The sequence below is a fragment of the Aedes aegypti genome, chromosome 2, assembly GCF_002204515.2.
Source record: "Aedes aegypti strain LVP_AGWG chromosome 2, AaegL5.0 Primary Assembly, whole genome shotgun sequence".
Taxonomy (NCBI): domain Eukaryota; kingdom Metazoa; phylum Arthropoda; class Insecta; order Diptera; family Culicidae; genus Aedes; species Aedes aegypti.
This window is the reverse complement of record NC_035108.1, coordinates 232019707-232163090: the sequence shown is the minus strand read 5'-3', so window position 1 is coordinate 232163090 and position 143384 is coordinate 232019707. Positions and strand designations below refer to the sequence as shown.

At 38.3% G+C, this 143384-nt stretch overlaps 7 protein-coding genes across 8 annotated transcripts; 3 read left to right on the top strand and 4 right to left on the bottom strand.

Moving 5' to 3' along the window:
* The first annotated feature begins 4831 nt into the window (after window positions 1-4831).
* LOC5574385 (complement component 1 Q subcomponent-binding protein, mitochondrial) lies at window positions 4832-14278 on the top strand. Its single transcript, XM_001661360.2, has 5 exons — window positions 4832-5221; window positions 13128-13278; window positions 13339-13532; window positions 13916-14004; window positions 14069-14278. Exons 1-5 carry the CDS (start codon window positions 4993-4995, stop codon window positions 14219-14221), a joined length of 816 nt encoding a protein of 271 aa, XP_001661410.2. The 5' UTR covers window positions 4832-4992; the 3' UTR covers window positions 14222-14278.
* An 895-nt stretch (window positions 14279-15173) lies between these two features.
* On the bottom strand, window positions 15174-30993 carry LOC5574391 (nucleoside diphosphate kinase 7). The gene is made up of 6 exons (XM_021844417.1): window positions 30786-30993; window positions 25092-25363; window positions 24675-25032; window positions 21165-21407; window positions 15589-15705; window positions 15174-15343 (listed from the first exon to the last, which is right to left on the bottom strand). Exons 1-6 carry the CDS (start codon window positions 30795-30797, stop codon window positions 15206-15208), a joined length of 1140 nt encoding a protein of 379 aa, XP_021700109.1. The 5' UTR covers window positions 30798-30993; the 3' UTR covers window positions 15174-15205.
* Window positions 30994-36051: 5058 nt separating this feature from the next.
* Window positions 36052-47043, top strand: LOC110676462 (proteoglycan 4-like). The gene is made up of 2 exons (XM_021844416.1): window positions 36052-36375; window positions 46425-47043. The coding sequence occupies exons 1-2, from the start codon at window positions 36216-36218 to the stop codon at window positions 46910-46912; spliced, it is 648 nt and encodes a 215-aa protein (XP_021700108.1). The 5' UTR covers window positions 36052-36215; the 3' UTR covers window positions 46913-47043.
* Window positions 47044-47150: 107 nt separating this feature from the next.
* LOC5574387 (heterogeneous nuclear ribonucleoprotein U) lies at window positions 47151-63069 on the top strand. Its single transcript, XM_021844415.1, has 10 exons — window positions 47151-47284; window positions 51348-52144; window positions 52214-52360; window positions 52497-52619; window positions 52691-52819; window positions 52887-53058; window positions 57914-58286; window positions 58344-58423; window positions 60217-60317; window positions 62299-63069. Exons 2-10 carry the CDS (start codon window positions 51452-51454, stop codon window positions 62416-62418), a joined length of 1938 nt encoding a protein of 645 aa, XP_021700107.1. The 5' UTR covers window positions 47151-47284; window positions 51348-51451; the 3' UTR covers window positions 62419-63069.
* Window positions 63070-73750: 10681 nt separating this feature from the next.
* On the bottom strand, window positions 73751-126330 carry LOC5574388 (protein hu-li tai shao). 2 transcript variants are annotated; one of them, XM_001661366.2, is made up of 13 exons: window positions 126200-126309; window positions 100784-101367; window positions 96691-96858; window positions 96330-96628; window positions 96073-96272; window positions 95874-95997; window positions 92879-92902; window positions 91990-92103; window positions 89950-90236; window positions 89761-89871; window positions 89621-89698; window positions 82489-82556; window positions 73751-75487 (listed from the first exon to the last, which is right to left on the bottom strand). In XM_001661366.2, the coding sequence occupies exons 2-10, from the start codon at window positions 101358-101360 to the stop codon at window positions 89808-89810; spliced, it is 1857 nt and encodes a 618-aa protein (XP_001661416.2). In that variant the 5' UTR covers window positions 101361-101367; window positions 126200-126309; the 3' UTR covers window positions 73751-75487; window positions 82489-82556; window positions 89621-89698; window positions 89761-89807. The 2 variants fall into 2 exon arrangements, with proteins under 2 accessions (XP_001661416.2, XP_001661417.2); XM_001661367.2 differs by lacking the exon at window positions 92879-92902 and having other exon boundaries at window positions 100784-101370; window positions 126200-126330.
* LOC110676461 lies at window positions 82588-87674 on the bottom strand. Its single transcript, XM_021844414.1, has 2 exons — window positions 86440-87674; window positions 82588-83725 (listed from the first exon to the last, which is right to left on the bottom strand). Exons 1-2 carry the CDS (start codon window positions 86810-86812, stop codon window positions 83544-83546), a joined length of 555 nt encoding a protein of 184 aa, XP_021700106.1. The 5' UTR covers window positions 86813-87674; the 3' UTR covers window positions 82588-83543.
* A 14782-nt stretch (window positions 126331-141112) lies between the features above and the next one.
* LOC110676460 lies at window positions 141113-142803 on the bottom strand. Its single transcript, XM_021844413.1, has 3 exons — window positions 141900-142803; window positions 141712-141842; window positions 141113-141644 (listed from the first exon to the last, which is right to left on the bottom strand). The coding sequence occupies exons 1-3, from the start codon at window positions 141958-141960 to the stop codon at window positions 141288-141290; spliced, it is 549 nt and encodes a 182-aa protein (XP_021700105.1). The 5' UTR covers window positions 141961-142803; the 3' UTR covers window positions 141113-141287.
* Window positions 142804-143384: the final 581 nt, after the last annotated feature.

Here is a 143384-nt window from a genome sequence, read left to right as displayed (position 1 = left end):
ACGATAAAGGATCGTGAGGTATTTTGGCGAAGTTGTTAACGAAATAATGGATCTTTGAAGTCAGATAAGCTTTTATCAAGCAACAGAGTAGAAATGTCGTCTCAATTTGCAAGTTGCGGGTCCCTAAGCTGGTTACGTAATCCATGAAGGAGATATTCGCAGCTAGAACACGTCTTCTTACTACACGGGAAACATTATTATCATACGTCACAAATGTTATATTGCTCTTCAACAACTTTAACACCTCCATCAAGAAATGCCTCAGCACCAACACATCTGAACCTGTTTTTTTTTTCTCTATATGCGACCATATACGTTTGGGTAAAGTAAATGGCATTACAAGCTTGTCTTAGTTGTCCATCTTTAAAATTGTGAAACTCTGCTTTACTGCACTGCGATCGATTCCAATAAAGCCATCGTCTGCCAAATCAAGGAGTATAAGGGATGGTACACAAATTATGTCACGCAAAATTTCAACTTTTTAGACCCCCTCCCCCCCCTTTGTCACGTTTTTTGTATGAGTTCCCCGAATTTTTTGTAAGGCTTGTCACACTTGGCTTGACCCCCTCCCCCCCCCTCGGAGCGTGACGTAATTTGTGCATGACCCCTAAGCAGGGCAGACAATCGTCAGATTCGTCACCGACGAAATAAAAAAATATCGTCATCCAGTATAATAACTATGGCAGGTCGTCATCTCGTTATCGACGAAAGAATGCACGACAACTTCAACCCAAAATCGTCAACTAGCAAACGTTTCTTCATTACGCTTGCTACCCTTACATACATGAAGAAAGCATTTATTTGGTTGCTACGCACCAAACAACGAATGCCATCACATAATTGCTTGTATTTGCAAGTGAACCCGCTCTTCTCATGATTCTACAATAGTTCTGTTGGTGAGCGCGTGGATTTGACGATTTAGAGATCGTTTGTTCGATTCCAGACGCGTTTTGTTTTTGTTTTATTTTTGCAAAAAATACTCATAATCTGTCGAAAACACGATTCATATTTTTAGTCGGTTTGGTGCTCCCGAACGAAGATTCACCCATAACGAAGGAATCGTATTTGTTCGTCATGACGTCGAGCCTATGTGACTGGATCTCTGCGGCAAATCGTCATTCGACGCTGGTTGAGTGACGATGACAACGCTTCTTTTAGTTTCGTCGCCGACTTTTTCCATTTGACGGGGACGATTGTCTACCCTGAATATAAGCGACAAAACGCAATATTGAAAAGTAAATTAGGAAACTCATCTCTTTGGGTTCATTCACAAATTTCATAACGCTAAAAATGGTCATTATTGACACCCACCCACCCCATCGTAACGCATTTTGTATGAATATTTATCAAATTTTGTATGAACTGTAACATCTTGAGGACACCCACCCACCCCCTTCAGCGTTATGACATTTGTGAATGGGCCCTTTTCATTCCATGTAATTTTACAAAAAAAAAAAGCTCCTCGTCTACAATCCTTACACTTGATTGTATTTGTCAGCTTAAACAGCTTTAAGTCTCATTTTGATGTCTTTGATACTACCTGCAACAGCTATTGATTTTTGTTACTGAGCCGAACCTAGAAATCAATAAACAGATTGACGATGAATCCCGAAAAAAATAAAACGAAATGAATGGTTGCATTAACATCAATAGTATATTTAAATTTATTTCTTTGATTTCATTCTATTAAACGAAGCTTACTGGTTTACGCTATGTAAAAACATACTTAAGCCACTCTGGTAAGTTAAGCCAGTAGTGAATATTTGTAATTATAACAACGGTTACAGTTATATAGTAGTTGAGAACAGTTTGGCTAACTTTTTGAGTGTTTTTGTAGGTTTTTTCAATGCTATTGAAATGTTTTAATATGGATTATATTGAATTTTTAAGTCAAAAACTTCAAATCGAGATTCCTCCTAAGGATTTTTTTAAATTCGCCCAGAGGTTCAGAATGACCTTAGGAATCGAGCCCTGTGCTCAGATTTGATGGACATTTTTTTTGTATAATAACGGTCTGTCGGGGCACCGTGAAGGAGCTCATTCAGCAATGGCGATGATGTCTATGCAACATGCTTTATAATGTTTCCATTTAAAATTGAAATCAGCAGATGGGGAAGAATTTATTTTATCTGGTGGCAACATCAACCATGTAAGGAAGAGACGAGCACGTCGTCACTAACAAAAATGTGATCAGCGTCATTCATGTTGGGTTTTAAATTTAAGCATTAATAATTGTCAGAAATCCCTATTAAATGAATTGTATCGATCACAATGAAGATGAATAAAGCAGTTGTTGTTTAGCGTTGCGGCAGAACACAAGTAGAAATCTGCCCGCAATATAGTAGTTGAAATGTGTTTTCGTGTTCTATAATTCGAGAAGATGCTTGGCTGGCGCAATTTAAATGGGATCCCCACAAATTTGGGGGCTCGTCCGGGAATCCCAAATGATGTACATTGGGAAGAAACTATCGCTGTGGAGATAGGTGATATAGACGCGAATAACAGTTATGGTGTTGAAAATTGTAAAGAAATAGATCCAAAATACTTCGAGAGTTTTTGGACTATATTCGCTGCTCAAGTGGAGGTGCTTGCGGTTGGAACATCGAAATTGGTTCAAGAAGTAGCCGCGATGAAATCAGACTTCAACGAAATAAAGTCTGAAACAGTTTCATTAAGCTCTATCATCGACGAAATATACTCACGTTCAAAGAGTACTGTTTGTGGAACGAACGAAGAACGTGGGAACAATAGCAGAGCAATTGGCAATAACCAAAGTTACGATAGTGTTGTTTCTACAGCATCTGGCAGACCAAACGCGAACATTGAAGCAATGGTTATGACGATACGAGATACAAACGAAACTATGGACAGTAAGAACGATGCGCTGTGTGGTGGCATTAGTTGTATTCTACCACGAAGGCAAAAGAGGCAAAATGGACAAAATAGATTTCGGGGCTCTCGATCATTTCGACCCAAGAAACGTACGAGTAAATATCGAGGCAAAAAGAAACATGTTCGTCGGAATTGGAATGAAGTGAACCCACAATCTCACTACGTCACACCGTTTCGTTACATTTTGCTTGCTGGATGGCAAAGAATGATATTTTGGAAGAGGCATGTCGATATTACACTGGCTACTGATACGATCGAAGAGGATGATGATGACGAAGACGACGATAATGACGACATCCGAGGCGGATGTCGGTCAGGGTGGCCGATTGTTGGGTTTTAAATTTAAGCATTAATAATTGTCAGAAATCCCTATTAAATGAATTGTATCGATCACAATGAAGATGAATAAAGCAGTTGTTGTTTAGCGTTGCGGCAGAACACAAGTAGAAATCTGCCCGCAATATAGTAGTTGAAATGTGTTTTCGTGTTCTATAATTCGAGAAGATGCTTGGCTGGCGCAATTTAAATGGGATCCCCACATTCATATGTCAAGCTAGTTTTTTGAACAATAACAATGAGCGGCTCGCCAGACAACGCTATTCGAACGTCTCGTAAAATAGCTTAGAGGTCTCCGGACAAGGGGCCATTCATAAATTTCATAAAGCTAAAGGGGATGGCTGGATGTTCTCCTGAAATTACGCCTCATACAAATTTTGAAGAGTTTTCATACAAAAAGTGTAACGAGGGGTGGGTGGGTCTCAAAAATTGTAATTTTCGGTGATATGAAATATATGAACCAAGAGGGTGGGTGGGTGTTCTAAAAATGTTACAGCTCAAACAAAATTTCAAACATATTCATACAAAGTGCGTTACAAGGGTGGGGGATGTCCAAAATGGTAATTTTCAGCGTTAAGAAATTTGTGAATGAATCCCATGCCAGGTTTCAATTAATTAATTTGCGCACAACATAAGTGCGATTAAAAGTGCAAGATTGCGAATGAACGTGCGGGTCGATCTGATGTCTTCACTGCAATTATTCAGCATGAGATGATTATCAAATCCAACGTAATCCCGCAGATTTTTTTTTTCATGATTCCGCACTTATAAAGTGTCCAGTTTCAGATGCAATTCATAATAATTTTATCCAAAAGCTTATACAGTCGCCTCTCCACATCTCGATATCAAAGGGACCATCGAGATAGGGAGAGATCGAGACATAGAACAAATTTTTAACCAATACTAGATTGAAAATCACTCCGTTACCAGGAAAACTTAAAACAAACAAATGTCATTTCGTCTTCGCAAATTGTTATCAATCTCTAAAATCTAGTCTAGTAACCTTTGGTAATGGGCATATCGACATACGGAGAGAAAATTGGGATCGAGATAGGGAGATATCGAGATAAGGAGGATATCGAGATATGGAGCGTGAAAATGTATGCAGAATGAAGGGACCAAAAAAATCATCGACATAGGGAGAGATATCGAGATGTAGAACATCGAAATGTGGAGAGTCGACTGTAGGTTTATTTCATTGAAACTTAGACATCTGTTGACAGGTGCGAGAACCAAGGAAAACGTGCTGCGCGCATAGGATGCACACTTCTTTTTTTCACTTATTTTTACTTGGAAAAGTGTACTGTAAAAACAAATGACGATTCCTGCCATAAAGAAGAAGTGATTGAATGCTAAAAATTCTCGAGAAGCTCAATAAAGCAATCTGACGTTTAATCACCCATCTCTTTTCCGCAAACGAGCGTAAATGGATTGTTTTCATTTTGTTGTTTGAAGGTGAAGGCTGGGTGAGCTATATAGTGCGACATAATAAATTTGTCATGTATGAAATTTCCATCAAATGATTTTCGGTGAAAATGATATAACCATAATGCCACAGTTGATATTTTTCTTGTGTGTGTGTGTTTTGTTCTGTCAAGGACTAATCTAGTACTACACGTAAATCAAAAATAATTTTGTGTCAAAAGAACGGCACGCGATTTGAAGGAATCAGTGAAGAAAATAGCTTGAAACTAAAAAGTACTTTATAAAACTATTCAATAATTCTTTTAACTAGTGGTGTATAATAATCAAAACTCAAGCGCTATGAATATGTTAGCGAAAGCGTTCCGAGTGCCATCGGTGAAGCAGTTGTCGATTGCCGTGGCTCCAACCAAAAACATTGTCGGCAAGCGGGATTTCACCAGAACTATTTGGTACATGTGCCGTTCGGAAAACATCAACGGATCGCCATCGGCCTTTCCCAAAGAACTCCTCAAACCGACCATCAGTTGTTCCTGCGGTTGTGCCGGCTCGAAGCATATCCACACCAAAGGTAAGCGTTCACACTCTCGCTACGGATTTCACTGCCTTATAATGTACGATTACATAACCTTGACATGTGCGCCATCCCATAAGCACATAATCTTATGAAATACATAGCCGAATATCTGTATGTCGTGTGATTGAAGTGCAATGAACCATGGAATCTGAGCGGCCAAAAAAGTACGGCCAGCGGGCAGTATCTTGTGACTTAATTTTGTACACAAGGCTGATAGCAAGTCTCTTGTTAGAAACTTGGTCACTATTTTAGACAAGTCCCTAAAATGTTAATCAAAATGGTCTCTAAAGTAACTATTTTTCGTTTTCTCCTTGTGGTGAATCCTGGTGCAAAATTCTAAACGGTCCAAAGAAACCTTTAGCAACTTCACATCACGCTTTTTTAGGAATTTCTTCTCAGATTCCTCGAGAATTCCTGAATTCTGCTAGGGAGAATTCTTATAGAAGAATTTCAGACTCTTCCAGAACCTCGTTTGAAGATTTCAAACGATTTCATTTAGAGGAAGTACAAGTTCTCGAAAATTTGCTACTAAAAATACTGTGGAAATCTAACGCAACTACATCCAGTAATTTTCACAAAGATTACTCTGCAAAAATCGTTAAGGTTCCGTGGGGCAAGTGGGTAATGAAAATCGTATACCTAGTTGAAGTTCTTCCAATCATAAAGACTTTAAATTGAAATAAATGAGGTCGTGTATATTTTTTAGCTTGACTCCCACCAAATATAAGCGGCATGCTGAAATTGATTTTTATGTAAAATTATAGAAAAAAATACAGAAAAAGTTTTTGAAAAATGTTTTTTTACTTTTTACTTGTCCCACAAGTGGGGCAAGTGAAAAGTTTGTCGTTTTGAAAATGAGTCAAATGAGTTGACAACATTATAATTAAAACATTTGCAATGTTAGTTCTTACATCATGGTACAGCAATTGCATTTCTGCTCTGTAGAATTTCCACCGCTCGTTATTTATTTATAAGAAAGTAGGATATGACGTCGGGTAACTCTTCGGAAGAAATCATTTCTTGGAACGGAATCCTTCAATAAAGTGTTTTTATTATTTTTTTTTTGTGTGGATAGACCAATACCCCATTTTTATGTTGTGAACTAGCTTTACATAGACATTCCTCGAGATTCCCGTGCGTTCTCTTATATTGGAACTTTTCAATCAACGTTTACCTATCAATCAGTTGTCTGAAGTAGACACAATTATACAGGAATGCTTGACAACCTCTTTTAGAGAAGTTCCATGTTTATATTAGCTTTTAACGCTTTGAGTAAAGTGTTTCTTGAATTATCAGCACGCTCTGTTTTTCTATGATAATTGCGAACCTTGTTTACCTATAGCTACCTAAAGAGCAAACACAAATTCAATCTACAATAAGAAACTTTTCACTTGCCCCACGTGATTAGAAAATTGAAGGAGTTTTAATTTAGTTATTTTTAGGGCTACGACGTATTCATTCTAGAACTTTTTCTATTTCAGTCTGAAACTGTCAGATAGGACAACTTAGAAGTGGTACAGAAAATTATTGTCCGTAACTTTTTTCCACTGAAAATATTAAAATAAGATTGCACGCCGCCAACTTGTTACGGAGTACTAGTTGACAGGTTAACAATCTTTCCCTACCGTAATGCTCTGAATGGCCTCAACGGTTTACGCATGATTTTGAAACGTTAATTCACATGTTCAGTAAAATATACACATTATTTTCACTTACCCCATTTACCCACTTGCCCCGCGGTACCTTATAATATAGGATAGGTAAAATTTTGTTATTTTCCATAACAGATTTATAAGAAAAAAATGTTATTTTTCGTACATGAAATAAAACTGGCCTTGTATAAGCAATAGCTCTTAAATCCTTCATATCAAATTAATTATATTTTTAAATTAAACAAATTTAAAACAGCTTTCGTCATTATAACTGTTTTTTGTTTTAATCATCTTCAACAGATAAAAATGCTTCTAACAAAAATACAACATAGTTTGTAATTTGGTACAAATTTTGATATAAATGTGGTACGATTGGTACGATTGATTTTTTATCCTTGCACGAATTCAGGAGTTTCTGCAAAAGTTTCATCATCGATTATTAAAGGATTTGTTTTAGAAATTACTCCCGGCATCTTTTGAAAATTTCTCTATTAATTTTCAAAAAATACCCATATATAATATGAAAAGCACTAGAAAAATTTGCCAAGTGATGCACGACTGAGCTGCTAGAGTCAATGACTAACATTATTTTTTGACTAAAAAAATCGTTGAAACCAACCAGAGAGCTCTTTGGTACATTTTTTCGCGGTTATAATCGATTTCTTGTTAAATGCTTTGCGAATTTCTGGCTGAAAATATGACTGAAAGGAGATCTTAGGAAACATCATTGATATAATCGAAAGTGTTTAAGTGTTTAGAAATTCCTGGCAAGGATCTTGGTAAGATGCTTTATAAATTTCTTTTAAGATTTCATATAAAGTACTGTATACATGCAATAGGAATTTGTTTTTGGTAGGTTGTATTGTATTGTATTTATTGTTAGCTATTGTGTACGATAACTTGCTGTTTATACAAACGTTTGATCAAGTCAAGGAAAAAGGTAGGTTCCTGGAGAAATTGATGCGGATTCTTGAAAAAGCTTTGCTTTGATTACTAGCTTGACCAATTCGTGATCAATGGCAAAGGCCTGACGATCTTCGACTTTTTGATTCAAACAAGCATCTTCCCAGGAATCGGAAGATGTTTTTTTTTTCGTTATTTTGGTAAAGCAATCAAATGTTTTTTTGTTGTTGAGATATCGTTAAAGATCTCGTAGGATCCAGAAAATTGTACTAGATCAAGATTTACTCCAGGAATTAATTTTGAACTATAACGCATAATTTTGAAGGCATTCTTAGATGGGTTGGCCATTATCAACATTGTTTATTTGTAGAAAACATATATTTGAATTAAGATTCACTTTTTATATACAGGTATGTTCCGTTTTCACCACGTTCCGATTTTGTCACGCTCCGATTTTGTTACGTTTTGATTTCTTCAACAAATTATTCCGTTTTTATCAACATACAAAAATAGATTTGTTTTTTAATTTTCAAAATGTTTAGAATATAAACTAAATACTTATTTTGAAGCTTTTTAGTTTTTTTTTGCAATAGCCTCAGATTTCAATTTTCGACATTATGTTAATGTTGAGCACCTACGATGGTAAGTCATTGTAAATTCAGCCAATTGTTGGAAAATTCATTTCGCCGAAGTTGGATATTTCTCAGAATCCATGCAAGATACCCTACTTCGGAAGTAGGGCGCATTCGAACGCATCCAGATGCGAATCGAATGCACAACTTCCGAAGTTAGGTATCTCGCACAGGATCTGAGAAAAATCCAACTTCGGTGAGGAACCATTTCGAACTTCTTACCGCGCCGACAATATACAATTCGATAAGGTTTGACTCCTTCTTATCCACTAATCAATTGGAGTTTTTAAACTTGGCATTATATGTTGGATAAGATTGACCCATCCTTCAACAATCGACAGTTGCTCTGGCCACGTACCAGCAACAACTGGAATTTGTGATTAGTTGAATACGTACTTAAGAGAGTGGAAGAGACCTCTTCTTTTTCTTGTATAACATGGCATCAAAGAATTTTCTATGTAAATTTGATAGACATATGGGCTGTCCAATTGCGTAAGACCATTTTAGCGGTTTTTTTACTCTCCTTCCCCTATAGTCTGATTTGTTGTATGCAAATAAAAAAAAAATAAATTGTATGGCACGTAAGATATCTCAAAACCCCCTCCACCCATATATGTTCAGTTTTTTTTTTATAAGAGATGCACTTGGGAATGAACTCAAGAATGTTTGGGCAACGGCAAGAGACATGATCGAGTTTATTTTATTTTTGATAAGACTGTCGACTTCGTCATATTTTGGATATTATCTTCAAACAGCCGTTGATTAGATCCTGTTCCAAGGGGTAGGGGAAGAAGTCCAGCAAAACTAAGCAATGTATATAAAATTTAGAAATCTCTATATAATAAGTTTGTGTGGAGGAAGAGGATAAAGGGCTGAAATGGCTGACAATTTGGGAAACTGTTGATACAGGACGTTCTCACGTCACGCACGTTGACATCCAAAATTTGCTGGGATTGAGCAGATATGAATTTCTTCCCCACATGGAGACTTAAAGGTTAACTAGAATATACGCTTATTCATAAAACTTAAAAAAAAGTGTTTCGTACCAAAAAGTTCTAAATTGTTGATGCTTGTTCTAGAGCTTGTACACTTTTGTGTTTTTAATAAACTTTTATAATAATATAAATGGAATGGTGTTTATAGGGGGAGATCCCCAAGTACCGGACACTTAAGCCACTAAATTCATAATTCGAAAAATATTGATTTGATGGGCTCGTGTTACCTATTTATGATAACTATTATCATTTTTATAGTGTACAAAAATAAATTTGAAAATATAAATATGAATTTTGACATTGAGTTTTGATGATGTATTTTAGTACCAAATTGATTGATCTTGAAAGGTGGCACCCAATACCGGACACGATCTGGAAATCCCTCGAATTCTGTAAATTTGAACATCATTGAATGTGTACACTATAGGAATAGTTTAAAATTTCCAATTCAATGCATTTGCAACATTTACAAAAATAATTTAAGTTTTTCTTAGTTTGCAAGATGAATTTCAAAAACTTCTTCCATATATGATGAAAAATAGCACATTTTAAGATATTGTTCTGAATGTTAACTCTTCTTAATTTTATTGCATGTTTGATACCATGGTCGACGGAACCCATGAAAAATGAAAGTATTTTGAGACACTGATGCAATAATTACAAAGATATCATATAACAAATAAAGCTGTCCGAAACTGAGGGACAGGAGGTGCTTAACCAAAATTGTAATTTGTCCATATTTACTTCAATTATGGTACAAAATACATTCATACTATCAAATTAGGATTGTGTTCGATCATGCTTGCGGGATCCAAAGTATTTTTTCATGTTCAAAATAATTACTAAATAGGCTCAAAGTTAAGAAGTTAATTAAGAACTGTTCCGACGTGTTTGAGTGAAGGGAAATGATTTGTAAAATCGAGGGTGACCAAATATTCAAAAAAATGTACCTTTTGTAAACAAGTTCTCAATTGATAACAAGAAAGCCAAGGAGGGAAAATCTTTCGCAGTAGTTGTAGCAATGTGTTCATTGAATGCAACCTTGTTATCAACGACAACTCCTAAATTATTCACGGAAGTGTCACGGTCCAGCTGGATATTGTTTCTCTTATGTACTTTAGACGATATTATTTACATCTCTATAAATAGTAGCTTGTAGGGTTAGGAAATCAGTAAGTTTTACCGACAAGAGTATCAAGCAGTAATCAACGTCAGCAGCGGATTCTGCTGACGCTCGTCTGTTCCAATTTGTACATTCGTGTTAATAGTTACATTTTCAATAAAGTTGTATCTTTAATGTCCGCGAATGTTAAATAACTTTTCTGATTGAATCAGATCGCATAGGTCTGCAATAAATACACGAATAGTAATGCTCCTAGGTGACTGCCTTGAAGAACCCCAGACGGTATTGTAAACCGAGCAGACTCACACCCATGTACTTTAAGCAAATCGTTCGGTTAGACAGGATTTTAGCCTTTAGACTATTGTTAGGGTAACCTAATAATAGGTAATAGCGGTCGGTTTTACCTTTTGAGAGTCAAATATAAAAAAATTCTATTCAAAATGTCTAAAAGCATGGAGTTGCGAACCATGGTGTCACCAAGTTTTGGGCATCCGGGGAAAATGTACAACTGATTTTAAATGACACCCTCAGCATTTTTCTTTATTATTATTTTTTTTTTTGATGAATTTATAAAAGATCTTCGTAAAAATTAATTGTGAAACCACTGGAGCGATTTAAGATGTTACCATTTAAAAAAACAGGTTGAAATCTTGAAAGAATCGCGAACGAAATTGATTTCTTAAGAAGCCCGTTGAGAAAACAATAAATTGATTCCTGAAGAAATCTTCACGATAATATCTGAAGGTATCAAGTAGATACATGAAATAGTTTTTGATGAAATTCCTGGAAAAAAAATTTTGAAAACAAGTCATTGGCGAGATGGATCTACATAGGTCCGAGCCGTGTTCAAATCGGACGACACAGCAAATAAAAAAAGTCATTAGGTAATACGAGCAGTAATACTTACTTGTAGTAGTGTCACGAATTCTTCAAAAGAAATGCCTAACCGGATTCCCAGAAAAAGAAATGAATGAATAGGAGGATTAGAGCCATAATGAACACACGGGGCGAAATGGACACCCTTGGTATCTCTGAAAACAAGCATACTTTATCAAAATTTAATACACTGCATGAAATTTGTATTGTATTTGTAATTCTTCTTCGAAAATTTACTTTAAGTTTTTCATCACTTTAAATTGGGATAAAAGCAAGACGGTGGAAAAAATATAATCTTTGGGCAAAGTAAAAAACCTAGAGAAGTTTTTCCTTGATTGAGGAAGAGCCCTTTCACATATCACATCACATATGGAACAGTTTCACGAATTCCTCAATAATTTCGGAGTTTCTCCTGAAATTTCCTCAGCATTACTTCTGCGGTTCTGCCAAACATTTCTCAAGTATAATCTACATGGATTCATCAAAATTTAATTTTAAGGTTCACACCGGTTGGCTATACCATTTTGCATGAACGTACAAAGATTGATCGTAGCTGACTTGTACACTAGGCCGTCCCTTATTTTGCGAAAATGCGAAATATTAAAAGTTCGTCATTGTAAAGTGCTCGTTTTGGTAAGAAAAAAATCAGGTAAAAATTTGAAGTCCGTACGTGGACGCTAAGTGGTCCCCCAACGACCCTAAAAGTATTAGGTGTAGATGACCCATGTGCGCCAAATCGAGCTCGCTGCTCTAGTGTACGCAACATGAGTACGAAAAGCCACCAGTAACAAGTTGATAATCAGCATAGAATTATAAGTAAAATAATATTTTTTACTGTGGATATCTTCATAACACTGCACGCTGACATAAAATTCAGAACTACAAAGGGATCGTTCAAATATTACGTAACGCTTTAGGGAGAGGGAGGGATTCTTCCATAGTGTTACGGTTTATACAAAAATCTTACTTTTTTCATACAAAAGCTGTTACTTGGGGGATGGAGGGGGTCTAAAATTGGCAAATTTTGCGTTACGTAATATTTGAATCATCCCAAAGAAAACAAACTTCTATGCTGATTATCAACGCGCACATGACTTACTTGTTACTGGTGGCTTTTCGTACTCAGGCTGTGTGCAATAGATCAGCGAGCTCGATTTGACGCACAGGGGTCATCTACACCTAATACCTTTAGGGCCGTTGGGGGACCACTTAGCGTCCACGTACGGACTTCAAATTTTTACCTGATTTTTTTCTTACCGAAACGAGCACTTTACAATGACGAACTTTTAACATTTCGCATTTTCGAAAAATAAGGGACGGCCTATTGTACACCCAAGATTGGTCCGGGCTATCCTAACCGTAGCCACTGCGTACACTAAACAGGTTTAAGCTTTTTGCAATCTAAGCTCGGGAAGAAGCGCAGCGAAAAAATAGATCATTTTCTATTAATAGTCGCTACAAGCGAAAAAGCACAGGATGCACTCTGTAAGACGCATAATTTGAAACCATATAGGTGATAATTAGGGTCATATCTATAGATATATCCCGCCCTTTTCGAACATCAGGCTTCTTGAAAGACTACTATTCTTTGACAATTGAATCAACCGATATCGACATTACATATGATAATAATTACATAGCTATCTAGCTAGGCATATCAGGAAAAGAAGTTCACACTGATAACTAACTCCTTAAACAACCCATTCTTTCGTTTTACAGGCGAGCGTGAACTTGTTGAATTTTTGACCGAGGAAATCGTTGCCGAAAAGAAAGCTCAGAAGAAGAAAACTCTTCCAACAGACATCGATGGATTCAAAGTGAAATTGAACGGAGCTGATGTGGAACTCACCAAGCAAGCTGACAAGGAAAAGTAAGACAGCCTTGAAGATAATTAGTATCGAATTATTAACGAATGTTCGTATCCTTCCAGAATTGTTGTATCCTTCAACGTAAACCACACCGTCGATGCTGAAGATGAAGCAGAAATCGATCCCAATGCAGATAAGCCAGAATTCGCAGAAATGCGAAGCAAACCACAATTTGAAGTAGACATCGTGAGAGGATCCCAGACCCTGAGTTTTACTTGTTCGTTCCTTCAGGGCGAGGCACAAGAAGGAGAATACAGTAAGTAACATAAAATCGCACATCTATACCAACATAATGGTATAGTTGGATTTTAGTGTAATCATGCTTTTTAATTTCTTCTTGTTGTTGTTCTTCATGACAACAATTCATTATGACAAATGGCCCTTGATCATTCGATTATTAATGCCAAATAACTGTAAGCCAATTGACCTTTACAGCTTGGCTTTGTGCTATTTGCAGTTGCTCCAATTTTCTGTACATATAAGAATGATGGAAGTTTTGTCATTGACAAATATTGGACAAATGTTGACTCGCAAAAAAGTTCTATCTCGTTAGTCCATGATAAAAAACATGCAAACCCCACAGACATAGCATAACACTCAAAAGATATATTAACACATTATTTTGATTTATCATTTCAGATGATGTATTTGGTATCGATGAAATAACATTGTTCGAAGGAGAATGGAACGATAAAGTTTATGCAGTAGCAGGAGATGTTTTGGACGGAGTAAGTTTAATCATTTTTTATCAACTATTATTTTTTACCATGTTTTTTGTTTTATTACTTTCAGTATCTGTACGACTTGCTAATGAACTTCCTAGAAGAGAAAGGCGTGAGCAACGAGTTTGCAGAAAAACTATCCGATTTCAGTACTGCATATGAACATACCGCCTACATAAGCTTACTGGAGGGTATTTCCAAATTCACCATCGAAAAGAAATAGATTCATCGATTGTGTAGCATTTAAATACGTTGATAAAAACTTTAATTCCTAACTTTAGCTGTTTCTCCTTTATTGATGTGAACAAATATTGGATTACAGGGCGACTCATTCTACAGTTTTGGTCTACTTTGTGTTGTACTTGACCGAAAATTTTGCTTATTGCACATTTGGCATAATTTAGCAGCACTTACCACTTCCTTACTGTATATCTCATATGGATTAAGGTACCTACAGTGACCATTTAGTCATTGCAACATGTTTAGCTGAAATAGGGACCGCAGGATGATACCCAATCCAAGAAGAAGTAAAAACCTCAAATAGAGGAATTATCCCACATGGTCGGTAATAGCTGGCGTAATAGCGACCTAAAAGCATGGGCAGTGAATTAGGGTAGCCGTTGCACGCTCTTGGAGGGTGAGCGACGGAATCAAGATCAATTGGTTCGATTGGTGTGAAAAGATATTCGTGTTCAGTTTACCCGTATAGGCCTGAGTGAAAGCAAAAATACTGAAACCCTTACCACTCAGCACTCCTGTAGCCGGAGTTATCGACTAGCGTGAAGTGACTCTCCATTTGATTTGCACGGCGAGTCACTTCACTTGAGTCGCAATTGTCACCTCGCTATACGAGACCGACAATTCTCACCTCACGCCAATTGTCTTCCATGGATCGCATCACCGACCAAAGGTGACTTTCGGATCTTATTTCCCAACTATTAAACAACCTTCCCGTGATGATCGTCGAGATGCAGAGGAATTCTCGGTCTCTGAAAGCAACAATCATTACACACTAACATTCCTTCCCCATCCCAACTGTAAGGACTTGGCCAGCGCCGTTATTGATCAATAATATGAAATCTGCTAAAATGTGCACTTCGAGAATAAGCGGAAAGTCTCATCCCTTATTCATTTGGAAGTGCAATTCCTCGTTTGACGGTATGCTTCCCTCATACTTAACACGTCACTTCACCTTTATTATATACAGTTAAGGAAGAAATTTGAAAATATATTCCAACTCCAGGTTTGTATCTTCTTCTAGGTCAGTACAGTAGATTGCATTTAAAATTTTGTTCTGTCCAAATTGAGCTCTCAATGTATGTGGCCGGGTTATCCGAGCTATTTCCTAGAAAAATAAAATTTTATTATTTAACTATATTTACAATCTATTGAATATGTGCTATTCTATTAGGCACCTGAATCGTTTTGGCACAAATAGGTAGAAACTGATGAAATGTACGTCGACCACACTCTCAACGAATATACCACATTCACTATGTTGCGAACTTAAGGTTAATTTGCGCGAATCACATGTAAAATTCCAAAACGATTCAAAGTGGTGCAGTAATAGAAGTTTAACATATACTTTACCGGGCATGAAGGTCCACAAAAATCGCGAAAGCTCTGTTGAGTTCTACAATCGTTCTCAAATTTGTTTGTTATCTCAAGTGCTATTAGATCGCCGCTGATCATTTGCATTACCATTGACTAGAAAAGAATTATAAACAAAAAATAAGTTGAAGGATTAGTAAAATATAATATATTAATATAGTTTTAAACGATATTGGAACACAGCTTGCGGCGCGAGCAGTGAGCTGAAAAATTTTGATGTCAATTGCTGCATTAATCAGCAGATGATTTTTTTTTCTGATTTAATATAAATTATTGAAATACTTATACATCTTTTTACTTTTTATGATAAAAATGGAAATTAGGTGCCCTTTTTCCATGATTGTCCGGAAAAATCAAAGGTGCATAACAAAAAAAAAACTAGCGATAAAGGGTCTTTAAATACTGCTTCACAAGCAAATAACATTGCGGATTCATTTATTTATGTAGAGCTATTAGTGCAATTCAACTTTTGATATGATTCTATTTGGGACGACTGGTAACCTTACTATCTGTTCTAATAAATAATATTTTGGCAAATCTACAACCTAATGTTAGAATTGAATGATTGAAATCAATTATGTTAACCCTCTACCCAACCCCGCCTTTAGACGGGGTACACTTTGGAATTTTGTGTATTTTTTTCGTAGCTCGGAAATCAAAATCATTTTATTTTTGGCTTGAACCTTGACTCATAACACGCATATAAGAAATTTTTTTTATGACTTTTGAAACTTTTTTGTATTTTTTTAAATTGTTTGATAAATTGTATTCTTATATAACCTACAAATGCGTTCATTGAACGTGTAACATACAAAATCGTACATTTTATATTTTTCTACGATAAACCTATAACAGAAGTAGAGCTTGGTGATATTAAAATAATTTCAAACTTGTTTTTTCCGTTAATTACACGAAAAATAAAAAAAAATACCAGAAAAAAAATTAAAAATTTAATATTTTTAAAAGTACTGTAGAAACTTGAATTTTTATTTTTGCCAAAAATAAGTAAGGTACCGCGGGGCAAGTGGGAACGAAAAAAACGATAGTTCAAACAAATTGTTCAATAAAATTTTCAGATGTCAATATTTTTCAAATCCAACAACACAATCACATTTTGGCAACAAATTTTCTGGTGTGTGCATGAAACTGATCGAATAATTTCGAAATTGTGAATACCTTGGAAGAAAGTTTTAAAATGAGCCATTGGACGCAGTTACCTCGATAAACGGGGCAAGTGGGACACATCCAGTTTCATGCGTCAATCCACATCAGTAAGTCAACCATTACAATAATAGGATTGATAAATCTTAGATTATAATTTTAAGTACATATTTGATGTACATAAGGGATCAACCATAAAATACGTAACGTTTTAGGAAGAAAACATTTATTTAATAGTATGTCACCTCACATTTAATATTAACTGAAAATTCCTCAATAAAAGCGTAAAGAGGAATTAAACATGTTCAATATATATCATTTATAAGTTGTTGATTAAAATGTAGCACATAAACAATCAATAATTGACGAAATTAAAATATGTTTTGTTATTATTTATATGCATGGCAGAAAACCACTGAATGGGGTGGAATTGTTTTCCATCACTATTTAATTTGGTAGAAATAACAAATAAATTTCAAATAAAATAGAAAAGTAATCGTTCTCATGATGCATTTCAAATTTCATCTTTGTGTTTGTTCAATTTTGAAGTCGTATTTCAAAAATAAAAAAATAAATAAAAAATATAAAGAGATATAAGAATAATTACTCTTTTCTTCTCCCTCTTATGCAATAACGTAATTTGAGATTGATCTTTTTTGATAAAAACCATTTGTTTGAATGTTTTAGCGCTACTCTATAGGAAAATGTATGAAACGTATACGAAAAGCTTTGATTCTGGTTTTTGTTTTGATAGGTCCCACTTACCCCGGGTACAAAGATATTTTGGGGTAAAATAGACCATCGAAAATTTCATATGAAATGAAAACAAAATACTGGTTTATCGTTAGCAGCTTGTAATAATACTTAGAATTGTAGCTTACTGATGGAAATTCGATTTAAAAACACATTTCTTTTTTGCGAGTTAATGCAAGACGTGAAACGTGTGGTGGTAGTTGGTCCCTAGTGATTTATCCTACCTCCGTTCTGGTCACGATCTTCAGATTATCGTGATTCGTCAACATTCGTATTGATAAAGTGGAGGGACATGGTTGAAATGGAGTTTAAAAGAAACGAATGTCAGAACAGGTATCCACCGGCGACGCCAAACGGACCAACGTAATGTGGTGTAATTTGGAATTTGTGGATTGAATACTGATATTTTTGCCAAGCATCAATATGGGTGACTTTCGAGGATAGCGAAACGTAAGAGGGGTTAGGACAAGGTTGTGGATTTACTGGGTAAATCCATCACATTGGGGTTATGACTCTGTGTCTTGTCAGGAATAGGGTCTGATTGGTATGGTAGTATGCAATAGAGTTCGGAATTGATAGACAGACTTTGAGGAAAGAAGTTTTGAACGTAAGGCAGCAGCACCTTGGATCTTGGAGGGCGCAGGTCTGGAGAGTTGGGTAGCTGTTCATACTAGGTTACATTACGTAGAAAGTGGAATCTGTTTTGCCGTGCACAAATTATGGGAAGTATTTGAAAATGTTTTCTTGTTCAGATTGGGTAACGCAAGAGAGGATTTTTAGCTCTGCGTTATATTAGGAGGATATTATAGTGCATGGTCTACTGATGACTGTGTATTTTAAGGGTGATCGAATGAAAGCTTTGTTGAGTAAAGTTACCGTTGAATTTTTGCAGTTCGTAATTGTTTTGAAATGTTTGTCGGACAACAAGAAAATTTTCTAGGGTATTTGTTTGGATGCTAATGCATTATATTGATAAATCTAATTGTTCGTATCACACGCGAAGCATAGCATAACCCAATGTATAATGAAATTAGGTTCGAAGAAAGGATTAATATTTGATCACTTAAACTTTACGCTGCAAGATATTCTTAATCGTTTTTCTTTTCTTCTGATGTACAGGAATAACTGGTATATTTAGCTAAAATAATGAACAATCATACGCATAGAGCCTACGGGTCATGCAGTTAGGATTCAAATTAAAATAATATTGCGCATTTCTTTCACACCACAGGTTTATCGCAGAAGTTTTTACATGTGCGGAGGCGTTGGTAGAGGTGCGCGATTGCGTCGAGTCGGGTCGGTGTTTTCAGCGGACTCATTTTTCGCAAATCGAAGAATGAGTGCTCTGAGGGCATCAACATGATTCGATGAGGTCCCACACTTTTATTTGCGCTTTTGCACTTGTAAATGTCTTACTAAATAGGAATACTTTGTGTTAGGGAAAGTGCAGGAGAATAAAATATAATTCATTAGAATTTTCTGATAGAGGCAGAGTTCACATGTTACTTAGGTATTTAAAAGCAAATGAGAACCACATTAAATAATAGATAAACACTAATGGTCATATTTTTATATTTTCATTTCATCGCGGTCCTCATTGCTCGAGCGGAGACGACAAAACTCGAGGTGGATAGAATCGACGCAACTACGACACGGAAAAGAAACAGATGAGAAACTATCGATACATTTATTTCTTCTCGTTTCAGCAATCCAGCAACCAAACCATCTCTACTATCTTTTCATTTCCTCTTCGTTACATTTATAGTCCCTCTGGCACTGAATCGAATGACGCATTCCGCTTTTAATTAGCGATGTCTTTGCTGTACGTTGAGCATGGTGTCGGAGGTGATGTGCTGTGTACAACATCGGATGTTCTACACGGCACGCTACTTCCGGCATTTTGTTTGGCGTGCGGGATAGGCAGTGCTAGTGATGATATGAAGGCCGCCATTCGGTTTAGTGCCAGAGGGACTATATCTATTTAATGTATCTGAAGCTTGTGGGACCGCTTTAATTCCGGCGCCTGCTTGTGGAAGATCCCGGTGTGCTAAACGGTATAGGACATGTTAACGGGGGAGGCTTGGTAGGTCCTCACCCAGCCCGTGTCTAGATGGGCGGATAATTGTCTGCCAGGGTGTGGATTGAGCAATTACAATTACAATTACAATGCAAGACGTGAAACGTGTCACAATTTATCATGCAAGTTGAAAATGGCGCTGAACTGACAACTGTTACATGAACCACATGGCAATAAAAATAACAATATGTTTAGTACTAAATACATTCTTTGTCATTGTATCTTCAACTTTCTAGAAGAATACTTCCATGAAAAACTTTTCCTAAGTGAGCTATGACGAAACGCCCCACTTACCCCGGATTCTCACTTGCCCCGGGGTACCTTAACTAGAAGATGCTTCAAGAAAAAATGAAAAAGGATAGGGATGTTCAAAAATAAAAATTATAAGAATCAAAATTCATAGATTTGCGAATAAAAATAAATCATTGCCCAAAACGTGTTTAGAACGATTTTAAACAAAAAATGATATTTAGATCGAAAATAAAAATTTGGGTATAAGAGGGTTAACAATTCCATACACTGTAGACGGGAAAATGATAAATTTGTTTGACATAAATTTGGTTCACCCAGTTTCGGTTAACTCATTGCCTTTCGCGTCTTTCGAATGCGCCAAAGAAAGCTTAAATTAGACGTGTAATCGCAGAATTATGGACAAAGCACTTTTATATATTTTTGAGGGGGTGAACCCAAACTTTTGCAATTGATTGTATATGTAGTTTTTCAACTAACCGCATTGTAGGGTGACATTAGTGGACTACCTAAGCTATAAAAAATCATAACAAAATAACGAAAAGCCTTAAGGTGAAGATGAATCGAAGCCAAACTTCAAATTTTCAAGAGCACGGATCTGGAGAACCAAACATCCGTTTGAGCTTAAAACCTAATCGATTGGTCACCTCCAGCTAGTGACCAATCGATTAAGTTTTCAGCTTAAACGGAAGTTTGGTTCTCCAGATCCGAGCTCTTGAAAATTTGATCTTTGGCTTCGATTTATCTTCACCTTAACCAAGATCTTTTGGCGTCAACAGAAAGACTTCAACCTCTACTATATGGGAAAAATATAAAAAGAGTGATATAACTATTTTTTTAACATAAAATCGATTGAGCCACCATTGGTACACGTGTTCCAGTAGTTGCGCTAGTGCTCCAGTAGTAGACGTTCGGGAATGATACAAGGAATTTTAAACAAAATGGTAAATTTTTACATAGGTTTAACATTTTTCCCTCGGAACAGCAATTAATATCTTTCGAATGAAGCATAAAGATCATCTCTAGGGCTTTTCTTCATTTTTATACATCCATTTTAAAAACTGCTTCCATCCGTTGATCCACTACTGGAACACGACGGCCACTATTGGTGCAAGGGAGTAAATTTTTTGCATAAACTTTATTATTTATATGACTTTTTGATAAAATAAAAAGCTGAAATTTGGCAAATCGACTAAACTAGAGACTATCTATCCACCAAAAATAGCACATGTCGTTTTTATCGAAAAATGTTCGTTTTATTCCATAGTCCAATCTACTGGTACATTACAACCATTGGTACCGGCACCCTACCTACCTCAAACTCTGGAATGACTCCTTTATAAACGTCCAAAAATTCCTCGCAATTGGGTCGTTCGATTCGCAACATCTTCATTGCCGAAATTATGAATCCTTTCTGTAGAATTTGCGATACAATTTCACCAGTCAAGCCTTGTCGGACAGCATGTGGTTTGATGATACACAACGTGCTGTTCTTGAATAGAACCGATGCTTTCAAGCATAGTCTGACGTCGTTGTTACTGAACACAAATTTGGATTCCTGTGTACGAAAAGAATAAGGTTGAATTTTCACCTTGAAATGTAATGTAGGAAAATGGGAATGGGATAGTCATTGACTATTAGTCAACAGTGCGACGCCAAGAATAGTTAGACAAAGGTATTTTTACCCCTTTCTGCAGTGTTAGGCCAGCTCCAGCACAGTCACAAATCGTATAACGAGTTTCAAAAATTAAAAATTTAGCCATACGGTTTGTAACGCTGTTGTAGATGCCTTTACAAGTTTACAATTATACAAAGTGTCGTGAATCCAAAGTCAGTCCCATCTGAGTTTTCGTCAAAATTGAGTTGATCTCAGTTTTCAACATATCTTCCAACGCTTTTCAGCTGCACTGAAGAGATAATATGATTTGTTCGAAAAAAATAAGAAAAAACAGCAAACAAACAAAAGTCAAATTGTCCCACAATCAAAAGTAACCGAAAAGATTTCCTTATCGTGTAACTTAAAAATTAATCGTGTTTTGATCATCTTTTTATTTTTTGTCGGAATGGTATCGTAGTAAAAAGCAAATTGTAAAAGTTTCATTAAGATTTGAACATGTTCCAATTCTCTGGAATTTTTTTGAATATTCGTATGAAAAACGATCATACAACTCGTTTAATTTTTGTATCTAGCCATGCCACGGTATTTGACAAACCATTTGCAACTTTTTCGATTTTCCATACAAAATTATCAACTTTAGAGCGCAATATCTGAGTCTCCATGGATTTATTTGAATGCAATTTTTACAGCTCTTCAAAAATCCCTCCCCTTGGTTATGCGACCTTGCCGCGATGGGAGGGCATAATCCATTAGCCCATATGATGGAAACCAAAGGCGTAACCTGTAGTGGTGGTATCACATTTTGGCATTTTTTGCTTAAAGCCGCGTCATAATTCAAATAGCATAGACGCAACAATATCTCGGATGTGATCCAACGGACATTCTGCGTCATTGATAGAATTGATGCCCATTTCAAATAATTAATCTATTCGAAGTGGACATTGATACTATTGGTGACGATCAGTTTGCCTTTTGCTAACCAGAATGATCCGTAGCCACTCTTACTAATAGCTAGCTAGATACATCGTTATCATATACGACGTAGGGAATAATTAGGAACTCTTAGGAAAATGACTAGTAGATTCACTAAGTAGAAATAAGTGGCGACAATCTTATTTTAATATGGTTTTTACACTGAGCCAACCTCTATCGTAGATGTTATATGGTATAATATAATCTTGCACTATTGGAATTTCATATAGGTCTTATCGTACAAGAAAACCGTCGACTTAGAATTATATGCAATGCATATAACATGTTGTTTGGTTAAGCATGTTATGATTATATGCGATGAATATAATTTCAACTAGTGGATGTGGGATAGAGAATATATATGCTTTCGTCATAAATATTAATAATCAAAAATAGTTCTTTTTATATGAAGTTCTAATTCGTTTGATTTTGCTTCACATGTAATTTAAATTCGGATTCTATGAATACGATAAGAACATACCCAGACCATATTTTTTTGAAATTATTAAATTTATTAAATTTCAATTTGCTCATATGTTCATGCTTCAGATTAAATGTACATACAAATTTAAGAACTATATAAATAGTTGCAGGAAATCGATCCGCCACTCAAAACTTGTGAGTTGAAAGTTTCTCCAGCGCATCTTGGCATCTTGTCAAATGGTAGGAGTAATGGGTTTGCTCTAATGTTGTCATAAATTACTAATCGGACTGTTATGCGGGTACTTTCAATATGGGACGCACATGATTTGGTATTTTTCGCATTTTGTCCATACAAAGTTCAAGTATGATTTCAAAAAGTACACTAATAATAAACACTCTTCATGAAGCTAACCCAAAAGTAGCGAAAACTCAAATGGGACAGTAAATGTTGTACTGTTGTTCAATTATTCGAATGGTTTAATAGTTTCGTAACATCCGAAACCATAATCGAAACCTTCCTGGGTAAGTTATGACCATTATTTTCTTAAATTTTCAATCAAACTAGCTATTTTAGATGATTACAGGTAACTCCCACTCGAACTGCTGAATCTAACTCAGTGGAAGGAAATTGAGCTTATGAGCCAGTCGTTTGCGGTGCAGAACAAATATATTCACAAATAAGAGACTTTTGCCAGTTTTTTAATCTGCATTATCCTAGTGAATTGTAGCACTTGAAAATATAAGCATATTATTCAGTCGTCGCGCTGTTGTATTTTGTACAACACTGGTGAAAAAAGCTCGCTGTTCGTTCATAACAGCAGCGGGGTGGTTCTGACGGTGGCAAACCACGCGACGACTAGAAAGTTAAGTTTTTTAGAGATACATAGATTTTTACCCTATAATCGTTTTTGTTCATTTTATAATAAAAGAAAATAAAGTATGAGGGAACTGGGAATAATAAACAAAAGTTGGGGCCTTCCTTAGCTGAGTGGTTAGAGTCCGCGGCTACAAAGCAAAGCCATTGTCTGGGTCTGCGAATGTGTCTGGGTTCGATTTCTGGTCCGGTCCAGGATCTTTTTGTAATGGATATTTCCTTGACTTCCCTGGGCATAGAGTATCATCGTACCTGCCATACGATATACGAATGCGAAAATGGAAACTTAGGCAATAAATGCTCTAAGCTAATAACTGTGGAACTGCTCATAAGAACACTAAGCTGAGAAGCAGGCTCTGTCCCAGTGAAGACGTAATGCCAAGAAGAAAAAGAAAAAAAGTTTTATCATTTCAAATAAAAATATTGTAAAATCAAAAAAAAACAGGACATTGTTTCAAACACATTTTTTTTATTTTAACGCAAAAATATTGTATCAAAGAAATTAATTTCTAAATCAAACATTTATTTTGTTGCACGGCATTGAACCCAGCTGTCAAATTCAACAAGAAATATGTTTAAACCAAATTACTAGTAGTTATTAAAATAATAAAAAGCAATTATAAGCCGGCAAATAATGCAGAATTATGGTTGAAATTATTCAGAATATATTTGGCCGCGGCCATGTATTACATAACGCTAAAATTAAAAATTTTCGACCTCCTCCCCTTCGTAACGCTTTTTTATATTAAAAATTAATAGTTTTTGTGTTTGCCGTAACGCTTGAGACTCCCCCTTAGAGCGTTTTCCACGAATCACGGATTGCGCCCTTGACTTTGAAATAATTTTCTCTGCGTGTAAAGGCAATAGAGATGACTGAGAATTACATCAATTAAAAAGCAGTCCCACTGTTAGCTACATTCCCCCATATGTTTATATACCATATCCGAAGCACTCGCACTGCTAGGGCAGTAAACCCCACTTCCGTACAGTGCTCTCAAACATGCTGGAGCCGAAACGTTTGCTTCATCTGCAGTATTTGCGTGGCCACATAGCGCCTTGAAACGAGTGTATGAGTTTTCTCCGGTCAGTTCCATGGCCACAAATGAATTGGAAGGAATGTTATCTATGAAGTAACAAAGCTCAGAATTTTCTGAACGAAAATTCTTCAGAATCCAGGAATAGTTGTCGTCACTTTTCAGCATTTTCAACTGCCGTATGTGTAAGCCGGTCTTATTGATAGCTTGCAGAATTTCGCCAAGATGCTGCAAAGCCTCAGAAAATATCATAACGAATGTGCTGCAAATAGTAAAACAAATTAAATTAGCTATTAACAAATCATAACGATTGTAAGTTACCGTTGTTCAGATCCATATTTCATTTTAGTATTGTAGTCTCCGTAGTCCACAATAACAATTTGTTTGCCAAAAATGAGAAGTTTAGCACCAATGAAGAAATCACTTTGTGAAATCTCTTCTATTCTTGTTTTATGAAGGAACACTTTTTTGGTTTTAGTTTCGTAAAGTTCAATAGCTTTTTCAGACGGGTAGAAATAAACCATTAACTGTTGAATTGTCTTTGCCTCGTTCTTGAACCATTCGCCAATGAAAGCCATATAGTTTGATGCAGCCTGTAAGAAATAGGTTGAGTTTGATTATAAGAAAATTTGGTTGCACTAATTCTCGACCTACAAGAATTACTGTGAGTCAATTTAATTTTCGTACGGGGCACTGTTTTCATATCTAGTTAGTATAAAACTATTAAATTCATAATTCGAAAAATATTGATTTGATGGGCTCGTGTTACCCATTCATGATCAATATTATCATTTTTATAGTGTACAAAAATAAATTTGAAAATATAAATATGAATTTTGACATTGAGTTTTGATGATGTATTTCTTTATTTATTATTTGGAATAGTTTCAATTCAATGCATTTGCAACATTTACAAACATAATTTGAGTTTTTCTTAGTTTGCAAGATGCCTATCAAAAACCTCTTTCATATATGATGAAAAATAGCACATTCTACGATGTTGTTATGAATGTTCATTCTTCTTAATTTTATTGCATGTTTGATACCATGGTCGACGGAACCCATGAAAAATGAAAGTATTTTGAGACACTGATGCAATAATTACAAAGATATCATATAACAAATCAAGCTGTCCGAAACTGAGGGACAGGAGGTGCTTAACCAAAATTGTAATTTGTCCATATTTACTTCAATTGTGGTACAAAATGCATTCATACTATCAAATTAGGATTGTGTTCGATCATGCTTGCGGGATCCAAAGTATTTTTTCGTATTCAAAATAATTACTAAATAGGCTCAAAATTAAGAAGATACGTCAATTTTCTAAAGATTTTCAAACTTTTCTACTTTTTTAAAAAGGGATGCATATTTCAAGGATGTGTTATTCTACGCAAACATTAGTCTACATAATAGCTTTCTTTTCTACTAATACACCATCTTGATTGGACCATGATTTCTCAATGTTTCGACTTTGTCCGGTATTGGGTGCTGTCCGGCACTGGGGGATCTCCCCCTATTCATTTGGTTAAATCTTTGGAATAATGAAAAATTATTGGATTTGTGTCTATAATTGACCCAATTCCATAAGGACTGTTCATTAAAGAAAGTGGACACCTGATTGTTAACATTTTGGTGTGAAAATTCCAAGGAAAAAAATCAAATTTTGTTTCAGTGTGTACTCAAGTGTTTATTTTGACAGCAGAAGAAAGTTGACATCAAACAGTTGTAAATTCCAAGCGATAGGTCGGTTTAACATGGCGACACGCAGATTTATTCTGCACAAATGGTGTTCAAAAAAGCTGTCGTTCCGAGATTTGGCTTAAATCGCGAAGTGTCCAAATTCCAATTTTTCAACACTTTATCAAAAACAGATGCTTATGACGACGTGCAATACATTCGAACAGAAAAATTTGGGAAAAAAGTTTTTTTATGACAAGCAATTTGCTCCTGCGGTATGAAAAGTACTACATTTTTCACAACGGGTTCAATCAACGGCGAAAATTACAGAACTGAATGCATTTAAAAACGTCTTCTGCCCATCTACCGAAAGTATAACAAGCCTCCATTGTTTTGGCCAGGCCTGGCATCGACTCACTATACTTCAGCTACTTTGGAGATGATCAAGAAGGAAAAAGTCGAATTTGTTGAAACATGGTAGATTCTACCGAATTGCCCATAACTACGCCCCATTTGGAAATATTGGGCAATAATCAAACAACATCTTAAGAAGGGTGGAAGATAAGCAAGTTCCATGGATTTTCTCAAGAAAATGTGGTAGGCAACACAAAGAAAAGTTACGAAGAAAGTTGTGCAGAATCCGATGGGAGGCATCAAGAGAAAAGTCAGAGAATTATCCAGGAATGCTCAATAAATGTTCAAAATTATGTGAATTTGGTCGAGATTACTTTGATTTTCATGTATTTCAAGAGAACTCATGAATTTGTTCGAAAATAAACAGTTTGCTTTAAAAAATACGTGTCCACTTTCTTAAATGAACAGTCCTTATTCGTACACCTAACAAAAAACAAACATACAACATTCAAAACTAAATTTTGATGGACTAGATGATTGTTTAAGTTCTTCTTTGTGTTGTTCAAATGGTGTAGAGTACATTTGGACAATTTGTAAGTGGCCGTATTTGAAACTTAAGTAAATTTAAGAAAAATACCACTTTTTCAAGGTTTTTTGCTGAAATTTTCGATAAGTCGAACAATAACGTACATTTTTTCAACATCACTTCCTTAGGAACGATTACTGCGAATACTGCACAAGTTTCAAAAACATATAATCAGTTTTATAGAAGCCACGAGTGGATATCGGCAACTTATACTTTTGGATCTTAGGTAATATAACATTTATAACAAATCCAAAACCAAAAATTTTAGTCAATTACTCTCAGTTTAGCTCCTTAATGAATATACATAATCCATAGTTAATGTTTCTATCAAAACATTGCGTAATTATTAGTTTCATTTTACTTTTTACTACCCAACATTATTATAGAGATTAATAGAATAAATATTATTGCTGTAACCGCAACACACACGTTATTAAAATATTGAAAACAACAGGTTATATTCTAGTAAATAGTGTATAAATGCTCTCTGCTCATTCAAGTTATTTCTCTCATAAAATCATTAAACTGCAAAATAGGGTCCTATTTTGAATATAATTTGAATATGAATTCAAAGATAAGTGAATATTGAGATAACATCAATTATGTGGATGTATGTTCAGCGTAGTTTAAGGTACTTTGTTGTAAAACGAAGTTCGTAGTTCACGTTCTTTTTACAGATAAGTTCAAAATTAACCTTTACCTGTTGTTTAGAATGAAAATTTGGTTTACACCAAATAAAAATATCATATTAGAAGAGTTTTGAAGTTATGGCACAATAATTAAAAAAATAAAATAAAAACTGTTTATGATTTCTGTAAACTGTATACATTTGAACCAAAATTATTTCAGAGCTCACGAATGAATTAATGAATTGGATCCAATGACAAAAATGAACGTTATTGTTTGAATTATTGGACTTTATAGAAAAACCATGGAAAAACTGGCAATTCTCATAATTCTACTTAAGTTCCATAGATGTCCGCTAATAAATTGTCTAAATATACTTCACTACAACTGAACATCATATTAAATCACTTCAGCAATCAAATAGAGCATTAAAATTTAGTTTTGAATGTTGTACGTTTGAATTTTGATAGATGTACGAATATGGAATTTGATGAATTTTAGACATAAATTCAATACTTTTCCATTAATACAAAGATGAATATAAATGGAAACATGTTGTGATTGGCAAACTAGAGAAGACACCTATTACCTTGAATATAGATAAAATATTTTAAACTCAACACATCATTTAACCGTTTTTTACTAACTTGATGTGAAAACAGTATCCTGTACGAATATGAAATTGGGCCACTGTATATACATATGTTTGAACCTTCACATAAATTATTATTTTAATTCACTTTGTTAAAGAGACTGAATACAAAATACCGTTGTATCTCAAATTCCAAACATGACTCTTATTATAACCACTTTATATTGCCCATTAACTGCATATTTGTCACATCCGACATTTTGACGATTTCGAGTTATTATCGGGGTGAGACTTAAAATGATAAACACATTCAATCAACTTACTGAAATCTGGGATATTGTTCTAGGTGTTGAAAAGCTAATCCGCTAAGAATTCGAAAATTCTGTTGTTCACGGAACAAGTTGCAGAATGATGATTTTTACAGCACGAGTCGTAAATTTATCCTATGAGGCTTGCGAGTAGGATAATTACTACGAGTGATGTAAAAATCGAGTTCTGCAACGAGTCACGTACAACATATTTTGCAATTTCGTTGAAGACCACTTGAGAGTATCAGAAATTATATCGGAATGCATTCACCATCATTTTACAATTTCTGAAAAATAGTTGTGTTATGATTCATTACGCAATTCAAAACAGTTGCGTAATGAGAAAGCGTTGCGTAATGAATCATGTGATAACAATGCACAATGGACCGAATCGATAATTTAGCCGGAAAAAAAGTGTTTTCTCTGTTCTCGTCGATTTTAGACGTTCGATGTCTTCAGAGAAGTTATTTGTAATAGAGTTTTGCATCTTTTAAGAAAAAAGTTGAATAGGGTGGCCCTTATTTAAAATAAAATTTTGACTCAAACTTTTTTGTTTGATGAAATTTGTGGCTGCACTCTTCTGCAAACTTTTTAAAAATGTTATTTTGAACAACTTTGTCGAAGACACTTCTGATCTAACTCTTCATTTGAGCTAAGTAAATTGATTTTGAAAGTTTTTACTTAGGGTGGACCCAGAAATCAGTTTTTTCAGTCTAACTTTTTTATTTTCAGTTTTACGTGAATGTGGTCTTCAGAAGAGTTGCAGAGAAAGTAAAGATACACATTTTTGCTGAACATCGTAAGTTTGTAATTCTTGTGATATTGAAGTTATAAGCTAAAACCTACAGCTTTGCTGAAGACAGCACGCCGTTAACTTTAAAATCTTGTGAGTTACAGGCGAATTTTGAGTTATTTAAGTGTATTTTTGAATTGAATTTTCTCAATTTACAAAAGTTACATTCTCACAGTTTTTGCAGCAAAAGTTGCCTATTGTATGGCCTTTCGAATGCCACAAAAAGAAAAATTTTATCGAACCAACTCCATGAGTTATGGGCATCTAAAGATTTCATAGTTTTTCACTTACATTTGCTTAAAACTTCAAAATTACAAACTTGCGATGTTAAGCAAAAATGTGTATCTTTATTTTCTCTGCAACTCTTCTGAAGACCACATTCACGTAAAACTGAAAATAAAAAAGTTAGACAGAAAACTGATTTTTTGGGTCCACCCTAAGTAAAAACTTTCAAAATCAATTTACTTAGCTCAAATGAAGAGTTAGATCAAAAGTGTCTTCGACAAAGTTGTTCAAAATAACATATTCTAAAAGTTTGCAGAAGAGTGCTGTCACAAATTTCATCAAACAAAAAAGTTTGAGTCAAAATTTTAAGTTAAATAGGGGCCACCCTATTCAACTTTTTTCTCAAAAGATGCAAAACTTTATTTCGAATAACTTCTCTGAAGACATCGAACGTCTAAAATCGACGAGAACAGAGAAAACACTTTTTTCCGGCTAAATTTTCGATTCGCCCAAGTAACATTTGTAGCTGAGTAACAGCTTAGTCAGCTGAAATGAGTATCTTTTGGCTGAATAAACTGTTATTCATTATTATTGTGCAATGGATTTTCTATCAGCTTTTTGTTCTGCATATTCACCTAATATGCAATATTAGCTGTACAAAGTTGCATCCATTTTTAGAAATTTCAGTTTCTTCTCATACTGCCATGAAATGCACACTTGATATTCCATTTACTCAATGCCTACTTTTGACGAATGTTACAAATATGCAGTTTAATCTCTATAATAGTGATTAAAAACAACTGTTGAAATTCATTTAAGTTTTCTACATTCAAAAGTTACTGTTTATTCCTACCTTCGAAATCATCACTGTTCGGAATTTGACGGTAATGCTAATATAGTATGAATCGGTCGAACATTTGTGCTCTTACCCTACCATAAACACAATTATTTTATCTGAAAATTTTTCTCCTACACCAATCTGATAATAAATATAAATTTCAAAATTGGCGGAACTTAACATTTTTAAGAAACAGTAATTAAGTAACAAGTAACGATTCCTAATAATATGTGTACAAATAAACTATTTTACCATTTTGAACTCAAACAACGAACTCCTGACCGTCCCAACAACTTTTGTTTTTGGTTTAAACTGCGGTTGTTAGGGAAACGATTCCGACAAAACATAGCCAAGCATTTTGGTATTCAAATCGGCAATAGATGGCGCTGGTCCATGCATTCACTGACATCAGCTGACATCTGGTGTTGAAATTATTTGAGTTTGCTGCGGTTGTTGAAATTCTTTGCGGCACAACACAGCTAAAAAATTCCACTCAAAAGTTCTCGATTTTTTTCTAAACAAATTTTTATTTATTAAAAAATATTACATATTTTTGGCATTGAATGGTCGACAGTATTTTTTATTATGTTTGAATAGGCGTCCAAGCTCAAAACGCCCAAAACCTCAATTTGACCGTTGGGGTGTGCTGCTGCCGTCATGAATATGGTTTCCGAAAGCAACCCATTCATGGTTTCAAAACATTCTAAACAGTGAAATTGAATGAGATCTAAATGGTAGGAAATTCATTTCTCTTCTCACTATTGTCGCACCGCCACCAAACCGGATCGGGCCACATTTTGAAATCAGTTTCGCTGCATTGATTTTTATAAACACAGCGCACTATTCACATTATCAGCTGCGACGCTCGGGACCCGAGAAAACAATAATTTTAAATATTGCGCAGTTCACACCTTATTGGACCCCGCACTTCAGAAGTGCGGGCGGGTTCATAAGTGCGGAAACGTCAAACCCTTTGTTTTCGCCGTTGGCGGGCAAGAAAAGGCAGTGAATCGGTTTCGCGCCAACGTAAATTGTTTACGTTTTATCAATAGCTTGTGCTCTCAGCAGGGTTGCTAGTTTGTTTGTTTCATTTGTTTCACGAAAACTTGCTTGTAAAACATTTGTAAAAGTATGTCAGCCATTTGAAATAGGCTTGTTCGATTATAATTAATTTTGGCAATGATGCAGTCAAGTGCAAATCTGCATTTGGATAGAAAAACCGTCGCGTAAATGTACATTTGAAGAACTTTGGGTATGGATCCATTTGCTTAGAAACATATTGGAACCACTGCTTGGTGACCTTCAAAGTGCGATACACAACTTTCCCAATAATCCATTTATCAAAGCAAAGCACAATAAGTGTTGATCTTGATTTTTACCGGATGCATAATAAGATTTCCGAAGTCGGTAAAACAGCAGAGTTAAGCCGTACACTCAGAAATAAAATAGTCACAGAGTTACTAAAGTTTATGCATTAATGACTATTTTCTATCAGCCTCTCTTTCATTCTGCTGTGAATTTCTACACTAAATGTCATTTCGCCTGGGTTGAAGCTTAGCGATGCTTCAACCCAGGCGAATTGACAAATAGGAATGAAATTCCCTATAGAATGAAAAAGAGGCAGATAGAAAATAGTCATAAATTACTAAAATTTAGTAATTCTGTGCCTACCCGTGTTTCTTAGTGTATATCGTTTATGCTTCGCTCATGTCCACAGTTGATCAGCAAAAGTTTTCTCAATTATTTTTTGTATGGGGAAAGGCATCTAACTTTCTCGTAAATGAAGCTTTTGATCGAAAAATATTTAGTAGGCGTGATAGCCATTGCGTACAACCGGTGCCAAATATTTTTTTGAATTATTAACGACCTATTGGCATTTTATCAGCCGTAAATCAACATTTTGACCCAATATACGGCTTTTTGGTTGGATCCATTCACAAATTTCATCTCTTTGTATGAGTACACAGCCAATTCAGATTACCGACCTCAGAAAAATTTTACTGGGTTTTGGAACTACGGATTTTTTGATAATTTTTACCGTTACCGAAAAAACTAACCAAAATATGTTCTGACTGGTGGAAATTACTGTAATAGTCAGTAAAATTGTAGAGCGTTTTTACTGGCTTTCCAGTTTCCCATGCTTCACGCTTTGCTCCTCTGGATTGTTTTTTGTTCTTCAAAAATCAATACAATAAAAACCCAATCGACATGGACATGTCCCTTATTAATTATTGTTCGTGAAAATAAACATCTCCGGTATGCTCGCTCATACCTCAGTGGAATTAATCGAAATATGTGTGACAAATTATTATTACTCGGTTGGTTTGCATACAAGAGACAAACTCAATGATGCAGATGAATTTACTTCTTGGGGATGGTACACAAATTATGTCACGCTAAATTTCAACTCTCAAGGCTTGTCACGCTTGGCTTGCCCCCCCCCCTAGGAGCGTGACGTAATTTGTGCATGACCCCTTGTATGGAAACCAACCGAATTTACCAATGTAAGCAGTTAAAATCATGCTGAGCCTTTTTGGTTGCTGAGAGTGGTTGAGTTTGTCATTTCGACTATTTATTACGAGAATGCGCAAAATAGGTACAGGAAAAGTGTGGTTGCCATAGACGTGTCTCCTGGTGCAGATGATTCTACAGCAGGAGATTTTCATTTGACATGTGTCATTCAGTAAAAAACATCAACTTCTGAATAATCGGTAATAGTTTTTACTGACTTTCCGGCCTGTTCGGTAATGTTGCAAAATAGGGCGATATTCAAAACTGAAAAGGCAATAGATGGCTCTTTTTCAGTGGTAGTAAAAACGAAACCCTGAAGCAAAGGAAGCACCACGGAAGATGAACTAAACACAAAAAGTTATGTATTCACTTTACACTTGATTTCTAATCACTACTGTTTTGATCCAGGTGCCTAACTGCAAGTAATTTACGTTTTTCATTATTTTCCATACGTTTTGACAGTTCTCCGACTACCATTCTCCCATGCGCTTGTGTTGAAAGTTTGAGAAATTTGAAACCCTGGGGCTAGTGTTACTTGGTAGTGCGTCTTTAGTAGTTTCAGAATATGCTTTCGGATGCATTATCTTGAAATTTGATGCACCGTTTCATATGATTCCGAATAATATATACAAGACTGGAAATGCAAAAATGACTGACCATGTATTCCGGAACCAGTTTTACAGAAAGTCATATTTCTGAAGTATTCCAACGAATCATAGTGTGTCCACTGGCATTCAAATTTAAATTAGTTCTGGTTTATGGAAAAATTATGAACATCAATAAAACTTCACACTACATAAAAATACGAGCGAATAAAAATTGTTTTTTGGACATGGGCTTCGAAAATCCCGAACATCCGGTGACCAATATGCATGGTTATACAAGATACTGAAACCAAACCAGATTTACCGGCGAATGATTCTGGATGCATCCAATGGATCATTGAAATGACCGAAACGGTTGCTATGAAAAGCATAGATAGCACCACCGTAGTCTTGAGTGGTTGATACACGGAGACGGAATTCAACTCAATTTTGGGTTGTTTCAACGCAATTCCGTAGTTGAGCCCAATAACTCAATTTTGGCTAAAATTCCAAGGTCCCCACTAGGTAGTTTGGCTTTAATTCCATTAGAAAAATGTACTCAATTTTGGGTTGATTTAAAGCAAAATTGAGTTCATTCGACCCAAACACAAGAAAAGTTGCATTTACCCAAATTTAGCTTATTGGGCCAAAGTACCGCTGAAGGGGGTGGGTGGGTGTCCTCGAAATGTTACAGCTGGGTGTCAAAAAGTCCCATTTTTGGCGTTATGAAATTTGTGAATAAACCCTATTTTTGACAACATTCGTGTGGGAGAAAGAGAAAACCGAGAGATTTTGGGTTGAAACTATAATCGATATACTTAATTTTGGGTAAAGTAAACTCAAAAATTAGGTAAAAATATTTCTCCGTGTAGAACAGCAACGCTAACACAGTGTTAAATCCCATATTCGTGATCAAATGTCAACATCCCACCGCAAAATCGCTAGTGTTTGGAGGTGATTTTAACCTCCAAATTGCCAAATAACCTCCAAAACATCATCTCCAAGTTAGTTCTAATAACCTCCGTTATATGAAATATGGTGGCGCGTCGATCGTCGCAAGTTTATCGTTAAACAGTCAATACGATAACGCCATTGTTTTGATGCGGTAAATAAGAGCCGAAAAAGTTAACTTCAATGATCAATTTCATCATTTTTTTTATAGTATAAGCACAGACAAACAGACGTAACACTTAGAACAAACCGCGATCAAAATCATAGTCACGAAGACATGTGCGCCCAATGCTAAAATCGGTGTATTTGGCCGATGGACCAACAGATGGCGGTAGTGTGTAAACGTCAAACGCGAACAAAAATGATGCGAGCGCTGCGGATTGGCCCCCTACCATATATTTGAATTGGGCGTTTAAAAGGTGGTCGATGGACATCGGTGAGAGTGTGACGTCTGTTTGTCTGTGGTATAAGCATTTGAATTTACACGCAAACAAATTTTGTTGTATAATCTACCGAATCCATGGTAGAATTAAGAACTGCACCAACGATTTTCAACCGACTACAAAAATTTGTTAAGTTTACTATAATCTGGTAAAAATCACTGAGTCGTGTAGTAAATGTGACTATGTCCATAGTAGCCGCGACTACAAAGCATTGTATTTCAATCCATGACACCCACCGTACAACACAGTATGGTGAAAAGTACAATGCCAAACTTGTCAAATCTAGAATGTTTCTAGTCATAAATACTACAACTCTGGTTAAATAAACAGAATATATTTTCTTGTTGACTATGTTATGGTAGAGTTAACAGATTAATGTAGTCGGTTGAAAATCGTTGGTGCAGTTCTTAATTTTACCATGGATTCAGTTGTTTCTACAATAAAATTCATTTCAGTGTAGACATAATTTTGCATATCCCCTGTATTTTTGGGTGTAATTAAATTGTTTTTGGCATTTAATGTTCCAAAATGATTTTAATGCAAGCGCAAAAAATGTTTAGGCGAAAGTGCCCATAAAATTAACAAAATATTTACTACGCCCTTATGCCAGCACGTTTGATTTTGGAAAGTGCACAGCGCCAGAAGCTGGCGGTGGTCGGTTTGCAAAACAGTGATCTTATCTAGATCAAACAAATGAAATATGAGCATGGCATCACTTCCTTTCTGAGCTTTTGTGAACGCCATCAGGATGACATATCACACACATACTATCGCGCGATTCTGACTGTTTGAAGACTTTCCGATTTCTCGCCTTATTCATTGTATTCTGCTACTTCGGTCCGAGCGAGTGTCGAAATTCGTCAGACGCGTGTCGATTTGTTGACTAGTGAAAAATATTCGGTCATATCGGTTTACTTACTGGATTCTTCTGGCTAATTTGCCTTTGTTAGATCAAAATGGACTACAACAAAATGAAAGTGAACGACCTGAAGGCGGAATTGGCCGCCCGTAACCTGGACACGAAAGGCGTGAAAGCGGTCTTGGTGGAGCGTCTCAAAGAAGCCATCGATAATGAAAACAGCGGAACTCCTGCCGATTCCACGCCAGCCGTTGCAGGTAAGGCACGCTTTGGTGCTGTTTTGTAGAATTACCGGTGTATTATCACAGATTTTTGATCATCAGATCGATAATTTTGTAAAGTGTTTCCCAAGGCACTGCAAGAAAATGGCGCGCCATTTTGAGCTTTCGCTTTTCTCCCGTAGCGTGTAATCGAAAGTTTTTTCGGTAGTGGTAACGACAAAGCAAAAGGGCCAATCTGCCTTACGAATACCGGCTCGCTACCTGTCAAACGGGAATGTTTTGGCTTCGGGCACTGTAAAAAATGTAGAAGCAGTAGAGTTTGCTCTGATAGGTAAAAAATCATCGCTACGCAAAAGGTCAAGGAAAGAATATTGGAGGAGTAGGATTATTTTTTTTACTATTCTCGAAAGGGTTTTGATTTCGATTTTCATACATAATGCTCAATTTTGGCGTTTTGAAACTTTTTTCCCCTATGAGTATTTCGCATGAAATTTTTGCGACATATACAATGGAGCAGTGCACGAGTTCACTATTTGACGTTTAAGCGGTACCGTGACCATGAATTATGCTCAATTTCGTTATCGCAAAGTTTGAAATTTTTCGTTGTCTACTAAGGACGCCATTCACCGCTCAATTGACAGCATTTCTGAGTGTTTAAATTTGGTCAAAAATTAGTTACTTTTATTATTTTTATTTCTTTTTGTGTAGCCCGCAAGAGTTTTTGTAATGAATAGATATGTTAAATAATGTATGTTGGTACCGTGGTAACTTGCAACAGGAGTGAAACTTGCAACAATTTGACGTGTAACCGAATTGTCGTAACTCTCAGCATTGAGTCGAGTTTATCATTATAATTTATTCCGCCATTTATTGACCTTAGGTATACAACAGAAGATTTTGGCGAGGGTTTGGGTTTTGTTTCTAATTGTATGAAATTAATACTGAAAGCCAATGGGTCATCCTAAGTGTTAGTCCCTACACAAGACCCTGCAATAAGCCGATATATTAACCCATGGCAGCCAAGAGGTATAATGTACCTAATATCCAGCACAATAAAATCCAATCCATTACAATACCTTTTTTTTAGTTTTTGTTGCCAAAATTTGTTAGTTAAGCACCAGGGAAAATCGTTCAAAATAATAAGTGTGTTGTTTAACATTTTCAGGTCAGCAATAATTGTGTGAATGTTGAGTTTTTCATACATTTGTAGCCTGGGTAGAAATTGTGCAATCGATGACAGGGTGTCGACTACCTGGAAAGTCAGGGAATTCAATTTTTGACCTGGAATTTCACTTGAGGTCAGGGAAAAAATATCAATATTACAACATCAATTGAGTTGACTGTCTGCAAAGTTATCGATCAGGCTAAGTCAGCAATACAATAGTTAATAATCATGATGTTTACATTCAATAAGATATTTAAAAAAATGGGTAATCAATATTGACTGTTTAACGATAAACTTGCGACGATCGACGCGCCACCATATTTCATATAACGGAATGTATTAGAACTAACTTGGAGGTGATGATTTGTAGGTTATTTGGAAAGTTAGAGGTTAAAATCACCTCCAAACACTAGCGATTTTGCGGTGGGATGTTGACGTTTGATCACGAATTGTAACATCAACAGTGCTCTCTGAGCAACTTCTTCTAAGTTGGCGTGGATTTGAAAATATTTTGTTCTAAAGTTTCCTTGATCATTGCAAATTCCGCGCATTTTGCTCAATATCTCGAAAAAATGAAGTTCATGCTAATCTTTACAATTTTGCTCAAAATATCCGAGTAAAACTATGTATAGAGATAAACCAACAATGGTTCTCGTATTTTAGTGAAGATGAATAGATGCCGTATCTCAAAATTTAAAGAACACATCAAAAAATCAAAAAAAAAAAAAGGTTGATGATTACTCGTTGGAGGTAATCAATCGATCAATTTTTCAGGTCTGAAAACTGTTTGGTTTTCTTGATTTGTGCTTTTGGTGGTGGTTTTTTTCGTTGAATGTTTTGGACAGTTCCACTCTTGTTTTATTTGATGTAAAATTAAAGCATGAGAAACTAAATCTAAAGTCTATAGTTTTGTCGAAAATCCGTATTTTGAGATATGAGAGTATGGACAGGATATTTCCTGTTTTTCAGGTTGTTTCTGAAAACAGTTTATTCTGATAATAATTCCTTTCTTCAGGATTTTTATTGGGAGCTTTCTAAGACTAAGAGAAATTCTCTAACAATTTTTAGAGAATCTTGGATATAAGGAGCTTTTTATAATAATTCATCGAGAAGTATTGAAGAATTATCTGGAAAAATATTTTAAGAATTTCAGGAGGAATTTCTGAGAAATTCATGTGGGATTCCTTTAAGCAATTCTCCAAGATAGTTCTTTGGCAATGGCTAGAATTTAACCTAGAAAAGGAAATATCCAACTTTAAGGATAAAAAGGATGATGGATGATCGTAATAGTGTTGGGTCTTGGATACAAAAGTTATAATCAGGAAGAAGTCCAAAAATTGTTGTTTATGTCTGACATTTGTGAAATAAGAGCAGAGGTAGTTCGCTAATTTAGAACATCTTTGTTCTTACTGATTTTGGGCTTCGTGGCCGTGCGGTTAGTGTCGTCGGGCAGTTGAGCGCATCGTGTCATGGGGTGTGGGTTTGATTCCCGCTGCAGCCAGTGAAACTTTTCGTCAGAGCATGCTTGTCCGTTGTCTAGTGTTTAAGTTACAGTATGTACAGCTAAATGGCTGAAGACAGGGTCTGTGTCTTTTTTTTATTTTCAAGTTGGAAAAGTAAATATGATCTCAATTGCTGAGATTTATCATAACAACATAAATAAATGCTCGGATTGTTATCTGACAGGTACATATATCTCAGTGATGTTAAAGCTTTTGCTCAGTTCATTCATATCACCTATAATATAAACATCATGCAAATCATCGAATATGTATCTTCTTGTACATATCGAACTTATTTCGGTTCCAATTAATCAACTCAGTGGTCTGGAATTTTTCTGGAAAACGACTGGAAGGCCAGGGAAAGTCAGGGTCATTTTCAAAATTGAATCGACACCCTAGATGAGAAAAGAAAATCAAAAGCCAAAATACAGCAGAACATTGAATTATTAACCCTTCAATGCTCATGGTGTCTATAGAGCACCATCACTTTTCGACAAATTCGACTTAAATCAAATCGGTTTGTTAAATACTTGTTATTAGAATAATTTTAAGGCTAAGTAGCCCGTCATTCATTTTGGCAACAATGATGACTTTTCAGGTTGCATTTCAAAGTGATAATAAATAAGTCTTGATAGTTTATATTGACTTGAAAATGTATCACTGTACGCGCTAACATGCATAAAGTATGCTGATACTTTTTCAGCTGTGTCAGTGCAAAACCAACTGATTTTCTTTGATTCGAAATCGTGAGATGAATTAACAACAATCATCAACGACGCGTACAAATTTCAATGACGGCCTACTTCGCCTTAAGGGCTAACAAAGCTAAGAGTGTTCAAATAATCTACTTGTTGGTTCAATAGTGTAACTGTTGATAAGCAATCTAATCATTATTGATTTACATTAAAGAACGGTTTTGATAAATTTGGGCAAAATCTAACAACATTAGTTCCAGTATTTTTATTTTCTTTCTAATTCCATGAGTCAATATCGAGTAGGTAATGGTCATGAAGGTTTATTGTTTTATTGTATTTGCAATAGAGAAACGCCAATAAAGCACTGTTATTGATTTACAATAGGCATCCCGTGTGTTTAATAAGGGCGAATGTAACATGATCGTATCAGCCGGATCTGAAGCGAATATCATCTTTGCAGGTTTGCTGTCCGGCATTCTTGCAATGCCCTGCCCATCGTATCCTTCCAGCTTTGTCCACCTTATAGATACTGGGTTCGCCGTAGAGTTGATCGAGATGAACCGCGACATTCTTCGCCGCCACACACCGTTTTCCTGAACACCGTCAAAGATCGTCCTAAGCACCCGACGTTCGAAGACTCCAAGTGCTTGCAAATCTCGGCATTGTGGGCTTCGTGGCCTTGCGGTTAGCGGCGTCAGTCGTCTAGGCGTATTGTGCCACGGGGTGTGGGTTCGATTCCCGCTCCAGTCGGTGGAAACTTTTCGTCAAACGAAAAATTCATCGCTGGGCTACTGGGTGTTTCGTGTTGTCCGTTGCCTAATGTTAGTGATCGTTCAGTCTGTGCAGCTTATGTGCTGAAGACGGTGTAAATTGTCTTGTCTCTTTTAAATCCTCCTCGAGCATCGTCCACGTTTCATGCCCGTAGAGGACTACCGATCTTATGAGCGTTTTGTACATGGTACATTTAGTGCGAGGATGAATCTTTTTTGACCGCAGCTTCTTGTGGAGGACATAGTAGGCCCGACTTCCACTGATGATGCGCCTCCGTATTTCACGGCTAACGTTATTGTCAGCCATCAGCAAGGATCCAAGGTAGACGAACTCGTCGACCGACTCGAACGTATCCCCGTCTATCGTAACACTGCTACCTGGACGAGCCCTGTCGCGCTCGGCCCCACTAGCTAGCATGTACTTTGTCTTGGCTATTCACCACCTTTTCTGCCTCGCGTTTCAGGCGGGTGTACAGGTCTGTCACCTTTTCAAATGTTCGGCCGACAATGTCCATATCAGTCGTGAAGCAAACAAATTGACTGGATCTCGTAAAAATCGTGCCCCGACTGTTAAGCCCGGCTCTCCGCATAACACCTTCTAGCGCAACATTGAGCAATTGACATCACCTTGTCGTAGTCCTCGGCGGGATCTAAACGAACTGGAGTCTTCGCCTGAAACCTTCACAAAATTTTGCACACCTCCCATCGTCGCTCTTATCAGTCGTATGAGCTTCCCGGGAAAGCTGTTCTCGTCCATAATTTTCCATAGCTTTACGCGGTCGATACTATCGTATGCCGCCTTGAAATCGATGAAAAGGTGATGCGTTGGGACCTGGTATTTACGAAATTTCTGGAGGATTTGCCGTACAGTGAAGATCTGGTCCGTTGTCGATCGGCCGTCAACGAAGCCGGCTTGATAACTTCCCACGAACTCCGGTAGCTGTTATGTTTCCCATATTGTGCCTATCAGTCGGTGCAGACAAATGACCAGCCTCTCCGGGCCCATCTTTATGAGTTCAGCTCCGATACCATCCTTACCAGCAGCTTTATTGTTCTTGAGCTGGTGATTGGCATTCTTAACCTCCCTCAAAGTGGGGCTGGTTGGATTCCATCGCCCGAGGTACTGACGAAGGCATTTTCTCCGTTTTCCCATCCTTCATTGCCTGTGCTCTCAGCGCCATTCAGGTGTTCGTCGAAGTGCTGCTTCTACCTTTCGATCACTCGTCCGTCAAAATGCTCCCATCCTTATCCTTGCACATCTCGGTTCGCGGCATGAAGCCGTTGCAGGAAGCGTTGAGTTTCTGATAGAACTTGCGTGTTTCTTGAGACCGGCACAGCTGTTCCATCTCCTCGCACTCCGTCTCCTCCAGGCGGCGTTATTTCTCCCGAAAGAGTCGGGTCAGCTGTTGCCGCTTCCGTCTATAACGTTCCACGTTCTGTGGGTCCTTGCTATAACATGACCGCTCACGCTGCACTGCACTCGTCCAACCAATCGTTCCGTCGACGAAAGTTTTTGGCGCAGTTTAACCATCACCAGATAGTGGTCAGAGTCGATGTTGGCGCCACGAATGGTCCTGACGTCGATAATGGTCGATTTGTGATTCTGTCTGCTGTGGTGATCTCCAGGTGTATCCGTATGGAAGGCTGTGCTGGAAGTAGGTGCTACGAATGGCCATATTCTTGGAGGCGGCGAAATCAATTAGTCGTAAGCCGTTTTCGTTCGTCAGCCGGTGGGCGCTGAACTTTCCAATAGTCGGTCTGAATTCCCCTCCTGGCCAACCGGAGCGTTTAGATCTCCTATGATGATTTTGACGTCGTGGCTTGGGCAGCTGTCGTATTCGCGTTCGAGCTGCTCGTAAAAAGCGTCTTATTATGCTGAAGTTGAAGAACCGGCCTTTGAGCCCCAACTTGCACATTCTCTCATTGATCGGCCACCACCCGATCACGCGTTTTTGCATGTCGCCCATCAATATGAAAGCTGTTCCAAGCTTGTGTGTGTTGCCGCAGCTCTGGTAGGTGGTATGATTACCTCTAAACGTTCGCACCATTGAACCCTTCCAACAAACCTCCTGCAGCGCTACGATGTCGAACTTGCGATCCTTTAATGCATCGGAGAGTATGCGGGTGCTTCCGATGAAGTTGAGGATTTACAGTTCCACGTATCGAGTTTCCAATCGTTAGTCCTTTTTCGTTGCATTGGTCTATGCCGATTGTTCCGATCCGTATTATTTTGTTGACGTTCCAGTGCTTGTTATTTTTCACGGTTGGCTTGCAGGGCCTGACACCAGCACCCTAGATTTCCGGAGGACCATTCCCCCTAAACGTTCGGAGGGCCATAGTGCGCAGTTTAGCTTAGAGTCCATCTCTGGCACTCGGACGATGATCAGCCGCCCCTGAAATGGGGAACAGGCTACTAACATGGAGTGCAGACGCTCAAGGTTTGCAGAAGCAAAAGTAAAATCAACCCCCCCCCCCCCCCCTTCCCTGTCAGCATACGACCAGAGTTCCCACCGGGGTTGGTTACCGGATCTTCCTTAAGGTTACTCGTACCCCGGCCAGTACCGCGAGGAGGTAGGAATAGGAGTTGCTGGGCAAGAGGCTAAGGACCACACAAAGGGGACTATTTTACAGGGGGGGTATACGCAACGAGGTTCGCCTACCGTTCATGTTTTGTGGGTGTATTCGTTTGGCTCACAACGCTGCTAGGCATCCCGCTGTGTGAGTGTTGAAATGTATCAGCATTTGCTGTCTGGCATGGCCCGCGTTCGACCTGTGCTGTTTGGGTCGGCCCGCGTGAGAGATGATGCTGTTTGGGACGGCCCGCCCGAGAGATGATTGTTAGGCGAGCTTTGTGTGTAGTTGACAGCCGTACACCCACCCTGCTATTTTATACCTGCAGGTACGCGAGTTACCAATTGTAGGGGAAGACGGGGCAAGACCGTCCGCCTAAGCAATTTAATTCATATGTCAAAATCAATAAATACTTTTTCGACGCAGCATGTCATTTTTTGAAGCCTTAGGCATGATCAAAAAATATCATAGGTGTTGTATTTGTTAACATAAATAAATGTTTCTTGGAGCTTGAAAATGTGATGGCTTATCACGATTATATTAAGCGACGGGGTAAAACTGTCCACCCACGGGGTAAAAGCGACCACCACGATTTATGTACACAATTTTGCGAAAACTATATCAGTTCCCTGTCATTCTAAAAAGATATGTTTTATGAAGTCTACAATGATTACCATGGATATTGAATCATATTTAGGATTAATTTATTAAAAAATCTTAAATATAGATTTCATTTTACTAAAATATTAATGTACAACGTAGTTACAATATTGAAAATGTTTTTTTTCTTGGAGCTTGAAAATGTGATGGCTTATCACGATTATATTAAGCGACGGGGTAAAACTGTCCACCCACGGGGTAAAAGCGACCACCACGATTTATGTACACAATTTTGCGAAAACTATATCAGTTCCCTGTCATTCTAAAAAGATATGTTTTATGAAGTCTACAATGATTACCATGGATATTGAATCATATTTAGGATTAATTTATTAAAAAATCTTAAATATAGATTTCATTTTACTAAAATATTAATGTACAACGTAGTTACAATATTGAAAATGTTTTAGACAATTTATTTGGTATAAATTAAGGGTGGCGGTCTCACCCCATCAACTGTGGTCGGTTTAACCCCGCTGGCCTTATTCCAAAACTAAATATTTACAATTCATATTTCACTTTACTAAACCATATTTCACGTTTCCGTTATAGTATGGACGGGTAATTTGTAATGTTTTTACAGAAAATTCCTTCCGAAATCCTTAAGTGAGCATAAGTTAAATTTAGATCAAATTCAATATCGACGAGCAGAAACTTTGTTTTTGATATTTCTCGCATGACTTGTGACCCTAAAAGCCATTGGTAACCGAGTGTGTAGCTCCTTGTTTCTGAACGAATAAATAGACCGGGATGAAAACTATCACCACTGGGAGATAGAGGAGGACCTTCTTTCCATCCATTGTTGAATAACGTGTAAATCCTGTCGTTTGCTCGGTAACAACAAGCTACACACTCGGTTACCAATGGCTTTTAGGGCGAGATCACAAGTTATGCGAGATTTGTTATGAAAAATTTCATGTAAATATCACTCTTAATGGTTCGGAATGTCACAAATCTTGTGTTTGTTGATAGTCCATGGTGAACTTTTAAGGAAACCGCCTTTTTCATGCCGATCTGAAGGTGGTCCGTCTTCTCCCGGCGGGCGCTCTTACCCTGTCTTCCCCTACGCCATGCCCAGCCATTTAACGGACCTTTACCCGAGTGGGCATCAAGCTTCAAAATTATGCTTTCGGCAGCACCAAGTGCCCTGGGGGAAGTGGTCAATTAGGACCATGTCTGGAACCATATCAATATGGATGTCAAACTTCATTTTTTTAAAGGTAAAGCTCCCGGGAGCATTTTCAGAACCAGCGGCTGCTAGATTACTGTATAGCACCACATAGCACGTTACAAGTGCCCCGGGAGATGTGATCATATTCCGAATTGGTCACTTCTCTAATGACCCCTGGAATCTACTATACTATAGAGTGGTTATTACATCTTGTGGTTCTGAAATGCTCCAGATCCTCCAAGGCACATGGAACCTACTGCCATGGTAGACGGTGGTACTAAAATTGCTTCCGAAAGCATGCATTTTATAAATACTAAACTTTGTTACCTAAATTCATATGATACCGTACATGTGTGAAATTGGCCACTTCCATCGAGGCACCTCGAACCTACTATACAGTAGTTATGGCAGACGGTAATTCTGGAAATGCACTTTCGAAAATCCTAATATTTGATACCCATATTGAAGTAACTCCGGACATGTTTTGATTTGGCCACATCCTCCGGAACACCTGGAACCCACTATAGAGTGGTCATGGCATCGATGCTTCCGGAATTATTACTTTCAAAAATCTTGAAGTTTGATGCCCATATTGATATGGTTACAAATATGTTCCCCCAGGGCACCTGAAACCTACTATAGAGTGGCCAGTGCGTCTAAAGGTTCTGAGTATGCTGCTTAAAGCATAATTTTGAAGTTTGATGCTCTTTTGGTGTAAATAGACTAAGATAATAATTGACGTCTTTAGCATTTAAGTTTTGAATTTTGGGCAGCTGTACGGATTTCGAATCACGGGTGTACGGATTTTGATTCTACCTTATTAGAGTGTACGGATTTCGATCCAAAACAAGTGATTTTTGTTCCTGTTGTTTAAGGTTTTTTCTCAACTTCATGCTCGTTTTGGGATTAATTAAGACTTAAAAGATGTGAAAGTCATAGAAAAAGAGCGATCAATTGACTTTTACAAATCCAAATATTTTTAACAGAGCTTTTTACTTGGCTTAGTGCTTAAGTGTACGGATTTCGGTCCCACACGGTAGAAGCAAGTGAGAGATACAACTACAAAGTACGAGGAAAGGGACGGACCTGGGATTGAACCCATGTCCTTCTGCTTGTGAAGCAGAAGCGGTAGCCATTAGACCACTAACTTTGTCAATTCTGTGCCAATTTTCGGATAGTCATACAAAGTAGGCCAAAATCGAATGAATGGGTCGAAAATTGGTGCTCTTCCTCTACATGATCTTGCTGAACATCCGCGCCTTTATTGGTACGGCTATCTGTACTCCATTTTTAGATCTTCCTGGCTAAGCTAAACCCAAACAAGTCTGCACATACTTATTGGCAATTTCCATGTGGTTTGGTACTTCCGAAGTATGACAACACCTCCCAAATAACACATGGAAAGTAAATTTATTTCCCTTTGGATAGTATGTACCAAGATAGTGGAATACATTTGTTTCAGCCCATTGCAAAAATGAAGGGAATAAGATCAATATTCTGAAATGAAGGGAATAAGATATTTTATTGCTTTTATTTCCTTTCTCATTGCAGCTGCAAAAAAATTGGATGTGGGTACACCTGGTCAATCCACACCTATTCGTCGAAGTCGACGACGTTCGATGACTAGGTCACCGTCCCCCACAAAAACTGAAGTAACCCAGTTGGAAAGCGTAAGCGAAGAGGCAGAACAAGCGGATTCGGCGGATCCATCCAGCGCTCGCAAAAAGCGTAGAACCAGATCGATCACCAAGTCGCCATCTCCGACAAGAACAACTGAAGTTAAGCGTTTGGAAGTGTTGGAAGAGGAGCCTGACGTTGCGGACAAAACTTCGGAACCAACAACCCCGAAGAAACCGTCGGTTGCCGACACAAATGCTGAAAAAAATCAAGTGACTCCGAAAGCTGAAACTACACCGACCAAGGCAGCTGCCAGTCCGGTGGTCACTCCTGTGAAGACAACTCCAACACCTAAGCAATCAGTAACGCCTCAAAACGCAACGAAAACTGTCGTAACGCCAGCCAAAAGCCGCCGATGCTAAGCCAACTGGACAAGTTACACCCAAGAAATCAGCTTCCGAACCACAACCTGATGCACCAAAAGATTCCAAGACACCTGCTAAGAATGATACCGCCAAGCCAGAGGAGGCCGATTCAAAGGAAGAGAAAACCACTGAAAACCAAGTAAGTTATATGCCTTTGAACTGGTGGACATCGACTTGTACCTAATCGTTCCTCATTTTTAATGTAGACTACCGAAGACGCCTCCAAAGCAGCAAAACGCAAATCTTCGTCACCGACGAAGGAAACACCCAGCAAAACTCCTCGTATTAAACCGGCCCAAACCGATATCGAATTCGTAGCGGAGGAAAATGAGCCGGAGATCGACAACAGCAAAGTTCTGCTCAGCTGGTGTAAGTAAAAGCCATTGTTAATTGGGTACTAATTGGTACCAACCATATTTAAAATAAAATGCCTGAGCACAACATTTGATCAAAAGATTATAGATAGTACGTGGGCGAGTTTGAAATGGCGTGACGGGTATGCGTAAAAAGCCTTGTGCTTGCCCTATTCATCTTTTTACAGGTCCCCATCTGAAGGCCGGGTAAAATAATTAAGGTGAAGATGGATCGAAGCCAAACCTCAAATTTTCAATAGCACAAATCTGGAAAACCGAACATCCGTTCAGGCTGAAAACTTAATCGATTGATCACTAGCTGGTGGTGACCAATCGATTAAGTTTTCAGCTCAAATGGGTGTTCGGTTCTCCAGATCCGTGCTCTTGAAATTTTGAAGTTTGGCTTCGATTCATCTTCACCTTAAGCCTTTTAGAGCACCTTTAACGGGCTTGACTGGAGGAGTAAAATGATCTTAAAAAAAAAGTCACTCAGTCTTTTAAGTTTAGTAACTCGCTTTCATACCTGTCGTTACAGCTCAGAAATTCTGGCGGTGATTTTTCTTTAATTTGCTCCAAAAAATCCTTGAGCACTTCAAAGCTACTACCTCAATTAATTACTTTGAACTTTTCCAAAGACTAGGACTTTTTCCAGATATTTTACCATTAATCCTTCAACCGTTACTCTAAAAGATCTTCAAATATTCTTACAGAGATTCTTGCAAGAGAATTCGCTAAAGTTTTCGAAGAAACTCTCAAGCATTTTTTCAAGAATCCCTACAATCAATTTTATCCCTGATTACTCCCATGAATTGCTCTAAAAATTCCTCGAATTCGAGAAAATCTGTTGAGAACTTTTCCAATAACTCTTCAATAAATGCAGCCTGTGATTCATCAATAAGTTCCTCTCGATTTTTTTTTCTAATGCTTTTTCCGGCACTTCATCAAAGTATTACTCCAGCAGTTATTCCGAACGTTTCTCAATAAATTTCTTTAAAAATTCCTCTTGGAATATTGAAAACTTTACTTTTAAGATTACACATCAGTTACAACTACAGCAATTTTTCAGAAAATTCTCCAATGATAAACCATTTTTTAGCGATTCCGTCCGATGTTTTTCAATGATTTCCTCCAGAAAATCCTGCGTGACATGATCCAGAGATTCGATTGATTCTTTTTTCAATTATTTCAGCAATTTATCTTGGAAATCTTCCGAAACTTCCTCGAGAGTCAATGAATTCTTTGAGTGATTCTTATGGATCAAGGTCAGAGATTACTTTATAAATCTCGATTACTTTTTCAAATCGACGTAAGTAACTTTCATACGGTTTTGAGAAAATTAATTAAGAAGAATCACAACCTGTCTTCTAAAACTGTTTTAAAATGAATAACCTTTTTAACTCTTTTTCGCCGTGTACATCGCTTAAATTTGGCATACAATCAGCTTGCGTTCAAAAACTAGGTAGTTTCAATTATTTCGCACAAAAATAATTATAACAGAATAATAAGCCGTTTAATTCAGTTACATTCGTCGTTTTCTATCAGTGTAAAATCGACTAAAGTAGTGTTTTGTTTTGATTCGTGGTTAAGTCACTTTGTCTCTCCATACAACGGAGCGGTGAATGTAGCGGTTGGGTTGCGAAAGTTGAAATTCTTACTTACGCCGTTTTGTAATTCCGGAATTAAACGTTCTAAAAGTTGGGTAAGAGCGAAATGTGTGGAATTTCGTCTGCAAAACACGTAGGATCGATAAAGTAAGTTTGTTCACTTTTGAGACTGTTTGAACAAGTTTTCGAGAAATATACCTAACATCTTTTTTATTTTTGACATTCCACTGGAGACATTCTAGGAGAACGTCTGGATTTTGTTTTTGCAGACTGTCTTGAGAAATATATCTAATAATTAACGGGGTAGGCCGTTTGTAATAGTCGTTTGACATAACAGATGTTTGGCATAATTTGAAAAGGAATACACTGCAGTGGTACAGTAATATCCGGGACCATGAGCTGCGTAATATAAAAACAATATTTTTTTCAATAACATGGCATATCTTAACCGTTAGACACATCTTTGTGAAAAATGCGCTTTAATATTCCGTACATAATGGCCCCGAAAGCTATTTATGATGCAATTCCAAAAGAGCTTTATTGGATATCAGTAGGTTTCCTTGGAAAATTAAGATTAGAAGTATGTGTTATCAATAACTGACAACGGAGTGTACGATCGCGAACAGTTTATCCATACTCCTTTGTTTAATGGAAGGAAATTGATCAAATTAAATATTTTTTACAATTATGCTAAATGGGATTATGCCAAATGACTGTATGGCAAACAGCATTATGACATATGGCATTATGCCAAACGGGGTAGGCCCTTACTGGAGGAATTTCTGAAGGTATCCATGGAAAAATTCCTACCTGTAGTCTCAAAGAATTCCTGAAGAATTATTTCGTAGGAAATCCTAAGAAATCCCTGGAAAAGTTTCTGATCGCATTTTGGAAGATGTTTTGAATGGGAGTTTTGAGGGATGTCTTAGGTAAATCGATGGAAGAATCTTCAAAAAAAAAATCCTTTAGACTTTTCTAAAAAAATATCTAAAACAATCTATGGAGGAATTTCTGATAGAAACTCTGAGTTCATTTTTGTGATTATCCTTGGAAAAAGCCATGTTCAGATATCCAAAACGAAATTCTTGAACTGCAGAAAATTACAAACCAAGTAAACAGTACTACGAGCAGTATTACTTGTAATGTCACGAGGAATTTCCTAAATCAGTCTTAGAAATACGTTTAGAGAAATGTCTGTTCTAATTCTATACTCTGATCTAATTAGTCCTGTTTGGTCGATTTGGTTTGGTTTGGCAAGAGGTCTCTAAAGTTCTTATTTTCTGCCATGAATTAGTGTTAGAGAACTTTTCCATTGTTTCATGTAGTGCATAGTTTCCCAAACTGTGGGTCGCGACCCTCTGGGGGTCGTGAGGTGATCTCTGGTGGGTCGCGAAAAATATATCAAATTTCTTACATTTTACAGCTTTTTCATTGTCTCCTCGAGTTTTGAAAACCGATTTTTAAAAGTTGTTCTTATCCTATCATATATGAAATCTAACGAATTGTTCTAATAATTGATCAGGTATTGATCGTGGCACTAACAGCCAAGACTATTCTGAATAAGGGGATCTAAAGCTTAAGCATTAGTTGCTATGAATCTTCTTCAAATTTATTTATTTCTCTTTTAAAAATGATCAATTATCTGATGAAGCACAATAATCAAATTTGAAAACTTCTTCTGAAAATCTCAAATCTTCTTCTGCAAACTTAGAAAAGAAAAAAAAACAATTACTTTAGTAAGAAAATCCAGTATTTCACAGATTTACTGAAGATTTGTTTGTTTCTTGTTTTTTTTTTGACAAACATTTAATATGTGGTTGAAATACTGACGAACAGCTCTATGACAGCAATATTTTCTCCAAATTCCAGTTGACCCGTTTGAGCCGCTCTGGCATACATTTAGCTCCTCTTTTCTACATTTTTTTACATTACCTTCATGCATTGGATGCTAGGTTAGGGGTAACATCCCAGCTGACGAGAGTTCATTCCCGGGTATGGTTATTTGCTAGTTTTTTTAATGGTTTTGTTCGATAATTGAAAAGACCATTCGGTGATTTCTCACAAAACGTTCAACTACTGAGATTTCGGTGTAATTTCACTGGAAATTTTGGAAATAATCTACCTAAGTAATCACTTACCTACTAATTCGTTTCTTGGGCTTATAGGGCTATTATCTTTCAATGTTAAGACTATCAGCCCTATAATAGCACTATTTTAGAACGCAGAATAGATAAAAAAAAAGCTATTTGATTACTTAGGTAAATGTGCGACGTAGTAACTAATTACCTAAAAAAATCATTTCTCATTTATTTCCCCTTAGTGGGTCGCGAGAAAGACGCTTAACTCCAAGGTGGGTCGCGCATTCGAAAAGTTTGGGAACCTATGATGTAGTGGATCATTTTGTTAGTATTCAGGCCAATTCAAAAGCTTGTATGATGTACACAATTGTTTGACAATACATCATTTTCATTACAGTTGATTCGGATTTGAATTTGGAGATAGATCCAAAAACGTTCGATACTGCGAAGCCCATTTCTGATGGTGCGTTGGCCTTGCTGTGGGCAGGCGTGCGCGCTAATATGGGCGTCACAAAAGGAAAGGTAGCATTTGAGGTTATCTTGACGAAGACCAATGAAATGCGCAAAGTTACGGAAGAACCTGTAACTTCCGAGTTTCGTGTTGGATGGTCAACAGCGGACACAAGTCTGCAGCTAGGCGAGGCCAAGCATTCCTTTGCCTATTCCAGCACGGCTACTAAAGGAACGGACAGTAAGTTTTCCGAGTACGGCACGGAATACAAGATGAACGACGTTATCGGGGTATACCTGGATCTGGAGTCTAGCCCGTGCAAAATCGAGTACACCGTCAATAATGTCAGTCAAGGAACTGCTTTCGAATTTGAGAAAGCTGAATTGGAGGGAAAGGCTATGTTTCCACATATCTGCAGCAGAAACATTGCCTTCAAGGTCAATTTTGGACAATTGGAACGAAGTCTGCTCAATGACAGAGCAAAACCCAAAAAGGCCAAGAAAGATGTAAAGAAATCTGAAAAACCAGCTGAACCATCGAAGGAGGGTGAGACTAAGCCAACTGAAACAGAGAAAACAACGGAAACGGAACAAACAGCAGAGACAGAGAAGCCTGCAGAAACGGAGAAGCCTGCAGAAACGGAGAAGCCTGCAGAAACGGAGAAACCAGCAGATGCAGAGAAAACCGAGGAAGGCGATAAGGTTGCTGCCGAAGCCGAGACAGAAAAGAAAGACGGTGAAAAGGTATGTGTAACAGAACTAGATAGAAGGTAGAGATAATCAAAGTATAATATGATATAATTTAATCCTCAGGATGACGACAAGGAAAACCAGAAAGAAGAGGAAACTACTGAGCCAGAAATATTGACTATCAACCCAGAGTACATCTACATAGCGCAATCTCCAAAAGAAAATCTAGTGCTTGGAGTTTGTCGCCCTGAAAGTCGTAAAGACTGTGAGGTGTGTCTTACTGTTTTGTACTGTTATATAAACACTTTAGATCTTTTATTCATTTCATTGTCAAAAGCTGTACATTTTCAGATCAATTGTTACAAAGTGTTTGTTGTATCTATTGTTTTTTATTTAAAATTTTCAGCTCATATTCCTTATCGGAATGCCTGCCAGCGGTAAAACCCATTGGGTTACAAACTATCTGAAGGAAAATGCGGACAAGAAAATTACATTGTTGAGCGTCCACTCATTGCTGGACCAAATGAAGGTAATTATTGGCTCTTGTTAGTCCATTGGCGATATCCTTTTATTTATCCATCTTTTCATATCTTTTGACAGCTTGCGGGCGAACCAAGAAAACCGCAAAACACGAAAAAGTGGTCGAGGCTTGTGGATCAGCTTTCGAAAAGCTTGAACAAACTGAGCGATATCGCTTCCAAGCGAAGACGGAACTACATATTTGATCAGGCATGTCCACAGTTCACCAGTTTACGATGGAACCTTGTATAACACTAACCTCACCTTGATATTCCAGACTAACGTTTTCCCGTCCGAGCAAAAGCGTAAACTACGTGGATTCGGCGAATTCGCAGCCCGAAAAGCCGTCATCGTTGTTCCCGACGAAGCAGAACACGTGCGCCGTATCAAATTGAAGAATGAAGTTTTTGGCGTCGAAGTTCCCGAGTCACACCTCAACGTGATGAAAGGTAAAGCGATTTGAGATAATTAGATGTTGCACACAGTGTCTATCATCACTTCTCCATTTTGAAGATGCAATTTGTTTCTAGGGCCTGGGCTAGATTAAAACCTTATGCTTTTTAACAACTTGGGGTTGTCTTCTTTAGAGAAGGGTAATTTGCAAATAAACCCAATAGAGCCTGCACCATTATCCTAAACCTTCGGGAAAGTATAGCACTTTGAGAGAAGTAGCCTCGACAAGTTAATTATTTTAGTTGACTTAAACATTGTTACAGGGGACCAGCCTCGGTAGGACTAATCCTCTGCAGCCTAAGTTACCACTCTGGCAGATACTATCGAAACATACTCTTATTTTCACTTTAAGAGCTAACTTTGTCTCTCTAAATGCTGCACCCATTATGTGTCATCTGCTCCGCCAGCACATAGACACTGCGGTTTGCTTACAATCGCTTGTCCTCGGCCTATACCGTCGCATTTTTCGCACAGCGAATTTCTGTCTGAGCCACTGCATTTCCACAATGCTCGATTACTTTTTCAAATCGACGTAAGTAACTTTTATACGGTTTTGAGAAAATGAATTAGGAAAAATCACAACCTGTCTTCTAAAACTGTTTTATAATGAATCACCTTCTTAACATTTTTTTGCCGTGTACATCGCTCAAATTTTGCATACACTTAGCTCTCGTTCAAAAACTAGGTAGTTACTTTTATATCCCACAACAATAATTATAAGAAAATGATAAGCCGTTTCATTCAGTTACTTTCGACGTTTTTCTACCAGTGTAAAATCGGCTCAAGTAGTGTTTTGTTTTGATTCGTGGTTAAGTCACTTTGTCTCTCCATACAGCGGGGCGGCGAAAGTAGTGGTTAGGTTGCGAAAGTTGAAAATCTTGCTTTCGTCGTTTTGTAAATCCGGAAATTAAATGTTCTAAAAGTGAAAAATCGAGTTGGTTCAGAGCGGTACGTGTAGAATTCCTCCTGCGAAACACGTAGGATCGATAAAGTAAGTGTTCACTTTTCTGACTTGAGACTATTTGAATAAGTTTTCGAGAATTCACGGCTCTTCCCGAAGCACTTGAAGCAAACTTCAAGAGACTACTGTGCTCAACGGGCATTTCGATCAGCCTGAGCATGCCCAAGTTCATCGCTTTGTCGAAATCAGCCATGGCCACTACATGGGTGGCCAGTGAGTCCTTTGTGAGGCGGACTGATTAACCGGCCTATTGGTCGGCATGCCATAGGCGCTGCAATCCCTGAATAATCTGAGTAACAGTCGTAGATACCGCATTGCAGTACTCGGCATGTCCACATTTCTTCTGGAATACATTGTTTGGGAACGTGTCCGTGGACAACGTGGAGTTCATTTCCCCACGATTTCTTTCATACCAATCTGACACATGGGTATTAGACGATAGGTCCCTCTTTAGGGATTCTTGCTGCCAACCTCTACGCCAGAGACAAACAGACGTCTCACTCATAATTGCCCATCGACGACCTTTTTAACGGTCGATTCAAATATATTGTAGGTGGTCAATCCACCACCCGCAGCGCTCGCATCGTTTTTGTTTGCGTTTGACGTTTATACACTACCGCCATCTGTTGGCCCATAGGCCAAACACACCGATTTTAGCATTTGGCGTACATGTTCTCTCTCTCGAATAGAAACAAAGTGACCTACAGGTAGAAATGCGTCTATTATGTGAAGATAAACCTGAAAAACCTACTGAAATATACTTTTTCCATTAGTTCAATAGTAACAAAGTATCGACAGACTATTTTCAAATCATAAATTTTGCTACATTTTGCTTAAACAAAATAAGAAGAAAATATTGAAATCTCAACCATTTTTGATAGCTTGAAACATCCGCCATTTTTGACAGTTTGCAACATGATCAAAAATTGAAATTGTTTTTAATAATTTCATTTTTTTCTTCACTAGGTGAATTCGTTATGATATTTCTTTAATATGCACTCGAACAAATGTTTATTTTTCCATTTAAGTGAAGAAAATATTGATATTTACTGAACAGTGTTTCTATTCGCCCCATTGCGGGGTGAATAGAAACATACAACATTTTCACAAATATTTGTACGAAATAATTTTTGTTTTTTAACGGCAATTGGGGTATCTGGTAAGGAAGACGGGACCCATATTTGAGAGTAATAAAAATGGTTTTTATCTACACGGTTTAAGTTGTACACATTCAAACATGTCGGAGAGTGTTTCTATTCGCCCCATTTTACGGTACGTCTGTTTGTATGTGCTCTACGCGTTGTAGGCTTGCGGTTGTAGACCACCGCTACCTCAGTCTTATGGTGGGCTAGTCCCAGTACTTATCATAGACAACGTCTATCCCCTAACACCCGTATCCGATCAGCCTCAGTACGTTACGGCAAATTGCATTCTATAATACCGGTTCCAGAATTGAACATTGAACAGCACCGAATCTCTAAGATGGTGAAGTGTTTCCGCAATAGCCCACCAGATGTAGAACACTTTTTGCACATCCAGAGTGACACACGCTGTATTGGTAAAGGCGGTAAAAGCTAAACCAGGCATCCCTCATGGACGGGAGTTGGCACTCAAGCAGATGCTATCGAAACAAGCTCTCTTTACTACAATAGTTCTAAATAATGGACGCAGTAGTTTCAATCCCCCAACAAAAAAAAAAAGCTCTTATTTTCCTCTTTGAGAGCTAACTTTGTCTCTCTAAAACCCATTAAGCGTTATCGGCTCTGCCAGGCACTTTGCGAATTACTTATAATTGTTTGTCCTTGGAATCCGCCGTCGCATCTTCTGCACAGCTAATTTCTGTCGGAGTCAATGCATTTTCACAATTTACTGTTCATCCCGAAGCACTTGAAGTAAAGAGATTACTGTGCCCAACGGGCATTCCAATCAGCCTAATCTGCTACCGGAAGCCTAATCGCTGCTACATGGATGCCTATTGTAAAGCGGAAGTCCATCTTCCGGTCACATCGATGTTATTAAGAGCAGCCGACACCTCCGCTGCATCGGTGGTCTCATCCAATTTTGTACTCACTTCGATTCCGCCGCCAAGCACTTCCTGTGCCAATTTGTATTGGTTTTGCTATAAACAAACTCATTAATGACGTCGAGTTGCATAACTGTCACCTGAATTTTGAGAGATACTCTCTATCGTTATCTATGGCCTCTATTAGGCCGTACATCACCTCATCGGAGCCTACCCTTAAGCGGAGTATTTAGAGTTAGCGGCTACAAAGCAAAGCCATGCTGAAGGTTTCTGGGTTCGTTTCGTAAATACGAATATACGAATGCGAAAATGGCAACTTTGGCAAAGAAAGCTCTCAGTTAAGGGGGCAGGATCCGTCATCAATTTGGGATCATTCAAAAGCAGTTTTTTCGTTCAAATTCGTGAAAGTTCACATGAAAATATGTTCACTATATTCTATTCTCCAATCGAAAAACAGTGAACACAATTTTGTCGAAAAAAATTCAGTTTTGAAAAGAAAAACTGCTGTTGAAGTTTTAATGATGACGATGATTACGATGACGGAGCGTTGAACGTTAATAACTGTGGAAGTGCTCATAAGTACACTACGCTGAGATGCAGGCTTTGTTCCAGTGAGGACGTAAATTTCAAGAAGAAGAAGATCGTCTCATATGCTGCACTGGGTCGGCCAGTTGCGCCGGTCCCCTAATTTTGGCGGAAACCTTGACCGCTTACTAATTTGGACATAATTCTCTGTTTAACGGTTACAGCAGGGAGTACTTGAAATACGCAGTATGGTTCTGTATATTGTAGGGGAAGACGGGGTAAGACCGCCCGCCTAAGCAATTTTATTCACATGTCAAAATCAAGAATCAATGAATCCTTTTTCGATGCAGCATGTCTTTTTTTGAAGCCTTGGGCAAAAAATATCACAGGCTTTGTATTTGTAAAAATTTATTTATTGCTTGAAGCTTGAAAAAGTGATTTCTTATCACGATTATTTTTAACGACGACGGGGTAAAACCGCCCACCCACGGGGTAAAAGCGACCACCTCAATTTTCGTTGACAATTTTGCGAAAAATTATATCAGTTCCTTGTTATTCTCATAAGTATATTGTTTTATGAATTCTACATTGATTAAAGTGGATATTGAATCATTTTAAGAGTTAACTAATTCAAAAAACTTAGATATATACTTATCATTACCTTAAGACACCCATATTTTTCAAAAATATGCGAATTTAGTTTGTATTTTTACACAAAATTGATTTTATTTAACTTGAATAGTAATGTACAACGTAGTTATAACTTTTAAAATGGTTTATACATTATATTTGGTATAAATTAGGGGTGGCGGTCTTACCCCATCAACAGTGGTCGGTTTTACCCCGCTTGCGCAATTTTCACAAGTAGAGCCTTATTTCAAAGCTAAAAATTTACAATTCATTTTTCACTTCACTGTAGCATATTTCACATTTATGTTAAAGCATGGACGGGTAATTTGTTATTTTTTGACAAAAAAATCCCTTCCGAAACCCTTAAGTGAGCATCTGTTAAAATTAGATCAAATTCAGTATCTACAAGCAAAAACTTTGTTTTTGACATATGTTATGAAAAAAATAATGTTGGTATCACCCTGAATGCTTTGAAATGTCAAAAATCTTGTGTTTATGCAAAGTGCTTGGTGAACTTTCAAGAAAATCGCCGTTTTCATGCCAAACTGAAGGTGGTCCGTTTTACCCCGGCGGGCGCTCTTACCCCGTCTTCCCCTAGTATAATAACATGAACAAGATTTGCATTTTGAAGAATACCGATCATGCATCGGAGGAAAACAATACAACAATTTAAACTTGTACGAAAAAAATCCTAATGAACTTTGCATTTCAGCACACTTCCATATTCCCCCCAAGGAATTGAACTGGTTCACCGAAGTTACGTACACGGACTTGGACGCAGAAAAGGCTGCCGAGCGAGCTAAAGCGCTCAACGAAGCCGGTCAAAAATCATTACCGCGAGGAGGAGTCAACAGAAATCAGCCACAACGACGAGGAGCAAACAACAACCAGAGATGGAACCAGGGCAACAAACGCTACAGTGGTGTTCAGCAGTATCATCAAGGAGGCTACAATCCACAACAGCAGCGATACAACAGCCCACAACAGTATTCTCAGAACAGAAACTACCGAGGCGGATATGGAAGGCCAAATGCAGGAGGTTACACCGGTGGTCGCTACGGCAGCAACAGTGATTGGACACGTGGGTAATGTGAAAGATGTCGGTTTGTTTATGAATTTTTACTAATATATGTCTCTTGCAGACGCTACGATAACCGTTATAACAACCGAGGAGGATACCAGAACAATCAGGCGCAACGATATGGAGGCAACTACAACAGAGGTAAGGCATAGATTAAGCAACTTAGTGTACCATTTGATACAATCTCTTCTAATGCAATAGAAAAGAATATCGACTATGCTATCCCATAAAAAAATGGCGACCTGTTTCCTTTCGACCTTTTGTCATACAGTTGAATCTCCATGAGTCGATGTTCCATTACTCGATATCGACTCATGGAACCATATTAAAAATCAAATTTCATGGTTACTATAATGGTCCTCTCAAACGGCTTTCCATAGCATTGCTGTTCCATGAGTCGATGGTCCCTTCAATATCGACTCATGGAGGGTTGACTGTAAATTCAAAGTGACAATGTACTAAGGCGGTTAACCAAGTTGTCATGAAACACTTTTATTTACTGTTGCTACTACAACGTCTTCAGGACCGTACCTACGTTACAATGTTCCTCAAATTCTCTGTTTGTCTTTAGTTCTTTGAACATCCCACGTGTTTTTATAGGTCTTGCTCCTTCCTCCTAGCTCCTCTTCGTCTTGTACTTGCCGGATTCGAGGCAAACATCATTTTTGCAGGATTGCTGTCTGTTATTCTTACAACACACGCCGCCCATCGTACCCTTCCACTCTTAGCGACTTTTTTTTCATACGCTGTTTTCATATACACCGCAAACATGATCATAGGCAAAAGAAGTTTATAAACTCTTAACACTGGCGAGTCCTTCTTAAGTAGTGTCCACGTCTCGTGCCCGTACAATACTACCGGTCTTATAAAGGGTTTGCATACTATACGCTTAGTTAGAATCTGAAATTCACCAATCCACTGGGTCTTGCAGGCACTTCCGGCAATAATGCGCGTCAGAATTTCCCTGCTGCAAATGCACCGGCATTTTTTTTTGCCGCGCCATTCAGATGTTTATCGTAGTGCTGCTGCCACTTTTCAATCGCTTCACGCTCGTTCCTCAAGATACATCCATCCTTACTTACACATTTAGACTCGCGGCATATGTTCTTAAATGTTTGATGGCTGCTTTAACGCTTCTAGAGCAGCCCGCAACTTTCACCAGTTCTCCCTCGCCCAGCAACGCTACGCTGCATCTAGGCTTAGGACTTAAGGCTAAGTAGCCCGTCATTTGTTTTGGCAGTCATGATGACTTTTCAGCATGCATTTCAAAGTGATAAAACTCAGTCTTGTTAGTTTATATTGACTTGAAAAAGTATCACTGCACGCGCCAACATGCATAAAGCATGCTGATACTTTTTCAGCTGTGTCAGTGCAAAACCAACTGATATCTTTGATTTGAAATCTCGAGATGAATTAGCAACAATCATCAACGACGCGTACAAATTTCAATGACGGCCTACTTCGCCTTAACTAGTAGCTACATAAAGCTGTTTGAATCGTGCCAGATTATACCGTGGCATGTAACGCATGCTATTCACTAGGAAAACCCTTTGGCGTACTTTTTTATAATTAGAAAGCCGCCCTAATCGATGTCGGTGCCACGATAAGTTGTAACGTCGATTATATCCGAGAAGTGTCTTCCATAAATCAAAACAAGGTGGATTTGTGTACCCATGTGGGAAACTGTGCTGGAAATGGGTTACATTGGTTCGTTGGTTCCCATTGCCATTATATGCGCTCTCAGTACCATTCAGATGTTCATCGAAATGCTGCTCCCACTTTTCGATCACCTTGAGTATTGTATATACTCCTATTCTTATTCCTGCACATTCAAAAACTCTTTCTTGAAGGAAATTGAAATCAATCTACATATCCATCATGAACATGCTATAATTCCGAGATTAATATTTTATGTTCATCGTCTTATTTTTCAGGATACGACAACGGCTCTACCTGGAATCAACAGAATGCCAATTGCTGGAGTTATGGAGGAAACCAAGGAAATGATTCGCAGCAATGGTACTCGTGGTGGCAGGTAAATATGATTTCCTTTTCTACATGCAACTAATATCAGACAAGCCGATGCGGTGTACATGACTTTGGTATGTTTCTTTCAGTGAATCGCAGGCTTGTTTGATTTTGATTGGTGTCGTCAGTACAACATGTTTAAAAGACTTATCGCGATCCAGCGACATGCCCGAACTCATCAGGTACTAATTTTCGATCTAGTGCTAGTTTCTTTCACCTATCGGGTTGAGAAAAAATAAACCTTAAATCATCTTATTGTAGATATCAATAAAGCAGATTTGAGATTTGACGGAGTTTACTACTTATTTAACGAGAAAATACTTTGGATTGCTTATTTCCCCCCACTGCTTAGTTTAATCCGTTGTCGTGCATAATCAATTGATTTGTTTGTAATAGCAAGAAAGAAATGCAAACTAGTATTAAGTCGAAAATTGGTACCCGTGACCCAAGTTTCTGATTCGTTATTGGCGCAGATTCTTTCTAAGTGGTTAGTATCTTGAAAGTATTGTACAAAGTACAGCGCGCGACTACTCGCCTTACAAAAATTCGCGCGACAACCGAAAGGTTAACTGAGGGCTTTCTTTGTCAATTGACCATTTTTGCATGTGTATATCGTGTGGCAGTTACGGAAATACTCTATGTTCTGGGAAGTCGAGAAAATTTCCTTTGCGAAAATATCCTTGATCGGCGGTATTCGAACCTGCGACCGACACATAGCTTGTCTCTGTTGGATAACTGCACGTGTATCGCTACGGATATCTGGGCCTCCAACATATGTTTTTCAACAGAGATTCTTTCAGTCATCCTTGGAGGAGTTCATCGGGAATTTCTAAAGAAGTTTCATCAAAGATTACTTCAGAATTGCAAATGCCTTATAGATTTTTTTCAGGATATTTTCCAATAAATTCTGATTTTTAGGAAGAATTTCTGGAGCAAGGTACTCTACAAAAATTATTGGTTCGAATTTCCAAGAAATCCTGAACGACAACTCTGGATGTAATCGTAAGAAACTCCAGGTAAATTTATGGATGAATCATTCGAAAAATTCCTGGATGACTTCGGGCTTTTTCGAGAATTTTTTGAATGAATTCTTGGTGGAATCGAGTATTATATGGTGTTATTGTTTGAAAAATTACAGTTGGAGATATCTTGAACGAAATTCTTGGAAGAAAGCAAGTTCGAAAAAGAACCACTCAATCCTGAAGAAATCTTCGGAATAATAACTAAATGAAACTTTAGGTGAACACCTGGGTTTATTTCTGATTTAATTTATATAGAAAATATTGTCCGCAGCGCAAGCAAAGCCATGCTAAAGGTGTCCGGGCTCGATTCCCGGTCGGTTCAGGATCTTTTCATAATGGAAATTTCCTTAACTTCCGTGCTTAGAGTATAATCGTACCTGCCACCGATATACGAATGCGGAAATGGCAACTTTTGCAAAGATAGCTCTCAGTTTAAAACTGTGGAAGTGCTCATTGAACACTAACTGAGAAGCAGGCTCTGTCACTGTGAGGGAGTAATGCCAAGAAAAAGAAGAACGAGCTGTACTGTCGTAATGTCATAAGCAATTTAAAAAAAACTTGAAAATATTCTTAATGTCTGGTCTGATTTTTTGAGGAATGAATCCATATGAAAACTACTCTCTCTTATTTCCTGTCTGTTTTCTATTTGATTTCTTGATTCCTGTTTGGTCTCTATAAGGTCTCTTTTTTAGGCATTAGGTATCTAAAGTTACTATTTTTGAGACATCCAGTCGATATCGGCTTGCTTTATGGTGTTTTTCCCTGACAACTGATCGGTTTTAATAATTGTTTAAAGTTATAGAGAAAATACTTCGGGTCTTATTATTATTATCAACTAACAAACTCTTATCATTTACTTGTTGTACATTGTTTTAGTTCTTGTGTGTTATGTTACCATAATTGTACATGTTTCTCAATGCGTTTACTTAAATGTCTTTGTAGTCAAATCTCAAAAACTTATTGCAGCAGCAAGGAGGCGGCAGCGGCGACAGCAATTCTCAGCAACAGTACTGGTCGCAACCCAGCTACGGAAACTATCAGCATTCAAAGTTCCAAGGATCGGGATCGTCGTTCAAGAATAAGTAAATGAGTTACTTAACAGGAATCCCCCTAATTATAAGTGACTTTTTTTATCAACTTTCTCACACATCCACACACAAGCGGCACTATCTTCATAAAAAGATTAATACTCTACCATTTGTTTGTTATAAGCATGATTTGATTCCGTTCAATGCATTGCATAACTACCATAAGTAACATATTGGCAAAACTACGAATACTTTTATCTTGAATATAAGACAAAACAAGTACAATTCAAATGCGTGGCACATTTTAACAGTGAGATATAGTAGTGCGAGGAAGTTTTTGAATGTGAAATCTTTGACTATTATTTGTAAAACTGAATAACGATATCTAGCTCTTATATAACATAGGTTAATAAGCTCAATATTTCTTTGAGGTAACCATAGTGCTGGTTAAGAGAATTTCATTCATGGTAGAGCAATTCACAATAAAGATAATGTGTTATATTATTTAAGTTGAGGAGGGTGTGCTGGAATATTTTTTTCCATGATGTACTGACAGTATAAGTTGTGCTATCTCTTCTGATCCTCGTATCGTTTGTTTTACATGAACCATGTAGTTTATCACCTGTAAATTTCGTTTACTTATTTTATTACATCTTTTTTTGTTTGACTTTATGACTACGCATTTAAGAGAAACACATAGTTATATAAATAGGCAAATAAAGATTTAACTTATAAGGATCAAAAAGGACAGCGTTGATTGCGTCATAATTATAAAAACATACTGATATCTAAAAAATGTTCTTGTTTTTTATTAGGTTTCGAAAATGCCCACTGACCCACACCAATACGAATTCTTATGCAAACCCACTCTTTGCCATGGTAGCTTCACAGACAAAATGAACAATTATTGTTTAAAACTACACTGCCCCTCTTTGCACAACAGTGCCATGTTAGAAAACGACCAACTGAAATGTGGAAACAATTTCGCTCCATTTTGAGTCTCTATTTGGTCTGAAATGTGTTAAATTTCTACATATCACTGTTTGTTGAGTACACGAACAAACATAATAAATTTCTTTTGAATTCAAGTTGAAAATTTGCCTTAAAATGCAGAAAAATCGTAGCGAGACTGTTATGCGGTTATATACAATATAATATACCAATGTACCTATTTGTATACCAGTCCCATCATGTTTATCGGCTCGTTCGACAGCTACTAAAACACGAAAACCTCTTTCATATATGATGAAAAATAGCACATTTTACGTTGTTGTTCTGAATGTTCATTCTTCTTAATTTTATTGCATGTTTGATACCATGACCGACGGAATCCAGGAAAAATGAATGTATTTTGAGACACTGACGCAATAATTACAAAGATATCATATAACAAATCAGGCTGTCCGAAACTGGGAGACAGGAGGTGCTCAACCAAAAATGTAATTTGTCCATATTTAGTTCAATTATGGTACAAAATACATTCATACTATCAATTAAGGATTATGTTCGAACATGATATCATGATATCATAAATGCGTAACACGAGCCTATCAAATCAATATTTTTCGAATTATGAATTTAGTGGCTTAAGTGTCCGGTACTGGGGGATCTTAGTGAAGAAAAAAGTTAAAATTTTTTAAACCAAATTCATTTTTCGATCATTTTCAAAATCAGCCAAAATGGCGGATGTTTCAAGCTATCAAAAATGATTGAGATTTCAATATTTCCTTCTTAAATTTTTAATGAGAAATGTAGCAAAATTTTGAATTTTAAAATAGTCTAGCGATACTCTGTTATTATTGTACTAATAGAAAAAATATATTTCAGTAGGTTTTTCAAAGTTTATCATTACATAATGGTCGCATTTTTAACTGAAGGTCGCTTTGTTTCTATTCGCCCCACTTTTTCTATTCACCCCGTTTTACGGTATTCGAAATAATAACTAAATAGGCTCACAATTAAGGCGACACGTCAATTTTTTTAAAATTTTCAATCGTTTGTACTTTTTTGAAAAGGCGTGCATATTTCAAGGATGTGTTATTCTACGCAAACATTAGTCTCTACTCTATAATAGCTTCCTTTTCTACTAATACACTATCTTGATTGGACCATGATTTCTCAATTTTTCGACTTTGTCCGGTATTGGGTGCTGTCCGGCACTGGGGAATCTCCCCCTACCCCGCTAATTTGCACATCGTTCTGATTAAAAATGGTTCAAACGTCATTTAGCTCATGAAACAGAGTAAAGTGAAATGGAACGCTGTGGAACGGAGCGCAGAATCAAAACAAAACAGTGAAAGAGGTAACCAGAAACACGTTTCTAGGGTGACTAGATGTTCAAATTGAAAATGAACCCCGATGGTACCGTTCAAACTAGCGGGGGTGCACCGTAGTCGTAATTTTCCGAGCAGAGAATAGTCTGAGGGCCCTATTCTGAATATCACTTTCACGCTCACTTACACTTCACCTTCCAGTCACTTCACTTGTTTTGCTCTATTCCCGTTGTCACCGACGGTGAAGTGACTGAAAATGAACTCAGTGGAGTGACAACTGCAGTGAAGTGGTATTCATAATAGCATTTTTTATAGTGAGATGCCACGAATAGTCACTAGTTGCGTTGAATGGTTTTTGAACAAAATAAGGTAATAGTTATTTGCCCAATTAGAATTATTCAATTTTGAATCAATGTATCGAGAATTACATAAAGATTAAAATACAGGTTTGTTTGATGCGATTTTGAAAGTAGATTTGAAACTTTCGCGCGGATATGAACTATTAAATTTCAATCAGATTATCCAAATTATAATCAATAATTCGAATGACTTAACAGTTTTAATTGATTATGTAGAACATGAGTTAAGTCTAACAAGAATTGTATTCGTGTTCCTACAAGCGTGGGATGCCTTTTGAATTTCATAGGCAAGGATTTGCTGGTTTGGTAGAGAATTAGAAAAAGGGTTTTGTCGGCTACTAAATACTTTAATGTATTTTAAATAGTGGTAATCGAAAACAGGACTTCAATTATTGGGGATCTTGAATACATTTCGAGATAGATCAATTTATCAGCTTTTAATTGTCTATCACGTTTGAAATATTATTCTTTTTAAAGTACGGAGCGCTTATCGATTCTCGGCAGAAGATCTAGCTGAATACTTTGTAAACAACAATTAAAACTATGCTAATTTTATTATTTTAAATCAGAGACTTTTTTAGAGTTGGAAATCCACATCTTTCGATTTTCATATACAATGATTCGTTGTAGTTCCTTTTTTAACAATTTTATGTTTTATTAAGGCTGCTGAACAGAATAGTAATCGCTTATCTCGATGCGGGTGAAATTCAAATCTATTCAGAATTGTTCAATGATTTAATTTTTCTTTAATGAGAAGAAATGTAATTTGAAATATAGCTCTTTGTTCAAAATATCATGATCCTTTCGGTCAAGAAATTTATTACTTCCCTTTAACGAAACATCATATTTAGCTTTGGACTGCTTTGAAGTTAACAATGGAACAATTTATTTTTTTGAGCCTCCTCCAGTAGCTCCAACTACGTAGTTATTATTCCGCTACATTTTTTTTACATGTGTAGGCCCACATCTATTGTCTAATTTGCAATTAAAAAAATGTTCATAAGATTTCTGTCAATAAGCAGAAATTTTCTACAGCGACTCCCGTTTGAATTGACCTTTCTTTCCTTTGCGTATAGCGAGCGGGAAAAAAATGTTTTGTTCGATTCTTGCCTCACTTCCCAACAAAAAAATAAAGGCCAATAAATTACTTTTTAACAGCAAACCGGACCTAAATATAATGTTCTGCTTCCAAGAATAACAAAAACATAAGATTTGTTAAACAAAAAGCATAAAAAATGCTGTTTTAAACTTGTTCTTTTTTTACGTGACAACTCTTCACCTACCCGAACGGCGGTGAAAAGTTTCCACTTCAAGTGATTGCTTTTGTCGATCTTCGCCGGGTAGCGTGCCATTCGTAATAGCTCGTGTTCATGCGATCTATCACTTGCGATGAACTTCTCCACATTTTCTCACTTAGATGATATCCGTAATAGGAAAGTGATCACTTCACCTGTTTGTCACCGTGAGTGGTATTCGTGATAGGGCCCTGAGTTTTCCGGTGGTTTTGGTCTTGAATGTGGATTGCGATCGATCGCTGGCTGCTCCGGTGGTTTGTGAGTTTGACGTTGGCGTGAAGCCAACAGTTATGCCTTTATGGGCCTGAAGAATGCTTTGTTTTTATGCAAATTCTGATTCCGTTTGAAAATTGCGGGATCTAATTTTCAAACGGAATCAGAATTTGCATAAAAATAAACATTCTTCAGGTTACTCTCTACGGGCATGACCAGTGGACGAGTTCACTTATTTGACGTTTGAGCGGTGCCGAATTCACTCATTGCCATGGTCACGTAAATAACACGGCACCGCTAAAACGTCAGATAGTGAACCCGTACATAGGTCTATAGGGGAAGGGGTGGTAAATGAACACCTACCGCACAACATCAAACATATAGATGTTATCTATAGCAGCGACACGAAATCAGACTAAAATAGCTAAATTTTCACATATGTTTATCGCTGGTAATAAACGGTGCAAATAACCATTTTACCTGCACTTTGTGGGTAAAATGAACAGCTCCTGGTGGTAAAATAAACATCATGCAAAAAACGTGAGTAAAACAAAACATTCACAAAATTTTCATTGCAATACCGAAAATATATCCATTAATGATTGTAACCCATTCAAAAAGAATTCTAAAGGTATCAGATTTAACATCATATCATAACGATATTTACCTCACTGAAAAACCTCTAGACTTCCAAGCCAAAAGTTACGTCAGTTCTAAGTTTCACACGTGGTTTTCTAAAATCTTAGTTTTCGTTAATATTTTTACTTCAATTGACCTCCGTATTAACTCGAAAACTTCGATTTATGCTGTAAATCGTCCGTGCGTGATAAAAATTCATCGAAATTTGTTTTTCCTCGGTAAAAGGCACGGTGTTCATTTTACCACCCCTTCCCCTAAGAATTGAATCTACAGATTTGAAAGGCTTTCCAGAGATCGAAGAATGAACATCTGAGTCGGTTGTTAAGTGAGAATAAAATTGATTTGCATTTCGGTTCCTCGAATATTGGGTTAATTGTACGAGTGGTGTGAGCTGAGGATTACACTGCGGAACACGTTTTTGTCTCAAGCGCCAAAATACCGCTATTTACTAAATTAAGGGTTGCTGAGTCCATTGCCGTTTTCAGAAATATCATGGCACGTCTAGTTTTCAAGATATTGCCTGTTGAAAATGCAAAATTGGACTGTTTTAGCCAACTTGCGTGCAAGTTTGCCAGCTTGTACGGCAATTTGTTTGATTATTTTATTTTTATTTTATTTATTTCCAACTACAGTATAACAGCACAAATAACCTCCTAACGGTTTTCAAAGTATATGCTATTACTAGACGACTTATACCAATGTACTTTGCTACTTATTATAAAATTTATCAACACTATTTTTGAATGATAGATAACTCCTCTCACACCTACACTTTCTTGGCAATTCATTCCACGCTCTAATTGCACGGTGTCGAAACGAATCTTTAAGATATCCAGAAAAACATCTAGGCACTGTTAATAAAGGTGCTCTCAAGGACCGGGCGTACGCAAAAATGTTACTAAGATACGCAGGAGGATTATTTAGAATTTTAAATGTTTGAGTACAAATTCGAGTTTTTAGATAATTGGTGAAACTTATACCGAGTAAGGAATTGGCGTAACTAGATATGTGGTCAAATTTTCCAAGATTGAAAACATATCTTATGACTGTGTTAAACGCTGAATTCAGTTTTTGTAAATTTTTCTTAGAAACTAGAGAAAATAAAACATCCCCATAATCAAACAGTGGAATTATTAGAGATCTTGCAAGTAGAAGACGTGTATGTTGTGGAGTGCAACTTCTTACAACAACGAGAGAATGAAGAGCTTTGTATACTTTGTTACATACTGCATTTACTTGGTCATTCCAACACATTTTACAGTCCATTATTAAGCCAAGGTTTTTAACAGTATCGGAATATTCAATCGTATCGTTGTCCACTTTGATTTTGGGAGCGTTATTTATTGCCATACGCTTATTTCTGAAGATAATTGCCTGTGTTTTTTTCGAGTTCAATAATAGCCCGTTCAATTTACACCACTTCAAAATATTTTGAATTTCAGAGTTCATTTTTCTTACAGTATTAGGTAAATTATTTACAGTATCGGACAAATATAGCTGACAATCATCAGCATATAAATGAAATTTGCAGAAAGATAGAGTGAGTGGCAGATCATTGATGTACATGGAAAAAAGAAATGGACCTAAAATGGATCCCTGGGGTACACCACAGGGAACTGTGATCTTCTCCGATTCTTTGTTGTTAAATTCAACGTATTGTGAGCGGCGTGTCTAGTACGAACGTATCAATTTTACCGAAAAATAATCAAGTTTGAAAATTCGTAAAAGCTGGCGACGAAGGTGACGGAGGTTGCGGAGTTGGCGATGGTGGTGGTGCTGGCAGCGGGAACGATGATCGAAGCACTTGTATGTTCAGATGCGTTGGAAACAATAGGCGCTGCCACAGCAGCTGCATACGTTCTGGGCAAATCACCTCTTGACTCCATATGTTCGTTCGATTGAGAGTCATCCAATTCAACTTATATTTCATCGGGAAATTGGATGGAGTTGTTGGCAGCATTAGATTGCAGTGTCGAGTCCAGATTAAGGCGAGCAATACTGTTGTAGAAATCGGAAGGATCATGTGTTGCCATACTCGATAGCGGAAAACGTTGTGGGCGTGTTGAAACAGTCGAATCTCTTCGCATCGAGGTTGTCAGAGAAAGCAGACCGTACATCGATTTTAAATTTTCTCCGAACTATCCTATTCTCAAATCCATCGAATCGACGTGCGTTAGGAGGTCTCGGTGAGGTGATGAAGAGAAGATACAGGAGTACAAACACTTGCTTGTACCAAACAAGTTCCCAGATTTTGCTACTATTGTTTCGCTGTATTAGTACTGTTCGCTAAAGCCGGTGTTGAACCAGATCATGCGATTAATATGTCAAAGAATTAAAACTTTATGTATAAAACAATTATTATCAACAAAGTTCATAATATTTTCGATGATAAAATTATTGAAACACGTCTGGTTATGTTGGGAGTAATAGTGGAAGTGAAGAAAATTTTATTGCTCTAATGTCTAAGCCTACTACAATTTGTTATCCTAGGTTGCTATGGGCAGTCCTTCGGTTGCCATCCAACACCCCTGCTCAACCGAATAATCCTAGCTTACTTCGCAGCATCTCGAATGGTCCACGTGACAATCCTTTGGTGAACATGTCTGCCAACTGCTCATTTGTCGGAATGTACTGGATCTTGAACGTACCATCTTGTAGCTTCTCACGAATGAAATTATACCGGATGTCCACGTGCTTCATCCTTTTGTGGTCACGTGGCTCCTGGGCAATGCAGATGCAAGACTGATTATCTTCATGTAGCACTACGGGTTGGTCCAGCTTTATTCCGAGTTCGAGGATAAGGTTTCGCAGCCAGATTGCTTCACACACAGCGTGACTGAGCGAAACATACTCAGCTTCAGTTGAAGAGAGGGCAACGGTGCTTTGCTTGCGAGTCATCCAGGAAACTGTACCATTAAACACTTGAAACACGTTACCCGAGATGGACCGGCGGTCGGCCGGGTCGTTCCCCCAATCAGCGTCAGCATATCCAACTAGTGGCGCCGATCCTTCGTTCCTCCGGAATGTCAGACCGTGGTTCACAGTACCCTTCAAGTAGCGGAGAATGCGCTTCAGGTGACTCCAATGTTCGCTTGTCGGTGCAGATTGGTACCTGCTGAAGAAGTTGACCGCAGCACTTATATCCGGTCTTGACGACAGTGCCAGGTACGTCAAGCATCCTATCAGCTCTCGATATGGTTCGGAGGTCACTGCTTCATCTTCGCGGCGTTCTAGCTTCAGGTTCGGTTCCAGTGGCGTCGGTGCAGGTTTGCAATTCGCCATGCCAAACCGCTGCAGGAGGTCGTCAACGTACTTCGGCTGGCTGATCTTCATCGTTCCTTTCGCTTGATCTCGGTCGATCTTGAGGCCGAGGAACATCTTCAATTTGCCGACGTCAGTCATTTCGAATCTTGTTGACAGCTTCTTCTTCATTTCGGCTATCACGTCCATCCGGTTTGAGACCAGAATTATGTCGTCCACATATAGCAGGAGATACACAACGATCTTCCCATCGCTCCACCAATAAAGACAGCTATCTAGATTGGAACGTCGGAAGCCCAACTGGATTACGAAGTTATGGAACTCCGAGTTCCAGCTCCGGGGAGCCTGCTTCAATCCGTAGAGGGACTTCTTCAGGCGACACACAAGGCTAGGACCACCAGACTCGAATCCTTCGGGTTGTCGCATAAATATCTCCTCCTTCAGTTGTCCATTGAGGAACGCGGTTTTGACGTCCATTTGGTGTAGGTGGTATCCCATCTGGTTCGCCACCGCCAACAGCACACGCACCGTGGTCCCCTTCGCTACCGGTGCGTACGTCTCGTCGTAGTCGTAACCCTTCCGTTGTGAAAAGCCCTTTGCGACCAGGCGGGCTTTGTACCGGTCGACGTTGCCAGCTTCATCTCGCTTGATCTTGAACACCCATTTACAGTCGACGATGTTCTTATTGGGTGGCTTCGGAACGAGCTCCCACGTCTCATTCTTCTGCAACGACTCCATCTCGCTGATGATGGCCTTCTTCCAGTGTTTCCAGTCGTTTCGCCGTCGCAACCCATCGATCGTGGTCGGCAAAATGCGAGTCTTCGGTTCGGTGGCACATACCTGGGTGCCAAAGGAGAAACGTGGTAAGATGGACCCCAAATCGGAGAAGAATGTGATGGTTGGTTACACTGCGAACGGATATAGAATCTGGGACCCACGTAAGCGGAGAGTTACGGTTGCGAGAGACGTGGTGTTTCATGTTCCCAAGTGGCCGAATCGTCGATGCCACAAATCGAATCCGTCCTTCTTCGAAGCCATCGCACCAGCTTCGCATTCGCCACCAGAAGCTGAGTAAGCCACATCTCGTAGCTCGATGTCCATCTTGTACAGCTGACCAGCTCTTCTGCCAGTTGCGACCACACTTCCGTTCTTCAAAACCTTCACTGTACCGTTAGAGATTCTTACCATCATTCCGTTATCTTCCAGGCGCCGAACCGAGAACAAGTTGCATGCCAACTGTGGGACGTAGAGCACATCCTTGACAACAGCCGGTACTTTCCTTCCATCAATCAGCATATCGACTTTCACGGTGCCCGCATACTCCGCGAAAACGGCCTGACCAGATTTTGCCACCGCTATACGCACCTTATTGTCCAACGCATGCATCTCATCAAAGAAAGTCTTGCTCTTGACCATGTGATCTGTCGCGCCCGAGTCCAGGATCCAGTCGACGTTTTTCTTCGACACAGTAGCAACAGACAAACACTCCATGGTTTCCATAGCAACGAACGTCATTTCCTCGGCAACGCTCGCTCCAAACTTTGTTTTTCGTGAAAATTTTCCATCCTTCTTTCGGGGCCGAGCTGAGCTGGAACCTTCAGCAGGACGGTTTTCGGGACACTCAGCTCGTTTGTGACCGTACTTGCCGCAGCCGAAGCACTTGATTCCCAGCTTCTTACCAGAAAACGCCGAATCTCCAGAATTTTCCGACTCACCTGCAGGACTTGAATTTAGTCGCTTCACCTGCTCGTCCAGAAGCCGCTTTTTCACATACTCCAACGTAAGCTGCTGTGGCTGTATCGTCTCCAGAGCCGTGATAAGCGCTCCGTAGGATCCGGGAAGCGCCAGCAGTAGCTGACACACCACGTCTTCCTCCTGCATGTTGACTTCCGCCGTCCTTAGCTCGCGCAGAATCTTCTCGAACCGGAGCAAGAAAGCCTTCACGTCGCCACCTTCCGCCAGCCGCAGCTCTTGGAACTGCTTTTTCAAGATTAACTTGCCTGCAATTCCAATCCGTTCGAAGTTGTTCTTCAGCTCGTCCCAAATATCTTTGGCCGTCTTGTGTTCCTTGGCATACTCGAGCTGATCCTCTGCAATTCGGTGAATTAGCAGGTTCTTGCATCGTCGATCCTTCGCAATCCGTTCGTCCAGTAGCTTCTTCTTCCGCTGCCTCTCCTCAGCAGTATCATCCGGAAGTTCCTCAGTGTACTCTTGATCCGCAATTGCCGTTTCCAGGCACTCCAGCAAGCCCCTGTCTTCCATCAGCACTTCAATCCTGAATTTCCAGTTGCCGAAGTTTTCACCGTTGAACAGCCAGAGTTTTTCGTCGCTCATCTTGACTTCTTCCGCAGAACTTGACCAAACGTTTCTTCAACAAACTACTTCCGTGCTGGGATCATAACCTATTGAAACACGTCTGGTTATGTTGGGAGTAATAGTGGAAGTGAAGAAAATTTTATTGCTCTAATGTCTAAGCCTACTACAATTTGTTATCCTAGGTTGCTATGGGCAGTCCTTCGGTTGCCATCCAACAAAAATGTTATTTTTTGGTGGTTTAGAAAAGTATTGTATTTTACCATATAAGAGAAACGAAGAAATTTATATGAAGACTGCAAGCATGTTGAAAAAAATCGATTTAAACTAAATTGTATCGTGACATTTCAACTAAATTGTATCTAAATTGAAAGTTCAAGTCCTATCTAACATGTTTGGTAGATAATATCACAAAAAAGTTTGATAAATCATACTTTAAATTTCATGTAAACATCAGTAAAACCAGTGTTTTATACAACTTTGGCGACCTGTAGCTAAAAATTGTGACGTGCTGGAACATTTCTGAGAACGGCATCAGATTCAGCGACCCAAAATCTACTAGAGACACATAATTTGATCCTTGAGACACGCAAAAATGTCATTTTTGTTACGCTGTGTTATCGGTGTCGTATAGCGAAGTGACAATTCTAGACTCGAGTGAAGTGACTCTCCATTTGATTTACACGGCTAGTCACTTCACTCGAGTCGAGAATTTTCACCTCGCTATTATACGAGACCGACGATTGCCACCTCACGCCACTCGTAGAATAAGCCCAATTGCCCAAGATCGACGAAAATGAAATTCTACAATAGGCCAGGGGAAGTGGTTCACCTAGAATGAATTTATAGCAGAGAAAAAGTAGATTTTGTATGGAAATTGACAAGAAAATGAATGACAGCCTATACGCCCGGCAAAGGCGTGACGCTACACTGTTGGTATCGAGGTATGGTAGTTCCATACAGTGCAAAAACCACTTCTTTGCGATCTTATTGGAGTTGGAATGTGATATGTACTTGAATACACCAAATTCAACGTCTAGAGTCAATCAGCATGTTATCGCTTTATTTCATATCATTGATTTTTTTTAATTACTTGAACACTTTGAAGCATATAATCGAAGTTGTTTTACTCGTTGCAGAGAGGCAAACGTTTTATCCAGGTTTACGCTGGTAAAAATCTAAAAACTGCCTCTTGTTGGATGGAAACTGATGCTGTCCTCTACCTGTCGTCACAAATCTCACACTATTTTCAAATGCCATGTCACATCATTTTTTTGTTTGTGTGTATATTTAGCCACTTAGATGGGGGCAGCATATCTCTACTAAAATGTATTTTTGTTTCGATTTTTTTTTGTTAATGAACACTGGTAGACTGTGGGACATGAGCATCTTTGCGTACATAAAGCAACCTAATGAGCCGCTTAAAAAAACAAGCGCTGTAAAAAGCCGTGATGCGTGCGATTTGTAAGTGAGTCTTCCGCACATATCAATGCCGCTATTTGCATGTTAAAGGATTTGATACATTTGTCTTATATTTAACCAATATTAAAACCCAAAAATATTCAAACAAACAAATAATACAAACATATTACACTATAATTATATCTGATATATTATTTTCAATGCTTACTGCAATAATTCATAAATGGACAGTTCGCCAAGGGCGAAAATCCACTGTAATAAAAACAAATAATAATGATGCGATAATGCTACAATATTCTGCAGTGATTGAATGAACAACTGGAATTATCGCTATAAAAGCAAAATTATTCACTTTTTTTTGAATAACCGTAAAATGCAAAAATGAAAATGATGGTCAAATATGGTGTCTGATAGAAAAAAATGCACTGTATATTCTTCTCATACGAATGGACCCATTTTAGTGATAATTTTTCGGTTATCTTTCTTTATCAGTTATAGCAAACTTCTCAACTTACATTCAAATAGCGGTTTGATTAAGGCGAGAATAACTCTTGTATGTTTTTTTTTCATGAGCGAGTGACAAACAGCGACAAGTACCCTTAATTATATTCAACGTCGTCCAACATCAGCTGCAACTGCAAAGTGACGTATTTTTCTCGTTTTTATGTGTAAAGATAATAAATAAACAATAATTTTCAAATAGATAACCCAAACACATGCGTAATTTAGATTCACTTTCACAATGTATTTCTATTAGTCGGTTTAACATCGTTCGCCATGTAATATCCCTCCTTCGTCAGTATATATTCAAGCCGGGTTCTCTAACTTTGTTCTAACTTGCGTAGTGTCGCATACCTACCAACAAAATGCACTTGATTGATGTTTGTGGCAACAGTTTTACAATAAAATTCATCTTCTACATCTATTGAGGGGAGTACATCTTTTTCGTGATCCGATTTTATTCATTTTTTTTTGTTTTATCATACGACGTGACATGACTGCATCTGCAAATGCTTTTATTGTGCCCGCGTGCCTTATTAGAGTGATTACCGCTACTAATAGGAATATCGCCTTATCTCAAAGTGACATATTTTTATAATAAAGTTTTCCTTTACATGCGGATATTTCTACCGTATTGTTTCGTTCTTTTCTTTATGATTCAGGAAAAAGACATAATATAGTATAATCAAGGTTGTTTTTCTTTTTATAAAAAAATCGTCGCTGAGTGCTGTTCATGTTGTGATTTAGGCCTCGATTCGCTTCTTGTCCTTCTTCTTTTTCAAAAATGAAGGTGTCCTCAAGCCTTTCTTTTTCTTTTTATCCTTCTTCGGAGAACCTTCAGTTGACACGTCCTGTAAAACACAATAAAAAGTTGAAAAATTTGTTCAAATCTAAATATTTTTCAAATAGCTGCCTTAAAACGCAAGTCAGTCCAATATGCAGAAAGTAAGAATCAGGGGAACTCTCTGAGAAGTTCACAAACTCGTTTTTCATACGAATTAAAAAAAAATAAAAGATTGTAAAATGTTTAAATGTTTGAGAAACTTTCACAGTTTGATTTTTACTCCGATACCTTTCCGACTAGCACAATCGGCATAGACCACAGCGACGAAAATGGACTACCGATTGGAAACTAGGTACGTGGAACCGCAAATATTTCAACATCATCGGAAGCACACGCATACTCTCCGATGTACTGAAGATCAGCGGTTTCGAAATCGTAGTGGTGCAGGATGTGTGCTGGACAGTATCGATGGTGCGAACTTTTAAAGGTAATCATACCATCTACCAGAGCTGCGGCAACACACGTGAGCTGGGAACAACTTTTATAGTGATGGGTGATATGCAAAAGCTCGTGATCGGGTGGTGGAAGTTGAGGGTCAAATGCCGGTTCTTCTATTTCAGCATCATGAACGTACATAGCAGTGACGACCTTCCTTAGTCGAGTCTGCTGCTACAAAGTAAAGCCATGCTGAAGGTGTCTGGGTTCGATTCCCGGTCGGTCTAGGATCTTTTCGTAATGGAAATTTCCTTGACCTCCCTGAGAATGGAGTACACCCGATTCTAGTTTTGCACGGGTAATGCGTACCGTGCAAAAAAAGTTTTCAGTTCAAAATTTTAAAAACCGTGCAAAAAAAGTAACACCATTTCTCGACGTTTCAAGCAAAAACAAAGTTTTGGCGGAAAAAATGTATGAAAACTTTTTTTGCACGTCCGTGTAAAAAAATCCGTGCAAAAACAGAATCCGATGTATCATCGTACCTGCAACACGATATACGGCGAAAATGGCACCTTTAGCAAAGAATGCTCTCAGTTGGTAACTGTGGAAGTGCTCATTGAACACTAAGCTGAGAAGTAGGCTCTGTCCCAGTGAGGACGTAATGCAAAGAAGAAGAAGAAACGTGCATAGTTCTTCGCTGCCCAAGTTACAAGGTCAAGATCATCATAGGAGATTTGAACGCTCAGAGGTTGGCCAGGAGGAGGAGTTAAGATCAGGGTTGGAAAACATCTTGAAATTCACTCTAAGTAGCCAAGCAAAGCAAAGCGTGTGGCAGGAACGATTATACTCTATGTCCAGGGAAGTCAAGGAAATTTCCATTACGAAAAGATCCTGGACCGACCGGGAATCGAACCCAGACACCTTCAGCATGGCGTTGCTTTGTAGCCGCGGATTCTAATCACTCGGCTAAGGAAGGCCCTTCCCAACACTGGTTAAGACCGACAATTGGGAAGTTCAGCGTCCACCGGCTGACGAACGAGAACGGCCTACGACAAATAGATTACGCCGGCTCCAAAAACATGGCCATCCGTAGCACCTACTTTCAGCCAGAGACGCATTTTGAACGCTCATGTTCTGTGAGCGTTCTCAAATGATCCTTTGATTGCTCTCGTGTTCATGTTCAGCTTCTTGAACACGCACACGATGACTAGATTGATCATGGAATTGTGATCTCCAAAATTTTTGACGAGCGAGCAATTACGTCTACCATGATTTTGGTACGGCACGATTCGAAGTTTGGGTTACGACCAGTGAATGGTATTGGCTAGTACAATCATAGGAAACTTCCAACTGGGATAAATGATCCGAAATCTCTCATAAGAAGCGACGAAAATTTCAGGACACTCAAGTACCTACTTGCACATAAACTGAGCTTGCGCCATTCGACGAAACGCTGTTAATAATCGGATGGCAGTCATAGGATGGCAGTGTGGACGAATCGTAGTTTAATTCAATAGTAAGATGAACATCAATTTCTATCACAGGACAAATCAACATTCGGATAGTGATCAGTATTTGTATTGCAAAAAATGTTACTCGTCATTTCTTAACGGACAGTGAAAAAAAAACGCATTTCAAATCTGTATAGCAAGTTTTATTCATAAAATCATTAAAATTTGTCCGGATGAGATTATAAAACGATATTGATTTTGTCTTACGCCTAGACGCAATCAGGGGCCGTCCATTTTCAATTCATTGAAAGCATTTTCAGTCCCCAACTGACTGACTCAAGCTTCTCTTTCAATTGAAACTCTACTGTTTCGTTTCAATCTGACAAACCTTTCCTTTCATCGCAGCAAGCGTAGTCTTTCATTTCTTTCGTGCTGCCTGTGCGTCGCGCGTCATATATCAGAGCCTCACCGCGGCGAGCTGATCTTTCAATCGGTAGTCTCTAACTTTAGGCGTAGATTAATTCAAATGAACCACGTCGACCGCATACTTTCTCTATCTTAATTTATTACCTAACAAGTTATATACATTACTATTGCAAAAAAAAAAGTAAAATCCAATTTGAAACATTTTGATAGATTTCAATGAAATCAAATGAAACGAAGTTCTTACTCTTTCATTTCAACTTTCTTGTTCGCTGCTTTCAATCAGGTAACGAAACGAATGAGTGGTGAAAGAAAAACGAAGCGACGCAGTTGTTCGTCACCATCGAGACGACGCAACCAAAGCTTCGTGTTTCACAAAATGCTTTCGAAAATGCACAGCCCTGGACGCAATGCAATGTCCCTCAACCGAATTCATCGAGCCAAGACATCCCGAAACTCTTTGGCTTAGAAATGCGTCTCAAACACCGCTACAGTTTAACCAATAATTTCGTCGTCCAAATACGATCAATCAGGCTATCAATTTTAAAAATCGTATGATGCTGAAACATAAATTATAGTCTAAAATATTTTTAAAATAATTACAAACTATGAACTCTTACTTGCTAGGAATCCAACGATCACATAATAGGCAAACAAATAATGACGGCAACGGTTGCCACGAGATGAACAGCGCACTGTGATCAAACATCGCAAATTGTTTGAACTTGAACACGGCTCTCGTGAGCACTAGGTTTGAACAGAACATGAACAGAACGCGTTCAAATGCATCTCTGCTTTCAGCACAGCCTATCGTATCGGTACACCTGGAGATCACCACCACATCAGACGAAATCACAAATCGACCACGTTGGGCGGCACTTCTCGTATATAACCGACGCCGACATTGACTCTGATTACTATCTAGTGAAGGTGAAACTGCGCCCAAAACTATTCGTCATCAACAATGTACGGTATCGACGTCCGCCTCGGTATAACCTAGCGCGACTGATCCCACCGAACGTCGCCATCGCATACGCGCAGCATGTCAAAGTAGCGTTGCCGGAAGAAAACGAGCTTGACGAAGCCCCTCTGCTGAAGAACCATGAAAGCATCAACAACGCAATCGAGAGCATCGTCGGGTACGCGGAGAGGAGGACATCGACGAAAAATGCAGGCAGGTTTGGATGAGAAGGATGCAGCGCGGGCTGCAATGCTGCTGCAAGGAACGCGACAAAACGTGGAACGATATAAAAGGAAACGAAAGCAACAAATCCGCCTATTCAGGGACAAAAAACGCCGCCTGGAAGAAGCAGAATGTGAAGAAATGGAGCAGCTCCATTGTTCAGTTCTGCGAGAAACTTATCGCATCCCGAAAAGGCTTCGTGTCGCGAAGATCTATACTTATGTGTAGGAATAAGGATGGAAGCATCTCAACGGATGGACGTGGAGCACTACGACGAACACCTGAATGGCACGGAGACCACAGGCGCAGAGGGTCACGACAGCGGAGGTAGTGACTACGTCAGTACGATGGATAAAGGAAACCAACCTGCTCCAACATTGAGGGAAGTTAAGGATGCCATCAACCAACTCAAGAACAACAAGGCAGCTGGCAAAGATAGTTTGGACATCTTGATTTGTTACATGATATCTTTGTGATTTTTACACCAGTATCTCAAAATACATTAATTTTTCATGGATTCTATCGATCATGATAAAATGCAATAAAAATAGGAAAAATAAAAATTCACGTAAATGTGTTATTTTTCATCATATATGAAAGAGGTTTTTTGATGAACGACTTGCAGACTAAGTACACAGTCAAATTTCTTTCAAATCACTTTAAACTTTGAGAGGATGATATTTACCATAATTGACATCGTTTAAGCATAGGGGAGCCAAATCTTCAAAATTTGCACCAGTCTGAATCATTCCACCCAATTGGCGAAACCGCCCCGACTACCCCTGATGAAAGTTCGACCGGAAATTACAATTTTCACGTCTAAAATAACAAATCGATATGACTTCCACAAATCTCAATCGATTTTTATGATATTTGCAGTGTAGCTCCCATACTTGAATTGCATCTTAATTTCCATAAAATGGATAACATTTGTTTTAGTTTGAGTAGGCTGACCATAATTGATATCTAGTTTGATACAGTTTCTGTGATAAAATTTTACAATTCAACAATTATTTTAATTTGCCAGTAGGTATACCATCGCAACGATAAAAGTGAAATGGATAAGCATCCGAGCCGCAGTGATAAGGACAGGTAGCGGCGGAACGACGACCAAAATCCCGTTCGACAACGTCCGTAGCAAAGTCGACTTCGAGGAGTGCGATTTTCCATTCCCATTGGCACAGCCACCGAGATCATCATTACCACAAAAAATCGTCAAGCAGCGTAGACTACCGCTGTCGTAGCAGGTCCTAGGAACGCGACCGCGATCAACGGAAACTTCAGTGAAAACGTTCCAACTTAAGGGGAAGTGAAGTACAGCATCAGCAGTTCATCCAGATGTAGTACCTGCAGCAGTGGTGAAAGTAGTACCAGAAGTTACAGTTCGAGTAGTTCAAGCTCTTCAATTTCGAAAAAGCGACAGTAGAAACGGAACCGAAAGAGTTCGATAGAAGGAAAACTGGAACCGTAACTGGATAGAGAAGTGGATGTGCTGGAAAAATTGAGTGCCAACTGGTTCGTTCAGTATACCGGGAGAAATATGGTTAACCAAGCGGAGGACACGTAATGCGATAGATGCGGAAGTGACAAAATTCATGATATCGATTTAATATAAATTTATTCAGCATTATTAGCTATTTTGTAAAAAGATTCCGAAAAATATGTGATCCAGGTTTCCTCACGCGAATCTAAGATTTTTCTGGGGTGATTTTTTCCCGCTTTTCTGCATCTGATAGTACCTTGCGGGCCCCATTATCGTTCAAATTGCCGTTTGGCCGTCTGTCACCATCGATTTTTTATTAACGCGTAGCCATTTATGTATGGTTTGCTAACGTGCCTATTTCTGGACAAACATTTGAAAAGGGCCCAAGAGGTCTTGAGCCTTTTTTTAGAAACGTTGCTGTTGAGCCCTGTTTAGCCCGCCCTCGCAAACTAACACCACTATCAGAAAGATTGGTGTTAGCTCTTCCTGATAGTGGTATTGGTGAGCGTGATCGAGTTGAATTGGGCACAACAGCGTCTTGCAAAGCCAATGTTTACCAATGTCGATGTGCCCTTTTGAAATGTTTGTCCAGATTTATCTATTACTAGTTATATAAAAGATCCTTGTTTATTTACCACAGCACAGATAACAATTTTCGCTTTTGTTTCTTTACCATTGTTTACAAACATTATTTTAATCAAACACAACAATTGACATCAAAATGACGAAAGTCGATCAGTAGATTTGTTTATATATTTTACTACATTCGCTGTTTTCGTTCAAGCGTATCTATGTTGTCAGTTGGTTTGATAGATTCGTCGATTAGTATCCAAAAGGACGTATCCGATTTTTTTTTTCGAAATGGATAAAAGTGATGTTTCGTCGTTTTGTGAAAATAACGCCAATACTTTTAATAAACGGTTATCATTGAAATTTTCAAATTAGTATGGTTTTTGATGCTTGTGCAATCGTTTGTAATGAAAACCCTATTTTTTAATATTTTGCGACTTACGTCCATTTGAAAAAGCATTCGAGATTTGACATTTGCATCAAATAAAGATACCTTCTACTTTTTCAATATTAACCCTTTAAGATTCATTTGAAAGATTTAAGTAACACTTGCACGATCTCCAATTTTGGTCGATAATATAAATAAACGGTTTAAGAATATCTTTTTTGTTTAAAAATATGTTTTGTTGAAGAAAATTTGGTATGAGATCAAAAAAAAGTTCGATTGCTGGACTCATCTTCAAAACGAGTCTTCTCAGCCTCAATTTCATGCTGGACTTTAGAAAATGTTGCTATTTCATATAAATTTTCACAAAAATTCCAAAAATATTTCTATTGAATGTGGATTTTTTAAATTTACATATATTATCCTTAAGTAAACAAAAAATATTTTAATGAAACCCAGCCATACTTTGAAAATCGGCCAAAAACTGGCATAAACATGAGTATAAACCAAAAATTTAATCAGAAGAATATGGTGTCTAGAAATTTAGTTAAACTTTGAGTGAGAACCTGATAACTACTAAAAAAATAAGATGAGTAAGGCATAAAACTCTCAACCTAAATGAAAACTCTATAATGGTGCTTTTTAAATTACCTTCTGTGTAATATGCTGTGTCCATTCTCAATTTCCAAAAATACGGAACAATTTGGGCATTTTTAAATAAAACGACGGGACAGTTCGTTAAGGTGATGAAAACGGTACTGTCCCGTTAAATACGGGACGTATGTTCAGCCTAAGTTTGAGCTAAAATCTTGAAAAGATTGTTTTTCCACACTTTACTCTACTTTTGTATTCTTAACACTTCAGTCGCGCGCTGTTGTATTTTGTACAACACCGCTGAAAAAACCTCGCTTTTCGTTCACAACAGCAGCGTGGTGGTTCTGAAGGTGGAAAACCGCAACTGGACAGGTTAAATCACCATAGACACTGTGATTTGCAAATTGGATCAACTTTCAAATGCGCGATAATAAATTTTGTTAATTGTGATTTCTTTTTCGGGGACATTCATTGGTTTCAAACAACTAAGATGGACGGACTCGACCAGCATTGAAAAGAAATAAGTGATATAAAAGATTATTACCTCTTTGCTGCTGTGTGAAAACGTGCTCATGTGAGTATCCGAGTGGTCGCCATTTTGTACATGTTCACCTACAATAAAAAATAGTGTTATCTTATGTTCATATTAGTTCACTGTTTTTTTTTCTTTACTGGTATTTGTGTTTCTTACTTTTCATTAAAAATGAACTTATGTAATAACTATTAACTTTTATTTCAGGTCGACTTGTAAAAAAGCAATGCATTAGAAGACAAAACCGTGTTTATGGGACAAGGCACAAAAGGGTTACAGTTCGTATTAAGCATAGTAGTGCAAGCAAACGTAAGCTTTACTTCAAATGGAATGGAAGCAATCAAGCAAAAGAAAAAAAAATGTTAAGAGTAGCAATGTCATATGTAGTTAGTCATCTCCCTCTGCCAACGACGATGCACCACCATTCACACGTTGACAGTCTTCGGCTGTTTGCAAAGCCATAATTTCGGAATGATTCTGACGCGCTGAATCAATTTCGCCTTGCAGTTGTACGATTTCAACGACATCATTCTTAATTTGCTTCAACGTATCTCCCATTTTGGTGATACAATCCGATTGCTCTTCGCACATCTTCTTCAGGAATTCAGATTTCTCGACAGAATAAGGAGTTTGGTCAGGAGCCGTTGAGTCATCATTCTCGTCATCCGTCGTGAATTGTAGGCTCCGGCGCTTCAGATGCTTACGATGTCTGCGTATTGATTTGACCTTAACTGTAGATGGCGTTCTCTTTTGAACGGAGAGTTCGGACATATTTTTGGGGCATTTGATGTTTGACCGTTGATTTTTGGATAACGATTGTTTTGAAGCTACCTTTTGGATGTTTTCCAACACAAAGTTACGGTTACGACGATTTTTGACCGTTTTCAGAGAAGACGAGCGTTCCATCGAACTGTCCATCGGTATTTGATTCTCTTTTTCCGGCAAAGGGGTCTCAGCCTCATGATTCGTTGTTCCAGAATCATCGTCGTCGTTTAAAAAATCGTCAGTTTGAGTGGCACATGAGGCTTTCGGTGAGTCGAAGTCAATATTATCGTAATCTTTACGATTCAGGATTTGTTCGCCGATCTTGTGATACAATACAGGTACAGTCCCGTAGCGTCTGGAGTGATTGTCGATTTTTCCAAGATGATGAGGTCCGTTGAGTCCCACTTGGATGAGTTGGCTTCATCGCTGAACAGCTCACGAGTACGGTTAAGGAAGGAGCTTTCACTGCGCACCTCAGCAACGTCTACAGGAAAAGTACACCATTTTATTACCTGCCAATGATGCTGCCTTTGGAAGTATAACTGCCCCATGCGACATAGGGCAGTTAGGCTTCCACTGGCATTATGATATCTCTGAAGGTCAGATCCCAAACATATAGTTAAGCAAGTTAAAGTAGCACTAAACTGCCATTAATCGCAAGTCAGTCCCATCTGTAAAAATTAGGCAAGGTGCTAAAAAATATACTTTACAGAAAAATATTTTTTTCTGACAAAGCACAGGTTTTAAAGAAGTAGGTATAGTGTCTATAAGAAAATACTTTGCGTTTATATCTTTCAAACTCTTTGGTCGGTCTCAATTTTCGGAGTTTGGGCAATTGAATCGAAATACACTTTTTGCCGACGAAACTGAAATAAAGTGAACGAAATTCATATCTCGCGTTCAGTATAAGGTACCGCGGGCAAGTGGGTAAATGGGGTAAGTGAAAATAATTGATATATTTTACTGAATATGTGAATTACCGTTTTAAACTCATGCGTAAAACTTTGAGGCCATTGAGAACATTACGGTAGGCAGAAGATTTGTGAGATTTTTTAGCCATTATTGCACAATAGAGCGAAAGATTGTTAACCTGTCAACTATCACTCCGTAACACGTTGGCGGCGTGCAATCTTATTTTAATATTTTCAGCGGAAAATAATTTTCTGTACCACGTTTAAGTTGTCTCCTCTGACAGTTTTAAACTGCAATAAAAAAAGTTTTAGAATTAATTCGACATAGACCTAAAAATAACTAAATTTAAACCCCGTCCATTTTCTAATTACGTGGGACAAGTGAAAAGTTTCTCATTAGAGATTGAATTTGTGTTTTCTCTTTAGGTAGCTGTAAGTATACAAGGTTCGCAATTATCATAGAACAACAGAACGTGCTGATAATTCAAGAAACACTATACTCAATGCGTTAAAAGCTATTATTGTGGCCAAATCATGGAACTTCTCTAAAAAAAAAGGTTAGAGTAAGGTGGGGCAAAAGTTCGACCTTAGTGATATGATCAAAGTTTCCAGGAAAACAATACCAAATGAAACAAAGCAAATACCATACAGTGAACCTTCAACATATTGGCTATAATTTTGCTGAACAAACTTGTGTCAAAATATGTACCCATTTTTAGTTATAACAGTTTCAAAATTGATTGTCTTAAACGAACTTTCTTCGAATCTAGTGTGGGCAAAAGTTCGTTGGCTAAAACACAAAATATCAATACTTTTATGACAGGCATACTTTATACTAGTGATCCTTTATAGAGATATAAGCGGAAGTAAAATGGAATGATTTGGCAACAGACCAGCAGTGCTGATTTTGCTCGGCGTCGAGAATAATATTGTAACACGGGCATGACTTCCTCATTGCTGTAAGTGTATTTTGTTTCGTTATAGATCTTTGAGCTACATATCAAAACTAATAAACAGCCGAAAAAATCAAAAACTAAAAATCGCATTAACAAAAATTCAAAAAAGTAAAACATTTCATTTTTTTGCTTCATGCAAAATTACTTTTACCGTAATAATTTCAAGCGGATTACATTACTCCTCAAGAAAATTTCAAAACAAACATAACGCATGTTCGTTTGGCTCACACTTTGACAGCTCTCGCTGCTCGATTGGCTCACACTTTGACAGAAATGTCAGCTTCCGCGAATCTCTCTTATAAAGCATTTCTACTTTATACCAGCCGTAAACTTATGTTTGCCGAAAAATACACACTAAATTTTCATCAAAAAGATACCCAAAACAGGATTAATTGTAATATACCAAAAAATACAAGTTTTTCGAAAAACTAAGTGGAAATGTAAAATTTTGGTGCCTTTTTTCGCAGGATCAGGCAAATTTTGTTAAATTTGAAGATAGGGTGCAGAACCACTTGGGCACTTCCATGATTCACTTTGGCATGGGTTTTTTTTTTCTTAACCGAATTGTCTGCAACTTTGCAATGCAACAGTACGACGCATGTTGTGGCCAAATATGAGCTCTGTAACTTTCAAAAAACCCCACTGCCGAAGTGAATCAAAATTGTTTCCAAGCATCCCAAGCCATACACTCCCGCATGAACTGGTTTAGATGCAGTGATATATACGGTCTACGTGGAAGCCAGTATAATGCATCATAAATTCCTCCCCTTTTCCCACATTGGTCTGCATTCTGACGTGGCAGGCACCACTGTCGCTAAAAATAGAAGATCACCAACACTTATACACTGAGGATGCCTGTTAGTCCCAAGCAGTCATTCGGTTGGTTCCTTGTGTAAGTGCAGCTGATCTGGCGATACTGGAGTAGCATCCACGGGCGGCCAATCAAGCTCAAGCTTGTGGTAGACGAAAGGTTTTCAAAGTTTGTTCCACTTTTTTACATGTTAGACTTTAAATTTGTAAGTTCTTTGGCAATCCACCATTTCTGAATTGGAAACCTAAAGCCTTGTTCAGTAGGATCACTGGAGACTACTCTTAGGATTCTTTAGTTTTCAAAAAATAGTTTTATAGCCACACATGCATATTGAACAGTAATTTTTAATAGTGCTCAATATTGACGAAAATGCAGATGGGACTGACTTGCGATTCGCGGCAGTGTACTTCCCATATTCGCATAATTGTCCCATATTCTATGGGATTTCCTATTTACATCGGGCAGTCATGCAAATAAGGGCAGTTTAGAGCATATATATATTTCCATGTTTAACATTTACCTGCTGAAGTTACCACACTTTCCGGGGTTTGCGGCCTAGAGAATTTAATGTTTTCGAGTTTCTCAAGAAAGCTACTTCCGTTCTTCTGTTTCATATTTCGCACATTGCGTAGTCGTGCCTCGCATACTTCTGTGATGCGTTCGAAGTTTACGTTGGAATTTGCACTGTCAGAATCGTCCAGTTGTTCAAAGTCGATTTCCAAATCGTTATAGTAACGCTGGCGAGCGGTTAAATAAGGTGGCGATTGCTCAAAGTCGAGTTTCTTTTTGATGATCCGCTTGAGGCTATTGTTCGACATGTACAAATACCGTTCTGTACCAAACACGTTACTCAGTGAAGTCGAACAACTGCGACCCAAGTATGACGATGACATGCTTGGAATGTGGAAATGAGTTACTATCGGTATATTCCTCGGCGATCGAAATCCGAAAAATGCGTTGGTCCGATATGGTTGCGATTCGTTGTACGTTGTCAGATAGAGGAAAGATTGTGTTGGCTGCAACGAACCAATGCCAATGGTTGCGGGTCTTGATAACCCGGATGCTTCTCTCGACCAGCCACTTGTGTTGTTCTGATGAGACAAACTGCTGTTCGATACGCCGCTCACATTGAACAGGTCGATAATTGATGTGCCGAATGAACGCTGAGTGTCATTCAGCCCTTTGACAAACCGACCGTAGACAGCATTATCTTCTTCAGCAACATATTCTAGTTCAAGTTCTGTGAAAAGGGGTTAGTAATAATGGTAAAACGAAAAAGGTGCAATGACACAAACACAAAACATTCAACATTACAATTATGGTTACCTGGTAAAAAGGACAGACATTAGAAATAAAAACATATTAAGACTTAAGATAGAATATCTATACGACAGTTGGTAAAATTAGAATCATGCGCGAGATGTTAGTAAATAATGCACTTTCGAGTGAAATTGATCGTTTTCCAAAGTTTTTGTGTCAGTTTTCTATGACGTTATTCATAGCAATATACAAACCTTAAAACAAAATACAAGACGTAAAAAAATATTAAAATTGAAAAAAAAAAAATGATTTCCTTAAATCTGGGATTAAACCAATCACTTTGCGATCGACAAGGCATGTGCCTGGCTACCTGGCATTGGCAATGTAGCCTCAATTGTGTTATATTGCTGTGTGCGTTTGAAATGCAAATCACGATTACTTTTTCAAATCGACGTAAGTAACTTTCATATGGTTTTGAGAAAGTTAATTTAGAAGAATCACAACCTGTCTTCTAAAACTGTTTTAAAATGAATCCCCTTTTCAACATTTTTTATAGTGTACATCGCTTAAATTTTGTGCTGTAAAAACATCATTCTGCAACTTGTTGCGTAAACTGCTAATTCAAGCGTGTTGGACTTAACTGCAAATTTTAGATTAGCTTACTTGTCACACACATCGAATTATGTTCAATAACGTTCAAAGTGTGTAGTTTGCTTTCTCATACTGATGTTCATAATTTTCTGGAACATTTCCGCATGCCATATTAATTTATCATTACCGCACACATGACTTATATTGCTTCTATTGATCAGCAAAAAAAAATATGAACTTGAACATAATTCAAGTTTTGCAGCTGCTCTTGGGATTCAAATTTCAATAGTTAAATTTTCGAACAAAGCTGTGAGAAAGAAAGGGTTAATTTAAATATTTTTAATTGACATAATTTTCATGTTTGTAATTTTACATAAACGATTTGATTATTTTTGTTTTCGAACAGTTTTATGCTCAATATTCTCCGCGCCAATGTTTGCTGCCGCTAAAACTCTGTAACAGCGTGACGCCGCTGCCGATAAAAAGTATTTCGGCGACGGGTTTACTTTATTTACTCGTTACATAGATATTGTTAGTTTGTTTGTAAGATATAAAACCGCGAGACGAACTAATCAATTTCACTCGTATTTACAGTAATTGGACATTTATACTATAGAAGAACAGTAACAAAAACGTGTCTATGATCGTAGCTACAATGTTACGTGTAAGCAGTAAAAACAATATGATTATTTATGAAGCTTTATGTGTGGACATCGCTAAAAAAATTGAAATATAGCTCCATCTGCCCCTAAAACCCTATCAATTTCTTGTGTCTTCATATCAATTCTAATTAGTCAGAGTACCATTAACCCGTATAGGCCTGTGTGAAAGCAAAAATACTAAAATTCTCACCGCTCGGCGATTACCTAACGGATTCGAATATTTTTTTCCTGAGATTCACCGGAATAACTCCGGCCAAAGGAACATTCCTGAGATCCTTCGGCCATTTTTTAGAAATAATTGAAATCCGTTAAGTACCTATTCTCTGAGAGGTGAGAGTTTTAGTATTTTTTTCTTTCACTCAGGTCTATACGGGTCAATGATTAGTATTTTTTACGACTAGTTTGTATGGTAGCCCGAAGGTCTAATCACAGACAAACAGACGTCACACTCTCATCATTGTCCATCGACCACCTTTTTAACGGTCGATTCAAAAGTATGTTAGGTGGCAAATCCGCCACCCGCAGCGCTTGCTTCGTTTTTGTTCGTGTTTGACGTTTACACACTACCGCCATCTGTTGGCCCGTCGGCCAAACACGCTGATTTTAGCATTGGGCGTACATGTCCTCGTGACTATGATTTTGATCGAGATTTGTTCTAAGTGTTACGTCTGTTTGTCTGTGGTCTAATTGTAGTTCACTGTGGGTTCTTAATTTTTTTTTATTTTCAAAAAGGACGGACAAGCATACAATTGAACATGGAAGAATAACAGTGAAATCTGATAATGAATGGTGGTTTTTATAATACTATGGATAAATCGGCATTTCGCTATGGAATGACATGTGTCACGAAGGAGCTATTCTAGTCCTAGCTTTGAAGGATGCAGTGATCTATTGTTATATTGTGCAGTGAGCTTATTTGAGGGGACTTAACTCACCATCGATCATTATGAAAATTCACTGTCATAAGTTGTACTTTAACATATAGAGAAAATATCATTGTAGTAGTATTAATAATAGAAATAAAACAGTGTTAATGTGGAAGAGTTGTTAGTAAAATATGATAGACTCGTTGCCAATTTGAAATTATGATTGCACTATTTATACCTACACAAATTTTCTATGATGGATGTATTAATTTTACACAAGCTACGACTGAAAATAAATTCTGCTCTTATTGAAAATACTTACCATCACTTAGTACAACTTCGGGCTGACTAGGCTTGGGAGCTTGCTTGGTTTCTATTCTAAGCACCTGGTGTTCTGCGGCTATTGGGAGAGTAATAAAATTAGTCACGGAAAATTAACAGATGAATTTGAGATATAACTACCAGTGTCTTCAGGCTCTGACTGGCTTGGAGGACTCATGGTCTGGTTCTTAGTCTTTTCCGAAATTTGGAGAGAGCTCAGTGCTTCGGATTCGGAGAAATCTGTATCGGTGTCTGTGAATTTTACAAATAAGTAATACAATTTATAAAGACAGAGTAACACATATATCTATAATGGAAATGGATACTTACAATCGCCATGTCGCTTCTTCTCGACGGTTTTTCTTGTATTCATTCAGCTCATCATCGGTAACGGAATCGAACGGATTCTTAGCATACGGTGCTTTATATACTGTTGCGTTATGTTGGTAGCCCCGCTGAATAATGCCCTTGGAGGCCGCACCCATGAGGACAACGTGATCACCAGTTGCAGAAACGTTTGCATCTTTCAGTCGGTTTGCTTCATCCCAGGAGACACCTTCCAGAATGTGCGATTGTGGGCCTGCAGAAATCTTGTCTGCTCGTCGGTAGTCCTTGATCTGTGTTAATTTTACCATTTGCAATATTATTATTGATAACTAAACTAACACATTATCCCGAGCAAATGATGACATTATTCGCCAAAATGATTCGTTACCATCATTTCATATCACCATACCATTTAGAATAATATTCGTTTGGCATAAGAGTCGAAAAGCCGGAAAGCAAGATATTTTCGCCCAATCATTGCTACGGACAGCCCTTTTCGCCGTCACCGATAACAATGGCCATAGACAAGAAACTTTGGCTGTAGCCAGAGGAATAGCAAAGCGGTACCATTTTTCTAGGTTTTGCGGACGACATCGATATCATTGGAATTGATCGCCGAGCCGTAGTATAGGTGCCGTCCACAAATTACGTAACGCTCTAGGGGGAGGGAGAGTAGGCTCAAGCGTTACGACTCATACAAAAAAAAATCATTCAAAAAACGTTACGGAGAGGGGGGAAGGTGGTCAAAAATTTTCAATTTTAGCGTTGCGTAATGAATTGACGCTGCCAGAGACATTCGTGAATTTAAAAGATAGCGAGGATTCCTGGAATAAGATGAATTCTTGAAGGAATAAACTGAAAAACCAACGTAGCAACTCCTGAAGCAATTCTTGTGCGGTTTCCTAGGAAATCCCTGAAAGAATCGCGCTGAAAACTGTGGAATTAACCTTTACGGATTTATTAGAAGAACTCCCGTGAGAATCCTTCGAAAATCTGCTGTAGGAACAACTAGACATATCGGGAGAAATGTTAGTGGAAAAATCTCTGGAGGGAATCCTGGAAGAATCCTAAAAATCCCTTTATTTCTGAACGAAATCCAGGGAGAATTGGCAAATGAATTCGTGGAACGATCACAGGAAGAGTTCTTGGAAATATGCCAGAGGAAAACTCTGGCAAAATCATTGACTCTAAAGTGACTTTAGAAACAGTCCCTCCTCCTGTATTGATTATTGATTCTTCAAGACACTACTGAATGAAATTAAGAGGGCAGGATCCGTCATCGTTTTAAGAATTTTCAAGAGCAGTTTTTTTCAATCAAAATCATAAAAGTTGTGTTGGCTGATTCTACTCTTCAACCGAAACATAGTGAGCACATTTTCGTCGAATAACATTCAGTTTTGAACAGAAGAACTGCTGTTGAAGTTTCGATGATGACGATGATTACCATGACGGATCCTTGAACGTTAATCGATTTCAGAGCCACCATTCGCCGAAAATATCATTGGGACTTTTTTTGGATTTTTTCTGATTACCTTCAAACTTCAAGCTTGTGTAGGCTAAACAGTTTAGCCCGTCCTTAAAATTCATAGATTCCGCTAAATATTTTACAATAGCTGGTGGTCCCAATGAATTAAATTTAGGGGGGTGCAACAAAAGATTTTTGTATTTATATACCATGGGCCACCGTAATGCCTGTCAATAAAATTAATAATCATGAGCAATTTTTTAAAGCTCGATTGCTTCGTGAAGAGTTTTTATTTTAGAATCATGTCAACTAGTTTTTATCGAACAACCAACAATGACGAAGCATGATAGAGGGAGGGGACAAAAACAACACATGCTATGAGAAAATATAATACGATAGAGAATCCAAAAATGGCTAAAATTTCTAGGTCATTTATTGACTCTTCCTTTATGCAAAGAGACATTATGCTTAACGAATTAAGATTCAAACGCTATGGAGACGAAGTGATGACAAATCATTTAACGATCATGTTCTGGATATTGCTCTGTTTATATTTCTACTATGTTGGGCCATCTTACCTGTTGTTGGATTCGCTTAAACTCTTTCGGATTGGTATTAGGAGGGACGAATTGCATTGCGCTATCGATCTTAACCGGCGTCGAAGAATGTGTTGGCGAAGCTTCCGCAACCCACTACCGAAGAAAGAAAAAAGAAAGAAAATAATCATGAGCGACAAATACCCAAATATATAGAATACCGAGTCTAATGTTAGAGTTATTTCGTAATTCTAATGACACTAGTTTTTTCAATATTCTATATAAAGATTTTCCAACCAAGTTAGACAAAAACGCACTTTTGACTAAATTATATGTGTACATGTTTTCACAGAAATAACATAAGAATTCACAGCAATTGTGTCAAAAGCATGTTTTAGCACGGTATGTGTCAACGATTACACTGATATACTGACTCATTTTTACTAATTAAGCATTTTGTGTGTAAAATACACAATTATGCAGTCGTGAAACTAATTTATGAACCAGTGGATTTATGTATTATTTTGTATGAAATATTTACACCGGAACCCCGAATATGATGTGAGATTATTTTTAGCTTACACAGCTTCTGGAAAGATCAGTTAGTACTTTTTGTTGTTAACGTTAACAGTTTATATTTTAGTTTCCTGTACCAAATGTTAGTATTATGTGTGGAATAGAAATATTTGTCGCTAAATTATTTTTCTTTCAACGGTAGCGGCAAGTGCGGATTTGACAAGTGAGATAAACGTACAATAGAAACAAAAACCTTATTATCCCGAAGCCTCAAATCACTTAGAGAGAGGACGTTAGTTAGAGAAAGTAGAATAAACCAAGAGATGACCAAAGAAATAGAAGAAGATCTAATTCAAAGAATAACATTCAATGTAAATTGGGATATACTATAGGAAGAAAAATGATCTCTTGTTACCTCATCAACGTTTGCATCAATCCACTAAAATAAAATAAGGAAAAAGAAAGACGTTGTTAAATATGAACATAAGTGAATTGATGAAAATGAAATTAAACGAATTATAAGCATAAACACACGGAACGGCCTTTCACATAAAAGATTGGAACACGATCATCATCGTTAGTGTTTTGTTTTATATATGCCGTTGAGTAAATAGACTTTATTGCGACTAGTTATATTTCATACATTGAAATCCACTTATCATCTTTTAACTTAACCGAATCGTTTGTAGTTATAATCAATACTATTACTAACTTTAGTGATGTAACCATTGACTGTGACCTTTACTAAGCAATAAGCAAGCGATAAATAAACTGTAATTTCACGCAAAACATCTCACAATTTACCATCCACAAAAACGAATGATTGATAATTTTGATAATGTGAGAGTGCAATAATGCTCATACGTTATCATTTCGTTTCAGAAAATAAAGTCTAATAGCGAATTTTAAACTTCGTTGATTCTTGTGGATGTTAACATGGCAAAATGCTGCGCAAAATGGGATTAAAGCGTACATATACCCTTAAGGGTGTATATGGGCAATTTTGGTATACATTATCCATAGAATATATTTGGGATATGATGCGCTCTTCAAATTTGCTGTTGTTTCCTATGATTTAAAAAAAGCGTCTGTAAAATTCTAGCAATATCTCTTGTTATTTGATGATTTCCTTTCACTGCCTTCAATTTATATCTTATGTGATGCGGTAAGTTTAAAAAGCCGACAAGCCGCGAAGGAAATGGTATTCCTCTTAGTTTCAAATTGTTGAATTTATTGATTTCAAGCGGGTACCAGTTGGCAGTAGAGTGTAAATGCCAAGCACGAACAAAAAGCTTGTCGAAGTTAGTAGAGGGTTACATCTGTTTATCTGTGTCATAAAATCCGAAGAAATGCTTACGTGGTTTATAGATAACCTATATCCACTAAAAAGATCTTTCTGATTCTCTAAACGACCATGAAATCCGGATGTTGGAAAAGTTTTGCCGATGAGATTGACTTGTGGGAAGATTCAAAAACCTAATTGAAAAATTCAAATTACAATCTCTGTAGCACTATATCAGATATCCACTAACCGTGCTTACAGAACGAGCAAATCTCCATATATATAGAGTTTAAATTGCTCAATAACGTAGTTCTTCATTTGAATGGCACAGTTTAAAATGAGGAAAACAGTTGAACATTGTAACGGCATCTCCATCTCGCTCCATGCAGAGGAAACACGTCCCCGACAATGTTATTCAGATAATGAGTGGAAATACCGAGTGCTGGAATGCAATAACTACCTGTCACACAGATTATGTTGGAAATACAGCATCTACGGTGGATGTAGAGGATCTTTTGTAGCAATGTTCAAGTCGGCTAGGATAAGTAACTTTCCGAGGCTTTTTCTGTCACAGTACTATCCTACATCGGTCGAGGGGCTCTACTTTTAGTGTTATGTTGCTAATTTCAGCTAAGTTTTCGCCACTGATTATTTATGTAATTTATTGTTAGATAATCGGCTTAGTTCGTTAAATTATCGTTTTACACTGGAAATATTTCGAAAAATTGTCTATCGCTATTTGATTCTAATATATATCTGCGGTTAGATGAAGCCAAACAATAACGAGGCAAAAAGTAAATTGTGCGAACACTACTGTATTTTTTTTGCAGAATCATAAATATTACTTAGATTGGAATGTCTAAAATTGTTGGAATAGGGATCTATATCTGCCTTTAGGCTTTTTATAGAGACAGCGAAACTGTCTCTAAAAAAAATATGCATTCACGCTATTTCAATTTGTATTAATTGGTTAAGCGTAGCAGACTGTTCAAAACACGTTTAAGGATTAGTATGTTTAGTCAATATGAAGTTACAAAAATATTGGCTACGACGTCTGCTCAAGAAATTTCAAAATAAAATATCTGTTATGGCATTCACTGTTCTGTGCTAAAACTTAGGCACACTTTTGTGCTTTCAATATAATTGTATAGATATAGCATGGGTACGGTAAAGTGCCATAATTCAGCGCTAGCTGAGCCGTAATTCAGTGCAATTTAAAAATGTAACTCGAAAAATTTCAAAAAAAATATATCTCAAGAATCTGTTATGTCCTAAATCCGTATCATTAGGTAACTAATCAATTCGAAACCAGTTTTTTCGGTCGAAATAGATTTCATAATCCAGAATGCTATCACCTCGAATATACAATTACTTTAACTGGCATTACCTCATGGTAATCGAATTCGAGGTATGGGTCGATCGAGGAATAGGAATTCGGATTAATGGAGTAGAATAGTGTTCCACATAGTGATAGATTTTACTGTACATTTCTTACATGTTGGGTAAAAAATGGACTGTGCTAGAATTCCAACCCAGATTTTTAGATCAAAAGCAATGTTCGAGAAAATCTTTATATCCTGTCTGGGAATTACTGTGACATCATTCCCAAAAGCAATTTTATAGGGGTAAACTGGTTTCATTTCAATGACTACACAATGATGAATTATGGTTTCTTGAACCTTAACTCTAGAGCAGAAATATCATCCGAAAAACGCGCTATAATTTTAGAGCATCTTTAGCGGGGGCGACTATTAGAGTGAGTAATATGATCGCTCAAAGAGCTGTCATTTTAGTTTAGTCACGTATTCCGGAGTTCTGATCGAATTTTCATTTTTTTTACCGGATTTATATAATTTTCATAATTTCCACTACATTCGCAGAACCTTACAAGAATTCCATTGTTGCGCTTTAATCGCAACTGTAGGCGTAACTACTCTGGTTTTAAAATTTCATACGAATTTGGATACTATGAATAACATAATATCATGCAGTAAAAAAGGACTAAACAAACTTTCTGCCAAATGCACAGAAATCGGTAATGCGCTGAATCTTGGCACTTTACGGTTATGGCGTTGCAGTTGTATGGAATTTAGAAAGATTAATTATCTTCGAATTTAATAATTTCTACCTTTGTGATTTTCTTCGGGTCTGGTGTGCCGGTTTCCAGTACTTCTACCTTCTGGTAGACATTCGGCGAATTCAACCACCTAGAGCGGTCACCACCTTTGCGGAAGTCTCCTTTCTTCCAGATGCTGGGGAAAGACATTAGATATTTGTTAATTGGTCCAGCAATGTCAAGTAATAAGGTGAATTGATAAATTACTTACCCTTGTTTGAATAGCTCCTCCTCTTCGATCAAATAACCCAACGAGGAGACTGCTGGTGGAACCTCTACATCGTTCTTCGGTTTAGGAAGATCATTCTTCACCAACGGATTTCTGTAAATGTATCCGGTCCTGAAACCGGCATTGTCCAACATTCGCATTAATGCTTCAAATTCTGCACCGCCCACTCGCCATTTCGGAGCCTGTGAAATATATTACTTATTGCACTAGAACTACATCTCTCTGAATGCTGATCTTACCTGTGAACGCTCCTTATTATCTGCAGATGCAGCATTGGATGCAACACCCTCCGGAGGTTTTCGCGAAGCGTCATAAATTGCTTTGCGCGTTTCTTCTGGGATTACAACCAGATTATCCAACCCCACTGGCAGTAGTTTTAGCTGCGCTTCGCACGCTGCCACAATGTGAGTAACAGCGTAGAAAGCTTCTTCAACAGTTTCGCCACAGCAGATGGCGCCATGATTCGACAGCAATAGAACCTTCGACACTGGCCCAAGACTTCGCAGCAGCTTGTCCTTTTCCTCTGGTTCATTAAGAGCTAAAGGATAATACCAAATGTTATGAAAATGCTTGCTTTGCCAAATATTTGTTGCTATTTACCTCCGGTGTACGTATGTACAGAAATTTCTCCGAGCAAAGCACTATCCTTGGTTAACGGAAGCAGTCCTTGCTTCAAAGCAGAAATTGCAACTACTGCGTTGCAACCGACGTATATTGCACATCTAATATCGGGCCTTGCAGCATGAATCACGGAGTGCAGTGTAAATTCTACGAGAAGAGTCATTGTAAGTTCAACCGTTCAAAAACTACAAAAAAGGATGAGCGGAATATGTAGAATTGATCCTAAGGCACACAGTGAGCTAAACGAAAAGTTATAGGAGAAAATACTAATTTTCGACCTACAAGAAATCTGTGCCAATTTTCGGATTTTCATACGAAGTAGGCCAATGGGTCGAAAATTGGTGCTCTTCCCCTAGCGGGTATACACATTTGATGCACAATTACAGGGTTGTTACGAGAAGTATAAAACATTTTTTGCGACAATACCACGCCGACCAAAGTTGAATCCGCACCAAATGAAATTCAATTTGCGCCACATCCCCGTGTAATTTAGGGAATCGGATTACATGGGATAACATGGGATTCAAATGGAGGGTCCATAATAGGGAATGTCAAATTTGTAAACGTTTATTATGAACTCAGGTGGAATCCATAATAGGCATAAAGAAAACAGTTTTACAAATGAGTATTTCACGGGATAAATCCAACATTTTTGTGTGTTTTAAAGGTTCGCTATTAAGTAAAGAATGGACAAAACGTTTAGTGCATCCAACTAAGATATGGGGATTTTTTTTTTTATTTCCGTACGGGTTTGGGCCGAAGGGTCTCAGATTTTCATGAAACTTTTTCCACGGGCAGGGCTCATCAATATATGAATAAAAAAAAATTGAGAAAAATTCAGGGTTGCTTATTTTCCCGGAAAACTCAGTTGGATTTTTTTTGTTTTCCTCTGACACTACTTACTTTGAAAAATCATAACTCAAGAACGAAGCATCGTAGAAACAAAGTTTTTTTTTTTATGAAAATGAAAGCAAATTTTCTCAGGAATAAAAAAACTATTAACTGGAAAACAGTTTTCCACAAAATTTTCCACCGTTGAGAAAATTCGTAAAGAAAAGCCGGAAAAACTATGCTCCAACTCGTGGAAAATTTTCAAAAAAATATTTTTGAGAAGATAATTTCATAAGCTTTAACCATTGAAATTTTTGAAATGTACTTTTTTATTCGTTTTTGAGTTATGGCCAGTTTTGTAAAAAATGTGCAAATGTGCCATTTTGAGCCTTTTTTTTGAAAAATCATAACTCAAGAAAGAAGCATCGTAGAAACAAAGTTTTTTTTTTTATGAAAATGAAAGCAAATTCTCTCATGAACAAAAAAAAATATTAACTGGAAACAGTTTTCCACAAAATTTTCCACCGTTGAGAAAATTCGTAAAGAAAAGCCGGAAAAACTATGTTCCAATTAGTGTAAAACTTTCAAAAATATATTTTTGAGAAGGTAATTTCATAAGCTTTAATCCCTGAAATTGTTAAGATGTACTACTTTTAAATTCCTGCGTTTGGTCATAGATTTGTGAAAAATGCCCAGATTTCTCGTACAAGTCTTTTCGTTCGAAAATCATAACTGAAGATAAAAGCGTCACAGAAACATTTTTTTTTTGTCAAATCGGAATCAAATTTTCTCAAAACTTTGAGATTTTTTGAAATGGAATAAGTTTCCCAGGACATTTTTCACCGTTAAGGAAAATAAATAATGATAACCCGATTAGCTATTCCAGCTTTACAAACAAAGTATATTCGAAAAAAGCGATCAATAAGATTAAGATCCAATCCTAAATTTTTTTTAAATACGCTCATTTTTCGTTCCTAAGACATGATCAAATATTGCCAAGATGAGCTGTTTACAAATTTATAGATTTATAAGTTTATAATGCTTATTTTCAAATTTATAAGTTAAAACTACTTAAGAACGAAACAGCATAGAAACAAAGATTTCTTCAATTATAATGTAGGCATTTTTTCCAGCTACCTGTTAGGTAACTACAAAATTGACAGTTAAATCAATGGGTAGACAATATGGCAATTAGGTATTTACCAATTCTGGTTTAAAGCGTTGAAATGGCTTGAGAATCATAAGTTTACCAAAAAACTAACAAAGAGCAGTGAGAAAGTTCAAGTGTTGTCAGCTGTATATTACTCGTTATTACCGAAGCTGTTGAAATGGACAAAGTTCAATACTACGAATACTATTCGCTATGCTGTAACCCCTTCGGACTGGACGGCCACAAATCAGTAAGGACAAATTTACGCTCGATTAGCCATGGTCTCATGACCAAGTTTCATTCGAATGGAGTTCGGTGGATTACGGAAAAGATGAAAATCTGCATGAAGTGCATGATTATGATTAACCAGAAACGAAAATCTTCTGATGTTAGCAACCAAAGACAATATTCCCGGTTGAAAAAATAGATAGTATTAAGGCGAAGTAGGCCGTCATTGAAATTTGTACGCGTCGTTGATGATTGTTGCTAATTCATCTCACGATTTCGAATCAAAGAAAATCAGTTAGTTTTGCACTGACACAGCTGAAAAAGTATCAGCATACTTTATGCATGTTAGCGCGTACAGTGATACTTTCTCATGTCAATATAAACTATCAAGACTGAGTTTTATCACTTTGAAATGCAAGCTCTAAAGTCATAATCATTGCCAAAACGAATGACGGGCTACTTAGCCTTAAGATGAAAATGTAAGTTATATACTGAATAATTGAATAAATAAAATTAAAAAAAAAATAATCTTATTTGTTCCATAGAAAAGAAAGAATCCCTTTTCAGTGTAATGAAAAATTGAGGCAGAAACAGTTTTTTTTTGTTTTTCTTAGCGGTGTAATTTTTTTTTTGTTTCTACGAAGCTTTTTTCTTGAATTTGTTTCTCCAATGGATTTGCTTAATTAATTCTTTCCTTCCCATGGTAGCACAGGTGATCCACCACTTTGCATTGGTCGTATATAAACTAAATAAGATAGATCATAATCATTTTTTCACCATATGTTTACAAATGTTTCATGAAGTTATGTACAAAGTTTCAGAAAAAATACTCACTTGGATTTCTAGTTAAAGCACAACAACCGAAGTAAAGTCGGCATTTTTTAAATTTAAATTTAGATAGTGGATTTTTAAACTTCCATATTTAGAAATATAAACAAAATTATCTCCAAACAAATTAAATATAGATAGTGGATTTTTAAACTTCCATATTTAGAAATATAAACATAATTATCTCCAAACAAGCTCAATTGAGTTATTTTTCAAAGATTCAATAGAGTTTTTATAATATTCTTTACACAAAACTATTGATTTTGCGGAAATTAATGTGAATCACTGGTGATCCATTGGGAACATAACGACATTTTCGACAATTTTGATCTAACATAACGACATCGATCTGAATTATTTCTTGGTTGGTTGTAAGACGCTAAATACGACCGAGTTGTACTACGGGAGTAAATACTACACGGGAAAAAATTCCGTGGTAAAAATTACTATTTCAGCTGACTATGCCCATTCTTGAAACTACCATGAAATTTCAGACCAATTTACTATGTTTACGGTGCATCCCACCACATTAGTGGTACATTTGACAGAAATAATTTACAACAATCTGATTTCGACTACAGACATGGTAAAATCAAGCGCATATCTGGTCTGCTGAAAATTGCCGGTGCGAGCGCTTAAGTTAACCCCCTAAAATGGTAGTTTTTACCGCACAATTTTTTTGCGTGTACTGTCTTTCGCAAAACATGATTTTTTTCTATTTATGCAAGGTTGCCAACTTTAATGTTGATTACACATTTTCCATTCGTGTAGAATTCGAGATAAATCCATTTTCAGAGGTTTCATTTTGTAATGCTCGTCTGCGTCATCTTTGACAATTCATGTAATGGCATCCAAAACTAAAAAAATACTCCAAATAAAGAATCTATGATTTCGGTGGTTAAAACTAAATCCGCGAAAATTGTTATTCGTGTAGTCGTAACAACCCTGCAATTAGTAATAATTAGATCCTCTAGTTTTTACTGGTGCCACTCAATTAGTTAACTAAACAAATAAAGTAATGGTTCTGAAACTTACGACTAGTGTTCACGCCGAAGTTGGTCGTCCCCTGCTCGACAATTTGTCCTTGCATGTTCACTTTGTTCAGTGAAGACGCTGTGATTTCATGGTTGAGAACACCGAACGGATTAACCAAGAAGAGTTCTTGGTCGGCATTCAGACGAGCCGTTATCAGACTGTTGATACCCTGTGCCCAACCGTACAAGTCAACCAGCCTGAAGGCGGCGGCTAGCTTGCAGCGAAGAATTTTTTCACCCTTCTCATATCCCATGGCTTCCATGCCACGAATATCATTAATGGGGACAACACAGTTGGAGCTCTTGAATACACTGCCGACGCGTGCTGCAGGCATTCCCATGATGTCAGACAGTTGCTGAAGGATGTTGTGCGATCCTCCATCACGCATCTGACTGTCAACGATCCGCTCAAGCTCCTCACGGAAGAGACGGGAGCTCATCATGACCTCAACCCGTTTGCGGCGTTCCATTTCGCGCATATCTGCTTCGATATCTGCTGGCCTCGTTTTGTTGCATTCGTCCTCTTCCGCTATAGTATCAATGCCGTTTGTATGTGGTGCTGTTTCGGTTTCCGCCATTTTGTGTCTTCTGAAAGCAAATGGTTAATGGATTAATTGATCAGGTATAAAATAAAATTTAAATGGATTTTTTTTGGAAATACAGGTCCTTATGGTCATTGATTATGAAGCAGCATACGACAGTATCGACCACGCAGAGTTCAACGTTGTGCTAAAGGGTGTCATGAGGAGAGCCGTGGGACGATTTTCACAAAGCCCAGTCACTTTGTTTGCTTCGCTGATTACATGGTCATAATCGCTACAACATTTAGAATATCCGCCTAAACCGCGAAGCAGCATAAAACTAAGACTGTAATTGTTGGAGGGCGGAACCGAATGCAGAGTTATCGATCTTTCATATAATAGTTTCGAGGAAATTGAGCTGAATGATTTGAAAACGGGATAATCACAGAAGGCCGAATCACAAAAGGCCGAATCACAGAAGGCCGAATCACAAAAGGCCGAATACATTCTAGCCTACCACAAAAGGCCGAATGCACAGAAGGCCGAATCACAAAAGGTCGAATCACAGAAGGCTGAATCACAGAAGGCCGAATCACAGAAGGCCGAATCACAGAAGGCCGAATCACAAAAGGCCGAATGCACAGAAGGCCGAATCACACAAGGTAGAATCACAAAAAGCCAAATCACAGAAGGCCGATTTAAAGTTACAAACCTAGAGAATAGAGCTTGGATATGAAAAGAACAAGTCCATGCTTTGTTAAATGCAGTCATGTCAGTAAACAGTACAAAATTTACATGCGGCGAAGCCACATTGAGGATAGAAGAAGTGAGGCGGCAGAAGGCCGCCGAAGTCTCCGATATCCGAAGGTTGTGTATAGCATATATTCGGTGTCATGCAAATAGCAAATCCAGGCGTTTGCCCGGTATAATGCAAACAGAGGACATTTTTCCATTTTTAGGTCCGACGAGCGACAGCGAGTTCGGACAGCAAGCGTTTGCCCGGTATAATGCCAACATAGTCTTTTACGCAACAAGCAGGAGAATGATTGTTGAAATAGGGTATACACACTAAGCTCTTACGGTGAATTTCACCGTAATCTGAACAGCTGTTCGGTGAAATAAAACACCGTAATTTCGTCGAAATTTAACGGATTCCGGTGAATTTTTAACGAATACTGTGAAAATTTACCGTACTCCGTTAATTTATTTTACCGAACCGTTCAGCTGTTGAGATTTCACAGGAATCCGTAAAATAATTTAAGTGTGTAACAAGTGTTTAAGTGATCATAAGAATACTAAGTTTACTTAGAAAACTTTTCATCGTACAATGCCCGTTCGATTTTGACGCAGTTTAAATTTGGCAACACGGAAATCCATGTACGCAAAAATGGATCATGGTCATTCACAAATCCTGTCGACCTAAATGTTTCTGTGGGCCTTCTTAAGGCTTGCCATATTCAAAATAGGTAAATTTAATTCATGGTCACCTTAAATTTTGGAACGGTTCAATGTTTGGCATGTTGCCAAAATCGAACAGGCACTGCATACCCTTCCAGTTTTCGCGAGGTTTTTACACTTATGTTGTACAAAATACAACAGCGCGACTACTCAAGCTTTAATTATTGAATTGTTTTTGGGTGTGTCAGCTAAGAATAGACCAGCTGACACACCCAAAAAACACTAACCATACACTCTTATTCAGCTAGTAATGTTACTTGTGCATCTTGTCCCGCTTACCCTACTGTAAAAATGTCCATAATATTGTAGAAAAATGTGCTGAATGTTTGTGGCTTTCACTAAAATTTATTTTAAAATTTCGGCCTTCTGTGATTCGGCCTTTTGTATGTTTCGGCTTTTTGTGCTTTCGGCCTTTTATGATTCGGCCTGTTGTGGTAGACCCTTGAAAACAGAACGACGATACTGACTTAGCAAAAATGTTGTATATGAACATAACTTGTGTAGGCCAAATGAATTTTGCATCGTTGTAGTCTTCTACACTATTCCTACAGAAACTCCTGGACTCTAGAAGAAATCTTGGAGGATTCCTGGGTTCTTGTATTGCTCGTCTAGCATACAAGAATCCTGGGTTCGAATCCCAGCCGAGCACGTGGATTTTTTATTCATAATTTCACCCATAATTTATCCATCTTTATAATGCGCAATGAATTAAATTATTTGAAAGATAAGGTTTATTATTGAGAAACATAGCAATCGAATTCTTGTAAAATAACTTGAGAATTTTCTGAAGGAATTTATTGAAAAACTTTGGTATAAATTCCTGAAATGATCTGTGCATAAATCTGCCGAAAAATCGTGGAGACATTTTTGACGGAGTATGAAAAACAAACTGTAAGAATAACTGATAAAATCTGGACAAACATATGAAAACGGTCGAAAAGGTCTTAAGCTTATTTTCAGAAACGTTGAGCCATTTTTAGCCCGCCCACGCAAACTAACACCACTATCAGAAAGATTAGTGTTAGCTCTCCCTACTCGTAGCATTGGTGAGCGTGATTGAAATGAGTTGGGCTCAACAGGGTCTTGCAAACCAATGTCGATGTGCTTTTTTCAAACTCTCAAATAAATCTCTGAGGGAGCTCATAGACCAGTATCGCTCAACGTACGACCCATCGCTTTAATTTGTTGCCATTACTTTCCTAACTATTTAATGAACAATACTGAATTTCAATCAAGCATAGCCAAAAGCTCTTGCGATAAGTCCAAATAAGTCCGGCATATGGAAAATCTTCATAAAATCTTGGGCAAGTTTCTCAGACAATCCTGTTTGTAATGTTCACGACAAACTTGGGAAGGATTCTCACAACGTGTTTAGCAGGATACCCTCAGACTCTTCAGCAGGAATCATCCACGTTTTCCCCAGAAAATCTATTAAGAGTTCTCCCATGCATTTCTCAATTAAATCCTGGGCGAAATCTTAAACAGTCTTTTATGACAATTTTAGGGGATATTTTAAGAACTTTCTTAAGGCGTTCCTGGAAAAATATTGTATGAATTCTTAAAAAAAAATACTACAGAAATCAATGGAAGAATCAGTGGATAAATTCCTGGATGGCATTGGACTTTCTTGACAAATGTCTAAAACAATCTTTGTTACCGTTAGAAAAATTTCTAGTTTAATTCTTGAAAACACCTTGAAATAAATTTTTGGAGGAATTCCGTAGGAAGTTCGTAGAAGATTCGCTGTATGTACCTCTGAAGGAACGTTTGAGGTATTGTCTGAATGAAACTTTGGACAAATATCTGAATTAATGCTACCAGCTTTGTTCAATATATGAAGTGAAACGTGTATGACAAATATTTTGCTCGAATTACGAATAATTTGTGTTTGGTTAAGCTCGTGACAAATGCATATTTGAATTGAAAATCAAACTCAAAAATAAATATTGATATCAGTATTACCAGTTGATGTTTAGTTTTCACCAGTACGCACTGTCTGTACCATACAGATACACATTTAACGATTGAGCTTACATTCGATGCACTTGTTTGTCACAGTTCTGAATGAAATGTCACAGTGATGATCAAATATTATTAAAAAAGCCAACCTGTGACCCCTACGAAATCAGCAGGCATACCGCTCTTCAATGATTCTATTAGGGTCGGTGTTCCCTTAGTGGACGGTCCCCTATAGTCGCACTAGTCGCTTTTTACGGCCGTTTTACTATAAATCTTTTCAAAACATTTTTTGACATGAAGATCAGGAGCTATTTATCTAAGTATCATTGATACACAGCTTGATTTTGTTCAAAAAATGATCGAAATAATTAGTTTTGCTTAAAATTTGAGCTCCCTTGCGCCTATAGTAAACCTATTGTTCCTATAGTAGCACTACTGAGAGGAACTATTTTTTATTAAACGAAATAATTGATGAATTAAGAACTTTTTTTACATCAAACGAAAGCTTTTGATTCACACTTTGTAGGAAAAATATAGAAGTTTTGTAAAAATACGGTTTTGATTAGTATTTTGCCAACGCCGCGATGCTAGTGCTACTATAGGAACAGAAATTAGAAATAGTGCTACTATAGGCACATGCATTCCTATAGTGGCACACGCGATAATAAATACAAACATTTGAGTTTTCGTAGTTTTCATATTTTTCCCACAAAACCAAGATAAAAAGCTTTCAGATTATGTAAAAATAATGACGCTAGCGTTATTTTTCGATTTTATACGAATTTTTGTTCTTAGCTATGCGGCTATTGGTACATCGACCCTACCTCATGTCTTCATGCTACCTTCCCGTACATCAGAATGTTCATTTCTCGGAGAGATCGGTCAAACCATGAACTATTAAACGATTTTATTATGCTCGCCGTAATCACCAATTGATTCGGTGGTGGTGACTAGCGTCCGGATACATCATACACTGCGCTCCCTCCCGTCATTGCGATCGGCTAAGAGCTAAGCTAAGCAGCGTGGTGTGTTTCATGTATTTGTATGATGAAGAACGTGCAACCATGGACGAGGGTTATACACTATGGTATAATATCAGTCGCCGCATGTATATACTTGGCGATGACATCATCACCTTTTCGCTCAAATTTATGTGTGCATCCGTCCGCCGTCGAAACAGAGAGGCGACGACATCACGTCGCGTGTAAATGCAAAGGTTTAGATGAAAGTATTTGACTCATCAATCAATGCAAGTGGAGATTTGTAATTCATGTTTAACAATTCTAGGAGGTGTTTTATCGAAAACTGTTGATACTCATTCATTTTTCGACTCTCAAGGTGTTAGATTGGATGATATTTGGCGCATTCAATCTATCCCAATTTGTGAAACACGACATCATGATTTCTCCTTGAGCCTAATTATATTGCTCTTGTTGGTGTTGTTCGTTTCTCAAGTGGCAACATTCCAAAACCTGTATTTATCTGTTTTTGTGTCTCCTTTTGAAATAATCTTCAGAACGAACAGTTAACTTCTAATCGTGCTCATGCTGGAATAAAAATAAAACAAACATATCTCATTAATTCTAAAAAAATCAATATTCCAACAGCACAGAAAGTGAAGCTTAGTAAAAATTGGGCGTATTTAAATCTGGAAAGAAAACCTCTCTTAGATGAGATCGATCAACATAATATTTTCCAAGACCGGTGGTCTAATCTTCGTTTCAAGTGTCTTTGGCACTTGTTCCAATTCAATCGACAGTATTTTTTTTATTTTTGACTTTCAATATTTGCGATAAGAGTAGGTAGCACGAGTAAATAAAGATGATAACACTAGATGTAAAAAATGGTTCTTTGCAAAGCAATGGGCTTACCTGGTGTGAGAGATATACAGTTTGGGACATATGAAATGCGCCACAGCCGTTTCCCATACGAAATGGTCAATTTCAGATAGCTATATCTGCGGCGTTTCTCAATCGATTCATTTTTTCTGCGACGAACTACAAATTACCTTACTATTAGAGAACTATTGAAAAAATTGTTTGAAAACTATTGATTTAAATGTTACAGATAAGTTGACAACAAAATCAGGACAAAATGTGATTTAGCAGTTAAAAACTATTCGTCGTGTAATCTTAGCGTGCACTTAATGCGCTGAAGACACCGAGATGATTTTACGAGCGATTTTTCTGCTACTTCGCTCTATATTTTGTCAAAATTCAGCTTATCTGTAACTTTTGAATCAATACTTTCGATGACATTATATTCTCCATTGTTCTCAAAATTTATAAATTACATAATTATAAAATTATTATTATAATTATTATAATCATTGTTCGTCGCAGAAAACAAATATAATTGATTGAGAATAGACGGAGATATCTGAATTTGATTTCTTGTGGGGAAACGGCTTTGGTGCACTTTATATGGCCAATACTGTAGATTGAAATTTGTATGGTATATTCCTTACAAATATATTGAAAATTTACCCTATGCCACTGTTTCGTTCCATATACTAGTTGATCACGTTCAATTGAGCCCAGAATTACCATTACACTACCCTAATGAACAGAATTGCAATAAGTTGTTCCCATATGTTCGAGCCCATATTAACTTCAATTCAAATGCGCTAGCTCATGAAACCACCGAATGAACTGAAGTTTTCAGGAAGTCTTCCTTTTACCCTAAGGAATAATCCTGGGGGTTGTCCGTGGAATCCTACAACTTTATTTTTCTCCCATGCTGCGCTTGGCCAGTCTACTGTAGATACAGGGGATAGGCAAAATGATTGAGATAGGCCAAATTTTGCTCAAATTCAAATGCTTTTAACTTTTTGGAAACTGGTTGAAATTGAATGCATCTGGAAGCATTCGATGGCAAATTTGGTCTAGTTTCAGGAATTCACTTGGCCATGCATATTGGCCACCGGACACCGGAGATGTTCCGGATTTTCCGAGGTCATGTCCAAATCACATTTTTTCTGTCGCTTGTTATTTTGTGCGGTGTGACGTTCTACAGGTGTTAAGATTTTCACAAGAAACTAGATCCAATTGATGATTGAATGCAGGTGGACGCATTAAGATTCGTTGAAAATCTTCCAAGATACGGCCATTTCCGTAAAACTTGTCCCGGAAAATACTATCAGTCACCTTTGTATTTCCAATCATGTGTATTTCAACCGGAACTATATTGTCGGCACGGTAAAAAGTTAGAAGTGGTTCCTCGCCGAAGTTGGATATTTCTCAAAACCTATGGGAGATACCTAACTTCGGAAGTGGTCCATTCGATTCGCATCTGGATGCGCACGAATGCGCTCTACTTCCGAAGTAGGGTATCTTGCATAGATTCCGAGAAAAATCCAACTTCGGCGAAATGCATTTTCTAACGATTGACCGAACTTACAATATACAAGTGAGTATCAAACTTCAAGATGATGTTCCGGGAAAATACTCAGAACCATTCGATGCTCTGACCAATCTATAGTAGGTTCCAAGTGCTCTGGGGGAAGCGGCCAATTAGGAACATATCCCGGGTAGAGGTGAATAACAAAATAATGGTACAATAAGAACAAATTTTGCAATCATATCTAGTTTAAACCATTATTATGTTATTAATAAATGTCATAAAAATCTCATCAATAGCAAAACATACAATCATAGCAAAATTTGTCATTGGTATGTTATACTTGAAAGTCATGTAATAACTAATCAATAACAAAATATACTATCATGGTAAAATTTGTTATTTGTGCAAAACTACTAAAAAACATAAAATATCTAAAGAATAGCAAACATCGCCATCACAATAAAATATGTCATTATTTTGATATTTGAAAACTTTATTTAAATAATTAATGAGAACAAACCAACATCAAATTTTGCCATAATAGCTCATTTTACAATTCGTATGATATTCATTAAAGATTTAAAAAGCAATTTTTTTCAAACATGCTAAATTTAGATATTAAAGTCAAAGAACTACAATTGCCATTATTTTGATCTACTCGTGAATAGCTTATTTAGTTATTATTTTGTTACCAATATCTAAATAATAACATATTTTGTTATTTCAAACAAACAAAGAACAAATTTTGCTATTCAAACATTCTATTTAAATAGTAAATTTTGTTATTCTTTTGCTATTCTCCTCTACCCGGGATACTATAGAGTGGCCATAGCAGCCGGCGGTTCTGAAAATGCGTCCGGAAGCCTCAGCTTCGAAAATCTTGAGGTTTGTTACCCATATTGATATGGTTCTGGACATGTTTTGAATTTCCATATCCTCCGGGGTACATGGAACCTAATATAGAGTGGTCATGACAGCCAGTGATTCTGGAGATGCTTTGGAAAGCATCACCTTCAAGAATTTTAAAATTTGATGCCCATATTGATGTGGTACTTCATATGTTCCTAATTGGCTGCTTCCCCCGGGGCACTTGGAACCTACTATAGATTGGTCCGAGCATCGAATGGTTCTGAATATTTTCCTGGATCATCATCTTCAAGTTTGATGCCCACTTGGATATAGTTTCAGTTGATATATACATGATTGGAAATACAAATGTGACTGATAGTATTTTCCGGGACAAGTTTTACGGAAATGGCCATATCTTGGAAGATTTTCAACGAATCTTAATGCGTCCGCCTGCATTCAATCATCAATTGGATCTAGATTCTTGTGAAAATCTTAACATCTGTAGAACGTCACACCGCACAAAATGAAAAGCGACAGAAAAAATGTGATTTGGACATGACCTCGGAAAATCCGGAACATCTTCGGTGTCCGGTAGCCAATATTCCTGAAACTAGACCAAATTTGCCATCGAATGCTTCCAAATGCATTCAATATCAACCAGTTTCCAAAAAGTTATAAGCATTTCAATTTGAGCAAAATTTTGCCTATCTCAATCATTTTGCCCATCCCCTGTACATCATAAGTTTTAGATCATCTTTATCATTTTTTTTGCGAGTTTCGAATAACAACATTTATTAAATCTTCTTTTCGTAATTAGAGTGTGGTAATTATTCTTTTCAACCGTGAACCGCTTATGATGATGAGATGAACAATCTTTCGGTTGGTTTCATTTCGAAATAAGCGAAAATACTTATATAGTAAATATGATTACCCTAATACAATGTGCGTTGCCCAAAAAATCGCTCTCAAACAAAATGCTTCGATACCTTAGATCGTCATTTGGCATAACGCTATTTGCTATAAAGACATTTGGCATAATATATTTAACAAACACCATTTGAATGAAGGGATATAATTCTGGTTACGCCGAATGGCCATTATGCCAAAGGACCTTATGCTTAAGATCGTTTATACCAAATGACCCGTTCTTTACGATGCAAATAGACATAAGCACTATAAAATTCGAAAAAATATCTTAAAATTTTAGAAGTTTTGCAGTGACGAGATAACATTAAACATATGGCTACTGATGAAACAGGTAACTAAGTATTCGCAACCTCAAATATATCGCATGTTGCCAAAATCTAACGGGCACTGTATTCAATTATTCCCTGAAAAATAAATCTTCGCAGTACGCAGTTGACAAGTAATGTCAGTTCAAATGGAGCTCTATGTAGACATTTTTTTAATCTTTTCTCCCGCATTTTTTTTACTTTTCTCGAGCACTAAAAATCCATTTTGAAAGTCCCGTTTTTTCCGGTTTTCCCGTTATAATTTTCAAAATTTTCCCGGTTTTTAATGGTGCGGTCCAAACCCAAAGGGGGGACATTTTGGTCGATTTTTTAGTTGAATGTACTAAAAAAAACTAATGTTTTCAAGCTTTACAACGGTACAACAGAACGGAAAAAAGTCAACGAACAATTAGATGAAATAAGGGCAAATATGTGGAGCTAAATTGGTCTCTACCTTTTAGTTTTTCCATCTTAATTACATTTTAGCCTGGGACAATTTAAATTTCCGACAATAAAGTATGAGATGTATAAATTCTCGATAAAAAGTCGATTTTTTTCCAGAGAAGTCTTCTCATTTACCCAAACTAGAGTATGAAATTTTATTTCGTTTTATTTTTCTAAGATAACTTTTTTAATAACCTTCTGAACAATGTACAGGGGATAGGCAAAATGATTGAGATAGGCAAAATTTTGCCTAAATTCAAATGCTTATAACTTTATGAAAAATTGATGAAATTGGTTGCATCCGGAAGCAGTCGACGGCAAATTTAGTCTAGTTTCAGGAACTTGCTTGGCCATGCATATTGGCCACCGGACACCGGAGATATTCCGGATTTTCCGAGGTCATGTCCAAATGGCATTTTTTCTGCCGCTTGTATTTTTGTGCGGTGTGAAGTTGTATAGATGTTTACAATTTTCCTAGAAACTAGAACTAATAAGAAGTTGAATGCCGGCGGACGCATTAAGATTCGTTGAAAATCTTTAGAAATATGACCGTTTCCGTAAAATTGGTTCCGGAAAATATGGTCAGTCATGTTAGTATTACCAATCATGTAAATATTATTTGGAGCGATATCCAAGTGCCATCAATCTTCAAAATGATGCTTCCAGTAGCATATTCAGAACCATTAGATGCACTGACCACTCTATAGTAGGTTCCAAGTGGCCTGGGGGAAGTGGTCAATTTGGAACATATATGGAACCATATCAATATGGGCATCAAACTTTAACATTTTCAAACGTGATGCTTCTGGAAGCATTTTCAGCACCATCGGCTGCCATGGTCATTCTATAGTTGGTTTTAGATGCCCCGAGAAATGTGGCCAATTCAAAGCATTTCCGGATTCACATCAATATGGGTATCAAATATCAAGATTTTAGATGGTGATGCTTCTGAATTGCCACATGAGCATCATGTTCGAAAATCTTGAAGTTTGATACCCATATTTATATGGTTCCAGACATATTCCCAATTGGCCACTTCCCCCAGGGCACCTGGAACCTACTATACAGTGGTCATAGAAATTAGTTCCTCTGTAAATGCTTCCAGAAACATCACCATCAAGAATCTTGATGTTTTTTACCCATATTGATGTGTTTCCCGCTAAGCTTTGAATTAGACACATCCCTCGGGGCACCTGGAACCTTCTATAGAGTGGTCATGGCAGCTGGTGGTGCTGAAAATGCTTCCAGAAGCATCACCTTTGAAAATATTAAAGTTTGATGCCCATATTGATATGGCTCCATATATGTTCCAAATTGACCAATTCCCCCAGGGCACCTTGAACCTACTATAGAGTGGTAAGTGCATCTAGTGGTTCTGAATATGCTACTGGAAGCATCATTTTGAAGTTTGATGGCACTTGGATATAGCTCCAAATAATATTTACATGATTGGTAATACTAACATGAATGACCATATTTTCCGGAACCAATTTTACGGAAACGGTCATATTTCTGAAGATTTTCAACGAATCTTAATGCGTCCGCAGGCATTAAACTTCTTATTAGTTCTAGTTTCTAGGAAAATTGTAAACATCTATACAACTTCACACCGCACAAAAATACAAGCGGCAGAAAAAATGCCATTTGGACATGACCTCGGAAAATCCGGAATATCTCCGGTGTCCGGTGGCCAATATGCATGGCCAAGCAAGTTCCTGAAACTAGACTAAATTTGCCGTCGACTGCTTCTGGATGCATCCAATTTCATCAATTTTTCATAAAGTTATAAGCATTTGAATTTAGGCAAAATTTTGCCTATCTCAATCATTTTGCCTATCCCCTGTATAATTCATTCAAAGTACACACCAAATTTTCGATCTATCTTCCAGCAATTTCGTTTGCTGAAACTAATTCAGCAATACACCATTTTACTGATATTCAGCACTTATGAAACTGCTTACTGGAATTCAGCAATCTAACTTGCTGGATAAATGTCAATACCATCGGAATTGCTGATTTTCAGTAATTTACAAGACAGATGATTGATGACCAGCAATCGATTTGAAATTTTGTCGTAAACCAGCAAACATGATTACTGAATTTGCATCAGCAATTGTTTGATTTGTTGAAAACTCGCTCGTTTCATTGGCCTAACTGGCATGGACTTTAAAGGAAAATTTAACCAACCAGCTCATTTCTACATCATTTGGAGTACCGTATACGGTATGTACTATATTCACTAAAATAGTAAGTATTGTAGAATTACTTAAGTGTTTATTTCTAGGATAGCAACAATATCGGAACGGCAGAAGGTACTTTGCCTCCACCTATAGGTCCTATTCCGTGGGTAACCACTGGCTGGCGCCGAAACATGGGTTTAATGTTTGTTTGATAAATAAATCCTTATGGTATGTTACGCAATTGCATTTTATGTAATTTCCATAACAATGATAATTAAATGAACAATACCTAAATTTTACACCAGCCAGGTGCTGGCGACCCGAAATTGCTGGAAAGCAGTAAGAAATCCCACTAGAATAACAAATAATCAATCAATCAATCCCACTAGAATAACAATAATCAATAATAATTGATTTGCTGAAAAATCCAGCAAATGTTGTTTTGCTGGATCGAGCAATAATTTGCTGGTTTATAGCATTGAAAATTTGGTGTGTGCCTTGTGCTTGCATTAAAATCTAAAATTAAATTAAGTAAATTTTCTCTGCATATTCTCACGAACCCGCAAAACGCATTTTTAAGAGTGGATTCGCGTAAATTTTAAAAGAGCCTAACTGTACTCCTATATCATGCGGCAGGTACGATGATACTTTATTCCCAGTGAAGTCAAGAAAATTTCCATTACGAAAAGATCCTCGACCGACCAGGAATCGAACCCAGACACCTTCAGCATGGCTTTGCTTTTTAGCCACGGACTCTAACCACTAGGCTAAGGAAGGCACTATTATATCATTATAAAACATAAATATAAGAAGAAATCAAATCGGCCTTACAATACGTTTGGCCCACAATTCAAATACTGGACACAACTGAACCTGTTATTGTGTTTATTTCTACAGATTAAACATAATTCTGTAAATGTCTCAAAACCTGATTCTTAATGGAGGTTCAAAGTCGTAGCCTGAAGACATGAGTAAGATTTAATGTACATGGTGTTTCTATAACTATGAGGTAAAAATATTCCGCATTTTGTTTTACGACATTGTAGCAACAACTTTTTAATAAAAATACTTTTCAAAAAATGTTCCTATGGCATGGCATGGCCTTAACATGTCAGCTTTTTATGATTTTTAATTTGATCAAATAATTCGATTCAATTTTTTTCATCTCATATTATAGACAGGCCAGCCTTTAAAATTTAAAAAAGGAATTTATAATTTTAGATTACGTTTAGAACATGGTTTTGGTTAGTTGAAGTTGAAAAAAGTTGTCAATCACAACGTTTAACGGTATACATATTAGATATTATTTATATAATTAATAAGAGAAAACTCCTAAAAATAGAGTATTTGCACATTTGGTTCCATATGCTTATTGTGCGCCAAGCCCCTATCATTAATGATAACGTACACATCCTGCTACGGAAAACAAAAACAGACAAACTTTGTGTTCATCGTTTTCCACCACAGCGAGAGTATGTGACCTCAGCATTTATTTGGCTTTTTCTCTTAAACCCCCTCATGCGCTCCATACCGTTCATGCAATGTGGGTAGAGTGTCCATTTCCCGGCCATTTTGCTCGTCCCGGGATTCGGGACAAAAATCTATGCTTGTCCCGGGAAATCCCGGGATCCCGGGATTTATCAAATTTTCAATAAAACTAGCATTTCAGTTGAAATGGAAGTACAAATTTAACAATACATTTTTTTCAATCAATAGAACAGATAATGTAACTTTTTAAAATAGTATGTTAATTATAGCATATCCCATTTTATATAAGACTTTCTTATTCTGGTGAAGTAACCTAACAAAAATCAAAACTTAGCTTGACTAATAACGGGTTTGCTACGGATTTTTTTCAAATTCTCTGTAACACTTATGAATGGATATATGATGAAATCTTAAGGCGAAGTATCCCGTCATTGAAATTTGTACTGGGCTTCGATGATTGTGGCTAATTAGTCTCACGATTGCGAATTAAAGAAAATCACTCGGTTTTGCACTGACATAGCTGAAAATGTATCAGCAAACATTTGTACATGTATGTAAGCGCAAGTAGTGATACTTTTCTGAATCAATATTGCATAAGGTGACTGAGTTTTATCACTTTTAAATTGCAAACTGCAATATCAACATGGCTGTCGAAACTAATGATGGGCTACTTAACCTTAAGTCATAATTTTAAATCAATTGGCTTCAATATTTGAAAAGTCATAAAAACTCTAGAACAAAAGAAACGATTAAAGATCATTGAAGGTATTGTAGATCATGCTAAAAGTTAATTACTGAAAATTATTGACTGAAATTTGGTTAAAATTGAGTTCATACCAGTTTTCATAAGATCTTATAGCTGCGCTAACGAGAAATCATTTTTTGTTTAGTAAAATTAGGAAAAAAAACACCAAATCGAATCGTCCCAAAATGAAAAGTAGAAGAATGTCAGTACCTCTGCAGATTTTGCACCGTGTAACACAGAAATTAATCGTTATTTGGTCATCCTTATATTTTTCTTGGAAAGGTAACAGAGTGAAAAGAAAATTGTGAAAGTTTCATTGAGATCGAAACACGTTCCAATCTCATGGAATTTTTTGAAAATTTGTTTGGAAAACGAGATTGAAAACTTCTCAGTCAACTTTCTCATTACCAACTTTGGGCCCATTCACAAATTCCATAAGGCTTAAGGGGGTGGGTGAGTGTCGAAAATAACCATTTTTGGCGTTATGAAATTTGTGAATAAACCCTTTTCACAGATGGTACTGAATTGCGATTTGCGGCAGTTTAGGTGTAGGTACTTTCAAATTTGTTATCTCAGCAGGTGATGAGGAAAAATGTCATTGTTTTTCTTTGAAATTTAGTGGTTTTCATCAAATTCTACGTATATTTCGGGAATCCCGGGTTTCCCGGGATGTCAGAATTAAATTCCCGGGAAACGGGAAATCCCGAAATTTGTCAAATCCCGGGATTTTTTGTCCCGGGATGTCCCGGGATGGACACTCTAAATGTGGGTCATCACTTTCCATTGCACACTGGATCAGGTAATGGAACCAGTCAGACAAAACTTTTGGCGGGTTTGAGCTGCATTTTAGTTAGTCCCGAGATGAACTAGCCTAGGGCTAATGAAAATCTAGATAAAAGTAAGATCTAAGTAATAGAGTAAGAAAGGGCCACTTATCTCAAGAAAAGCGTCTATGAGCTTTACAACTGATAAAATATAATTGTGAGAACCGAAATAGGAGAAATGTAAAAAAACAGGGCTGGTGAAATTGATACTAACATAAGTTATGTTAGGGATCATATTTGAGAAAACTTACGCAACTTACGGTTTTCAGAAAAGTGACTTAAAAATCAAAACGTAATTAGATCGAATTTTAATCCAATTATACCTACTGTGTTGCAATGCAGAATATACTCTACTGTATGTTATAGGCAGCGATTGTATGTCTTGTAGAGTATCATTGAAAACTGAATTCAGATTTATTTTACTCCCGATATTTCAATTTCTAACTAAGTGAATCACAAGTCAGTACCATACGCATTTTGGTGAAACTTGAGTTGATATTAGTTTTCAATGTATTTCCTAATAATTTTTCAGCTATGTTAACTAGACAACATATTTCGTTTAGGGTGGCCACCAAAATTCAATTTTCAAAATCCTGCTTTTTTCCCGGTTTTTAATTGTGCTAGTAAGAGCTGATTTCTTCACCCCCGCTTAGTTCTTAAACCTAGTTTAATCATATGGGTAAACGTGATTTACGGCTTAAGCGAAGGTGAAGAAATCGGCACTAAGGAGATTATTTGGCAGTTTCTATTCACTTTGGTAGGTATTTTTTAAAGCCACTGAATCCATAGTTTTCAACAATATGCTTCTTGCTTAGGTGCATCTTACTGTGAAGACAAAAAACCCAGATACCAAAGTAAACTATCGAGGATCCCAAATAGCTAATGAAATTAAAGATATATCGACAACTTCTAATTCTTCGATTCTTTCTTCATGATAATGAAGGATTTCCTAAACCAAACAAGTTTAGGATGAAAAACATGATAGATAAATAACTTTATTTGAGAGATTTGCAGGCCGAGAATGGCTCATCTCTTAAAAATGAAACAAAGCCACACAAGTAGAAGCATGTATCTTTATTTTATTCATTCTTATTCGATTAGTTAACTAATGCCATATTACAGACTCTTATAAATAAAGGATTGTTTTCAAAAACATCTGGACTTATTGTGGGACAAATGTTTAATAACTAAAGATAATCTAAAGTGCTTGAATCTTCTGAACGAAACTTTTAAACTTTGATGAGAAACTTTAAGTTAAATAAGTTAAAGAGAAGTCTAAAAAATGTTACCCCTGACAGTAGCAACCCCAGCAGTTACCCCAGACAGTTCTGGCACGGTAAATGGCTGGGCATGGCGTACCATTGGTACCTCGCGTACCTGCAGGAAAAAAATAAACCCCTTTGTGTGGTCCTTAGCCTCTTGCCCAGCAACTCCTATCCCTACCTCCTCGTGGTACTGGCCGGGGTACGAGTAACCTTGGGGAAGATCGGGTAACCAAACCCCGGTGGGAACTTTGGTCGTATGCTGACAGGGAAGGGGGGGTTTGCTTTTGCTTTTGCTTCTGCAAACCTGGAGGTACTCCATGTTAGGAGCGGCTCACAACAGCGTCTGTTCCCCATGTCAGGGGCGGCTGATTTTTGTCCGAGTGCCAGAGAAGGACTCTAAGCTAAACTGCGCACTATGGTCCTCCGAACATTTAGGGGGAATGGTCCTCCGGAAATCTAGGGGGTTGGTGTCAGGCCCTGCACTGCCGTTATACGCATAATTGTCCCATGTTACTTTTTATGCATTTTGACTTTTTGCCATCGAACAGTTTATTTTTACGTATAGATTTAGAAAACACTTACCAACAACTAACTTTGTTCGGAAACTCAATAAAAAGCAAGCCAAGTCAGTTTGTCCCATTGTTGAATTTCTACGCATAACTGTCCCACTACTGCATCTCTACGCATAACTGTCACACTATACAATTCGCTGCGCTGATCTCGAACAAAATATTCAGTAGGCAGTTTTTAATTAGCTGGTGTTAGGGAAAATCGTTTTGATCATCTTCTTACGTTGGCTTTACATCCCATGTGGAACACAACCAGTTTTTTGTATTATCGGGATGCATTCATCATTCATGCGAGCCTGGCGTCAAATTTGATTGAAATTTTCAATATCAATATATTATTTCCCATCAATGAATTTCAATTGAGTTCTCATGGTCGATCACAAAATGCATCTAGTTTTTGGAACCACGGTCATCGATAAGAAATGTACCGAATTTTGGATTCATTACGGGGAGTACTGAAGTAATCCCACTTGAAGAATCAGTAATCACTTTAATTTCGAGTCCATGGCTTGCGACAAATCAACTTCATGATGTAGCAAACAAAGTCTAAATAAAAATATTTCGACCGTTTTTGGATGACTTGGCCACATGCTGGGTTGTTCCGAATTCTCGGTTCCCTGGGGGAAATGGCCACAAAACTATCAGTTCTGAAACCAAGCTGACAAATCAAGGCTAAAGAAGGGTAATTCAAACGTTCTTGGATGACTTGATAACATGCCAGGTTGTTTTGGATACCCTATTCCCCAGAGGAAGTGGCCATTATATTGCCCAGAGGCGTCACGTCAGCCTGTTCAACCTGTTCATAGAACAGGTAGACCATTTGAATATAAAAATAGAAAAACAATGCAAATTCAACACAAAATTTTAAAATAGCATGAGGATTTTCAATAGAGTGCGGGTTCTTATTAACTAGATGGAAAACAGCATGGCAATTTTCTCAACACGCCAGGATCGTTCCCGTCGTATACATCCATCATGAAAATAGCGCGCTTTATATCCACAGCACGAGCGTAGTGCAGCGCAAAAGCTGAAGAGCCATACCGTTCTTTTGTGCGACCAACCTGTTCTACTGCCCCTGTTGAACCAAATCCCATATATCGAAGCTCCCACATACATTCACAGCTTAGTAATAAGTATACGCACTGAAGCATACATGTGTGGAACCAACCTGTTCTACAAATAAATTGAACAGGTTCCACTTTTGCGTCAGATTCGTGCACGCTAAAAAGATTCCTAATAAAATTTATTTTGTACGAAAAATATTAAGTGTTCGTTCATCAACATAGAAGGATATTGAGGTGCAGAGCAATTTGGGCACTTCCATGATTCACTTTGGCATGTTTTTTACCGAATGGCCTGAAACTTTGCAATAAGAAGTACGACGCATATGTATTGTAACCAAATATCAGCTCGGTAGCTTTTCAAAAACCCCACTGCCAACGTGATTCAAATGTGCCAAGAATAGTATCCGGCACCCTATGGCTTAAGAGGTATTAATATCAAAACGATAAAAATTAAAGGCATACTATATTCATGTAAATTTTAATCATCCATTGTTAGACATTGTTAGTACATTTTGTGCTTTAACGAAGCTAGCGCAGTCAAAATGGAAAATTGTTAGAGTGTTGAGCATGTAAGGATGATGCAAACTTTCATGCAATACGATGTCGGCTTCTCTCAACATGTTCAACCAACCGCTTGAACAGGCTGAGGAAGATGATAAAAGCTGAGGAAGAATATAATTGAATAGGGTAGAGCATTTTTTTTATTTTCTTCGTGCCTATAGATTATTGAGAGATCGCTTTTGTTGATTGAAGAAGGATTGACAGAAAAAATGGGCGCTCGAACTTGCCTTGATTTGTAATCATGTTTGAATTATGACACCGAATTCTTAAATTTTCCACGTATGCAGTACACTACATATTCACATATTAGTTGCAATGCTAGGAGAATGAGAAAAATATACCGTCAAAGCACCAGTAGCCGCTCATGTTCCACTAGCCCGCTCACGAGTTGAAAAAGTAAGGTTTACAGAGTAAATACATAAAAAAATTGCTCACATTGTGCTTAAATATGTCGATTTGAAATGGCTAGCAGCTAAAGTTTATAAGTTTACTTTGTTTAACCTTGTCTTCTTTGAGTGTGAGCGGGCTACTGGAACATGAGCGGCTACTGGTGCACTGATGGTATTTGAAAATAGGGAAAATAAGTAAATCGAGTCTAGTACGACATTGAAGACGGCCTTACAGTTGAGTTCAAAATACGCGTATCTGTCAAAGGATTCACACTCTAGTGAAATTAAATAGTGTATTACTTGATTCGGTTTTCTTTTATTTATAGGTACCTATTCCAGTAAAAATCTCGAAGATTTATTATACATAATTTCTGCCGAATACACAAAAATTAATGTTTAGCTGAAAATATGTCCAAGTCAAGTAAAACATCACAGGAAATTCTAAAACAAACGATCGCTGCAGCCCTCAGTTATCATACTAAATGCAAAAACGCATATTTGCTCACATTGATACATTTAGTTATTTATGAAAAGTTTTATAGCTAGTTTATCATCTATTCACAGTTTCAATAAGCAATGTGAAAAATATTTCATGTTGAACAGGTGGTAGGTTTGGGCACGCGACGCCTCTGATATTGCCGGTTCTGAGGCCTATCTTGCGACATATCAAACTTCATGAATTTGCAAATCAAGTCAAAAGAAGTATAGTTCAAGAGGTTTTGGATGACCTGGCCATATACTGGGTTATTCCGGATAACTGGTTCTTCGGTGCAAGTGGCAGATGTGTTGGCGGTTCCAAAACTTAATTTGCGATGTAACAAATATCATGATTTTGCAAACAAAGTCCAAAGAATTATCAAATCGTGTGAAAATTTGTGTCGTGAATTTTGAGGTAAATATTTACTCCGCAGAATAACCTTGAATTCGCAGATGAGTATCTGTCAAGACTGAGGCTGGAATATTCGATATAGGAATTTATTACATCTTATAAACTCTCTAACTTACTCATCCACTCTTTCTTTCACTAACTCATACATTGTCTCTTCATCACACATACAGAAAACTTTGGTTTCCATCCCAAACTATAAAATCGTATTTCTTCATTTCCCCACACGTGGCTCCGTTTGGCACATGTCACTTGAGCCTTCATTAAATGCCTTAACATAGTCTTGAGGATATACATTCGGTTCAATCTCTACGTATGAACGGTCAGCAACAGCAGTATGCTTAGCGCATAATTGGTCACTACTATCAGTGGGACTGTTATGCGTAGAAATTCACCAAAAACCCCGTATTTCTAGGCATAACAGTCCCACTTTGAATTTCATAGCTAAATTTACTTCATTCCCATAATACAAACTCTTGACTCTAATGAACATGCTATTCTTTATACTATTGTAAATATTTAAATTTGATTTACCACACACCTGGTCAATACGAAGCCTGAATGTGTTGAAATCTTTAAACGCATTTTTCTCGATTGCATATTTTGGAACATGGGACAATTATGCGTATAACGGCAGTGCAAGCCAGTCGTAAAAACACATCAGCACAGGAACGTCAACGAGAGAATACGGACCGGAACAATCAACAAAGACCACAGCGACGAAAATGGACTAGTGATTGGAAACTCGGTACGTGGAACTGCAAATCTCTCAACTTCATCGGAAGCACTCGCATACTCTCCGATGTACTGAAGATCCGCGGTTTTGACATCGTAGCGCTGCAGGAGGTGTGCTGGACAGGAGCAATGGTGCGAACGTTTAGAGGTAATCATACCATCTACCAGAGCTGCGGCAACACACATGAGCTGGGAACAGCTTTTATAGAGATGGGTGATACGCAAAGGCGCGTGATCGGGTGGTGGCCGATCAACGAAAGAATGTGCAAGTTGAGGCTCAAAGGCCGGTTCTTCAACTTCAGCATAATAAACGTGCACAGCCCTCACTCCGGAAGCACTGATGATGATAATGACGCTTTTTACGCGCAGCTCGAACGCGAGTACGACAGCTGCCCAAGCCATGACGTCAAAATCATCATAGGAGATCTAAACGCTCAGGTTGGCCAGGAGGAGGAGTTCAGACCGACGATTGGAAAGTTCAGCGCCCACCAGCTGACGAACGAGAACGGCCTACGACTGATAGATTTTGCCGCCCCCAAGAATATGGCCATTCGTAGCACCTATTTCCAGCACAGCCTCCCGTATCGGTACACCTGGAGATCACCTCTGCAGACAGAATCGCAAATCGACCACGTTTTGATCGATGGACGGCACTTTTCCGACATAACCGACGTCAGAACCTATCGTGGCGCTAACATTGACTCCGACCACTACCTGATGATGGTCAAACTGCGCCCAAAACTATCCGTCATCAATGATGTACGGTACCGACGCCCGCCTCGGTACAATCTAGCGCGACTGAAACAACCGGATGTCGCCAATGGGTATGCGCAGCATCTTGAGGCTGCGTTGCCGGATGAGAGCGAGCTCGATAGGGCCCCTCTTGAGGACTGCTGGAGGACAGTCAAAGCAGCCATAAACGACGCTGCCGAAAGCATTGTCGGATATGTGGAACGGAGCTCAAGAAACGATTGGTTCAACGAAGAGTGTCAGGAGGTTTTAGAGGAGAAGAATGCAGCGCGGGCTGCAATGCTGCAGCAAGGTACGCGACAAAACGTGGAACGATACAGACTGAAGCGGAAACAGCAAACCCACCCCGGGACAAAAAGCGCCGCCTGGAAGAGGTGGAATGCCAAGAGATGGAGTTGCTGTACCGTTCTCAAGAAACGCGGAAGTTCTATCAGAAGTTCAACACATCCCGCAAAGGCTTCGTGCCGCGAGCTGAAATGTGCCGGGATAAGGATGGGAGCATCTTGACGGACGGACGCGAGGTGATCGAAAGGTGGAAGCAGCACTACGATGAACATCTAAATGGCGCAGAGAACACAGACACAGAAGGTCAGGACAGCGAAGGCGATGGCTACGTCAGCACAGCGGACAGTGGAAACCAACCAGCTCCCACGATGGGGGAAGTTAAGGATGCCATTCAACAGCTCAAGAACAACAAAGCCGCTGGCAAGGATGGTATCGGAGCCGAACTCATCAAGATGGGCCCGGACAGGTTGGCCGCTTGTCTGCATCGGCTGATTGTCAGAATCTGGGAAACGGAACAGCTACCGGAGGAGTGGAAGCAAGGCGTTATATGCCCTATCTACAAAAAGGGCGACAAACTGGAGTGTGAGAATTATCGTGCGATTACCATCCTAAACGCCGCCTACAAAGTACTATCCCAGATTCTTTTCCGTCGTCTATCACCTATAGCAAACGAGTTCGTGGGAAGTTATCAAGCAGGTTTCATCGACGGCCGCTCGACAACGGACCAGATTTTTTCCGTGCGGCAAATCCTCCAGAAATGCCGTGAGTACCAGGTCCCAACGCACCATTTGTTCATCGATTTCAAGGCGGCATATGATAGTATCGACCGCGTAGAGCTATGGAAAATCATGGACGAGAACAGCTTTCCCGGGAAGCTCACAAGATTGATCAGAGCAACGATGGACGGTGTGCAAAACTGCGTGAAGATCTCGGGCGAACACTCCAGTTCGTTCGAGTCTCGGCGGGGACTACGACAGGGCGACGGAATTTCGTGCCTGTTGTTCAATATTGCGCTTGAAGGTGTCATGCTAAGAGCCGGACTTAACAGTCGAGGCACGATTTTCACGAGATACGAACAATTTGTTTGCTTCGCGGACGACATGGATATTATAGGGAAAAAATTGAAACGGTGGCAGATTTGTTCACCCGCCTTAAATGCGAAGCAACAAAAGTCGGGCTGATGGTGAATGCGTCGAAAACAAAGCACATGCTGGTGGGCGGAACTGAGCGCGACAGGGCCCGCCTTGGAAGCAGTGTCACGATAGACGGGGATACCTTCGAGGTGGTGGACGAGTTTGTCTATCTCGGATCCTTGCTGACGGCTGACAACAATGTTAGTCGGGAAATACGAAGGCGCATCATCAGTAGAAGTCGTGCCTACTACGGTCTCCGGAAGAAACTGCGGTCAAGAAAGATTCACCCCCGCACCAAATGCACGATGTACAAAACGCTCATAAGACCGGTAGTTCTCTATGGGCATGAGGCGTGGACTATGCTCGAGGAGGACTTGCAAGCTCTTGGGGTTTTCGAGCACCGAGTGCTTAGGACGATCTTCCGCGGCGTGCAGAATAATGGCGTGTGGCGGCGAAGGATGAACCACGAGCTCGCTCAACTCAACTCAACTCTAAGCTGGAAGGATACGCTGGGCAGGGCATGTTGCAAGAATGTCGGACAACAACCCTGTAAAAATGGTGTTCGCTACGAATCCGGTCGGAACAAGAAGGCGTGGGGCGCAGCTCAGCAATAATTAAATCATTAATATTTTATGAGACATTTCAACGTCTTTGGCATGGTTTTTTTTTTACTCGGCAGAATCGTCTGAAACTTTTAAACAATTAAAAGAACTTCGATACGACGCCAAACATGACCTCAGTAGCTTTCAAAAACTCCATTGCCGAAGTGAATCAAAAGTGCCAAGAACAGGAACCGACTCCTATATGGTGTATTCTTAGGAATGGTTCATTCTGGGAAATTTTTGCTTTGAACTTTTGCTCAAAATAGCTTGGATAGTGACTTTTTATTAAAAAAGTGACTTTTATCAAAATGCTTTGAAAAAGATACTTTAAAATTACTGGTTCCAAAAATATGGCGCAGTCTCTACCAGCACTGCAGTTCTTATGCAGGGCTGGTAGCTATTAACCCTCTAATACACACATTTCTATTTTCAATCTAAATATCATTTTTCATTATCTAAAAACGTTCTAAACACGTTTTGGGCAACGATTCATTTTTATTTGTAAATTTATGAAATTTGTTTTTTGATTTTTATAATTTTTAATTTTGAACATCCCTATTCTTTTTTCATTTTTTCAGGCTTCAATCTCCTGATTACTGATTTTTGGCAACGATAAAAATTCAAGTTTTTGCGCGATTCTAATTCGATTTTTGCTACTTTTGATAAAATGCAAAAATATGATTTGGCTAATTACGCGCTTTTATCATGTTGGTCGATTGTTTAAGATCCGGGCTCACAGTGACAGTTCGTGACAGCAAAATCTCGGCTCACTGTGACGTTGAGAAATTTTGTATTGCTTTCTCCCTCCCAGTTTGCCTAAGAATGTCCTCTGGAATCACTGTAATAATTACTGTAGTATTAGCTGGTGTGAAACCTTGAACGATCTTACTTTGCTTGTTGAAATTACAGGAATAACCTATGTAGAAGCGTTGGAGTGCTTAAAGATTTCCTGGAGCAAATTTTGAAAAAAAAATGTCTAAGCACTACTTTTTCACGCCACTGGGAGAACTTCTGTAAGACTCGGAGGTGGAATCACCAGAAGAATTTCTACATGGATCTCTGGAGGAGTCTCTGAAAGTATTCCAGGAGAAATCTCTGTAGACATTACTAAAATAATGCAGGAAGCTTATACTCTTTGGGGGAAAAAATCTGAAGAGCATGAAAAGTAGTCGCGTAATAATCTGTGAAGGTTTTTGTGAAACAAATAAAAATTGCAGCATTATTAATTGCAAACAGGAAAAAACCGAAGCCGAGCCTTTAGAGACCATATTGGATACTTGCAGCTAAAATGGGACTAAGTCTCTAAAAAGAGAACCGCTGTCAGCCCTGCTTATGTGAAAATGAGAAACTAGCATCATGGTTATGAATTTGGTGGATTTGATAATTTTTGGACAAAGTTAGAGCTAATTATTTAAGGTGTCACATTTTTGACTCAAACTTCGCTAAGTTATTTTCAAACACATGATACTGGTTGATGTCCTGAGGCATATTGTTAACTTCTCTAACATTTGGCTCAGCTTTCAGCATACATAAACCCTAAAGAAAACAACTTTATTCCACACTGAGACGACTAAATTTGATGCATCAACCATGAATTTCGATTAATAATTACTACTATCTAAAACAAACAAGAATCTAGTTTTGAATGTGCCTTGCCTGACAAGCTTTCCGAGTATTATTGAAATAGAAATGATAGCATACTCACCAAGTATGGTATCCGATTAATAAAAACAATTTATAGTATTGTGTTTAATATAATGAAAAATCAAACACCTGATAACACAGGATAACACTTCTTTCGGGGGCTGGAAAAGTCGGTCCCAAAATTTCTCTTGTTCGTCCGAGTTTGCACTGTCACGCACACCACTCTAAAAACTACTAAAAATGATCTTCTCTCACGCACACACCGATGCACATTCAACTCATTCGATTATACGCTCTCTCCCACACGCTTTTACTTTCTCTCTCTTTTACGAGGATGGATCAGGTATACGCCCTTTGCTCTTCCGAATTTTCGCCCAAAACTATGACACAATTTTAAGCAGTTTTTTTCCGGACACCTGTATTTCCAAATCTTCTGCTTCCAGCATATAACACAGCGGTAATGATTAATTAACAAATCTATATAAAAATCACCTTGTTCGAGATAGCAATTAACACTTTTTCAACGTTTTTTCACGGCGGCGTCAACTACACTTTCTGATTTACTGGAACGAAATGAGACAATCTTTGCGCAAGAGTGGGATTGTTGCCAGTAAATCGATTTTGGTCAAGTGTTGGTTCAGCTACGTGAACACTATTCCAATGAAGTCTACACGGAATTAAAAATTTAATCAAATTTAGCTTCGTTTCTCATGCACGCTAAGATAATTATAGCTAAGATCTAGGACGCTAAGATACACTGAGGAAACGGAACGTATGAGTGGTATGAGGTACACAAGATTTTCTTATGGAATAACGACATAAAAAGTATTTTGTTTTTCATTCGACAATATTATAAAATTCCACTACAGACTTATGAAACATTACTCATTACAAAGACAGATATAATTGCATAAGAAACTCTTTTTGGTTATCATAAACATTGATCATTGGCCTTCATAAGACAATCTAATGGAAAACGATTTTCTTAGCAATTTCATACGAAAATCTTATGAATTACGTGGAGCGATAGTAATAACTAGTGATCCTTTATATGAGAGATTAGCGGAAGTAAAATGGAATGATTTGGCAACAGACCAGCAGTGCTGAGTTTGCTCGGCGTCGAGAATAATATTATAACTCGGACATGACTTTCTCATTGCTAAAAAGTGTATATTGTTTCGTTATAGATCTTTGAGCTATTGACCGTTCAGTTCCTAACTGTTCACGACCGTTTGAAACAGTCGTCGTCTGAAACGGTCGGTGAAACAGTCGCTGTCAGATTTGGCAGCAACAATGAGCGAGAAAGTTTTCGCGCGCAAATGTGCACCTCTACTCTTTCAAGTAGAGCAACAAGGACAGCAGAGTGGGCGTCGGATCAGATTTCCAAAATCAGCTGTTGTTGACATTCAGCTGCCGACTGCACGGCTCGAAAAATTAGGGGTGGTTGAATGGAATGTTTATAAAAGTATCTTTCACTAAACAAAATTCAGCTCGTTGTAAATGTTTCTCGTGCTCAAAATTCAGGTTCAATTAAAAAATTCAATAAGTGGCAACAGTTTATTACGTGTAAGGTATGTATAGTTATCATAACAATGTGTTTCAACAACATTGGCAACATTATTTGATTTGGATGGAATACATTGAGATTCCCCTCGATTCCCGACGACTGTTTCGAACAGTCTCATAAATAGCCAGGATAATCCAACATTCAAGTGGATATACAATATCCAGCTTTTTACGCTAGCTTGCTATAATTTCTGAATCACCCCCTTCTGACATGTCTTGGCAACACTATAATTTTTTTATAGTTCAATCAAAGCAAGCTTTGTGTTAACAGTTATTAAATGTCCGAAATTTTCACTCGTGTCTTCAGTCTCAGGTCTTCAGGCAATCCATATTAGAAAATAAGTTTGAATTTTTGTAATGCTGTGCCTATTTTTTCAGGTTGACAAGTTGGAAGTTCAAAGTGGCTAACCATGGACAATAATACAAATAGACTTGATACCAAGTTATGTTCGGTAAAATGGTTTATTGAAGAGATTTTAGTGGGAGACATGCAACTGATCACCATACAACAACACGAAGCAAGTGAATAGAATTGTGCCAAAATTATTTGAAGAACCTTTGTTAAATTCAATAAAGAACTCATACTCAAATGTTTATTCATTATAGTCTCCCAGTTCACACCTATTGATGTAGCACAATAAAAAAATGATTTTCTATGGACGGTTTAATGAAGTACGTCTTGAAATTCGACAATGAATGACAAATAAGCTAGCAAATGTTGAACTTGATTTTGAACCTGTGTTTGAACTGACATGTATTACTGTCACAACACATCAGTACAACCTTTCAACACGTTCCAGATTACATTAACTTCGGATTATTTCTGTTCTAAACGGCTCACCTTCAAATCAGAATTCAAATCTATATACGTATCCACCGATTTGATTGAGCGTATAATAATACTTTTGAACAATTGGGTTGTTTAGTGAAGAAAAATTCACAGTTTGTTGCAGCTTGATCGAAAGAGCACATCATTCTAAGTATAACACGATTTTATTGCACTCCAATATCTCAATGTTGATATTATAAATGATTAACAAAAATTTCAATCCGTTGACTCAATGACGTTTCAGTTTACACAATGACAGTTCGTCCCGAAGTAAAATTTGCCGAGGGGTGATTCAAAAGTGATTTCCATACTAATTTCAAACGTGTTTTAAAAATAGTTCCAGGTAACGGAAAATTGTGAAACTTTGGATTCTAGTTCAATTTTTAGCGTAGATTCGGAATATGTAAGAAAATTGATACCCTTAAACAAGCCAATTATCATAAGTTCAGCGTCGGAGATCTTGTGATTGTTTTATGGATAAACGCAATTCTCATGTGTCGACGAGGCCCGTAGAATTCTAACGACAAACTTTTACAATATTTTGCGACAATGAGGGGAGGGGGGTCTATGTTATGTTGAAATAAATGCAAATGATTACATTCATTGACATTCTATTAATGCAGCCCCTGTGATTTGCCAAATTTTTTTTACGCCAATAAATAAGATCGCAAAAGTACCTTCAAGTCGATGCCTAAAATTAGAAAAATAAATGCATTAGAATGAAATATAATCAAATTATAAGAAATTGGAAACGAAAAGATGCATAACAAGTGAAGTGAAAATTCTTGACAGTTGTTTCAACAAACGCAAATCCTTGCCTACTAAGATCTTACTATAAAATCTGTAGGCTAGGAAAGTCAAAATCGAATCACCCCCTGTTGTTTTATAACTAGCGTAAAAAGCTGGATACATTTCCAAACTAATAAACAGCAGAAAAAATCATCAACTAAATATAGCATTGACAAACATTCAAAAAAGGTAAATATTTCTTATTTTTTGCTCTATGCAAAACAACTTTCACCGAAATAATTTCAAGCGGAATAACATTACTCCTCAAGAAAAGTTCAAAACAAACATAACGCATGTCCGTTTGGCTCACGCTTGGACAGCTCTCGCTACTCGATTGGCTCACACTTTGACAGAAATGGCAGCTTTCGCGTATCTCTCTTATAAAGGATCACTAGTAATAACATAATATTCACGATAGAAATTCATAAGCGCACGTATGACAATGATTAGTAACACTTGTGAAAAACAGTCGACTTCCTATCAAAAAACACTTAAGGATTTCATACGAATTTCTAATGGAATAAAGACATAAGAAGCATCTAATGACACCCATAAGAAAAACTTGTGAACTTCCATCGATCATTACGTTCATAATATAAATGGGTATAATATCATAAGATACGCTTATGAAGGATCATAGATATCAATTATGGAATTCTTTTGGATCATTATGTATTTAGAGAATCGCTCTTTAAATTTAGGAAAATATTGATCATCTTATGTTTTTTTAGAGTCCGGCGGCGGTCGTACGCCCGCAGCCGTTACAGCGAACTGACACCCGCAGGGTGAAATGAATGGAAAAACTTTCCCGCCCAAATTGAAAGCACGTGGTTTTCGCAGAATGACAGAAGTGTATATATGTATTAGTGATAAATATCAGGAGCAACTGAACACGATGAGTGTGCTTGCTGTCTAGTGCATGTACTGTGTTTGGAAGTTGGAGGTTCTGTATGATCAGTGACCGCTGCGCTTATATTTGGAGACATGGGCAGATAATCGCCATAATTGGATTTATCTTGAGACAGGCAATAAAGATATTCATAAGATATCTAATGATAAGGACAAAAATTTCTTGTGAATATCGGACGTTTTGTGTTTCATAAGAATCTTATGAAAAAACAGAAAACCAGTCAAGCAATCAATTCACAAGCGTTCTCTTATGAAATTCGTACGCAATTTCTGGCTCAGTGTAATCACAAATAGCTACACTGATAAAAATCCACACGCTCGATCTGTGTGTTTCAAATTATGGATCGATTCATGAACGTCCATATCGATTTGCTATGATTTTCTTGCAAACTTCGTGTGTGTTACACATTAAATTCCTTTGTTTTGCTTCATGGATTGATTCATCAACCGACAACAGGGATTCCATATTTTTTCCACATAAGTTCCCGAAGCTTTCTCTTCAGATTCGTATGTATCAACCCATGGACGCATAGATCATTACTCCAACACGGATTCAGTGTGTTTTGCTTATGGTTATCTTGTGTCATAATCATCATGTTCAAGTTGGTCGATTCATTGATATGCGCAATGAGATTGTTATGATGAAATCGATGAGCTATGCTATCGATTTCCATGTTCAAAACTTCTAAATTGTTTGTGATCAACCCATGGGATGCATAGTGAACTGAATTGCGGTTGGACCTCGTGTCGAACGACAGTCATCATCATGCTTCGAAAGAGAAGAAGCAAATTTTGAAGCTGAAAGTGTTAGATGAAAATTTGTGAATTCGATTTTTCTTTTATTAGTGAAGTTGAGCGATATACGAGAATTCTACCTTTCTATAAGAAAACATTGATTATGTATAGTTTAGTAGAAAAATCGGATTCCACTAACAAATTTTCCTGGCTTTCAGTTTCGAAAAAAAATGGAATATGCTTATCCCTGGCTTCCCAAATTATGGATTTGCGGCGTCCCGCTTGTTGCTGGCTCACTGGTTTGAAAAAAATCAAGAGAGCTTGCGACAAGCAGAGGAGCCTCGGATCCATATTTTGGGGAGCAAAAGTTCTTCTACCAAATTTCTTCTTTCAGTCCCATGACATTCATGTTCTATCACACATGACTATCTAAAGCTACTACATTTCGAATTCAATAAGCAAATCAGTTGGTTTTCATGATTTAATATTTGGAAATTCATGTTCGTTGCACATGACAACCTAATGTTGATACACATGTTATTATGCCGTGAAATCAATGATGATATCCATATGGCTACCACACTCAAATCATGTGGTTTTCCTCATTGCGCAAATCTATAAGTAAAACACACGACCTTGACGTGTCGATTTTTCTCAGTGTATTTTGGAGAAAATTTTCCGTTTTAAGCCTGGTATTGTCGCACCGCCACCAAACCGGATCGCACCAGTGAGACTCGTGACGCATCTCAACTCGCCGCATTTTGAAATCAGTTTTTTTTAAGTGTGGCGCTGCATTCTTACGATTTTTATGAACACAGCGCACTATTCACATATTAGCTACAACGCACGGGGCCCGAGAAAACAATAATTATAAATAAATGTTAGTCTTGATTTCTACCGGATACATAATATCCACATCCTGAGTAGAGCGGTCAAGTACAATTTGTTGCTAATTACCAAAGTAATTTTGACAGTCGAACCAGTATGAGCAGACTGTCACTAGTTTCCTTGCGGAATAATTGAGCGGAACATTCTTTCGTACGGAAAAATGACAGCTCAATTTGATTTGCACGGCAGGCGTTATGAAACGTTACGAACATTCGCTCTACATGTCAACTGGATACAACTCAAGTAATTTGGACAGCTGAAGTATTTCTTGGCCATTACTTGTACTATCCTTTTGCACAGTACTTATGCGTAGTATGCACCTGAAACTTAGAGCGCTCAAGTAAAATTTCTCTTTTTATCAAAGTAATTTTGACAGCCGTTCCAGTATGAGCGAAGTGTCACTTTTACTTGCGGAATAATTGAGCAGCACATTTTAATGGGATGACCGGACAATTCGGATAAAGACTTACGTAACTCGCTAGTTATAACAAACGTGTCTTTATTACTCGAGGAACTTTTACAGAGTGAAAAACAAGATGGCTGTGTATCAGATCTCAGAGGGAGACTGTGTAGAGATTTACCATACACGGTTAAACGGTATTACCTGAATTATACCTCAATACCCCTCCTTAATTCATGGAATCTCGTAATCCTATGGCAGATCGAAGACGCTTGAATTGACCGGCTGGCAAACCTTTCGTTAAAATGTCAGCTTCTTGCGTTTCCGTTGGAACGTATTTCAGCACAACACTTCCTTGTTGCACCAAATTCCGCACAAAACAATCCTTCACATCAATGTGCTTAAGTCTGCTTCGATCACGAGGTTCTTGGACGATCCTTATGGTAGACTGATTGTCTTCATGATACGGTATTGGCACGTCGCTTCTGTAGCCAACATCTTCGAGTAAACGTGTCAACCAGACTCCATCGCAGGTTGCCTCGCAAAGAGCACACAGCTCGGCCTCGGTGGAAGATAAAGCTACGGTACGCTGCTTACGAGTTGCCCAAACTACTGTTCAGTCGAATACTTTAAAAAGATATCCGGTAACCGACCGCCTGTCACTGATGTCATTCGCCCAGTCAGCGTCGCAGAAGGCCGATAGCATATCAGCGTCGTCTCGTCCCGTGTATCCGAGTCCCAGATCAAGTGTACCCTTTATGTACCGCAAAATTCGTTTTAGGTGTGTCCAATGCATGTCTGTTGGGCAGGACTGGAATTGGCTGTAATAATTTACTGCTGCCAACAAATCCGGACGGTTCGTTAGAGCTACATACATGAGACAGCCTATTAGTTCTCTGTATGGCTTACTTGTTCGGTTTGCTTCGGTGCCTTTATCCAAACGAAGACGGCACTCCATCGGTATAGAGCTTGCTTTACAATCAGCCATGTTGAAACGATCGAGTAGAGCTTCCAGATATCTGCGCTGACTAATTCTCATCGTACGACGTTGCAGATTTCGCTCTATCTTCATCCCAAGAAAGCTAGATATTTCTCCTCCATCTGTCATGTCGAAACCTTTTGCGAGACTCCTTTTTACAAGTTCGATCTCACTTGAATCATGTCCGATGACAAGAATGTCGTCGACATACAGAATCAGAAAAATCTTCTTCTTACCAGTGCCGCGCACATAGAGGCATTGATCGCTCTTTGATCGTCGAAATCCTAATTCAGTCACAAAGCCATGAAACTTGTCATTCCATGCTTTGGAAGCCTGTTTAAGGCCGTATATGGACTTACGCAATTTGCAGACTAGTCCATCTTCTTGGTGCATACCCTCAGGCTGAGCCATATATATTTCCTCAGAGAGAACACCATTTAAGAATGCCGTGCGCACGTCCATTTGATGGACCGACATGCGCTCTTTATTAGCTATCGCCAGCATAACGCGCAAGGTATCCAATTTGGCGACTGGCGAATACGTTTCATTGAAGTCAAATCCTTTCTTCTGGCAAAAACCCCTGGCTACTAACCTTGCTTTAAATCGATCCGGCTGCTCGTCGTCTCCGGGCTTGATGCGAAAAATCCACTTACATGTTATTGGCTTTCGCCCCTCCGGAAGCTTACACAGGGTCCACGTTCCATTTTTCCGTAGCGACTCCAACTCTTCTTGAACGGCCAACTTCCATCTCGGCCAGTCAGCACGCGTTCTCAGCTCAGCGATCGTATCCGGCAAATTATTCACATAATCCATGGCACCAAGCGCTACTCCAGCGAAGGTCATGTCATAATCCTGATGCCATGACGGCGGCTTCCGTTGCCGGCGCGCACTACTTTCCACAGGAATTATTCCTTCACCAGCACTGTCATCACAAGTGTCAAAAATCTCAGAGTTATCACTTCTCACGCTCTCTTCTAGTTCCGCTTCAGCGTGGTTATCGTCTTCTTCTTGCTGTCCACTGTTTTCTTCAGTGTAATCCCATACGCTCGATTCACGCACTACTTCTTTCTTCGATTGCACATCGGCCAATCTCGCATTCTCGTCGATGATGATATCACGCACAGCAACAATTTGTCGCGTTTCAGGGTTCCACACTCGATACCCATTCGCGCAGTATCCGACCAGCATTCCCTTCCACGTCTTCTCATCCAGCTTCTTCCGACGTTCTTTTGGGATGTGGCAGTAAGCTGGCGACCCAAAAACTCGCAGCTTCGAAACATCAGGTTTCGTGCCTTCCCACACTTCACTCGGCGTCACACTCGAATCGAGAACACTACACGGGCTTCTGTTCGTCAAATACGCCGCAGTTTGTATCGCTTCACCCCAGAACTCACGACCGACGGCGGAATCGAATAACATCGAACGCGCTTTCTCGACGAGGGTTCTGTTCATTCGTTCACATATCCCGTTTTGTTCTGGAGTGTAGGGCACAGTAAACTCCATTTTGATACCCTTACTCGCACAGAACGAACGCATTGCCTTACTGGTGTATTCACCACCATTGTCCGACCGAAAACGCGAGATTTTCACTCCGAACTTTGCCGTTACTTGCGCTTCATAGTTTTTGAAACAATCCACTACTTCGTCCTTTGATCGGATCAGGTACACGACCGTAAAACGTGACCAATCGTCAATAAAACTCACAAAGTAACGCACATTGTTCCAACCGACAGGGGTCACAGGCCCACAAACATCCGAGTGGACAATTTCTAAGACACGACTCGAACGACGCTCTTCACTCAGCGTAAACGGATTTCTCGTCTGTTTCGCGGACACACACGGCTCACAAATTGTTGTCGCACCACCACTACACTTCGACGGAATTCCCTTCACTGTTCCGTTCTTCATTAGTGACGACAAATTTCGATCACCGAGATGGCCATACCGGCGATGCCAAAGCTCGGTTTCTTTGCTGATTTGTCCCGAAAAACACAACATGTCATTGTTGCACCGACGCGAGAAAAAGTTCAACTCGTACAGTTTATTCCGCCTTTCACCGGTGGCTACTACATTCGACCCACGAAATATTTCCAGCCGACCTCCAGCAATCACTACTTTCATCCCGGCAGACTCCACTTTGCTCAGCGAAAACAAATTACATCGCGCCTCCGGAATAAACAACACTCGGCTCACTGTCGACTCGATCACTTTTTCTCCGACGACCGACAATACAGGCACATCACCAACGTATTTGGCTGTCACCCACTCGCCGTTCTTCGCCACGGCTATTTCCATCGGCTTCTTCAGTGGGGAGAGCTTTGCAAACAAGCTTTTGTCATTGCATATGTGTTCGGTGGCGCCCGAGTCCACGAACCACTGCACTCGATTCATCGGCGGTTTGCTTTTGCGTTCGTCCGCCAAAAACACTACACCACCACCATCATCACTTGGCTCTGCACTGGGCTCCGCGCTGTAGGCCGACGGTTTCACTGCTTTCTTCTCTTTCTTCTCGGGACAGTTCGCAATCTTGTGTCCCTCTTTCTGGCACCCGAAGCACTTCCACACTCTTGGCTTTTTCAGCTTTGGGGTGCGAGAAACTTTACCACTACCACTGAAGGCGGCGGACTCGTTGTGGTCTCCACACACATCACTCGCGGCAATCGACTTTCGTTTTATCTCTTCGTCGAGAAGTCTACACTTAACGAACTCCATCGTCATTTGTTCTTCCGGCTGACTCTCGATCGACGTCACGACAGCGTCGTACTCAGAGCCCAACGACAAAAGCAACCGGCACACGACGTCGATATCGTCGATTTTCCCACCGGCATTTCGGAACAAACGAATAAGCCGATCGTATTTCACAAAATAATCCTGTAATGGACCACCCGAGTGACGTAGCTCGAAAAGTTCGCGGTTCAGCTGCATACGTTTTGCAACACTTTTTCTCTCGAAAATGCGCACTAATGTATCCCACATCTGTTTTGCCGAACTTTTCCCGTGAAGCAACTCTAACTGATCATCGTGGATTCGCGATACGATGATGGACTTGCACTTTTTGTCTTTCTTCTGGCGCTCCGCGAGAGCTTTTCGTTTTTGCTGCTGCTCAGCCGCCGAATCTGTTTCTTCCACTTTTAACTCCTCTACGTCGTCGATTTCGACATCGATACACTCGACCAAGTCATGTTCCTCTAACAAGGTCATCATGCGAAATTTCCACGAGACGAAGTTGTGGCCATCAAACATGGCGACTCGACGGATCTCCTCCTTTCCGGAATCCTCCATGATGCACGCAAAAAAACACTTTCACTCCGCGTTTCTCAAAGCACCAGAACTAGAACCACTTTCGCGACGCAATCCGGAACCGGTCCTGGGCCCATAACCTAATGGGATGACCGGACAATTCGGATAAAGACTTACGTAACTCGCTAGTTATAACAAACGTGTCTTTATTACTCGAGGAACTTTTACAGAGTGAAAAACAAGATGGCTGTGTATCAGATCTCAGAGGGAGACTGTGTAGAGATTTACCATACACGGTTAAACGGTATTACCTGAATTATGTTGGGCAGAGGTGGACACGGCACAACGGAAGCGAAACACCGAAGAAAAGGAACCGGACTTGGAATGAAACACTTGTGTGAATGAAACGAGATAAACTTTAATAAACGTCTGCTCGGGTTGAATAATAAACGGATGAATGAAAAAAGCACACTTTGCTTCGTCTTCTCCTTCTCATTGATGCGCTTTTGGCGCGCTCGCACGATGGTGCAGTGGGTAGCATTCAGGGTTGCCACCTTGGTTACCACTCACCGAATACTGCACGGAGAGGAAACAGCATTGCATATTCCATCACTCCTCCTCAATGCTGATCCTCGCTGCATTCCTCGGAATATCTCCTCCTGACTTCTTGCTCTTCTGTCTTGCAGTCCTGCCGTCGGCTCTTGCTATGCCAACAACGTATTCCGACAGATGACCGGGTGGTACACCCCGATTACTCCTCCTGGATCGACGCATATTTTCAGGATTTTCGTCTTCACTAGACTCTTTAACCTCTTCCTTCACTTGCAACGGATCTTGTTCTTCTCCCGTATCGTCCAAATCAAAATAGTCTTCTTCCTCACTTTTGTCCAACTCGGTTCCAAAATTGTCTACTTCGATAGGCTCTGCCCTCGAGTACCACTCAACTTCACTACCTTCGTTCACTTTCTCCCGTGATGAACACTTCGGATCCTGCATTTCCAAGAATTTCGCATCTCGGCTTATCGTCACCATATCCGTTCCAGTATCCACGAACCGGTAGCCTTTATGTTCCTCCGAATAACCGATGAACGTCAACTTCCTCGCTTTGCTCTCGAACTTGCCACGTTTCACTCCTGGAACATGAACATATGCCGGACACCCGTATGCCTTCAGATGCCCCAGCTCAGGCTTGCGACCACACCACTTCTCGTACGGTGTCGTATCTACTGACCGGGACGGAAGCCTGTTCTGCAAGTATGCAGCAGCAACGCAAGCTTCTCCCCAATAACGCTTGTCCAAACCAGCATCCAACAGCATTGTTGTAGCCATCTCCTGTAGCGATCTGTTCTTCCTTTCCGCCACTCCGTTTTGCTGAGGCGTATACGCAGTCGTATACTGTGCCGTAATACCCTCGTCAGCAAAGAACCGTCGCAACTCTTCGTTGGCGTATTCACCACCGCCGTCGGATCGGATAACATGTGGTTTCTGCCCAAACAAGTTCTCCACGTACCTCACATATTGCTTTATCTTACCAGCAGCCTCCGATTTCTTCTCCAGTAGATAAACGACCGTGTATCGACTGAAATCGTCGATCATCGTCATCAGAAATCGTTTTCCACCAGGTGTCGTTGTTCGCATTGGACCACAGAGATCTGTTTGGACCAACTCCAAAACACGCTTCGACTTTCTTTCCGCTACTTTCGGAATCGGATTCCGCGACAACTTACTCTCCAAACATGGCTCGCAAGTTTGTCTGATGCCGCAATCCGTGATCTTCACGCCTACGCCCAATTTGCCATCGATAATCTTCGACAATACTGCCGGGTCTCTGTGCCCGAAACGCTTATGCCACTGATGTTGGCAGTTATGATTGTGCATCTTACCTTCCACTTTCCTTGCGACTTCCGCCAGCTTCAGCTTGTACAGGGATGCAGCCTGCTCCCCGGCAACAACCACCCTACCGCTGACGTCGCAAATAGAACAACCATCCTTTCGGAATTTCACCACAAATCCTTTCGCGGTTAACTTGTCCACAGACACAAGTCCACTTGTGAGGGAGGGAACATACAACACATCGCGCAACTTTACTTCGATTGTATTTCCATCTCCACCTACACACAACACTACACCATCACCGCATCCAGCTGTGGCAGCAACTTTGCCGTCGGCCAAAATCACATTTGGACCAGACTTGTCTTCGAACGTCGTGAAAAATTTCTTGTCACTTGTCATGTGGCAGCTCGCTCCACTGTCGATGAACCAACATTCACGCTGTCCATCATCCGCCACCATGAAGCACACACCGGCACTGCAGGTTTCGTTTTTCACTTTCTTCGCATTTTGCCTGCCGCTCGAATTTTCTTCTCCAGGTTTCTTCTCGGCTTCACCGCTTTTCTGCTTCGCCAGATAAAGCCGGCAATTCCGACGTACATGGCCAGGCTTTTTACAGAAATAGCACACACGTTCTGAAACACCGCCCACACTTTGCATTGCACTTTTCATCGCTTTCATGTCAAACGATTCACCGGATCGTTCCTTCCGCCTCTCGAATTCATCCAGTAGCTTCGATTTTACCAGTTGCATGGTGATATCGGCATCGGCACGACTCTCTAGGGCCGTCACCAATGTTCCGTAGGAGTCAGGCAAGCTGCGCAGGATCATCGCGATCCGCAGCGACTCTTCCAGCGGTTGCCCCGCATTCGACAAACGGTCGAATAAATCTTCCAGCACTACCAAATGGCACTCGAGATCACCACTTTCCGCGAGATTCACACTGCAAAGCTTTTTCAATAAAGACACACGCGACGTGACCGTGTTCTTCTCGTGGTATGCTTTCAACTGTTCCCAGAAAGCTTTCGCACTGTCCGCGTTTTTCACTAAACCGAACTGATTGTCCTCGATACATAAACCGATCGTAGCACGAGCTTTCCGATCGTCTTTCGTCCACTGATCGGTAACCGGTTCCGGCTTCACATCGCCCACCACATACCAGAGCTCCTCCCTGGTCAGGAGCATCTCCATCCGGAATTTCCAGATCTGCCAGTTGTGGTTGCTCAACCTGGCAAACGCGAACTTGTTCGGCTCCGCCATTTTGTTTTCCGAACTGAATCACCACAGCAGGAAACAAAATCGAATCACACGCGGCGCGAACACCCGAAACAGGAAAACAGTTTCTCACACTTTCTTCCTAAACTATCCGGAAATTATTTTCGGATTTCCTCTGGGACCATTACCTGTTGGGCAGAGGTGGACACGGCACAACGGAAGCGAAACACCGAAGAAAAGGAACCGGACTTGGAATGAAACACTTGTGTGAATGAAACGAGATAAACTTTAATAAACGTCTGCTCGGGTTGAATAATAAACGGATGAATGAAAAAAGCACACTTTGCTTCGTCTTCTCCTTCTCATTGATGCGCTTTTGGCGCGCTCGCACGATGGTGCAGTGGGTAGCATTCAGGGTTGCCACCTTGGTTACCACTCACCGAATACTGCACGGAGAGGAAACAGCATTGCATATTCCATCAAATTATACCTCAATACATTTTTCCGTATACGGAAAAGTGACAGTTCCATTTGATTTGTACAGCAGGCGTTACCGACCAATGAGAATATATACTAAGGTGTGGAAGAAGAAGCAACGGTTATGTATTAGTAAAGAGAAAAAACGTAAACAAAAATAACTACGTCACTAATTTACACGGCTTCTTATGGGAGCTCGCTCGTTTGTAGTTGTGAAATATTTTGCACCGTACATGGATGTCACGCACACTAGATGTCTTCTTCCTCTCCTCGGTATATTCTCATTGGTTACTGACGTTATGAAATCAGCTGTACTTCTCAGCAGCGTACACTGCCGTGAATCGCAAGTCAGTCCCATCTGTAAAAAGTAGGCATTGAGAAAATGGGCGTTGAAGTTTCCCAAACTCGTCTTCTATACGAATATTCAAAAAATTCCACAGGATTTGAAAATGTTCAAATTTTAATGAAAGTTTCACAAATTGCTTTTCACTATGATATCTCTTGGAGAAAACTATAAAGATGATCAAAACATGGTTAATTTTTGTGTTATTCAGCTTTTTACTAGCGCTAATGGCTGCCACAAGTAGGCTCGCTTTCTGGTAGGGATTGGTCGATTTGACGTTTGGCTTGGGTCCGCTCATAGGCCTTTTCATGTGACAGATCCGTCTATGCATTTGTTTACATCGGTGGAGGAGCGGTGCTAACACGGGCCTGTCATTTTCATAGAAGAACTGTCAAAGTGCTTCCCGATCAGCTGATTTGAGACGTCATGTGAATAGGCCTATACAAAACGACCCAAGCCAAACGTCAAATCGAAAGATTCCTACCAGAAAGCGAGCCTGTTTGCGGCAGCCATTAGCGCTTTTAAAAAGCTGGATACGGTGCAGAAATCTGTAGTGGGACTGATATGCGATTACTTTTAATTATGGGACAATTTGACTTGCTGTTTTTTCCTAATTTTTCCGAAAAAATCATATTATGGATCCGACAGAAATAAAAACAAACATTTTTTTTAAATATATTTTTTCTCAATCTCCAAGCGTCGCGACTAATATTTGAATAGTGCGCTGTGTTCATAAACATCGTAAGAATGCAGCGCTACACGTGTCATTATGACAGGGGAACGAGTCACACGTTGCGTGTCCCACACGCGCGTTCCGATTTGGTGGGCGCGCGACAATATTATCTCATTAAGGCAGCTGAAAGAGCATTGAAAGATATGCTAAAAACTGAACTCACACCCAACAAAAATATTCACTTTAGGTTTACGTGAAAACATACATAGATTTTTTCCACACTATTTTTCACGTAAATGGTACAGGACAGTTATATACCGCAAAACCAGTCAGACATCAATCCATTTGATACATTTGTCAGACGATTATTACGTGAAATTCCAATGAATTATATTTTATTTTCCTGTAACAATCAAATGGCATTTAAATATATTCCTGATATTTGATATGTGATTCCAATATGATAATTAAATCAATTTTAGGGCAATCGTATGTAATAAAATATATTGTGTTATCTGATTAAAAACAGGAATTTTAGACAAAACAAAAATTTCTTCTATTTATAGCACTAGGCATAATGTTCATTGTACAGTTAATTAAATTCAATGAATTCAATTCTGATGATAGAATTTGAAGAAAAAACACCGGAATACGACGGTCGGGCTGTGACTGAACGGGTGTAGATAAATCCTCTCCTTCATCTCCAGTCAAATCGTCTTCCGATACCAAAGTTGACGGCTGTTCTTCAGCCGGTTTTCCGATACACTCCGGCGCTCTTCTCGTGGCTGCGGTATTTGTCCCGATGTACTTTGCTCAATAACCTTTTCAGGCAAATCCGCCGAGAGCTGGCTTTCTTCTGCGGACAACAATGTTTGCTCGCCTTCGATCGATTCTGCTGAAATCTCTTCCAGCACTTCAGGTTGCGATTCCTGGCATAAGGTGACCTCGTTCGAACTTTTGGTTTCTTCGTGCTCCGATTTCACGGTTGATGAATGCGAAGGATCCTTATCCGATGGCTCTTGCAGCGTTTTTTTATTGAGCAGCAGGTTCAAAATTTGGGTTTTCTGTAAATAAATGTAAGGATTTGACCTGATTTATTTCACTAAACTATGTTTATGCCTGAAAACTCACGTTTCGTTTTCTCCACGAGTCGATACGCGAAAACAGATTATCGTAACACCAACTCACACTCGTTGGCTGCAAATGTTGCTGCAGTTCATCCACAGAAATCGTTAATAGCTCGAAAACACTGATATCGTACTCTGAAATAATATCAGTTATGATTAAAAAGAAGTTTAAGCTTTATTTAAGTTACTTACGTTCGAAAACCTCCAGCAAATCACGAGGAATGTCAAGATCGTCAAGGATATTCGACGCCATATTGAAATTTTGTTGTTTTTTTCACACAGGAAAATCACGTAACGTCAACGTACTGCGCCAGACGAAAATTTTACGTGATAATCCATGTAGCATTTATGTGACCAACTGCTGAATTGGATCGAAGCATTACATGGATGTAACGAATTACTTCGTGAAATTCATTGGAATCACGTAAACTAAAGAAATTTGATTGTAAGTGTTAAATCACGTACATCTAATAGGAATATTTTTTTGGGTGCAACTCAATTTTGACGAAAATGCAAATGGGACTGACTTGCGATTCACGGCAGTACAGCTCAAGTAATTTCGGTAAAGGAATCATTCCTTGACCGTTTCTTGTCCTATTCTTTTGCACAGTACTTATGATCAGCGTACCGCCCATTACAAAGTGGATACTATCCATTATGCGCGGTATGCACCTGAAACGAAAAGCGGAAAAGCGTGTTATTACAAATGTGTTAAGTTATTTTTTGATGCTTATAGTCCATGAAAGTTTGTATTAAATTGGGTTTGAGAATATAACAGAAAAGTACAGAAATCTACACAAAGCTTTTTTCTCATTCTCCGTAATCGGAAGTTTAATATCTGGAACGGATCAGCGAGTCTAATTGTAAAATAATGCTGCAATCAGAACTCTTTTTTTTACGTTGGATAACGTCTTACGGCAATATACTGGGGTACAATTTCGATAAACGAAAGTCGCTCGCGTCACGAAAAGTGGTTAGATTTTGACTGTTAACATACTAACGCACGGATATATTTTCGAGATTCTTGCACCAATCGATTGGAAATCTTTCTACGAATCAACTCTAATAATGAAAACTATTGATTTTCATGAATGGGTAAATATCGAGACATGTCTTATTTTCCATAGAAAAGCACATTTTTCTTGCTGTAATAGGGTTTTGACGTTTTGAAGTTTACATGTATCGTAATTTCGGGTAAAATTGATCATTTTTCATGGTTTTTCTTATTTGTTTTCAATAATGTTGAAAATGCCAAACAACTGAATGCAGGAAAACAAGTACGACGGTCAGCCTCTTTGGCTCATGTGCCAAAAGTTTCTAACAAATGTGTTTTTAGTGCTAAAAATAATCCCTTAAGTAAAAAATCGGGGAATCCCATTTCTGGGTGAAATTGATCACTTGTCAATGCGATTATTGTTATTTTTTGAAACGACTCTACACGACTACGACTCTACTAATGAATATGAGCTCCCTGAATCCAAATATGCTTGCTAAATTCTTTAAAAATTCTTTAAAAAAAGATGAAATCGGGCTCTGGGATATATTTTAAGCATCTTTACAAACTTTCAGGTTGATACCATGATCAAATTCTTGTTTAGAACTATATTTTATGGATGTTTGTCAATACTACACCGTACATGATTTTTAAATTTTACATTATTTTCATAGAAATAAACA

Coding starts and splice junctions, on each gene's coding strand:
- LOC5574387 (XM_021844415.1), top strand. CDS start 51,452: ATGGGCGTCACAAAAGGAAAGGTAGCATTTGAGGTTATCTTGACGAAG. Junction 52,620..52,690: donor CATTGCTGGACCAAATGAAG/GTAATTATTGGC, acceptor ATCTTTTGACAG/CTTGCGGGCGAACCAAGAAA. Junction 58,287..58,343: donor AACAGTGATTGGACACGTGG/GTAATGTGAAAG, acceptor TGTCTCTTGCAG/ACGCTACGATAACCGTTATA.
- LOC5574388 (XM_001661366.2), bottom strand. CDS start 101,360: ATGGCGGAAACCGAAACAGCACCACATACAAACGGCATTGATACTATA. Junction 96,859..100,783: donor CTTCGGCGTGAACACTAGTC/GTAAGTTTCAGA, acceptor CTCTTCTCGTAG/AATTTACACTGCACTCCGTG. Junction 95,998..96,072: donor GAGGAGCTATTCAAACAAGG/GTAAGTAATTTA, acceptor GTCTTTCCCCAG/CATCTGGAAGAAAGGAGACT.
- LOC5574391 (XM_021844417.1), bottom strand. Junction 15,706..21,164: donor GAGTCATTCCAGAGTTTGAG/GTAGGTAGGGTG, acceptor ATTCTTTTCTAG/TCAATGGTAATGCAAATGAT. Junction 15,344..15,588: donor TTTGTGGACCTTCATGCCCG/GTAAAGTATATG, acceptor TTATTTTTCTAG/GAAATAGCTCGGATAACCCG.
- LOC110676460 (XM_021844413.1), bottom strand. CDS start 141,960: ATGGCGTCGAATATCCTTGACGATCTTGACATTCCTCGTGATTTGCTG. Junction 141,843..141,899: donor TTTGCTGGAGGTTTTCGAAC/GTAAGTAACTTA, acceptor ATATTATTTCAG/AGTACGATATCAGTGTTTTC. Junction 141,645..141,711: donor ACTCGTGGAGAAAACGAAAC/GTGAGTTTTCAG, acceptor ATTTATTTACAG/AAAACCCAAATTTTGAACCT.
- LOC110676462 (XM_021844416.1), top strand. CDS start 36,216: ATGGACTACAACAAAATGAAAGTGAACGACCTGAAGGCGGAATTGGCC. Junction 36,376..46,424: donor TTCCACGCCAGCCGTTGCAG/GTAAGGCACGCT, acceptor TTCTCATTGCAG/CTGCAAAAAAATTGGATGTG.
- LOC110676461 (XM_021844414.1), bottom strand. CDS start 86,812: ATGTCATCGTCATACTTGGGTCGCAGTTGTTCGACTTCACTGAGTAAC. Junction 83,726..86,439: donor AAGTGTGGTAACTTCAGCAG/GTAAATGTTAAA, acceptor CTTTTCCTGTAG/ACGTTGCTGAGGTGCGCAGT.
- LOC5574385 (XM_001661360.2), top strand. CDS start 4,993: ATGAATATGTTAGCGAAAGCGTTCCGAGTGCCATCGGTGAAGCAGTTG. Junction 13,279..13,338: donor AAGCAAGCTGACAAGGAAAA/GTAAGACAGCCT, acceptor GTATCCTTCCAG/AATTGTTGTATCCTTCAACG. Junction 14,005..14,068: donor CAGGAGATGTTTTGGACGGA/GTAAGTTTAATC, acceptor TATTACTTTCAG/TATCTGTACGACTTGCTAAT.